We start from the raw sequence: 144179 nt of genomic DNA, 5'->3' as shown, positions 1-144179 counted from the left end.
TTTAGTGTAAAACTCACAATACAACAAAAGTGGCATTTTAAAAGGAGTGCTCTAGTGATCTTTTCATTTTTGCAGGCTTTTTCATGCCCCCGTCTGCATAATCATCTTTTATAAATTTTTAAATTATATTATAAACATGTTCCATGCTGCTACAGTCTTAGTAATCATTATTTTTAATAGTTGCATAACATTACTGGATTGGATTTACTATAATTTACTTAACCATTTTTCTCTGATTAGACAGATTACATCCAATTTTTCACTATTATAAATAATGCTGAAATTTATATTTTCAAGTTTTGTTTCTTTTACATGGAAACAGCATAAATCCCAAGTAATAATATACTAGATTATAGCTTATGATCCTTTACAATTCTTCAGACCTACTATAAAATTGGTTTCTAAAAATATTTTGTTTACATTGAAGCTAGCAATATATTATTACCATTGCTATATTCTTACACACATTAAATGTTCTCATTATCTTAAACTGTTACTAGTTTTAAATATATAATGATGCCTAGTGAGGTTGAATATTTTTTCATGTTTGTTTTCTGCTCCATCTTCCTTCCTGGACTTTGTTAAATGAAAATCAAAATGATGTGTGCACGCAATATTTATTAATTTCTCTCTCTCTCTCTCTCTCTCTCTCCTCTCTCACACACACACTACACCCACACACACATACACACACACACACACCATCAAACCAAACCAAAACATGGCCTCACATAATCCAAATAACTAAATAATGTATTTTAATTTAAAGTAAAATGGAAAAGAGAGAAGCTTTATATGATTGAGATTTCTTCACTATATAAATTCCTAAGTATGTATTGTGAATGAAAATATATTAAGTACTTAATTTGTATAAAAATGAAACTTTAAAGAAAAAAAGTGAATTTGCACAGAGTTACTCATTGATCAGCAGCATTTAACTTAAATGTCAATTAAACTCAGATTCCTGGCCAACATCTGCCAGTAGACCAGATAGAGCTCACGAGAAAAAGAGTCAGTGGCTGCCTACTTTGGCATGAGACTTCTTTGTCCAAAATATCTCAACTGTCCATTTCAATGCCTCAGCTTCCATCACTGGAAGCGATTCGAGCCAAGAATAAAACTGTCCCCTAGGAACTGAAGCAACTGACATCCTTATCAGGCTCATAATATACAAAAGGGACCAAGACCCTAAGAAAATAGAACATACTCAGATGAAAGACAGAGGCAGCAGAGAGGAAAAAAAGACAAGATTGCTGCTTAAAACAAGTGTCATCTACTTGAAAAGTTTCCCTAAGATTTTTATACACCGGGGACAAGAGTAGGAACCTTTCTGGAAAGCAATTTGGCAATATGTAACAAGAGAGCTAAAAATGTTTATACCCTTTGACCCAGTAATTCGACTTCTAGGATCCTATCCAAGTAAATAAACAAAGATGCAATAAAGATTAAAAAGATAGGAACTGCAATAGAATTTATAATAACAAAAAGTTGGAAATGCCCTGAACATCCCAATGATTAGGGAGTTAAATAGATTATAGGACATTTGCATAAGGAAATGTTATGCAATCATTTAAAAACTATGTTTCGAGTCATTTTTAATGAATTAGGGAGAAACTCTCCATATCCTGATAAGATGTAATATGATCTCAACCCCCTAAATATTATTTTTGTATTTCTATATTTAGAAAAAGACATACAGACACCAAAATATTAACAGTAATTACGGGTTATTGGTGAATTTTACTTACTTCTATATATTTGCTGTATTTCCCAAATTTTCTACAGGGAATATGTTACTTTATTTAGCAGGAGGGAAAGCTATTTAACTCCACACACACCTCAATCCGCAGCATATACATTTTGAAGCTGAAAATATATTTCTCAAGTCTCCAGAGTTCACAAACAAGCAAAAACTTGCCTAAATTATAGGTCTCTTGGGACTTCTTTGGTGTGTCAAAGTCTTAAATCTAATAAAGCAATATCCCACCCACCACAGCAGCCCAAGAGCCAGGTCTCTACCCAGAGAGCTTTGGCATCCTCCATTCTAGTTAGGTGTCCTACTGCCTATTGCAACATCATCTTAGAAAGGCTCATTCTTTCCCCTGTGGGTTTGGTTCCTTACTCCCTGGTCTTCCTAAAAGGAGCCCCCATTCTTGGGGCTGAGTATTCACACCCAAGTTGATGCCTCTATTTCTCCACTGCTACAGCTCCTGAGCCACACCAAGCCCAGCACTCTGGGAAAAAGAAGGAGGCCCTGATAAAAACCACCAGTGAAATTTTCCTTCCTGAAACTTAGGAGATGGGATTGACATTTTTAAAATAAATGGCTGGACAGATAAATGAAGAGGTGGAAAAGTAGATTTAAAAAAAGAAAGAAAGAAAAGAAAAGAAAAGCTATAGCACTGTCATGAAAGCTGTGGTTTGCTATATTGGAGGTCTTGATTTTTAAGATCTCAATGTAGTTTGGAGATATGGGAAAGAATAGATTAAAATAAGGGAGATACATCTGCCCGGCCATTCTGCCATTTTTGAGATATATAAAAATGAAAGAAAGCAACAACAGAGATAAAGCCTTAAATGGTATGGGCCCCATTATGAAGCAATCCACTATAACCTCTGACAATTCAAACAATTTTTAATTCAGTTGTTTTTTTAAATTTAGAGATTTTTCTTTCACATTACTCTGTTGGCAGGACAGGGAATTTAAGAGATTTTATTCCAGAAAATAGTCAGGATGGCATTTTTTTGTCATGTAGTGGTGCACACAGTAGTGCAATTCCTATCTTATTACCCACTCCTAGGGTGGGAGCTGGAGACAGCAGCATCAGCCGGTGAGCAAAAGGGATACCAACAGAAAATTGCTAAATTTCTACAGGAGAAAGTTTATCGGAAAATGACATCAGAGGTCTCAGCGAGGACTGTAATACAGCAGACAGGAACTAGGGAGTGGAGGTTAAGAGCTGGCATTCAACTATTGCTAGAACATGCATAGGCCATGTAAACAGAGCACTCACCTATGTTTAAACTGCAGTGCACAGAGGCGTGTATTTCAGAACCTCAACAATACCAAAGGTTCAATAAAAACCAGAAGAACAAAACACAAGCACAGCTATTTCAGAACACATCCTCGAGAATGAGCCAAAGATGATAACTTAGGAAGTATGAGAGCATCTACTTCCTACTGTTACAATATTATTCCTTTTTGAAAATGTCATCAGAGCAAACTCCAAATAGTCTAAGGCAGGAGAATAATGTGAGACAGAAGGGAATGTGCTAAAAAAATGTTCCCAGTGGAAGAGCAGGGTGAGGGATGCAAACATCTACAGCAACAGGGCGGTTAAGAAAAGGTTCCTCCTTGACAAGGACAGCCCAGTCCCCACTGGACACCAGAACTTTGAATAGAGATACTCAAGGAATTTTTAAGGGAAAAAATATTGCGGCAATGGCAGGAGTAACTGAACACTGATACCACTGCAATAAAGGCGCCAAAAACAACAAACTATTTTAAACACTCATGACCTTTCTTCACAGCAGCCTCATCTAAGTTCAGAGAAAATATGGTCATTGGAGCGAGTAGGAAACAAAGGCCTGCCATGGCTCAAGGCTCCTTAGACCACCTCCTCCAGACAAATCACCAGTGCGGGTGAGCTGCCACACTGGGTTTACACAATCTGTAAAAACTGAGATCTCCACCTTACAGAATCATCTAAGTCTCTCCACTTAGAAGGCACGATGAATTCAGTTTCACTCTGGGACTTCTTAGTAATAGTTGCATAGGAGTCCAGGAGCTATAATCTTCATTTGAAACTTAACCATGTCAGCCACTGAAACGTGGGCAGTAGAATGAAAACATCATTATTTCTCCTCTCTATTAGCCTTTTGGGAAGTGCCAGGGGAAAGTGTAAATGGACTAAGTGTATCTGTCTAAAGGCATGTGCTCACAACCATGGATTTAGGGAAAGAGGAGGGGCCGGAAGTGACAAGGAAGATGTGCAGGTGACAGTAATCGGTACGAGTGCTTTTGATGAAACTCTTGCAAGAAGATGACCATGAAAACGGGTATGCTGATTTCAGTTACCCATCGATGTTGTACAGTGAAGTGAAAGAGCATGGGTTGTAGAATCAGACAGGCGCCTGAACTCTTCTAATCTTCTCATTTGCAAAATGGGGAGAATCACTGTACCTACTTCAAAGATTGCTGTGAGGATTAAATGAAATAATGTGTGAAAAGTACTTAACAGGAGATCTGGTAAAGAGTAAGCACTGGGCAAATGTTGTTAAGGTGTGTGTAGGGGGAGGGGTGCTTGAGTGGGTGGGTGGTACCTAACAAGTAGTATATGATTATGACTATAACAAAGCTGCTCAATATAGAGCAGGCATCTGCAGGGGCCATCTCTACTCCTCAAATATCAATAAGCAAATATCAACGGAAAGGCTGTGACACTGGGATCCCTCACAAGGAAAGGCATAAATTTCACTTACTCTTGCCTCTACTCCAAGAACCATCATATTTTACATCTCTAAAATTCTCTAAGAGGTTTAAAAAAAAAATCCAAGAGATCCACAGACTCCACTTTGGACAGGCTACCCTGAAAGTTAACAGAACCCAGATGATTCCAGCTCTGAGCATCGCAAAAGCAGAGAGCCACTTTGCAAGTGAATGGTCAAATTTGAGTCTTAAGCTGATGGAACGGGCAGTATCAGCCTTTGCATTTTAACTGTAATGTTTCCCAGGAGCATTAAAGACAAGCAGACCTAGCTTCCCACTCTCTTTATCTCAGCTTGCCAGACTCTATGGGCAGAAAGGCACACTACAAACCCAAACCTGAAAGCCTTTTGCCCACACCGGGCAGTGTCAGGAGCTCCCGCACTAGTAGGGCTGGGACTTCCATGGTGAGAAAGCCCAATCCAGCCTTTAATCCTCTGCAAGTCACTCAATCAATGGAGGCCAGGGCAGGGAAGGAGTTTTCAGAAAGAAGTTATAGAGCCCAAAAGATTGGACGAGTTTAACAGAAGGGACCAGAGGAGGGGAGAACAGAGTAACTCAAGATTTAGAATAAAGGTCAAAGGGGAGTCTTCCAATTAAGAGTCCCAATGCACCATGCACAGGCCTCTTCACAACGGGAAGGAAGGGACCACATCCTTCCCACCTCTCAGCCGCACTATCTCCCCACCCAGTCCAATACCCTGGCTCAATGATGGGCTTATATTGGGCAGGGTTAGGATTCTCTTCTTCCCATAGGCTGTCACACTATAATATTTGCTCTGCTTCCTTCCCTTGCAAAGCCTAACAGATTAGATTGCCAGAGTCCTATTCAGCTAAGGCAGATGGAAAACTGAAAGTAAGGCAACCCAAACTCCTCATGGTGGGAAGAGAGAAGAGGCACAGAAGCACAATGTTCCAGCTCCCAGGTCATCTTTTCCAAGCTCTAGGACTATATTGGACAAAGTAAACAATACCTTAGTGGTTTCAAGGAATGAGAATACTTACTGTACTGTGGCCCATAGCAAGATATAATATGAGGTATTCCAGCCTTTTACCAGGGTATAACCACCTGCTCCATGAAGAAGCCAGGAAATCAATGAAGTCCCAGCTGGATGTGCACAATGAAGACCTTGCTCCTGTTGCTCAGGTCTTCCTAGTGTTCCAGAACTTTCAGCAAGCACCCAGCAAGCCTGTAAGAAGGCTGCTCTGCAGGAGGAAGGCTGATGCATTTCCATTCCCACTTTTGCAGAATCTATCCATTGGCAGGCACCAACCAAAACCTGCATGTCTTCAGGATTTATTTTAACTTCGGTAAAATATCAAGGTAATATAACACAGTTCAGCTCCCTATGATGACATGATGCAATTCGCAGACCCTACTTCCTTATACAGGAGAAGAAAGCACCGACAGGGGAAAAGAACGTTTTACAAACTCTCCACCAAAGAACAGGTGGTTTCCAAGTCAATACCTAGGTGATTACCCATCTGTGAAGTGAGCAAGGCTCCCATCATCAGCTAGCTAGAACTCCACAAGGAGTGCCACACTTTGTAAAAAGTGGGGCTTACAAATAAGACATGTGACTTAGGTCTAAAGGAACATGCAGAATAAATCATCATGAACCAGCTTGGTAGACTGAATTTCTACAGACTGGAAGCACTGCCACAATGCTCTTTGCACAGGTGCAAACAATTCATATGCTTGCAGTCATTCATTCACTCAACAAACATTTACTCATCACCTAGTAGATATCATACATTGGGCTAGCCACAGAGTCTAGACTACAAGCTATACTTTCACTATGACAAAAGTCATCTGCCTTCAAGTGGCACACATGGAGAAAGCTAATATCTGAAATGATAATAATGCTTTTTAAAAGCCTCTTCTGGTTACTCAAAGCATACCGATCTTTATTTGAGTAATCGACTTTGTGTTCTAGGAATCTAAAGACTGGAAGCTCCCTAAAGACAGAGGCTGCATTTTGTTCACTGCCCTTCATGTCCTTATAACCAATATATGCCAACTGAATGCAAATAAAATAGAAAACAAACATTTCTATTCTTTCAAGATCTTCGGCTTTACTGTTTCTGAAGGCTCTGCCACCAAACAAAGAAAAATGATGAAGTTCCAGAAAGAAGGAAACAGGGGATTAATTTAGATATATTAAGAACAACATGAGCACAATTTTGGAACTTCAGCCCAAGTGCAACCACCACTCAGCAGGCTGAGATGCCTCCAACAGCCACAGCTGGCGGTCCTCTTAGAATGCTTTCCCCTTCCCTCTTCTAACTCTCCTATGAAAAAAACCCATTTGCAGTCCTAAAGAAAGGAGGGGTGGGAGGAATTAGAAGGGGAAGACACAGCTTGAACCCACACTCATCAAGAAGGAAGGAAATCCTAAGCAGAAAGGCTTGGGGGCTGGGCTAGCCTAAGGAAGGAGATGTGTAAGGCTGAAGTGGAGGACATGCCTGGACAATTTTCCTTCCTTACAAGGCCTCTTTTTTCCCCTTTCCTCTTTTTTTTTTTTTTTTAATTTGATGAAATAACAGTCTTCAGAACTGGAGAGAACTGGAGTAGAAAAGGGAAGCGAGTAAGGTGAGGAAGAAGTTGGTGAGAGAGACCTACAGCTCCCCTCGAGGTGCATTCCCAATCTGGCACCGAACCTGCATTTTAGAAGTTTTCCTTCAAGTCACCCCCACGTAGCCTAGAGTTCCAGAAGCCTGAGGGCCCAGGTTGACCCAAAGGAGAGATCTCCCTACGGAAGCATACTAGGCCTGTCCTGCAATAAGGTAATCGGGGAAAAGAGTTGAGTCTCCACGGCCCAATCCGTGCCCAAGAGACTTGCCTGGACGTTCTCTGCTCTCCTGCCCTACCCGCAGCCCGGGCAGTCGTTGCGGGGCCACTGCCCCAAGCGCCAGAACCCGCAGAGAAGTTTCGCCGCTGCAAACGTGAGAAAATGCAGCTCAGCAGAACACCCGCCCCCACCCTCTCTGCGGCCCCACCCCCGCAGCCCGACCCCTGGCGGTGGCGACCTTGGCCACCCCGGACGCTCCAGCGGTGTGGAGGAGGGGCTGCCCTCCGGGCTTTCCCCCAGCTAGAAGAGGGAGCCAGGGGCTTCGGCGACCCCCACTGCGGCCGTGGCCGGCAGGGCAGGCGCACTCAGCCCCGCCTGCGCGCCCCCGAGTTCCCCAGCCAGCGCCTGCCCCCGCGCGCCCCTCTGCACCTCTCTGCTCCCGGGCCCGCGAGGGCACGCAACTTACCCCGCCGTGCAGAGGCCGGGGCTCGGGCAGGGTGCGGGGGTTACATCGGGGTAGCACGCGCCCCTCCGGCCCGCGGGGCCGGCGCTCTCGGGGGATTTCTTTATCTCGCGGCCAAACTCTCGGTGCCTCTCGCTCCTCTCGCTCTTCTCCCCCCACCCCGCCCCCTCCTTCTCTCTTGTCTCTCGGCTCTTTTTTCCGGGTTAATTACGTTTCACATTAAAGCAGAACCCAGCCCCGGATGTGAGTACAATGCTCCGCCGAGCCCGCTGGGGGAGGAGAGGGGTGCCGGGGCGCAGCGGGGTGGGAGGGGGCGCGGCCGGGCGCGGCGGGCTGCGCTGAGGAGGCGGGGCGGGCGCCGGGGAGGCGGCCCCCAACCATCTCTCGGGCGTCTGCCGCGGCGCAGGTGGCACCCGGGAAGCGCGGGGAGGCCGTGCCTCGGACGCCGAGCCCCGGGCAGCAGGTGTCCGCAGCGGGAAAAGAGCCGGGGGCCGAAGGCATCCTCGAAGGAGAGAGGCGAGCCAGAGCATGGGCTCCAGCTTTATCCCCATTTCTTCTTCCCTAAGCCTCACCTAGCGACTTCAGCAGGGCCTCTCTTGGCTCCTGAGCATTTGCCTTTCTGGAGCTGCGGAATTAGGTATAGGATTAGGGTCAAAAGAAGAAGCGCAGAATCTCCAGGGTTGTCATGAATGTGCTCGAGGAGCCTTGTGGGGCAGGATGTTCTAAAGGGGATACGGGACATTTTCAGAGTATGGCGCAAGGAGTATGGCCCTTCCTGCCCTCAGAGCGGGAGGCTATTCTAGAAAATAAATGGGAAACAGACAAGCATGCATTAAGTAAATATTCCCAAAGAGAACCTAAGAGAACTACTGTGTGCCGGTGCAGCCTCTGCGTTATCTCATTTGATCCACAGAGCAGCCCTATGGGTATCCATCCCGTTCACGATGAGGAAACCGAGACTCAGAGAGGTGAAGAAATGTGCCCTGGGTTCCACAGTCAGTCAATGGCAGGTCTGTCAGGTTCTGAAGCTGGCCTCCCACGTGAGGAGATAGACGTTTAAATATACATAAAGACAGGCAATCAACATCCAAAACATAGAAAGTTAGTGGATTCGCCCTGAAATGGAGAATCTGTGAAATGCATTTTCTGGGGATTCTGATGCAAATGTAGTTATTAAGGTCTGAGTCCTACCAGACTTTGAGGGAGAGGGGGGTAAAAGAAGATCCTTGGGGATCTAAAATAGGGACCGGATATTCCGGAGTGACAGAAAAGCGAGTCTTCATCCCACTATTGTTGGGGAAAGGCAGACAGAAAAGCGAGTCTTCATCCCACTGTTGTTGGGGAAAGTCTCCAGGACCTGAGGCAACAAGCCTGCGGGTAGGAGTCCGAGCCAGATGAGCCAGGAGGGGAGGCAGGACAACACGCAGCACACACCCCGAAAGCACCAGTGATGAAACCACACACGTTTCCTCTTCCATTTTGATTGCCAAAGCAAAAATGAGCCACCCTGCTCCCTCAGGTGTGAAAAAAGGCTGTTTGCTTTTGAACATTTTGCTTTGAATGAGGAAGGAAAGGGGACACAAGAAAAAAAAAAACATTTCAGAAATACATCAACGTCAATTTTTTTTTTTTTTTTGCTCATGAAGATTTTTACCACTCATAAATTTCAGGCAGCATAGCATTTTGAAGAGCATGTTCTCTGAACAGATGGCCGGGATATGAATCCCACCTCTGCCACTTACTAGTTTTGGTCCCTGGGCAAGTGACTTAACCTTTCTGTGCCTCAGTTTCTACATCTACATCATGAAGAGTAAGTGAGTTAACGTTTGTAGTGTTTAGATTACTGTCAAAAATGAAGTAGGTGCTATGTAAATGTTTTTTAATTTAAAAATTAGATTATGGTTTCCAGCATGAAAAACAAAATTCCACTCAACTCCAAGCAAATCCTATTGGAACTGATGGTTTCCAGTGGGAATAGTGATGTCAAGGTCTCAGATTTCATGGTATGGTTCATATTAAAACCATAATACTCTGCTCCCTGTTGGGCCTGCCTGAGTCACTCAATCACAGAGCCACAAATATTTCCTGAGCACTACCGTATTGGATGCCTGGGAGGCAAAGAGGAGCTGAAGGGTTTGGGTCTCGTTAAGGGTTCGGAAAGTCGAGGCAGCCTTATATTCCTTCTGGAAGTGCCATGAGAATGAATGGCACAGAGAGTGAGTACTGTCAGCCTTTAGAGGAGCAATATGTCTCTGTGTGGGGTAGAGGTGGATTCTCAAGAGGGAGGTGGGTTTTGAGGTGGGCCTGAGAAGATGGCAGTCGTGGAGGGCAAGAACATGTTGGGCTAGGGGGAGGGTCATCAGTGTACTTTAGGCAATTCTCATACTTCACTAGAAGCCCCATTTTCTGCCACATTTGCTCCTGGCCAGGATCTGGCCCCAGTTAAACTGCAATTTCTGCCCTGATTCCACTTCCTTACCCTTGGATTTCCGGGTGCTTCCTTAGAGGACCTCCTGCTACCTTCTCCTGTAGTGGGCACCACAGAGTAGGTGTCAATTGATGCTGCGCCCTGCTGTAGAGTCCTTTTGCCGACTCATGACTGACACATTTTAAAAGTATTCCATTGCCTGATTTTATGCATTAGAGTTTTTTTTTAGTACAATAAACAGCCTTGATGTCTGAAAATATGACTGCCTGTAGGGAAAGGACTGTCAAAAAGTGCCTTTCACATCAGCTATTTCAGTCCCCTCATTGCATTAGTGCAAGATGAGGTTCAACAATTTGTTCAAGGTTTTGCAGCTAGTTAGTGGCAGAATTGGTTCTAGAACTCAGGGTTGACTACTCCCAGAATCTTCTAATATTGATATAGAAACTCTTCCATGAAGATGGAAACGTCGGGCCCAGAATCTAAGAATCTAAACAGAAAGCCTTTTACTCTAGCCGTTTATTTATGCACATTCTATTAATTTTTAATGTCAATGGCTGGGTGACTGGATAACCTAATAACCTTCAGTGGTGAGCCAGGGTGCCCTCCAGGGAACTGCATCATTCTCTGTCCTTAGAGATACCCATTGTATAAGGTACCAGGCTGCAGCTGCAGCCAGTTAGTTCTGTTGGAAAAAGTGTGGGAATGGAGAGTCCAAGGTCATTGGTTGATCCTGGTTCAGGCCAGTTAATTTTGTACAGAGATAAATTGGTCCAAGGCCACACATTGCACCTCTAATGCTAGCTGGTCATTTTATAAATAGTTACTACTGATTTCAATGGCAAAGTACTGTCCATTTCCAGAAAGATTCCCCAAACTGCTATTTTCTAATCAATCCTATTCATTCAACAAATAATTATCGAAACCTGTTACCATGTTTCCTTCCATATATCTTACATTTACTTATTTTCTAGATACTTAATGCTAATTGCTTTATATGTATTATTTCTTTCAAGTCTTACAACATTAGAAGCAAAGTGCTCTTATTGACCCATTTTGTAGATGAAGTGACTAAGACACAGAGACCAAGCCTAGATACAAACCTCTGCAGTCTGCCCTCTTACCCATGGAATTTATTAAAGATACAGAAAGACATAAACCAAAACTCTCCTCCACATTTTTGATAATTATCATCATTTAGAATCTCCATTCCATTTGACCTAGCAATTTTATGTACAAGTATATGCCCTACACAAAGTCATCTGGAGATGCATATGGAGTATATGTGTGTACATGAAGTATATATATATATATATATATATGAAATACGTACACACTCACTACAGCATTGTTCATAATGGCGAAAATAGGAAATCGTACTCCTGCTCATCAACAAAGGCTTGAACAGATATGTATTGGTATATCCATATAGTCTTATACTATGTAGCTGTTAAAAAAGAAGGGGACATATCTCTATATGAAAAATACTAAATATTTTAAATAGAAAAAGGTACAGAGCAGTCCGTATAGTATACTCCCATTTCCATAAATAAAAATTATATGTGTTTATTACATGAAAAAAGTCTAGAAGACTACATTCCAAACTATTAACCACAGTTCCCTTAGGGCAGAGAAGGGAAGGCTATAACAGGGGATCTCACTTTCTAAGAGATGTATTTCTGTAACATTTAATTTTTTTGCAATAAATATGCATACATTTAGTTATGAGAAAAGAACAATAATGATTTAAATTTTTAATAAAAAATATAAAAGCTCTATGAGAAAGCATATTGCAGCCCTCCCTTGAGGCCATCATTTAATAAGGAGGGAATATAACATATACAGAAATAACTACCATAAAAGCCATGATACATGCAGAGAGAAGAGAAAAGATAAAATTCCATGGGAAATCACAACAAGCTGGGGTTGAAAGGTGCAGAAGAAAATGTATGAAGGGGATGGCACTTTGGAAGGACCTTAAAGGAATGGTAAGATATAGGAGGTCGAGAAGCGGGTGAGAATAGGTGGATTGTCAAAAGCAAAGCAGAGAGGCAGGAATCCATTCAAGTAAGTGTGACTGGTCCAGTTAAGCATGTTCTCCATGGATTTTAACGGGGAACAAAACAAGGAAACAGGTAGCTGATGTTTCTTGGTTGCTAAGCTAATGAATTGTACTTATTATTTTAGGCATCAAGAGCCAATGAAGGTTTTGAGCAAGGAAGTGACACGTTTAGAAGTGATTAAGCAGTTTCATAGTGACTGCATAGAAACTGGACTCTAGCGCCAAGTTGCCAGGATTTGACTCCTAACTCTATCACTAATTATTTGTATAGCTGTGGACACGTTACTTTACTTCTCTCTCTGTTTCTATAAAACAGGTAAGGTGGTGATAACAGGTAACCTATCTCATACCATTGTTGTTGAGATTGAGTAAGTTAATGTTTTTAGGGCACATGGTAAGTACAGTGAATGTCTGTTAAATTTAAAGAATCAGTATCATATCATACCCTTGCAGTAAAATCTTTGAATTTCATTTGACATTTTACTTACAGAGAGCTAACATTATGTGATAAATTATTAACTATTCTTCCTGCTTTCACAGGATTATAGATCCTTTTTTTTTTCCTTATGGATTATAGATTCTTAAACTCTTTTTACACGTGAAACAATTTAGGTTTAAAGGAGAGAGATACAATCTCAGAATCACGTAGCTAGTCATGAGTTGAATCCATGAGTTCTGAATCCTGGTTCAGTGATCTCTGTTTAACACTCAGGGTTCTCTCTTAACTCAAATTCTCAGAGCCTTAAGAATAAAAAATATGGAGAGTGAAAGAAACTTTGGCAATTTTGTTTATAGGGCAAGGAAAACAGAAGTACAGAACAGCAATAAAGTAAAATCAAAAAAGATAAAAATTTGGTGGAACACCTGGAAGTTTATATACAAAACTTGTAAAATATAAATTGTGTGTGTGTGTGCGTGCGCACGTGCGCACACACACACACACACACACACACACACAATGAATTATGCCCCTCCCTTCCAAAATCATGCTACAGACCTAACTGGCAATGAGACTGCATTTGAAGATAGAGCTTTTAGGAGGTAATTAAGGTTAAATGAGATCATAAGGGTGGGGTTCTAATCTAATAGGATTGGTGGCCTTATGAGAGGAAAAGATCTCCCCTCTCTCCACAGTTACGGAGGAAAGGCTGTGTGAACTATACAGCAAGGAGGCAGACATCTGCAAGAAGAGCACTCTCACCGCAATCCAACCATGCTGGCAACCTGATCTTAGACTTCCAGCCTCCAGAACTGTGACAAAATAAATTTGTCATTTAAGCCAGCCATTCTGTAGTATTGTTATTTTTTATTTTTTATTCTTTTTATAGTATTTTTGATACACATACACACACATACATATATACATATATTATATAAACATGCCAAAATTATTTTCTAGCAACAAAGTTTGGAAAACACTACTATCCTGCTAAATCTGATACTAATATAAACCTCAAAACTGAGTGCACAGCCTGTCTCCAGAAATAACAGTCTGCTGGCTAAATGCACCATCCCTATTGATTCATGCTGATGGCACTGTTTTTCCATCATTTTGAATAAGTACAGTGCACTGATAGGATTCCAGCATCCCCAGTGATGCCCTGTGGTTATTTGGGAAAAGCTGGGCCTGTGGAATCAGAGAGAGAATGAATAGATACCTTAGCTTTGAATCCATGACCATGTTTTAGTAGTATAGTTAACTTTATTTTTTTGCTTAGACTAGTTACATAATTCATTTCCTCGGCTCTGAGCCTACATGGGCACTACTATTAGTAAATACTTACGGGTGAACACAGTCAAAGTTGTTAGCTGGAATAAACTCCATCCAGTTTATTCCAAGAGATGCCTATGGTAGTCGGTGAAGTGGGTTAACCTTTATTTTACATCAGTGGTTCTCAACACAAGCTGATTATTACAAAACCAAAAAAAGCAGAAATGATATTTGGAAAGATAGATTTACATCTTTCTATTATTTTGCCAATAGAAAAAACATGCACACAGTACAAAGTTCAAAAGGTACAAAAGAGTAAAAACAAACAAATATTTATTCCACTCATGTCTCCCAAACACTGTTTTCTTCTCCAGAGATAATCAATTTGTAAGTATGTGTGTTTAATAATAAAAATATTTAGTTTTCAAGAATATAACTTAAAATGCAATTATCTGAGTGCTAGCTTATAGGTGATTTTTAAAAGTCTTTTTTATTTCTGAATTATTCAAGTAGCCTTCAATAAGCATGTATTATTTTATGATCAGAGGAGAAAATGTTAGTTTTACAAGCAAATAGTTTTTAATTTAAAAGTACCTCAGAGATCTCATAGCTGCTTTGTGATTAAGAAAAAAAAAATCACCATAAACCTAGCTTTATCCTCAAATTAAAAATACCTGTCAGTCTGTGGATCTATTTGTTTAAAAAATTTTAGCCAATTTTGTATCCATTCATGTTAAAACTCCTGCCACTGGAAAAGATATACAAAACCTGACTAGCAGCTTAAATGAACCCTGAGACCTAGTGAAACTCAGTATGAGTCACTGGAGACAAGTAATTTGCTCAGGAATCTTCTTTCAAATTTCATCATAATTTGTATAATGACTCCACATATCTTTCAAACTATGTTCAAACTAAGTGTAACATGAGGCTGGAGAATTAAACCCAGTCCAGCTTAACTCCTTCATTTAGTAATTAGACTATAAAAAGCTAAATTTATCCTTACACCTAAGACTTACTGATCCTGTGAATGTTCTAATTGGATAAATAGCCAAATGCACCCTCAAGCATCTGATGTCAGAAGATGCCACAGTCCTGATTTGCTGAAAAGACATATACAAGAACATGACCCTTATCTACAGATTACCCTTCTGGCAACTTCAGTCTCTGGACTAGAACTCCAAATGCAGAAGGTGAGAGGGGAAAGGCCTCTGAGTAGCCAAATTCCCTAAATTAAGAAGAGCTTTTCTTAGGCTTGCTTCTGATTGAATATCTACTTTCCAAAGGTCCAATTATGTGGTTTCCTAGCCCTCAGCAGGTTAGAAACAGCAGGAGAATGGAAAAACTATTGGAGATGGAGGAAGGGAGGGGATAGAAGGGAAAATTACTTTCTTCAGTTCATTCCTGTATTCTGAAATGGATTAGCTGACAACAAAGAAAGGGAAAGACCTCCCAGAGGTCAAGACAGTCTTCATCATTCCTGGTGATGACTTTTGGGAGTAGGAAGAAGTGATTGAACTGTGATCAGTGCTTTTATTTTAGGTGGAAAATGTTCATGTGGTTTACTGGTAGGAGTAGAGGCCTCTGGGGAGGAGATCACCTCTGAGGTAGTAAGAGGAGCCTTAGGATTCACTCACCCTCTTTTATATTTTTTAAATATTATATTTATACATTATGTATATTTTGCTTAATAATAAAAAGTTTTTCATTATTTTAAACAACTTTACAAATGAAGTCTGTGAAAACTGTTTAAATTAAAAATATTGAAGACCTGAAATCATAAAACTCCTAGAAGAAAATATAGTGGGTAAGCCCCTTGACATTGGTCTTGAGAATGATTTTTTGGATTTGACACCAAATGGAAAGTCAACAAAAGCACAAATAAACTAGTGAGACTACATCAAACTAAAAAGCTTTTGCACAGCAAAGGAAACAGTCAACGAAATGAAAAGGCAACCTATGGAATGGGAGAAACTACTTTCAAATCATATATCTGATAAGGGATTCATATCTAAACTATGTATAGAATTCATGTAACTCAATAACAAAAAAAACAAACAATCTGATTTTAAAAATGGTCAGAGAAATTGAAAAGAAATTTTTCCAAAGAAAACATACAAATGGTCAACAGGTATATGAAAAGATACTCAACATTCCTAATCATCAGGGAAGTGCAAATTAAAACCATAATGAGATATCACCTCACATCTGTTAGAGTGGCCGTTATCAAAAAGACAAGAGATAAGCGTTGGTGAGAATGTGGAGAAAAGGGAACTTTTGTGCAATGTTGTTGGGAATGTAAAATGGTGCAGCCACTATGGAAAACAGTAAGGACTTTCCTCAGAACTACCATATTATCCAGCAATTCCACTTCTGGGTATATATCTGAAGGAAACAAAATTATTATCTCAAAGAGAATATCTGCATCTGCATGTTCATTACAGCATTATTCACAATAGCCAAGACATGGAAATAACCTAGGTGTTCATTAAGTGTCCATCGATGGATGAATAGATAAGTAAATGTGATATATATATATGTGATATATATATATATATATATTATTCAGCCAATATATATATATATTATTCAGCCATAAAAAAGAAGGCAATCCTGTCATTTGTGACAACATGGATGGAACTTGAGGGCCTTATGCTAAGTGGTAAGTCAGACAGAGAAAGTCAAATACTGTATGATCTCACTTATATGTAGAATCTTAAAAAAAAAAATAGAAACAAGACAAAGTGGTGGTTGCCAGATGCAGAAGGTGGGGGTGGGTAAAATGGATGAAGGTGGTCAAAAGGTACAAAAGTCCAGTTATAATATACATAAGTTCTTTGAATGTAATGTACAGTATGCTAACTATAGCTAACAATACTGTATTGTATATTTGAAAGTTGCTAGGAGAGTAGATCTTAACAGTTCTCCTCACAAGAAAAAATCTATAACTGTGTGAGATGACGAATGTTAACTTATTGTGATAATTTTATAACATATACATATATAAAATAGTTATTTTATACATCTTAAATTAATAAAATGTTATATGTCCATAAAAATGGGGGGAAAATCAAAAGATAAAAAGAAATATTGTACCACAATGAGAAAAACCACAATGAGATATCACTACACACCTATTGGAATGGCTAAAATAAAAAATAATGACAATGTCATATGTGGGTAAGGATAAAGAGAAGTGGATCATGGTACATTGCTGTTGGAAATGTAAGATGGTACAGCTCCTCTGGAAAACAGTTTGACAGTGTTTCTTAAAAAACTAAACATGCAACTATCGTTAAGACCCAGCAATTACACTGTGGGCATTTATCCCAGAAAAAATGAAGACTTAAATTCGCACAAATATGTGTACATGAATGTTTGTTACAGCTTTATTGATAATAGCTAAAACTTGATACAACCTAGATGTCCTTCAACTGGTGAACAATTAAATAAACTGTAGTGGATCCATACCATGTAATACTATTCAGCGATAGAAAGGAGTGAACTATCGATACACGCAACTGGGATGACTATCCAGAGAATCGTGCTGAGTGAAAAAAAAAGCCAGTCCCAAAGGTTATGTACAGTATGATTGATTCCATTTATATAACATTCTTGAAATGACAAAATTATAGAAATTTTGAGAAATTATGAGAACAGCTGAGTAATTTCCAAGAGTTAAGAAGGGTGTTGTGTAACAGGGGAGTGTAGGTGGCTGTACAAGGGCCACACATGACCCTCCTGCTGATGGAAATTTTCTGTCTCTTGGCTATGTCAGTGTCAATATCGTGGTTGTGATATTGTACTATGGTTTACAAGATGCCACTGTTGTGGGGAACTGGATAAAGGGTGCACAGGATCTCTCTGAATTATTTCTTACAGCTGCATGTGAATTTATAATTATCTCAAAATAAAGGTTTAATTAAAGAAAAAAAATAAAGCTTAAATAGATGTTATCTATTTTTAAAAATCACTTGTGGTGAGACATACCCCTCCTGACCCTAGATTAACTACGGCATCACTACCTACAAACCCAACACACTGGTTAAGCAGTTTCACACATTGGCTGGCAATACTTAAATTGTGGTGAACTAACATTTTTAATTTCTGATAGGAAGAGCAGTGCCTCATTTTTCTCCTACCTCAACTGCTACAATCCCTATTATATAGCTTTCCCACGTCCATTTCCTCTGCCATTTGAGCATATGGTTGCTTCCATCCATTTTTCTGCTTTCCTTAAAAAGAAAGTTTTTAATACTTGGAGAAACTCTACCAGAACCTCAGCTGGTATGTGAGAAAATCACTTTCCTATGACAGGGTACACATCAGAGTTGGTTAGATCATTTCAATTAGTTACCATAAAACCCTGCTGTGGCTCCTTTGTATTCAGAAGGTGACGAGCATGCATTACAGTAGAAGTCCGTTAGAATGCATCTCATAATTATATGTTACTGAGTACACCATGAGTCAAATCACAGCCACTGAAATGTAACTGCATATTCTTGAAATAGTTCAGCTGTGAGGTCTAGGGGCTGATTTATTTCTGGTTTCTCCAATTTAAGCCTTCGTACCATGACCCTGTAGCTACCACCCAGTTCAGAGTGGAAGCGAGAAAGAACTTTGGATGAAGAAACCTCTGAAATTATAGGTTGAATGATGCCTACAATTTTTTCTGTCCAAAGCTGCAAAGGATCTGGAACTATAAGTACTATATTATGAGCAGAAATGTCAGTAAGAGGATGATATAAAGCAGTGGTCTTCAAACTTTTTTTCACTACACCCCCTAAAAAATGCTGGAAAACTAGGTATCCCTTTGCACATTTTTAAGTTGACATCTGTAATTTTTAATCATAAGTTTGAGTGGTTGCAAAGGATGTATTCTGCAGCTTGTTAACATGGAATGTTTTAAAATAAAACTGTTATATCACTTTAAGTGTATCCAATAGAATCTAAGTACCATAGTAATTCGACACCATCATTCCTTTTTCAAAATAAACGAGCAGTTCTTTAACAGTCAGAATGTTAAATAATTCCCTTTTCTCCCTGAACTATATTTACGTTCTACTTCTCTTAAAAGTTTGTATTCAAATGTCATATATTTTTATGACATCATTTGTTATTTGATAATCTTTAATTGATTACCCTATCATATTTTCTGAAACAAGAATGCACATGCAGGTTTATTTTACAATTAAAAAAATAAAATTTCTGTGACCTTAAGTCTCTCATTGTTAAAATTTTCTTTGAGACTTTCATCATTACTATTATTAGTAACAAGATAAACATATATTTTATTGATCATAAAACATATAACAGTAAAATATTATTGGAAATTATTCTCTTAATGAAATGGCTAAGGATTGATTGTTAAATATAATGTATTTTTATATATTTACATATATGTGTAATTAGTTCAAATATCCATCAATTAAAATTACTTATTGTAAGAATGAGCTGGTTTAACATCAGTATCATCCTTATTTCTCACTTTTATGAGCACAGGCACTGAGAAACCTTGTTCACATTAACAAGTAGATGGGGTCATAGGAGCTTTGTTATGACAATGTCCAGGGCTGACAAGAAGGAAAACTGGGACATATTTCTGGGCTTATGGCTTCAGAGAGGGGCCTGCAATGACTCAATTGCTTATGAATACAAACCGTATGTGAAAATTTCTAGCCAATCCACCATTGCCAGGGAACTTGAAATTTGTTTTTCAGAAGGGCTGAATCTGACAATGTCATTCAATTCTTTGAATTCCTTCGAGTCATAGGTCAGGTATCACTTAGAGATCTTCTCTTCCTTCAAAAATTATCCCGTGGGGAGGTTGTGCGTGTGTGGAGGCAGGGAGCATATGGTAACTGTACTTTCTGCTCAGTTTTGCTGTCAACCTAAAACTGCTCTAAAAAGCAAAGTCTATTTTTAAAAAGTGGTTGTAATTATCTATCAGTGGTCAACCTAATTAGGTTTTTCTCCAAATTTTATGGAAAGCCATAAATTGGAAACCACCTAACTTGTGAAATGATTTGTGTCTGTTATAAAAGGCTTTTGCATTCCCAACACAAATACAAATATTTCTAATTGTCCTTTGTCTTGGCCTCAGAGATTTTTACAAACAAGGCAATGCCTTTCTTTCCTTTTTTAGAAATGAGAGAAGACTAGTGTGGAAGGAGAGGTAGGAACAGAGGAAACCCAGTGTGAACTGGCTCTCACTCCATATCAGGCAGATCAAGAAACTAATTCCCTTAAAACTCTGCACCCTGTGGGTACCTATTATTTAAATATCACCGGAGTAAGGTGATTTAAGAACTAACTCAAATACTCAGAATTGTAATGTCATATTTTTGGTTATTCTAATGCTGCTTATCTGAAATTCAAATTTAACTGGCTGTCCAGTATCTCTCTGGCAATCATAACTAATCCAAATGATTCTTTTTAAGAGATGAGAAAGAAACAGACCTGGAAAGACTAAAGTACAATCAAACAGAAAACAGGGTCTTTTATTTCCCCCTCTACCTAATTCTCAAAGGTAATTATTGCTTTCTCACTTCTCATCATGGTGTCCATCTTGATATCACTCCCCACATTTTTTCCATCCTTCTTACCAAAAGCAGAAACAACCAAAAAAAGGGCGGACAACGTTCATGAAAGGAGGACAGTTTTGGAGGAAACCAGGGCAAGGAAATGGGTCTGAGAGGAGCAGAGAGAGTATGTAGCTACATTGTGGGCAAAACATCTCTGTCCTCAAAAATAGAGGCTGAAAAAAGGAGAGGGGCAGCAGCCACTACTTTCAGTGCAGAAACCAAATATATAGAAAATTTGTGAATATTCTCCTTTACAGTCAAGCCTATGGATACAAAATAAAAAATATTATTCAAGTCCAGCTACATTTCTGATAATGTTTGGTGCTCTCCCGTGCTGTTCCTTAGGAAAAATACCAACCGAGCCTTTTGTTTTTTTCTTTCCCCTTCAGTTCCTATTTACTAGCACTGCCCTCTCTTACTCCCCTCTCATCTTCCAAGCACCAAAAATAATTTGAATTTCAAGCCTTTTTTTGGCTTTCCTGTGGGTGTGGGAGGACCTCTCTTGGGAATTGTTCTGGATCTAGTCCACTCCATTTGTAATTTGGCAAAATCGCTTGTCTGCACTCCACCCCCACCTCCTTTTCTTAATACATGAGGAGTTCGGGTTCCCACTTCCACAAAAAACCTTCTCTACCTAATCCTTAGGTAACTAAAGTGAAAGGAGCTCCCAGGGAGCCCCTGTGGCCTGCGGCCTCCACTTACCCCGCCCCAGCTGTGGAAGATCAGGGCTCTCTGCACAAAGGAGATAGCTTCGGAGGACAAGGTGACTGCCAGAAGGAGGAAGGCAAGGCCTGTGCTCTTCGGTTCAGGAGACCCAAGGCAAGTTCCTGTTTCAAAGACAATTTTAAAAACTAATTAAGTTCAGAGGGGGTTGTGTGTGTGTGTGTGTGTGTGTGTGTGTGTGTGTTTCCTCCCAATCCACCCATCGTGATCACCTTGATCCCTCTCTGGGGGACAACTAATTAGCCTTTCTGAAAAAATTCCTCTAAACCTGACTCCCCCTACCTCTACACTTCTCTCAGCCCCTCTGTCATCATGGCCATTTCTTAGCTACTATCTCAATACTCTGGTAAATTTTTTTTATTTTTTATTTTTGTTATTGACAAGAAAAAAGAAAGGAGAAAAAAATAAAACAAGACAGAGAAGGACTGGACAACTAAGAGTTTCCTGTGATTTGAGACAGTTTAAGTTCAAGGTTTTCATGACTTATTTTCCCTTTGTCCTTTACATGCCGAAGACAGTGCTTAAAAACACTGCCGATTACCTGTGGAACTTATTTTCTTCCTCTGATCCTACTTGAAATGCTATCCTTAGATTTGGAGTTGGGAGGAAGGAGGTAAAACGGTTGATGCCCAAGGATGAAGAGTGAGTTTCAGGCAAGATCTACTGTGCCAGCCAGAGCCTCTACCTACAGTGCTGTGGACTGTGGATCACTGAGCAAGGGAGAGCATACCCCTGGGTGCCCGGCCAAAAAGGCACTGAAGAGAGGTCTCACCTCTCTGTTTTCATAGTACTTGTGTACTCATATGTTTTGGTAGTTTCCTTGTATGAAAATGGATATAATAATGCCTAACACAATGTTATTATAAGGAATAAATAAAATGAAAGTGCCTAATATAGTGCCTGACATACAATAGACACTAAATTAATGTTTATTGAGCATTAAGTATGCTTATCACACTATGTTGTGTCTACCTATTTTTCTTCCCTGCTGTTCTCTGAACGTCATTCTCATTTTTACATCCCCTTTACCTATAATTAATTTTAATTAATTATATATTTTAATTAATTCATCAAATAATTAATATCTGGTCCCACCCTCAACCTGGCCCCATTTTCCTTGCTGGTCAAGTGCATAGTCTTTGCCCTCTCTCAGTATGTTTCCTGAATCAAGTTTTTGGAAGCATCCATCGAGGACCATCAACTACTTGAGGGAATCCTCCAACATAAAAGAAAGACCAAGAAAAACAAATGCGAGAAAATGGGAGGAACTTGGAAGAAACAGAGACAATGAAGGGAGAGAAAAAACTTACCGCCATATTGGAAAAAAATATACTGTGTTCATTTTTAAAATAATGATCATTAAAAAAAAGAAAACCAGGATACTCTTTAAAGAGAGAGAGAGGATTAAGAGAAGAAGAAAGAACTCATGGAGATTACAAATATGTTGACAGAAAAGAATAGGGTAGAAACATAAAGTTAAGGAAATCTACCAGAAAGTAAAACAGAAAAACAAAAAATTAGAAAGTAAGAAAGATGAAAACAATTGCATACAAACACAGGAGGTTAAATAAAAGTTGCCATATAAAAGTTGCAAAAAGAGAAAACAGAAAAACTAATTCATGATAGAATCCCAGAACTAAACTACACTGGTTTCCAAATTTAAAGAGCCAATGAGTACCCAACTCAGTGAATGAAAAACAGACCCACATCAAGATACATCACTGTGAAATTTCAGAACTTTAAAGATAAAGATCTCAAAAGCTTCCGGAGAGAAAGAAATCGGTCAAACTCAGAAATGTCAAGGAATCAGACATTAGACTTCTGAATAGCAGTACTGGAATCTAAAGGACAAAGAATCAAGGCTTTCCAACAACCTCAGAAAGAAAAATGAATTGTAACCTACACTTCTATACCCAACCAAAGTATAAATCAAGCACGAAGAAAGAATAAAGGTATTCTTTAGGTATGCATTGTCTCAAATAATTCACTTTGCATTCACTCATTCTCAAAATGCTACTGGAAGATGTGTTTCTCTAAAACAAGGGAGGGGACGAACTTAGAAGTTCTCTGGAAAATGTAAGCCTAACACAGGAGAGAAATGGAGGAGATTCCCAGGATGAAGATGAAGGGAAGTTTCGGAATAATAGTTGTACATCCCACCTAGAGAAAATGCAGTCCATATCAGAGTTGGAGGACTGAAATTCAGGATTGCTGGATCTTGGAAATATCCAAAGAAAAAAAATAGGAAACTGGGAGATCATCTGATATGTTTGAAAGCATTGGGAAGTGTTTTATAATTCTTAATTTTTATTAATTATAAAATTATATTCTTAATTATAAAATTAAGAATTTTTATTTCTTAAATTGTAATTTCATAATTTATAAAGTTGGAAGATGAATTAATGACAGATACATAGAAAACCAATTAAATAACAATAACAACAATTAAGAAAACAGTTATTAATTCCAGGAAAAACAAAAAGTTATATAGGAAAGAAAAAGTGATCATAATGTACTACATGGCTCTTCTCTGAACAATGTTTACATAAATACTAATGTAAACATTAAACATCGATTTGGTAAAAAGTGTTATGTAATCGGTAGGGCGATTGGAAAGAGAGCTAAAATCTCATACTCCATAATCAGATGTCCATAGAATGGAAAAGCAAAAACTAGCAGCATAAACACGATATATGAAACCAAGAAGGTAAACAGGTTAAGACACAGCTAAGTTTAAAGTGCTTCTCAGGTGAGGGCAGCAATTGAAGCAAGGAGCTATTTTTCGTTACAAGCCTTGTAGTACTATTTGCATTTTTAAACAGTATGCATCTGTTGCTTGGGTAACAATAATTTGAAAGTCGACAAAACAGGCATTCTGAGTTCTGGTTCTAGTTCCTTCCATCCAGGGCTAAAGGATCTCACTTCATTGCAAGTCAAAAGAGGGGCAAATGATGCCCAGCTCCCCCTTTCCCGAGGTAGGGGGCTAATCAGAGCACAGTTGGTGGATCGTCCTCTGAACTCCTGGCACTAGATATCTAGCCCTTTCCCACAATAGTTGTAATATTTATCTAAAGACAGAGGAGATTAGGGAGCATCTTTATGGAGATCGGGGGAAGTTTTTATTACATTTTCTTTTCTATAAGATGAAAGATGCGAAGAGTAAGAGCAGTATTGGGAAGCCTGGACTCTACCATTCCTTGTATCCTAAACCTAATCAAATATTTTTGGCCTATCTTCCCAAATTGGTTGAAAACTTTCTGTTGGTAGGAACCATAACTAACATGGTTGGTTGGTTAGTTGGTTTTGTTTTGTTTGCATTCCTCACTGAGCGTGGTAGGGCTTGATAACTATCAGCTGAGCAAGCAGGGGGCGGCCAGTTCCGTCTTGGTGAGAGGTCCTGCAGTGTATGTGTCCCTAAAGGGGACATATTTATTTTAAAAGAGTAAAAAGAGCAGAGTGATGGTGGGGGATTTCTGACAAAGGGCCTGAGGAACTGCTTAAGTGGTTCTCTGTACACCTCTGTTTCTATTTTTTGCTGGTTGCTTTGTCCAGTTCCTGGAGACATCACTGGGTTAGGGACGGGAAAACACTGCTGCCACTATACTCTGCCACTAGCATACTGGGGGACCTTGGAAAAATCAGATAGGATCATTTAGCCTCATTTTCTCCCTCCATAAGATAAAAGGATTAGACCAGTTGATCGATAGGCAAGATTGTAGGAGTAGTGACTGCTTCCAAGTAAGTGGACACACTGGCAGGGCTACTGAGGGACCCCATGTTGCCTTGTGGAAAGAGGATGGCCTGAATAGTAAGGGGTTTGTTAAATATGGAGGAAAGGAGGGATAATAGACAGCACCAGGTGGCAGGGGGCCCAGCCAGGCAACAGATGTGAAAAAGGAAGTAAAATAATGTGTACGTAAACTGCAGGTGGAATAATTCATGAAGAAAAGAGCACCTCCGCCCATTTCTCTTCAGATGACTTTGGTAAGAAAGTGCCTTTCACTCGCACAATTTGTGCAAAGCTCAGTAATTCCAGAAAATAGTAACGATATTATTTCCATCAGAGTCGCTGATTTCAAAGACAATCTCCGGTAACTACGTGGGAGAAAAGCCTGTGAGCATTTGGTGTGAGGGTTGGGAGGGGTGGAGGTGGGAGGAAGGGAAATCTTGAAAGCCGTTGTATAATCACCAGTTATAGAGAACTGGTTACAGCGTTCAGTCTGCCTAGTACACTTGTAAACACCTTATCCTTGGGTAAGGCCTCCTCCCACTCCTACTACCCTCCTGAGAAATACCCCTCCCTCTCCAACTCTGGTTCCAGAGGGAAGTGGCATGTTCTTCTGTATGGTCAGTTGATTGCAAATGGATACCTGCCCTAATTTGAACTCATCGCAGTATCCCACCCACCTGATTTAGTTGATTTGTCCAGAGATGAGAGTGTGACCCAAGTCTGACCAATTAGTCAGCTTATTTGGGATATTTCAAAACAGAGCTAGAAAAATAAATCTAGCTCCTCTCGTGTGCGTCAAAGTTAGGGTGAGACAACCTATCGCTGGTCGGGAAAGCTGCTCTGAGAGAACGAAGCCCCCAGGCAGGAAAAAACAGAAGAGCCTATGAAGAAAAAAACAAACGAACGAACAAACAAACAAATAAAAACTGAGAAGGAAGAAAAGCCCCTTGTAGTGTTGTTTTTAGAAAATTATTATTTATATTCTCTGCTTTGTTAATGAGTTTAAACTCTTGTTATTTGAAATATATCTTATTCAAATAAACAGGTAAAAGAGAAAATTATATAAAAAAGCCTATATACTTCGACAGAATGCACTCCCACAGAGTAGACTTCAGAGAGAAAACTATATTGTTTAGACTGAGGACTTGGGTCTTGGGACTTGGGTCTTGGTCTCAAGTGCACATACTATGTTGATAAAATTCCTGCCCAAATGTTCAAAGCAGCAGGTTAAACGCCATTCTGGACTTCATTCCTTGGTTGGCCTGCTGGCTGATTGAAACCTTTTGTTCTTCTCTCAGAGAGGCCAGGGAAGGGGTCTCTCACATGGCCCTCCGGAAGCTCTTTCTTGAGTTCTGGCATCATGGGCACCTATGTAGCCTGCAGTGGGGACAACCATCCCATGAAATGTCAGGATGGCCTGCACAGTTTTGGCTGCCAGACATCCCTTCTATCCTCAATTTAACTGACTTCGACAACCATATGTGTTGACAACTCCTAAATATGTGTCTGTAGCTTGGACCTTTCTGTTTAGCCCTAGATTCCCATAGCTAATTGCTTCCTGATCTCCTACTTCTGAATGTTCCAAACTTAATATATACAACCAACTTCATCAATTACGTGTCATAAATCTCTCTCCTGCATTCCTTGTCTCTATAAAGGATAACCATCCAGTCAGTTGCCCATGCCAGAAAACTAAATGTCACTCTTATTCCTCCCTCTCTCTCTCACCACCCACATCCATTTAGTCATCAAGCCAGATCACTTCTTGAGCTTCATATCTCTTTATCCCATCCCCTCCTCCCCATTTGCAGCCTTAGTTTGGGCCATTATCATCTCTTGCTTGGTGTATCATTCATTTATTCTTACATTCATTCATTCAGGGACTAGGATCATGTTGGTGAAAAAGACAAGGATGACTACTTCCCTCATGAAGGATATTTGAGGGGGTTAAAGACAATAATTAAGCAAACAAAAGAATCGCATGTTTACAATACATTAAAGAGTTAAGGATGTAAGTGTCCTCTTGATGAAGGTGGAGAAGGAAGAGTCACAGAGAGAGCCAATGGCAAGAACTTTAGGCAAGCGAAAAAGCCAATAAATGCAAAGGTCCTGAGGTGGAAAGAACTTGCCATGTTTGAGGAGCTGGCAAAGGTCCCTGTGGCCCTTTGAATATTCCCCTGAGAAGGCAGTGGTACATCACAACATGGAAGTAGAAGGGGTCCTTCTGGATGATCGTGAGAAGCCTGGATTTTATTTTAATCTTTTGGAAGATTTTAAGCAGGAGAGTGAGACGTCTTCCTGGGTCTACCCCTCCAATACTTCCTCAATATGGCTTCCAGGTTAATCTTTCTATAACAAAACTCTAATTATGTGTCTATGGTTTTAGAAACTTTCCCATGGCTCCCATTGCCTACAGAAGAACAGCCAAACTCCTTAGTCCGGACTACAAGCCCTTCATGATCTTGCCCTACATTTCTTTCCATTTTTATTTCTCCCTGTGCCTCCTTATCCCCTTTGCATTGGCCATGCAAAGTGACTTCCAGATCCCCGGGTGGATTCTGCTACTTTGCTGCTGCATCTTTCCTTACAATTTGTCTCTTCTCTACCCTATCATCAAACAAAAATCTGTTAACCTTTCAAGCTGAAGATCAAATATCACCTCATCTATGTAGCCTTTCCAGATCACTGTCTCCAAGCAAAATGAACAATTTCCTGCTTTGCATCCTTGGCGTTCATTTGATGAACTTCTAACATTAGCCCTTTAACATTTTATGACACTATTAAGTTTACATGCATCTTTCCCTGTTCACACACAACCCTTGCTGACTCACATTTATTCCCTATCATTTAGCATAGATCTTGGAATACTTTATTGTGTAAGGAGTTTCCCTCTGTTTTGCATATTTAGATTACACATGATAGTTCTGCCAAAGGAGTAGGAGCCCAGATGCTTGAAACTCAGTAAGAGTTTTAATAAAAATGTCAGATGAGATTTACAGCAGATCTACCTGTCTTTGAGTTATTAGTGTCCCCACAATTAGCTGCATCAGCACGTTGATCTTCATTCATAGGGATGGAATTGGGAAAGAGTTTGAGCAGGTAAAAATATCTATGGGGACAGATTGTTTTGAAACCTACTGACTTGTCAGGCACCTCTCAGCATCTGAGGTATCGCCATCATCCAACGTCTCAGCAATGAGTGCTCACCAATAACAGGTGATACAAGGAGATCCACTAGCTGGTCGATGCAGGACTGTTGGAGATGGAATTCATCACTTTATAATTTCCTGTTAAGTGCTCAGCACTGTGGAGTGTAGGCTAGGAAGTATAAAGAATTAAATAACTCATTCCCTTTATTTGAGGATGGAGATCATGACTATATCTATAGAAGACACTAATCGGTGTTCATAGATGGACACATTGGTACATAAGACATAATTAGAAAGTAACCTAGGACTACATAACCACGTGTTGGCAATAAATGAGTCTCTTGACCTTGATGTTGAATGTCAATATGTGACGTCTACCAGATTGAGTCTGCTTATCATGAGCTGGGCCACAAGTGAGGTTAAACCAAAAGAGAGTTAGGCAATGACTCTGCCAAGTTCTCCGAGTAGTTTCTCTGCTGTTTATTTGAAGTTCTTGCCATGTAAATGTGTTTGGAACATATGCCCATCCTGCCTTTTAAGCAGCTGCATCTCAGAAGAAGGTGAGACAAAATTTACCTGGGAGAGCGAAGAGATGGCAAGGTTTGCTGAGCCCTGGAAAATATATGTGAGATAAGCGCTGCCTGTGTGTTCTGCTGTCCAGGGCCAAAAGAACTGTCGTCACTGATTACATTTTTATGAGTTCTCACTGAAAAAAGTCATAGTGGGACACCCCAAGGCACAAGTGCTCTTTGTGAAGACCAATGATAGTAAATTTTCTTGCTTCCCAAACAGCTTGCAGCTGCAGCAGCTTATCCAGAGGCTTTGCCAAGAAGACATCATTGCCTGGGCCAGGATCACAAGGAGCAGTACTTAGGAGCGGGCAGCTGGCTGGAGCTCAGATGAGATGTAATCATTACTAATTTCTGAAGAAAGATTTGAAAATTTTAAATCAAATTGAAAATTATGATGGCTCATCTTTCCATAAATCCTAATTGCAGTGACTTCATTTGGTCTTAAGCAGGAAGCAACATGCAACTTCCAGTGAAATTTAAGTCAATGCGTCTCCTCACTTAATGACATGAAATTTCAGTTGACTCTTTTTTCCCCATTTTCCCTAGCTTTCCACACACTTATTTCTTGACTCACCAATCTAATTTGATATATAAGACATGATGTCTTAAGAGCAGGGGCTCATGCAATTCGTCGCACATAATAAATTTGTGCTAAATATCTGTTGCTTGACTGACACTGCGTTTTAGCTTTTTAGATCACAGAAAGACATTTCATATTGATTAATATCACCTAATATAGAGTCTATAATCACATAGCTCCAATTGCACATAATAAGTCCTTTACAGCTATTTGTAGGGTTCTAGCTTTTGACCTCTAAACCTTTTGAAGCAAAAGAGTTTCTTATATTCCCACTTGCTTAATTGCAATCTTCTTTAATCATATTTTCTGCAGAGGTTGAACCTGTGTCCACAAAAGGAAGCTAAGGAAGAATTTAATTCTATAGCTCTTCTCTGCAGATAAGAACTGGCACAATTTGTGAAATCTGTTCTGCACCCAACACAATGCCCTGTCTCCAACATGGGTCCCAGGTGAGATGGAGGGAAAGGCAGGCAGCCAGTGCTCAAAGCTTTCCTCTGAACATTAGCTGTAAGCACAAACTCACTCTAGAACTAAGAACCTAAACTTTGATTTTAAAAAGTAAAATGAGATGTTAATACCATTTGATGTTAATAACATGTGTGACCATATCCCAATTAGCTAATTTGTTTTTTTGATTAGCTGCTTACATTGGCCACATCATCCTAAGAAACTTAGGTCTTTGCCTTCTAATATCAGCTTAGTAGTAGCCTGTAGATAAGTCATTCAAAGTTTACTTAAATGGGATCAAAAGACTCAATAATTGAAGATAGAATTAGACACACCGGGTCCAAAAATCATGTACCTAAAATTCAGCGTTTGTTAGTTGGCATCTCCCCACCCCCGTCTTCCAAATTTAAAATTTTGAGTGTGCATGTGCTCCAGATGACTCACCCAAGCTGCTCTGGAAGTTGTCTCTGCTGGTGACAGTAAAGCTGATCCACCCTCTGCCCGCCCCTTTGTCGCGTGAAAATGCAGAGTATCAGTTCTGTGGCACTGTTACCCGTATGCGTGGTCTTCTCTATTTAAGAACAATGCTCTTAGGCAACTTGCTCCCACACAGAGCTTTTCATCTCCAAATCGTATTTCCTCATTATTTCCATTCGCCTGCACCACCCAAGTGTGCATGCCCTAAAAGAGGGTAATGACCCAGAGGTCCCCAGGGTCCTCGGAACCCACAGAACAGGTCCCTTCAACAAGTGATCTCCTTGCTCTACGGTCTGCACATCCAAGGAGACTAGATTCTAACCTATATCCCAGCTTTATCAGTGCAGGAGCCCTGCACTCTCTTCCCGCTTCTCTGAGATTCTCCACTGCAGAGGTGCCAAAAAGTCTTCTCTTTGAACTTGCAGTAATTCTGATGCCAATGTTATTAACAGAAATTCTGAAACTCCTGTTGGTACCAGCTCCTGGATTTCTTTTTGACAACATTTGGGGGGCAGATCTCTATTCTGAAGTTCAGACTAACTGTCCTAAAAACGACAGTACCTTTGCGGGAATTGTCCTTTTCCCTTCCCTTCTCTACTCCCTCTATAGATTTTTACATTCTGGAGGAAAGCCAGTCTTTTTTTATTTTTATTTTTATTTCCTCTTTCTTTCTTCCTTCCTTCCTTCCTTCCTTCCCTCCCCTCCTTCCTTCCTTCCTTCTTCCTTCCTTCCTTCCTTCTTCTTCTTCCTTCCTTCCTTCCTTCTTTCCCTTCCTTCTTTCCTTCCTTCCTCCTTTCCTTCTTTCTTTTTTTCACGCTAGCCCTAGCGGGCTCCTAGCCCTCCCTCCCTCCTCCCTCTGCTTTCTTTCACCTCCTGGCTCTTGTTCAATGACTAAAGCTCTCCAGGAGTATTTATGGACCAGAGTATCTATTGTGACCTTGTGATTGCACTAATCCCTCAGCTTGAGGCTGTTCTGTTCTGACCGTCAGAAGGGTGATTGGGGGTGGGAGTGGGGTGGAGTACAGTACATCATCCAGGAGTGGTGTCTTTATTTATAGAACAGGCCTTTTCCTTTCCTTCCCAGAGTTGTCTGTTAATGCAGCAGTTGTCATATCCTCAAAAACTTCCTTTGGGAGATCGATGATGGAGGCCAAGGGCACCAGAGATAAAAGCCAGAGTTCTTGGAGTCAGAGTACCAAAGGACTGCCCCCCCTGACACACACACACACACACACACACACACACACACACTCCATGGTACAAAACCAAGGAGGCCCAAGTTCCTAGGGATGGTTGGCCACTGGTAGCATTATAACTTCCTCAGAGCCCCAGAGGTGCAGCCAAACGTTCCTGCCTGGAGACACCTGACTCAACAACCTCAAGGGGTGTGAGTCAAATTTCTCAGAAACTCTGACCTCATTCTGGTTGTGTTTGGGGTCTGGTAGGCCTGACAATCTTTTGAGGGTCTTTGAAAAGCAGGCTTGGAAATTGCTGTTAGAGTGAAAGAGGAGAAAGATGAAAGGGGCCCGACTTCATCTTGTAGAATGGGGTCGCCACTGCCTGGATCAAGAAAAAAGAGACTTTGGGAAAGGAGTGAGAATAAAGGTCATCGAAATAAAGCTGAAGAAGGGCTCTTGGACTGACAAAGCCTACTTAACCTTGCCACAATTGAGTGCATTATTATATGCTGCATTGGGTGACTGTAATTGCTTCTTGTATTCAAGTTTTGACACAACTAGACAGTAAATTCTTTGAGAGCAGGAACCTTAGGACACAGAGCTGGGTGCAAAATTAGTGGTTAGTAAGCCCTGTAAATTCTCATATGTGGATTCTTATAAGTGACTATTGTTAGCATTAAGAAACGTTTTTGAAGGTGATGATGATGATGATGGCAGAATCCTATGATAGACAGGAACCCTGTGCCTTTCTCATTTCTCTCCTCTCTCTGCCCAGAGAGGACAATACACATAGTAGGCTTTCAAAACCCTTTGCGAGATATGTTTTAAATAAATAATGATTATAATAGTTCCATGTCTGTCACATGGTATTTTTAACCTACTTAGTGGTGACTTCGATGGGCTTGAAGCTTTTCTCTCTCTTAGAAAAACAAAAAGAGAAACTTCTGAGCCTGGTGTTCCGTCTTCCAAATAGTCCCTTGGACTGACTGTGTGATGCCATAGGGAAGTGGTTCTTCAACTTTAGCCTTGCATCAGAGCCACCTGGAAACTTGTGGAAACACTGTAGCTAGGCCCCAGAATTCCTAATTCAGTGGATATGGGTGGAGCTCAAGAATGTGCATTTCTAAAGTACTCATGTAATGCTGCTGCTGCTAATGATGATGTGAGGACCACACTTTGAGAACTACTGCTACAAGGTAGTGTTAGAAATGTCTCAGGTTCCCTTATCTGGAACTTAACACTTGAGGATTTAAGACAAGTCCTAGGAAACAGGCTCAAAATTCTCTGTGGAAAGAGCTATGGGGAGGCCCTCTGTAGAACTCTTCTCAGAGGAATCATTGCTCCTATCTCTGTACAGGGTCCAGTTTCTTTAAAATTTAGAAGTTTCTAAGTAGAACAAAGGTTGCCGAGAAACCATGTGGGGATCTCAATCTAATTTGCCTCCAGTCTCATGCTTTCCCAATCTATTCTCCTCACCCCAGCCCAGGTGATTTTTCTAAATCAGAAATCTTGATCATCTCAGTCTCCTGCTTTAAAGCCTTCATTGGTTTCCATTTCCTCCAGCATAAAGTCTAAACTCCAGGGTGCCTTAGTCTGGTTGACAAACCCTTCATGATTTGACCCCTGCCTGTCTCTTCAAGTTGGTGTCCTTCCATTCCCCGACTACCATGGTTCCCAGAGATGACCTCTCTTGGCCCGTTCCTTTGCACAAGCTTTTCCTTGGGGTAAGCGTGTCTTTTCTGGTCCCCTCTCACTTGCATCCTCCAAGGAGGGCTATCCCCTGCTAGACCTCCAAGCAAAGCCAGCCTCCATTGTTCTCCCATCCTGTGTTCTCCCATCTTTCCCCGGGACACAGCCCTCATTACCAGAGTTGTTGTCCTTTGCTTTACTTTCTGACTCACCCTACCAGACTATGGAGGGATCTGGAGAGAAAAGGACTGGCTTTTTGAATCCCTTATACTTAGCATACCACCTGGATTGCGGAGGGAGCTTGGAGAAGATTTGTCGAATGAATGGAAATTGCTAAAGACTCAGAGGTAGCAGAATGCCACACATGGTCAGTAATCACTTTGGAGACTTTTTGATACAAAACAGTGGGAGAACAAAACAACCGAACAAGGTGGAGATTGCAGGTAAAAATGAGGGGAATGAGTGGAAGGAGAAGTGGGTAAAATTACCAGTATTCCCTTTGCGTCATCTGCTGTAAAATTAATTCCTTTAGCCTTTGCTTCCATGAAGCACAGTGAAGGTGTGTTCTGATGCAAAGAAATGAAGCTTTAGAGGGAGAGCTTTAGGCTCTGGCTGACGCAGGGGGCGGGAAGTCGGAGGTTTTGCAGAAGAGGAAGTAGGAGCCTTCTGAAATTACAGCACCAATAAGAGTGGCCTCCCCATCAGGCCCTCAGCTCACGTGTCCCCAAGCTCCTCAAGGTTCCCTTCACCTGGCCTGGGTGGGAGAGTCTTTCTCATTCTCTTTTGATTTCATGGCCTTTGATGGTGAAGAGTCGCTTTGAGATCTGGAATCTGTGTGGTACCTGGGGACATGAGGCTTTTTGTTCTGCACTTAGTACATAAATCAACGTCATCTTTGAAGCTATTGTTATACTTGCAAGGGTGACTTGTATTCTATAGGATCAAATTTATAATAAAAGAACTAGACCAAGAATCTGGAAACCTGGTTCCTCTCTCTCATCCAATGACTAGCTTAGCTGCTTGTAGCTGGTCAGTTGTATTTTCAATTTCCTTCCCTGCTGAGGCAGCGCTTACTAAGACTGCCCACTCGGGTTTATTTATGACCCTTTCAAACCAACCACATAGCTGTTTTCCATTCCTAAGATTGCGCCTTAGAAAACTTGGACCCACTTTCTAAGTTCTCTCAGTGATACGACTCTCTGTGAACGCCAAGGTCTAGGAAAGTATGATAAACAAAAGCAACACCAGAGGGAGTTTCTAAAGCTCCAAATGTTTGATCTATAATCTGGCTGAATTTATCAGCTGAAACCACCATTGACAGAATATTTCTGGCTGACCTCTCTACCCTCTGCACCCACCACCCCCGTTCTGAACACTGAGCTTCTCAGCCTTCATATTAGCATTTGCACAGATACCTCCCCTGGGAAAAGAGCCTATGTTCTTCCTGGAACCAATTTAAACCCTAAGGAGACTTTTAAAAATATATTTAATAGTTGGAGAGGATCCCTCTCCTTTTAACTTCTGAGCTCATTCCCTCTGGGAATCAAGTGACATTTAGATTCTGGTGTGTAAGTTGTTTTTTCTTTAGATTAGTTTTTGTGTAAACATTCCTCTGCAAATTATTTTCACATTTTAAGGAAACCTTCGAGTGTCCAGTCAAACTGATTCCTATTCTGTTCCCTTCACTAGCCCCAACGCAACTCTCACTCACCAACTTCCCCATTTCTCAACAACTCAAATTCAAACTGATTCTACTGTTGGTTAAAATATTTACCTAACTTTCTGAAATTTCCATTTTTCAAGGTTATCTCCCCTGGGCTGCAGCCAAAGTTTGGCCCACTAAGATGAATGGAGACAGCATGGGTCACAAAGGGTGAGCCATCATCGTTCCACCCAGACGGGGTCAGTGGAGGCCAGAGCTGCCCTGCGAGGGGACTCAGGACCCACGAGACAGGTTTAAAGTGAGGCGGAGGACTAGCGGCAAGGCCTGGCAATGGGGGTGGCAGCTTTCCAGTTATGAGACTTATAGAGCCTGGCAGTCACAAACAGAAAAGCAGGCAAATTACGTCCTCTTCTTCAGCCAGGAACTTATGCGATAGCTCTTTGTAATCAGCCCACAAGAGTAAGCTCTCGTCATGTCTTTTCTTCTAATATTGCCATTGAAAACTGTCTAAATTGGTGCATTTTTCCTTATACAGATTCTTTATCTCTGAGTTTTAAAACAAGTCCACCTAGTAGGGTCACCATGAGTAGCCACAGGGGCTGTTCATAACTAGCTGTCACCATTCACGTAGACTACAATATAATTATCAAAATAGCAAGCCATTTCTCCTCTTAAAAACTTAGAGATATCTATTATTTTTCTTCTGTAGGTTAACAAAGGTAAAATGGCTGCATGGGAAGACTACCTAAATAAGTTCTACCACTGCCACAAAATTACTATGTGGCTTTGGACAGGTCACTTTGCTATCCCCGTCTCTCGTCTATTAAATAAGAGAGTGGGACTGATTAGCAGAAAATGACATTTCTTTGATCAAAAAGTTACATGATGGGGAACTTTTGATTAGTCATTTTATCCCATTGCCACTTCGGCATTTTGAGTTGCTCAGACTGGTTCTGACTTTAGCTCTCCCTGCTGCACTGTGAGTTTCGAAGTCCAGTGAATGTGGACTTAGTGTGCCAATTCTCTTCCTTGATTTTCTGACCCTGGATCTTTTCTGCATCATTATAAACAAAGGCACTAACTTGGAGAATTAACCGAGGTGGTCACTTGAGGTCATATAGCAGCTGTGGCCCTGCAGGGTCTCGCTTTTGCAAAGAAACAAACAAACAAAAACCGCAAGAAGGTTGACCAGATAACTTCGGAAGCTGAGGAAACAAAGCATTCCATTCTGAGTTTTTAGCCGTAGGGACTGAATTATGGTTCCTCATGGGTTTTGTTCGCTATCAAATCGCTACTTGGCCAACATTTTCTGGCAAAGGTCATAATCAGTGCCGTGGAGGACAGTAGAGAAACACTTACTCGGCCAATCCCAGAGTAGCTCTGCCATACCGAGTCCCAGGAAGAAGGTTGCAAGGAGAAGTCTATTTTTAGTTGTCTACATCCAACAAGCCTCTGTCAGGACTTCTAGTTGTGATGACACAAGTGTGGGTAAAGGACTTCTAAAACCTTGAAATCTGTCATTGTGGTATGAAAGCACCATCAGCATTATGTAAATGAAGGAGCATGGCTTTGTTATAATGAAACTTTATCTATGGACACTGAAATTTGAATTTAATATAATTTTCACATGACATGAAATATTAGTCTTGTTTTTTTTTTCCCAACCATTTAAAAATTTAAAAACCATTTTTAGCTTGAGGGCTGTTAAAAAAAAAACAGTCAGTAGGCCGGATTTGGCACCAGGCTATGGATTGCTGACCTCTGAATTAGATAATGGGAACATAAGGGCAAGAATTATGTCTTATTCAAATAACCTTTAATCTAGTCCTTCTCATGTAATAGATGTTCAAATAATGGTTGTCAAATTAAGTAACAAATGGATAAAGGCAAAAGGGAGAGATTTAAGAAGAGTAACTTGCTAAATTGTTCTAGATAGATTCAATTTGTAGTGATGACAGGATAATGGCTGGCTTGGCCATGCCTGTCATGTGGGTGGGTGGCAGTGACTGGTCCCAACTGCATCAAGTCCTTTGTCATAATCATTCCTAATTGAAATCTTAGGTGACACTGACGCCTTTATACCCTGCCTAAAAACTGCCTTAAATCCTTTTTTAGAACAAAATGGAATTATAAATAAGTCTAAATGATATCTACTTATCAAAAAATGTGAACAGTATCACATTACAATATACCTTCTCCAGGGAAGGCAGAAGAACTGTTGGACTATATTATATTGACATTGGTCAATTTCACAGACCAGAATTAGGAATTTTCCAGAATTAGGAAAATGGCAGATCAGAAGCATAGATAGGCCCAAAATTTGATCCACCTACAGAATTGAAATAGACCCAGCTGGAATCTACAGATGCCGCCTACTTTGCCTCCTGGTGTATACACCTCCCTCCCCCTCACTCATATTGTCTCCCAGACATAACAAAAGCAGTTGCCTCCAGCCAGGTGAACCTCTCCTCCATGAAGATCATGTGTCCATGAACATTGAGTTATTGAGTTATTAAAGTTACACACACACAGGTACAGCTATATTTTTGCTTTGGGGTTCGTGACTCCATTTCTTTTTGTGTGTCTGTGATCTGATTTCATTTAGGGCTCAAGCAAATGTTCATTTGGATGGCAGACTTTCAAACAGGAATTCCATAAGAAGGAGCATTTCTCAATGCAGGACTACTACCAAATGAATTAGAAGACCAGCTGTGTCAGGCGAACATATCTGGAATAAGAAGGAAATCTGAACAGAAATTGAAACGAGCTCAAGTTTTAAATTTAAAATTTTAGAGTGCCTAAACACATATGTAGTTGTAGAAAGAACATAGAGTCACAGAGTGAGTCAAAACTTCTGGTATTTTGTAGGTGAGGAAAGAGGTCTCCGGTATAACAGTGACTGCCCAGAGCCCCAGTTCAGAGGCCAGGTCTTGAACACAGCTCTCTGCTGAACTTGGCTCAGCTCTTTGCCTGGAAGATGCAGGGAGGAAAAAGAAAGGGGCCTTTCTTTCATGCCAGTGAATTAGCACATATCAATTTATAGCTTTTAAAAAAATATTAAGGTAATATCTTTTAGTGGAAAAGAGATTGCACATGGTACCACCACTTAGCTATGATCACTGTAATGCTTGTTTCTAAGGTAGAGGTGAAACACTTATGTTCCTTCCTTGTCCCTTTGTGCAACATCCCACATAAGTACAATAATGTTTGAAAGAAGAAGGGAGCTCAGGGAAAAGAAATGGGCAAAGGTAACTTTCTACCATCAGACCTACCGAAGGCTCGGCACATGATAAATTCTCAATAGATGCTCAAACCTCTTGGAACACCATAACCATGGGGGCACAGAGAAGGGTAGAAATAGAGAGCTAACCACAGAAGAAGGAAGAAAAGTTTAGAGAATCCTTATAACTTTCCTGTAAATCTAAAATTATTCCAAAATAAGTTTAAAATGTTTAGAGAAGCTGGTGGTTATTTCAATAAATATTCCAATTGAACAATTATTTTCCCAGACCTCTGGAATTCTCTGATTGCTACCTGTGTGACGTTGTGGCAAACCTTGTTTTCTCCTTAGGTTTATTTCCTTAATTCAAACTTTTGAATTCAACTTCAAATTCTATCACAGTTCTTAAAATATGTGGTTACTTTTTCATTTAACACACGTGTTACTCAGTGGAAGGATGGCATTAGAGGTAACAAAATCACCCAAATGTAGTTAAGATTTAAATAAAAGATCTCGTTTACTGTGTATGCAAACATTTATAATTTAGAATTGAGCTACGCAAGAGAGTTAAGTATAAAAACTTGTAATTAAGGAGAATTCTTCCTTCTAACAAAGGAGGTTTCATTTTTTTCAGATGTGAGTTAGGTTAGTTTTTAGCAGTGGTAGCAAAACAGAAACAGGGCTTTGAACCTAAGTAGCCTACCCTCTGCTGCCACAGGGTGGAGGAAGGGTTTGGGGACAGGAAAGAAGAATTTTTCTTTTCCTTTTTTAGACTATTTTTTAGAGCAGTTTTAGCTTCATGGGCTTTTAGTCTTCATATGCTCTCTTTCTAACTTCCTCTTTTCTTCTTTCTCTCTCAATTGAATATTAAAAAGGAATGTTTATGTCCTGTTTTCTGAAGGCAGCTTCATGTTCCTGTTCTAAAATTTTGATTTTCTTCAAGTTACTATAAACTGTGATTGTTGGTTAGTAAGTGTTCTAACTCTGTAACTTACTTTTAGACATGGGTATTGCAATCGTATTTTTCACTCCCATGAAACCCTTAACTGATTCAACAACCCCTCTCCCACATAACCTAAAGCAAGTGGCTTTCAAACTTTCAAAACTTTTTTTTAACTCTTCAGGCCCCCAACCTCAGACATTTAAAATTGCAACCCAGTACGCATATATGCATGCAAGTGAAATGAAAGTTCCGTGAAACACTACTTACCTTCACTATTTACTCTTACAACAAGCACTCTTTTATTCTCTTCTGATTAATAACTTCTAAAATAGGTTTTGACCTGCAGTTTGAAAAACATGGCTCTAAAGACAGTAAGTCTTTGGGAATGGAGCCCCCGGTGACCATTCATACACATTTGCACTGGAAATTGATGCAGGAAATAAAATCATATTTTAGACATCTTATTTTTGCTGAAAATTGCTGGTAGTACAAAGATCAACTAACTGAAAGAAAGAAAAAGTGTCTGGAAAAATCAGGACGTCAAAAATAAAAAGGACAAATTGTAGTAAGTTCTAAGTCTTTTGTTGAAATAGAAGACACATTGATTATTGCACATCACCATGAGGTCTGGACTGGTCTGTCTGGACTCTCGAAGATTTTAGTAAAATGTTGGGGTTATGCCTGAATGCACCAAATTAACTAATTGTGCTGTTATTTTCGGTGTCTAGAACAAAAATGCCCTTCTAAGTCTTACGTTGAATATTTGTGATCATGAGTTTATACTTCTTTAGAACTCAGCATTTTGTCAATTTATTCTCAGAAATGCAGACAGCACAGGCTTGCCATCCTCACAAAGCATGCAGCTGAACTACTGAGTCTGCCATGTTTAATGTGTTTAATGTGTGCGAACTTAAGTCATAGGAGTGTTGGGCTGTAATGACATTCTCACTCTTGAGAAAAGCCTGAGGATATAACCTAGCTTCTTCATCCTGCGAACAAAACTGAGGTTCAAACTGGAGCAGTCAGCCCGAGAAAATGGGAGCAGAGTTGGATGTTGGTTTGGGGCTTGAGCCCAGGACTCTTCCCTTCCAGTGTAATGTGGGCATTCACTTCTCTGAATGCTGCAGCCACAGTGAACGTGGCACAAAGTCCTAGGGACTCACCATCTTGTGGCAAGTCTACTATTGTCAATATATCTCAAGACAGGCGTTTTCAGAATTATTTTGACAGAGAATCTGGGGGATCTTTTGCCTTATAGTTAGCACCTTTAACAGATATATGAAATCACACAATCACAGGAAGGAATCTCCTAGCGTTTTCGGTCCATATGAGGGTGTTAAGGGCCAGCCCAATGAAGTTGGCAAAAACTAGAACTAGAACCCATCTCAGCTTTCCATGCCAAAGATCTTTCTGCAGAACAAGGAGGCCTGAAAGGAAGAATACAAGTTTTGTTTTCCCTTAACAGCACCCTTCCAATACGGTAACAAATTATGCATCTTTGATTGGTTTCGTGTTCTCATGCTATTGAAATTTGATGACTAGATTCTGCAAAGGTTTCTCTGATATCCATTGAAATATTCCCACTTGAGATGAGAAAGGAGCAAGAAAATTCATTTAGTGATTACAAAGACCCTCTTTGCCCTTTTGAAGTATGCCCCGACATGGAGTAGCCTTAAGGAGAAAGGGATTTGAGATCAGTGAGACCTGGGTTCACATGCCTGCTCCACCTTCCCAGCTAATTGGCTGATGTTATGTTTTTCTAGCTTCATTTTCCCCTGCTGATTAAACAAACAAAAAATTCCACCTACAATACCATAAAACAATTATACCTATATGGAATTGTTAATGTGATGTGTTTATAAAGGCACATGAACATAGAAAATTCAAATTTCAATTACTCTTTCCTTTAAATTGGCTAAAAAATGAAGTTCTGTTAACTGAGTTATATCTTCAGTATGTTCTTGCATATATATTTCCATGAGAACCAAACTTCGAAGGATGTACATATTTTGGCAAAGGAAAATAGAGATCATAGAAACCTATTATTTTATTGCTGGTACAGTGTTGGAGAGTCTTGGAATTGTCTGGAAAACACAGTGACTTCCATTCTCTATTTAATAGCTCAATCACCCCAACGTTGGCCTCCATCTTCAGCTAATCTTCCACTCCTCCTAATCTTCCACTTCTACTAATCTCAAAAAAAAAAAGGTAACTCTTTAAGTTTCCAAAGCTTTGTTATTTTTAGATGTCTAATAAAACTAATAGCAAAGTCATTTCATTCTAATGGGGCTTAGAAAATTTGAAAATTTTATAAACTTGAAGTTTTAGGTGATGATAATCGCTATCATTTATTAAGGACCCAAGGGCTAGGCACAATGCAAGCATTATTGCTGAGTCCTCATTACCATCTCAGGAGGTGGGAACTATTATCCCCAAGGTTAAAAACTGAAGCCTGGGCAGATGAAACACCTGAGGCTGGGATCTGAAAACAGGCTGTGCCCAGAGTGTTATTCTACACAACCTGGTGTGTCCTTCCTTACTATATAGTGCCTTCTCCTAGAAGCCTTTAGCACTTAGTCTGTGTCACATGACTTAACAATTCTATGCCATTTTGTCTTGTTTGGGGGTTAGATTTCTCTAATAATTAGATTGTAAGGACCATTGTGTCCCCATTCTCAAGCACTTAGATAAAATAACCTACAAGCCACAATTGGGCTATGAAATGTAGAATAGAGACAACTTTCTTCTGGGGGGGAAAAAGATTTAATTAGTATATTTCGTATTTCAGTGAAGTTTGAAACTTGAAAACAATTTTCTTTAGCTAACTAGCCTCAGAAACTTTGCGTGTTTCACTTTAAACACTGCAAATGCACTATTTGATAAATGAATGAATGTAGAAAAAAGGTATTTGGTTTTGATTGGTCCTTAAATACCTACAAACTTACAAAATGATATAAACATAATACTATCCAAATCTAGGAGAATTCGAAGAGCTTGAAAAGGACTAAGCGGCAATTTTGTTGCCCATTTTGAGTGAGGGTGACAATGTTCACTAACACACATGCCATGCAGTCTTGGCCACATCACTTCTCTCTGGGCTGTTTCTTTACTTGTAAAATAATTAACTTTAGTAGATCAAGTTTTTTCATAATTTGACCACTAGCCATAGCAAAAACTAATTTTTATGACCTAGTACATACACACCTACATCTGAAACAAATTTCATGAATAACTTGCGAATGCATTCTGATATTTTCTCTCAAAATACTGATTTGTACTCACTAAAATGATCCCATGATATTCTATTTGTAAAAGTGTAAAAACATGAAGTAGTCTCACCTAAGAATAAAATTCTGTAAAAGAATAGAAAGGTAATTTCCATCTTATTCTTCCCAATAATTCTTGGAAAATGATGAGATTTCTACTGTCTTTAGCATTCAGTAAATGGCAGTACCCCCTCCTCCAGTCATTTTATAGTATTCCCTTCTTGGCAGTTCAAGAACACACTAGTGTGAAAAATGTTCTTTTTAGGAATTTTATAGGCTGTGATGTCTTAAGATGTGGTAAATAATAAGGAAATGACAGTGCTGATTTTTCTTAGTGGATCCTTACCTAAGTTGTAAAAAGGAGCCTCTTAATTTATCTTTTTCTGTAATAAAACTAATGAAATTTCCTCCCCAGTCTCCCATCCCTTTAAAAAGAGAGTTGGCCTGGGTAATACTGAAAATGTTTTTCTGGTATTAACCTAGAAGAGACACAAAATGTCAACTATTTTCTGTGTGGGTCATTCTGCAATGTTTACAGTTCTGGCTTATCCTGTGTCCTTCAACAAGTCAGAAAGTTTGGAGTGACTTAGATTCTTATGACTTGAAAAATACCAGGGAAGACAAGCAAAACCAAGAAGCACCCAATTAAATACTTTGTTTGCACAGATGCTAAACCACGAAAATTTATACTGTAAGGTCCAAATTAAAAAGTTTGTTTTGTTTTTAATTACACACCCAACCAAATGCATCAAATCCCACAGAATGAGTGCAGCAAAAATGTCATCTTTTCCATTTTTAGACTGGAGCTCATAAAAATGAGGCTGTCATAAATTTTCACTTGGGGACAAAACGACTTATAACTAGGGGATAAAAAGGTATACATAACCCAAATCTAACAGTGGTAAACAGTTTTTATTCAGGCAATGAAACATGGAAAAAATATATTAGTAATCATTATAATAATTTCATTTGTGTGAGTATAACTTTTACAAATATTTACCTGACATAGAAAAGAGAAATTACTGTGCATATAAAATTTATGTAGATGATTATTCCATACAACACAGTCCTGATAGCAGTAGTCAATGCAGCGTTCATTCCTCCAGACGAGAGGCTCCTCACACACTTCATGGCACCCATGGGGACACAGTGGAAGCAGATGTGCAATTAACATTTACTTGTTGGCACGTTAGTACAAATGAGTATCTACTGGCAAACACACACTTGCTAACAGCAACACTGAAAGGTTTACTGCTACCTCTGAGATTTAAAAGAAATGCCTGGATCTCATCCCATTGGGTAAAAAGGACCGAGGCTGAGGCTGAGGGTGTGGTGACCTACAGACTGCCCTGTATCTGGACTGGGGATGGTTTCTGAGTTCAGATTTTTAAATGTCCACTTGAAAATTATTCATAAATATAGAATATTAATTAACAATATGACTATGAAATTATTTTGGGGGTACATTTCATATAACCACTAAAAGGCAGAGGGGGAGAACTGTTTACAGTTCTAAAGTGAAGAATCAATATAGGGAAGGTTCAAACCACATCTCAGCTCCATGCCTGGCCTCCTCCAAATGAGTTAAGACTGCAAGCATCACACGTAGCATCTCCATATTAGAACTATAATCAGAATATATATATATATATATATATGTAATAGCTGTAACCATATTATAGTTAATAAAGTCATTCCTTAGGAATCTTGTTTGTCCAAATCTAATGGCATGCTAAGAGGCACAGAAATGGGACTGCATTTGGACAAAGAACTATGAAAAGTGCAATCTTTAGTCTCCAAAATGCTAGCTCTGGGCACTGGGGAGTGAGTCTTCCCTGGAAATGCTGTCATTTTTATTATCTTCCAGAGGATATCCTTAGAAGTGTCCAATTTCTTTACCTTTACTATAGGGAAGACTCAAGGTTTAAATAATAAATTGCTTTTTAAAAATCACTAGAATCTGGAGGCCAGCCAAACCTTTTTGGACAGAAGTCTCCTCAAAATCTTTCTTTATTAAAATCTTTGAAGATGACTTCTTAGACCTTTGGCTTGACATCTGGGATTCCCAGACTATATCTGTTCTTTAGTAAGCATATAATAATCTGCTATCTTTTAAATTCTTCACAATATATACAGTTTTACTTTAGACTCCTTTGCCTGAATTATTTACTCTTTCAACATCTAGTTTCTCTTTTCCCAACAAGAGGATAAAGAAACTCAAGTCCAAGAGCAAGCTCGCATGGTCACAAAACTACAAAGAAGACACAACAGTCGTGTACAGTTCATGAGATGGCTACTAATTGTGGTGAAAAAGAACAAAAGGAAACAAAAAGGGAGCTTTAGAGCTTTTAGACCACTAGAAAGGGATGTGCTGAATCATTTCCAACTTGTGTACACAGATCACCAATGCTTACTCTTTAAAAATTCCATTTTGAGCTTGAGAGGCACCATTGAGCCCTTAGTTCCCTTAAAGTGAGCGCTTCACTGGCTGTGTTTGGACGGCCCAGGCACATCTGGGACAGTTTACTCTCCCTGTTTACAAACAGTACAAACTCTGGGCTGTCTAATAATGATCTAAGTATTTGTGTAAGAGTGGAAAAAGCGTGGCACAAAGGTGGAAAGGGTAACTGGCTGGAAAGAAAATTCAACTTGAGAGATCTCCCAACACCAGACATAAATCTTCCCTTAGATTCCATATCATTCTGAAAGGCTGCCAGATCCTTAGCATTTTGTACCATCATGTGCTTCTGCACTTCCTAATTTGGGCTGCATCTGAAGAAGCTAAAAACCACATGAGAAAACTGGGCTTCTCAACACTTCCAGAACAGTTTTACAGAACAAAAGGTTTGGGCAGGTCACTGGCTTTCAGGAGCTTCTCCTAATAGAGTAAATCTCAAGAGGTCTGTTACTGATCAGTCAAACAAGTGACAAATTGTTCAGTCTCCGATTAAAATACTTTTAGATAAAGACTATCTACACTTAGGCAAAGTTAAAAATTGAAGAAATGGCTGTGGATCCAAGGTCTCGACAATTTCACCTAATACTCCCAAACCACAATCTAGATCAGCAACTTCCATCACCTCTTTTCATTTTTGTAACAGAGTTTATTACTGCTAACTAACATGTAATCTGGCCCCCTAGCGGCCAAAATTCTAGCCTATATTCTTACTCTCCAGAGTTCTAGAAGTTCGAGGTTGTTTTGTTTTGCTTATTTTTAAAGAAAAATAAACAAACGTACTTTATTCCATCCAGTAAATTATCATGATTTGCCAGCTACACAAGCTACATTTTTATTCTTGTTGGAGAATATCCACCTATTAAATTGGAAGAACACATTCTTGTAATGGTCATGGCTGAGAAGCCAGCAGCAAAAGTTACTTAACAAGGGCCCTTTCGTAGTCCTTGTGCAGCAGCTTCTTTCTAAGGTCTAGTTTTTAAGGGAGTCTCTGTTACCAGTGTGCTAGGGAAGGATTGTCGTCACTTCTGTTATTAACACATAGCTACTTTTTTTCAATACACAGCAAGCCTAAAAAGAGGACTATGGATTTATAATGGAAATCACTTTAAGCCTTCTATGCTTCCAACAGATCAATATAAAACAAGTAAACATGGATATCTCACCAAAACACAGTAGCAAAAAGGTTTAGCAATGTTTCTTTCTGCAAAACTTAGTTAATTTCCCTAATAAGGAGAAGACTGAATGAGGAAATCAATTATACCAATTGGAGACACTTACACTCCACTGCTGCTATGACTATAGCACAGCACTCACATTAATCCACAGTGACTGCTTTCAAAGCCCAAATGATTGTCAAGTCATTTCTCCAACCATAGATCATTTCTGTTGTTCTTTTTTTGTACAAAATGGTAAGACGATAGGCTTTAAAATGCAGCCTAAGCACCAATTCTGATAAATGCATATTGGTAAAACATGACTTCTGGCTTTAAAAGACATATTAACCTCCCTGGGGCTAAAGATTGCACCCGTGTGAAGAGTACACTTCTAAAGAAAAATTCATGTTTAAAGATCTATAAAGGTTCTCCACTAGGCACAATTTGTCGAAGTTGGATCATGCAATAGTTTTACAAGAAAAGTACGAAAACTTACATGTACTGAATATAGTGCATATCACCATGAAGACTTTCAGGGTGTTAAGATTAAGACAAAAGAGTGCTTTAAAACACTTGCATGGATTTGGTTTTACCTATCAAATGCTAGGGAATTCACTGGTACTACATGAAAACTTTCCATTTTGGGGTTAAAGGCCCCACCAGACTGAACCAAGTCCAGGAAGAACTAACTTGAGGAATTTGGTTTTGTGAGTATGGATGTGCTCCCTGCGCTTCCTTCCTCCAGTATTCAAACGGCCGTTGTTTAAAAATATTCACGATGAGCTGATTTTTGGATGAGTTCACATGATTTTTACTGCCCATTTTGTTAAAAATTCTATCAACTCTGAAAAGACTTTTTTTTCAGCCTTAAAGAAAAAATCTGAAGAACAAGGCATCACACTTGTGAAAAACCGTTTCTTCACTTTATAACTGCTTATGGGGCTAGTTACCTTTTAATTATATAAGATCATCTAAACCTTTTACAAGTAGATTTTCTTTGCATATTTCAAATAGAAAGATAATAAAGAATAAATATTGATTTTGTAATAACAAATGGAAGCAGAGGAGATAAAACAGCTCTAGGATGGCCTTGCCAAACCCCAGCTCTGAAGGAGCCCCACCCTGTTGTTCCTGCAGAAAGCAGGCACTTTTAGTCTGAGGACTAAGCCCAAAGGGGCCACACTCACACTCACATTCATCAAGGCTGAAGGGTGTCCAAATATCAGGGCAACAAAACATTTGTGAAAAGTCTTCCCTAGATGTGAAACCTGAGCCTAGGGTTATGAGTCATGACAGACATGAGTCCGGGGTCTTCACATCTTCAATTCCCCCAAATTCTGAAGTTAGCATTCTGAGCCAAGACTCTATTTCAAAATAGGGCTTTACATTTATGGAAAAATGCTCTTCTATAGAGGTCTTATTTGACTATGCTTCAGGAAAAAAACAGCAGCATATGTAAATATATGTGTCAGTGTGTGTCTATGTATACATAAATGGGTACTCAGAGCCCCTGCTTGTTTATAAACTGGAAGTAACAAAAGCCAAATTATCTCCTCAAATAAAACCGCTAATATTGAAAGTTAAATTTAAAAGATGAAATAAAAAGGTCGCACATAAAAAATCAGACAGGTGATGAACAGGAGATGATCCTAAATAGTAGCCATAAAATCACAAATTTAACGCACTTGGAAAAGTAAAGTGACTTTAAAAGAAATTAAAGATAGAGAAATCACAAACCCAAACTTAGCATCCTGTCTGACTGAACCTATCGATGGCGAATTGTGAAAGATGCTAGGGCTGTCAGATGCACTCTTTTTGTGAGTGCAATATGAGGGTTTCTTCCAGGGCTGTTGCATCGGCAGCAAAGCGGGACAGGCAGCAGTAGGCATGTGCTTCTTTAAAGTTTCTTTTTCTCTGCAAAGGGGCAATTATTCCTGGATAAGGCAAGATAATTGTGGTCATGAGAGAAGCAGCCAAATGCAGATCTACTGAGCTAAGAGGGGAAACTCAGTCAGTCTTTCCCAGCTTTGCAATCAGCTCATCACAGATTTTTGTCAATTCTTCGATTTCTTGGTTCTGAAAGACAAATAATATGATAATGCAGGTCATTTGTGTCCTGAGTTAAAGACAATTACTGCTAAACAGTCCCAAGACTTGTTACATTCTACCTAGACCACCTAATTCAGTGGCTCTTAACTTTTCTACAGCAGAGACCCTTTAGCGAAAGGAGAGCTCTATACCCTCTCCCCTGAAAAATGTTCGTATGTTCACAAAGTTCTGCTTAAATTGAGTAGAGGATGAGGATAGCCACTGGCCTTCTGCATCTTGTCCATGAATCTCTTAGTTTTCAAATATTCTTCTGATCATAGAAATTGCCTGGGGTACTTGTTAAAAACACAAGTATTTGGGCCTCACTCAATCCATTAGTATCTCCAGGGACCTGAAATTCTGGAGTCCAACTATACCAGGAGCACTATCTTAGGGATTATCTGACCCCATGGTAAGAACCTTGTCCTAGCTGAATGGATGCCACAGGCATAAGTACACAATTGGAGACACAGGGAGAAAAACACTAGAGGCATACAAAAAAATGAAGCCCAAGAATCGCTGAGCAGTGAGAAATAGAAACCGCTGCTACCACTGATTTTTATTTATGTACTGAAGTTTCTCAACCACAGCACCACTGGCATTTTGTGCTGGGTCAGTCTTTGTTCTTGGGGCTGTCTTGGAAGTTGCAGGATGTTTGATAGCATTTCTGGTCTCTACCCAGTAGATGCCAGTAGCATCTCTAAGTCGTGACAACGAAATATACTTCTAGATGTTGCAAAATGTCCCCTGCAGGGTAAAATTGCAATGAAGGGGGAGACAGCTTCATATAGTACCTAAAAGACAAAAAGGAAGAAAAGGAGACTCAAAGCCCGCCTAAGCAGTGCTTGGCCCCCTGAACTTCCTCCCTGCACCTTGCCCATGAATATGCCTGGGAGTTTCATGATTTGCCTTGTTTGTCTCCGTCTGAATCAGTGTCTGGGCAAAAAGGCAAGGCCTCTTTCATCCAGATCTACGGCAAGCTAGCCACTGCTGAAGATGAAAACCAAGTGTCTCTGTGGTCATACCACACCCCTCTCCATACCTTCTGCTGAAGGGCCCTTTCCAGGGACTCCACCTTCATCTGTTCCTTCCGGAGTCCTGCGTGGAGAGCTGCGCTCTCAGCCTTTGCTTTTGTTCGAACCTGAGCAATCTCTTCATTGGCTCTGTTTACAGAGTTTTGTTTATAGAATAAAAAGATAAAAAACACACAGTTATCAGTCCTGGCTAGAGAGTCAGGATATTAATCACTGACATCTGTGAGACACAGACTTAAAAGAACTGATTAGGAATCAGTGACCCAAATAATTCAATTTTAATTTACAAAAACTCAGCTTATATACAACTGCTAAGGAAATTTCCATGATGTAAACCAATGGTAGAATTAATCTCAAAAGCCACATTATCCTTCGAAATTCGTGTCACTAGAAGAAGGAATCACATGTCAGTTTCTATAACAATCAGAAAAGTTTTTTTAACCCAGTACAATAGCAGGCAGGATCATCTTTGGGATCATCGCAGCTAAAGAGGCAGGATGCTAACCACTGACACCTACGACACATAGTCCTAAAAGTGACTTTATTGAAGAGGTACAAAAGGAAATTTCTAAATAAATAAATAAATAAATATCAGGTGATGTTAACCAATGAGAGGATGCTAAAGACTTACTAATCAGAGGCATGCAAATTAAAGTGATAAACTTTTAAAATTTATCAGGTTGGCAAAAATTAATAAGGATAATCTTGTCCCGTGTTGGCTGAGATGCCAGGAGACAGGCTCATGTCCTAATTAAGGGACCAAAAACTGGCACTGTCTTCGTGGAGGGCAATATGATAGCAACTATTATAATTTAAAATGTATACACCCTCTGAGCCAGCAGTTTCCTTTTAGTAATCTATCCACAGCAAAATTCCCACTTGGCACAATGGATCTTCACTGCAGCATTGTTTGCAACGGAAAAAAGTATGAAACTAAATGCCCATCAATAAGGAATAAAATAGTCCTAATAAAAATAAAACAACCTAATAAAAATAATTGGACTGAACTATATGTTCTGACATGGAGAAATGATTATGATATACTATTAAGTGAAAAAGGAAACTTGTACTATGACTCCAGGATTTATTTATACACACACAGACACACAGACACAGACACACACAGACACACAGGCACACAGACACACACACACACACACACATACACACACACTGGATAGTACGAATTTTCTTTATATGGCTATATATAGAGTTATATAATAGGTGTATATATAAAGGAAACTTGTTATATATATATTTATATATATGCCAAGTAAAAAAGGAAACTTGTATTATGACTTCAGTATTTTATAATATATATGTATAAAAATAAGTCCAAAGCCATTTTGGGTAGTATTTGTAAAGGCACAAAGAAAAGACTGGAAGGATATACAGTGAACTTGAATAATAGTATTTCTGGGAGTGAGAATGTGTAAAAGAGTGAACTTAAAAGGTTTTATAAATAGAAAGACAAGATAGCAAATGTACAAGTATGTATTACTTTTTAGTTAAAAAATAAAGTTGGATGAACCCTTTATACTTCTCTCCAGGATAAATTCCAAATGCATTGGACTTAATTAAAAAATTAAGCCATGAAAGTATTAAATAGAAAGCATGGGAGAATATTTTATATTCAGCAAGGGAAAGATATTTGTTACTAAGACAGGAAATCCAGAAGCTGTAAAAAAAATGACTGATAAAATTCATTACATAAAAATAAATTTCTGCATATTAAAAAACACTACAGGCAGGCCAAAAGATAAATAACTGGAAAAATTATCCACAACTCATATCACAAAGGACTGGCATCCTTAATGTAATAATATATTTATATATAATACATAAAATATATAAACCGACAATAGAAGACTGGGCAAAGAATAGAGTCATAATAAAGCAAATATAGAGCTACTAAAATGTTCAATTTCACTCATAATATAAATTAAAACTACACTGAATAAAATAAATGATCTGTTGCTTGCCCCCTCCCCACAAAAAAACCCAGCCAACTAAACTGAAATACCATTTTTTCTCTATTAGATTTGTGGAAAACCAAAAATTTGATCCATAGGGAAGAAATGCTCTCATTGTGTAGAGATATAAATACAGATAACTCACATGCATACTTAATGGTAATCATAAAAGATTACTAATTGCAGCACTGTTTGTGGAAGAATTTAAATAACCTGAATGTCCAACAGGAGGGACCAGTTACACAAATGATACAGTCCAACAGTGGAACAAATAAAAAATAAAAAATAAAAAATAAGGAAGTTCTTCAAAGATTAATATGAAAAGATTCACAAAATATACTACTAAATGAAAAAATCAAGGTATGCTATCATCTGTATAAAAAAGGAGATTCTCACCATTTTAAAATAATGGTTCTTGTGTGATGTGATGGAGGTGTGAGCAAATGTTATCATGGTATATTATGAATATATCAAATCAACACACCCTACACCTTAAATTTACACGTTATATGTCAATTATATCTCAGTAAAGCTAAGGGTGAGGTGGGGGAAAGAAGGGGAAAAAGTATATCTGGAAAGATAAAAAATAGTGATTACCCCAGGTAAGGAAAGAGGTGGGACTCAAGTGGAAGGGGGATGGGTTGGAGGAAGATACTATATATCTTCCTAGTCTTTTCAATGTTGAACCAGGGGAAGATTCTATCATTAAAAAAGTTAAATATAATACACACACACAAAAATGCAATCTGGAGTTGCAAAACAGTGATTTTTTTTTCTTGTCTCCATCAATCTTCCCACGACACCATGAAAAGTGGAAGTTTTATGTGCAAGTTCTTACTTGTCTAGTTTTTCTTCTGCGTGGATTTTCAGGGCCTGATATCGCTGTTCCTCTTGTTTAACTCTGGCTAAGTAATCCTGAGCACATTTTTTCAAGGCTTCTTCATTCTGTTCCAAAGTAACAATTTCAAATAAAAGAAACAGGTCATTTTGTTTTTCTTCTGCTAGTAACATACCATTTAGCAGAGTTCTTATTTTAAAAAATGAGAAAATCCAATTAATTCAGATGCCTTTAAATTATACTCTATGGTAATTTGAAACAAGCACAAATAATTCTCACTGAAGAAAATCTAGATAATTTATTCATGTGTTAATTTTCAAATCATACAGTAAAGTTCAGTTACACCAGTACACTTACTTTAAGAAGGCAGTTATTCAAAACTTATTCAATCTGATTCCCACATTAGATAAATTTGCCAGTCTCGTTTTTATTTTAATATGAAAAAAAGAACGTTCACTAATATAAATGTGTCTTATTGATGGTGTGCAATTAAATTAAATCAATATACCCACTTATATCTAAAATTGAAACTATAACACTTTCCTCTAGAATAAGCAGCCTGAATTTTTCAGTGCTATGGCTAGAATCCCTTTCAATTTTATTAATATTAAATTGGCGAATTATCAAAAAGAATGTTTCTAGAATTCCCCTGAAGGTTCCACAGTTCTTAACTCCATGAGACTATGACTGTGCCTAGGGTTTATTTGCCTGAACCAGGAAAAGAATGACCAAGACAAACCATCCGGTAGGCCAGATGCCTTAACAACCACATAAAGAAAAAGGAGGAAAAATTCTCCGGCTTCTCTGGAACACAGGCTACAATACAAGGCCAACAGGGGCCTCAAGTCCCTATTTAAAAAGCTACCCACCTCTGCCATATACATTTGAAGACCCTCTACCAAGAAAATACACTAGTAAGGAGATAGAAAAAAAAAGACATGCTACCTTCTTGAACCCTTCCAGAACACCTTTCAGGTTCTCATATCTCCTGAAGAGATCAGAAAGGGACCTTTCCACAGAATTAAGGTCGGCCAAGGCCTGTTCTTTCTCCATGGTCAGTTGCTGGAAGCTTTTCTGAGAGGTCATACTTGTCCTTTGTTCATCTTCTGTGAATCACAATCAAAAGCAATGGCATATTCATTCAACAAATAGTTAACAGCTGCCCTCCTTGAGCTAAGCAGTGTTCTTGGTGGTGGGGACCCAGTAGTGGACAAAACACAGTTCCCACTTTCAAGGACTTACTTTCTGGTGAGCGAAGATACTTGAAGATACAAGTGATGGAGGAAAAACAAAGCAGGGCAAGAAAGGTGGGGTTCCTTTTTTATACAGAGTGGTCTCACTCGGAGGAGAGATTTGAACAGAGATCCGAAACAACCAAGAGTGGGAGAGGACTATTCCTTGAAGAGGAGAGGAATAGCTGTGAAAATGGCTGTGTACCGGGAAAACATTAGGTGATATGGACAGTAGAAAATATGTTTAAATGCAGAAAGACCTGACTTTGGTTTAGGGAGTCAGTCCTTACAATATTGGCAAGAAGAGGTTCTAAATTCTTGTGCAGGGAGATCAACCACTGTCATTTTGGAAGGGCACCCATGGGTCCGATACAAGGAAAGCATAACCTGCAGTGGAGTAAGAACACTGCGCCACACCAGAGAGATCCCACCTAGGATGATGAACGATGTGGCTAGGCCATCAACGCTCTAGGTACTGGGTGGAATACTGGCTTTCCCCAGAATCCAAGTGTTGGGCATCCTCTAAAATGAACCCAACTACAGTTGATCCTCATTATTCGTGGATTCTGTATTTGTGAAAATGCTTACTTGCTAAAATTTATTTGTAACCCCCAAATCAATACCTCTGGTGCATTCCTGGTCATTAATGGACATGCACAGAATGGCAAAAAAGTTGAGTTACCTGACATGCACATTCTCAGCTGAGGTTGAACAAGGCGACCTTTCTTGCTTCATACTGCACACAAGAGTCCTTTTCAATCTATTTAGAGCCACATTTTTTTTGTTTTGTTTTTGAAATTTTGTGCTTTCTGTTTAAACGGATCCCAAGTGTAGTGCTGAAGTGCAGTCTAGTGTTCCTAAGTGCAAGAAGGCTGTGATGTGCATCATGGGGAAAATACATGTGTTAGATAAATTTAGTTCATACAAGAACTATATAGGACTGTTTGCCATGAGTTCAATGTTAATGAATCAACAAGAGATATCAAATAAGATGTATTTAAACAGAAATACACACAAAACAAGATTATGTACTGACAAAAAAAATTGTGACCAGAGGCTTGCAGGAACCTAACCTTGTATTTTATTTTCCCTAGAAGCAATAGTTCAGTATTTGCTAATTCACTGTTTGTGGCAACTTTATAGAACATTAACTACTGCAAATGAGAATCGATTGTTACCTAAGTGATAGACAAACTGAAGTTTGTATCTTGATTTGAAAATCATCTATGGGTCCTATGGCTTATACCCCAGAAAAAAAATTTCCTTACCAATCATTTGGGCAATAGTCTTTTCATATTCGGCCACAATTTTCCTTAGAAAAATTATCAGAAGAAAATTTTTAGACAATGGAAGATAAAGAAATGCAACCCCAATTAAATACATTAAAATATCCTGACAAATTTACATAACCCATTTATCTGCTTTGAGCTCTTTTACGTTAATGAGATTTGTTAATGTTCAAAAATGTTTTTCTTCAGATTTTATTTTTAACAAGCCTTCATTCTATTTATATAAACAACTGCCTTCACTTTTTCTTTGCTCCTATGAGAATGACCTCAAGGCAATAGACTGAGTTTGCTTAGACAAATCAATCTTTTACAAAATAAATTACAACAGTCTTCCCTTATGTGCAGTTTTGTGTTCCACAATTTTTGTCACCCGCAGTCAACTGCAGTCTGAAAATATTAACTGTAAAATTCCGGAAATAAACAATTTTAAGTTTTAAATTTCATGACATTCTGAGTAGCACGATGAAATCATGAGGCGCCCCCCTCGGTCCCACCCAGTACACAAATCGGCCCTTTGTCCAGCATCTTCATGTTGTATACACTACGAGCCTATAAGCCACTTAGTAGCAGTCTTGGTTATCAGATCGACTATTGTGCCATCACAGTGCTGTGTTCAAGTAACCCTTATTTTACTCAATAATGGCTCCAAAGGGCAAGAGTAGTGATACTGGCAATTCGGATGTGCTTGCTTTAAATGAAAAGGTGAGTATAGTACAATAAAATATTTTGGGAGACAGACTGCATTCACATAACTTTTATTACAGTATATTGTTATGATTGTTCTATTTTACTATTGCTTATTGTTGTTAATCTCTTATTGTGTCTAATTTATAAATTAAACTATCATAGGTATATACGTATCGGAAAAATAGTACATATAAGTTTTGGTACTATCTGCAGTTTCAGGCATCTACTGGGGAGTCCTGAAATGAAATGCCCGTGGATGGGGGGTGGGGGTGCGGGGGCGGGGTAGACTACGGTAATGGCATTATCGTGCCTTTTCCTAAGAAATCTAATCAGAGTTTATGCTTTCCTGGCCCCAATCTACCCTTTCAGCCATTTTGTCCCTTCTGATTAAGTTCCAAGTTTTATTTTACTGTCTTGATTCCAAAAGTATTTCAGTTATTCAAAGACATTAAAGATCACCCTGTTGTGTTAACCTTTACTTTAGCAAAGTGTAATGTTTTCCTGACTGTACCCTTCCCTGTAACCCCTCCATGAGAAATGATGGCTTCCCCTTGCCCATCACTTTGACCCTACATCCAAGTTTCTCATGATGGCTTTGTACATTCTCCAAGGGCAGGGGCCATCATCCTTTCCTCTCCACCACACCCAGCATGGGATCTTACACCCAGTAAATGCTCAAAAAAACCCAATAATATAGGAGCCACAAATTAGTACAGACATATTTTAAATGCCTCTTAGTCATTTAAGTGTTGACTGTACAGTGTACAAATTATGCTTTTTCCCCCTCTTCTCTGATGCCATCTTTAGTTATTTCACAGCTCCTAACTCTCCTTTCTAGGGAGTAAGCAGCAAATATAAAAACATTTCAATTTAAATATGCCAATCAATTCCGTTTCCTGTTAACATGCTTTTTATAATCTATTTGTTGGTTATGAGATTCGAAGCTTTCATGTATAATTAATTTTAGAAAAGTATTATGAATTATAATGCCTCTATAATTGACTGTCAGTAAATCTCATTACTCTGTATTTCAAATGGATATTTTTACATAAATTCATGTCTTTTCAAAAGATAATTATGTGGGTTCTGCTTACTTGTAATGCTCTGAACACCCCCAAAATAAGCTACAGTATTTGATAATATAATAACTGGTTAGCAATATTCATGAAATGACATTATCAGTCACAAATTAAGGTGCAAATAGCAAAGCCCTCAAGTTCTCAACATTTGGTTCTGTGGTAAGCAAATACTTTCATCATTTCATTTGTATTAAATCTAATAATGCATAAAAGTATCCAACCCCATGCCCAAACCTCCAATCTAACCTCATCTCCAAGACCTCTTGTCGAGTTTCTTCGTATTTTTTCTTCCATTCATTTGCTTCAATCTCTTTAGTGATTATCTAGATTATAATAGAGATAAAGCTTGATTTTACCTACTCAATCTATTACAGTTTGAATTTAAGTTTGGACACTGAAAGAAACACACAATGAGGTCCACCCAAGACATTCCATCTACATTAGGAATATGAAACCCCAAAGTCTATTTAATGCTCATAAGCATTTGGAAAAATGAACTCTTAGCCAAACAAGGTCCTGGAGTGTAGCCACCAGAGTGAAGGTGAGCAGAACACCTCCTGGGAAAATTCCAAGTGGTAATTACAATCTCTATAAATTTTTACCTCAGTCCAGGGTCTGGCTCTCAACTCTGTAGGCCCAGAAAACTGATTGGGACAGGACACTAAAAGCAAAGCCATCTGTCTAACAGAGACTTACCTTTACCAAAGTGGACACTAGAGCACCAATTTATTAAGATGAGAAATGAAACTGCCACAAAATCAGACTGCTAAAGTTGGTATGACTAGCATATTCTCCTTCCACACAGATTTCTGATTGCTTAATAAGAATGGAGTCAGAAAGAGGGACTCAGAAGTTCAATGCCTCCAGTCAAATTCAGCCATCTCACTTAGGCAGGATTTTGTTAGACCAGAACCCTTATCCCTATTTGGAATGCCCTTGCTAACTGGAAAGAAATATTCTAAATTCATTGCCTCAAACTCTATTGCCCTGGACAGGGCTTGAATGGGCATCTGTTGTTCTTTTATTTTACTTTTCTCTGCTTCTCTCTTTCTAGTTAATACATTCTTTATTATAGTGCTTTAATCAGGATGTCAAAATCCTAGAAGCCGGTTTTTCTGCTTTGGGTGACTAAGGACATCTCTGCTCTGATCCATTTAGTGGTCATCTGATAGTTGAACTCTTAGGAGAAAGAGATAATCAATTTTCTCATTTACAAGATTTTGGTGGGCCTCCTTAACATTACTCCCAAGTTTGAAAATAGGACTAGCTAACATCCCTCATTATCAACCTAATGCTATTTTTTCAAGCTTTACGAGACTTGTATCAGAGGTACTTAATTACTGTCATTGGATTATAAAAATAAAATTGCTACACCAAGAAATTACCTTCTTTAAAAAATAGGTGGACTCATCAAATAACACGAACCAAATACATAAAATATACCACAGAAATATAATGGGAGAGAGTGGTAACTGACTAATAGTATGTAATATTATCTTTCATATCTTTTGGATCACCCAAGAAAGATCCAGCAGTGATCTATTTTGAAGAGAGCCTGCTCAGGAAAGACAATAAAGGAATGTGAGAGCTGAACTGTTTAATTAAAGAATGGAGGAAGGTAGGAAACAATTTTATATTACTGCAAGTCTAGAATTTAAGGAACTTTTATGTATGAGCATATATATCTTCCATAAAATGTAGGCACTGATTTAGTCACATATGTGGATAAAGTTGGTAAAATTCTATATTTAAAATTTCAAGGCTAAAAGACAAAGAAGTATACAAAATTCTTAAGGCTATTTCAAAGCATCAGCTTTTCTCCCTGGACGCCAGAATGTCAGAACTCCAGTACCAATGTGGGAATCCTTTATATGAGCGAAACAAGCTGTGGGAAATAAGAACTTCTGACCAGGGATAACTCAGGCCAACAGAGATGGAATCTGCCTGCTGGCACATGGGCTTTACAAAGAAATGGAGTGATAAGTGGACAGAACAAGAAAGCCTTTACCTCCTCTCTTATCAGGGTGAGCACGGCTGTCTTATCTGATTCACTGAGGCAGATGCCATCCAGGGGGCTCTCACCTCCACAGGCCACAGACACGGGGGCTTTCTCCATAGGGGACTCCAACAGTCCCTGAGTTGGGGAAAAGGTTACATTTAATACATTGTTTTCAGCTTCTTAATCCCAAATACTTCTTCAATAACTTCCTCATTACTAAATCGATCGCAATCTTTAAAAATATGTTTGGGAAAAAAAAAAAAACCAGGAGGGTTTTAAAAAATAAATCCAGTTACAGTGCTATCTAAAGGAAAAACTTGTTCTAATGATGATGGGGGCAGAAAGGCGGGGGAGGCGGCAGTTAGCTTCTGTTTAACAGATAGCCTAGAGAAGTTTTCTTATCCAAAAAGAGACAGTGTAATCATAGTGGTCAGTCACCAAAGAATTACATGCATGAAAGAGAAAGCTAACCATGGTTAATGCCTCCTTTTTCAGAGGGTTTCTGGGGATGACGTGTTCCATGTAAATAATTTTTCAAAAAAAGTATCAATTTTTTTTACATATTGCTGCTTTGTGTGTCTCTATTTAGTCACATTAGATGGAAATGTTCCTAAAATGTATCGCTAACTTTCAGGCCTAAGGAAGCAGAAATGGCGAATATATCTGAACCGTGACCCCCACCCCCACTCTCGGATGATTCAGAATCATCAGGAATGTCAAATGCTCTGCAGTGATGTTATGTGGTAACCCAGCAATGTTGTCAGGTGCACACCATTATGTGCTCCTGTACGAAGTGGCCGCATGTAGGTCAAGATCTGTACCTGTACTTCCATTTTTTGGTTCCTTCTTGCTATTAAGGTTTCAGTTCCCTCTGGTAGCATTTCGCTTTATGATGTACCAGCTTGCTTTTAGCATAAACTCATCACATCAGGTTCTAGAGTCACTTTTGGTTAGCATTTTGTTTTTCACAAGAATATAGATTTTGTACTATTTTCTTTCCTAGAAGGCATTTTTTGGGCTATTTCCCCTCACCTATATAAGTAAACTTTTTGTATACATGGGGGAAAAAAAGCTGTCTAATGACATCCAAAATGCTAGCCAAAATGACCTAGGAATAATCTTAAATGTCAGTATAACTAATCAATTAGTTATTGATTAAAATCAATCAGTTCTCTAGCATCTTATTTGAACCAAGACTAAACATAAAGTCCAAGATCAACTAAGACCAGTGGTTTTTAAACTTTTCAGGGTCATTATAGATTCACTCTCTCTCTAGAAAAATGCTTAAAACACACACACATAATTTGTGCATACAGCTTCACAGACCTCATATACGGGCCCAATATAGAAACTCTGGGCTTAGGTCACAGAAAAGGGAAATGCAAAGCCACAAGCTGGCAGAGCCTATTTCTAGTAGCATTTGGGGGAGGGCAGCCCACTATGCTGACAGAAGTCCAAAGTACCCCCAGAAACACTCTTTCTTGAGATAGATCTATCACTAGAGCAAGAAGCTACTTGTGGTGGCAGCCTCTAAAACAGCCTAATAAGGCCCATCTCCTGGTACTAACCCTCTCGTGCAACCTCCTCTTCTTGCGTGCAGGCTTACCTAATGACTCATTTCTAAAGAACAGAATATGATTAAGTCATGGGATGCCATTTCTGAGATTAGTTTACAAAAAGACTCCAGATTCCACTCTATAAGAAGCTCCATGGAAAGGCCCACATGGCAAGGAACTGATATCTCTATCAACATCTAGCAAGGACCTGAGATGTGCCAATAGCCATGTGAGTGAGCCTGAAAGGGGATCCACCCCAAGTTGAGCCCCGAGGTGACCGAGCCCTGGTCAATACCTTGATCACAGCCTGTGAGAGACTCTGAGTCAGAGGCACCCAGCAACCGTCCAAGGGTTCCTGATCCAGAAATGGTGAGATAATAAATGTTTGTTGTATAGAACTAATAAACCTCAGGACATTCAAATCAACCCATTAATTTCCTGTGCCACATTTCTCATCAAGAGGCTTTCTCATAATCTTGCTTCTCATGTAATTTGCCGACAGGGAGATAATGTACTAAATTAAGCTGACACATTTGGGTCATCTTTGTTGTTACATTTCTGATTCTAAACTAATACATTTATTTAAAAAATGTCTTTTGTGAGTGTTTATTATTCTAAGTCAGAATCCTCAAGTTGAGTCAACTCTAGGAAATAGCCTCCTGTGCCTCCTGTGACCATCATGTTAGCAAAAATTTGGGAAATAAGTCAAAAGATTTATTAGTAAGGAAAATATCAACATCTATTCTGGAGTTCAGCATCTCATTCATTTGTTGAGGGGATAAACAAATTCAGTCTGCCTGCTTGTTTAACAACTTAATATTAACAAATGTGGTGTCTGGAAAGGCAGAATTCTGAGTTGAAGGTAGAAAATCAGATCTCAGACCATGGCAAATATTTTCAGATAAGTGGGCTCTGCAGCCTGCAGCTATCCCCCGGGTTACTCCCCTCTGCCTGGCCACATGCCACAAGCCTCTTGGCTCGAAATGCAACAGCTCTTATGAGGTGATAAGAGCAGAGCAGGAATTCATGCTGTGGCCTATTTGAGCCACCTCTTCCAGTCCCCTAGGATTTAACTTTTTATATTCCTTGGTCCTTTATATTATCAAACAGTGTAGAAAGCCTACAGAGTCTCCCTTCACAGAGAACTGGCCTGACGACCTCTTCCTGGGCTGGGCAATCTTATATAATTAATAAAGATGCTAAATCAATCAATCATGTCCTTCCAAAAAGGTCCCATTTCATTGTCCCCTAATCCTTCTCCCTGTCCCACAAAGCATTTACAACTGAGGACCAACAAAGATCTGTCTACAGACAGTAGAACTCAATGGAGTCCTGGCTACAAGTTAACAGTGAGCACGGATGTCAAAAAATAATTCTCTTTGCTCATATCCTTGAAGTGGGAGAATCAGCATCACTAATATGTTGCAGTAGGCTGAGTGTGCTCATCTCATCAGCTGCCCTTGAATCCATGGAGCAGGATCACCCCTGCTACTTCTCTAACAGAGAGACATGCTTGGAAAAGCCAAACAAGCTCATCTTTTAAGAAGGTTGAGACTTCTTAAAAAAATAAATTGACTCCTAAGTGAAAAATGCTGCAGACCAATAGCTGAGAAGCAAGATGAGAGACCTAACACCCACTGTTCACTGTACTCTGGCCTTAGGTATTCTGCCCTCGCCACCACCTACTCTGGGCATGAGACTGCAAAAGAAATGTGCTCCAGAGCAACCCAGAGAGACTTTAAAAAGTAAATACTACATTAAACAGATTTCTTTATTCAATATTTTGAATATTACAATTTCTTAATGCAACATTTTTTCAACATTCTAAGTAGATATTTATTTTAGGAAGTTCAACTTGGGTTACTTTGAAAAGATCACAACATAAAATATGTTCTTTACCAGATGGGCCTAGAGACAAGTATTCTCCGTATTTCTTTCTTTCTCTCTTTCTCACCCTTTTCCTATCAACATCACACCACCTTCTATTAGCCTAGCACTTTACAGCTTCAATCTTTCATGTTATCATTTCATTTTATCCTCACAACCACTCTGATGAGGTAAATATGTGCTACTAATTTTACGGATGAGTAAGTTGGGAATCCAGAAGTTTAATCCAGAAGTTTGTTTCAAGAATTGAGTAAACCACCTGAATCTGTAGCCACACAGACCAATGTTTGGTCTATTCGTGACATCCTTTTTCAATCATCTTTTTGCTATTTTTACACACTGAAGATACTCAAAAGTGTTCCCATAGTACTTGGAAAACTTTACAAGAAACTGGTTTCCCCAAGTGCACAACCAGGCTGATCTGGTAGTGGAGTATAGAGTCTCATCTTTTCACAAGTGGGGATAGAAAGTGTCCCCCTCTCTCACAGATGAGGAAACCCAGGTGGAAGTCTGTGAGTAGCTGCACTGGGATTAGATAACCTGGCTTCCAAAAAAGCTAAGGATCAAATGAATTTCTAAACAAAAGTGATTTTATCCAGAAACAAAAATCACTAATGTGTGAGGCCCTGTGAGGGGACAATGGTCCCAAGTCTCTACGTGTTATGTGTATGTCTTCCATACGCTCGTGCTTCCACAGGCTCTCCTCCACCTATCTACCCTCATATTTGCTCATACTACCTCTAGGGAAATACTGGGGTCACAGCCCAACAGTGAATGCTGAAAACAAGCCAAATGGAAACATTCTACAAAACGACTGACCAGTACTCTTCAAAAGTGTCAAAGTCAGGAAAGACAAAGAAATACTGAGGAACTGTCACAGATTAAAGGAGACTAAGGACATGAGAACTAAATGCAATGTGGGACTTGACACTAGAAGAAAGGCATTATTGGGACAACTGGTAAAATTCAAATATGGTTTATGAATTAAATAATACTGTATCAGTCAGTGTTAGTTGATTTTGATAACTGTACGGTGATTATATAAAATGTTAACATTTGAGGAATATAGGTGAAAGATTTACAAGAATTTTTTGTACTGTTCTTGTATGTCTAAAAGTTTTTGTTTTTGTTTTTGTTTTTTTTTTATTAGCTCAGGTTCAGCCTTCCTGACACCTGCCACACAGTCGGGCAGCACTGGCTCCCACAGCCCCGGGAATACCTTCTATTATAGCATTCACCACCGGGTGTCGTTGTTTCCATTTTGTATCTACTACCAGTGCTGTTCAAAAGAAATATAATACAAGCCATATGTAATTTAAAAATTCTGAGTAGCCACATTTAAAAAGTAAGGAGAAACAGGTAAAATTAATTTTAATAATATAGTTTAGTTAATTCAATAGATCCAAAATATTATCATCTCAACATATAATCAATGTAAAAAGTTAGAGGCATTTTATTTTCCTTCTTTTTGTACCAAGTCTTCAAAAACTAGTTATATTTTATAGTTACAGGACTTCTCAATTCACACTAGCTACAGTTCAAGTGCTCAGAATCACATGCAGCTAGTGGGTGCTGCCTAGGTCATCTCAGGAGAGACTATGAACCCTTCCAATGAATAAGCTGTGTTTTATTTATATTTCACCCCCATCACAAACAGTGACTAGAATTTATTTAATGATTTAACACGGGCTTCAAAATAAATATTTAAAAAAAAAATGAGTTCCACCCCAAAGGTTAGGAACTTACAGGCACAGGAGATCCATCTTTTTCCATCTTCTGGCATGTCTCTTTCTCTATGCCTAAAACACAGAAAGTCATTTTTGTAGTCATCCCAAGAAGTTGGTTCCTTTCCTACCCAACGAAAGACACTTGGAAACCCCAATGTAGGCCCAGAATGACATCTGTGAAGACATGAACAGTATTTCAAGACTGTCAAAAGAGCACTGGCTTTCTGTTGACCACTGTGTTGTCTGTGTTAAAAGTCCAAAATATTCAGAAGAAAGAAGAGTGCACAGTTGGCCATAAATGGAGTACAATCTACAGGTGGAAGGAACAGCAAGCCTGCCCTCTTGTGTCCATGTACTAACCCCGGGACTATTTCGGAAAGGAAACCATAACACTGAATGTTATTTTATTACCAAGTCTGAGTGAATTTAAATTCCAGCCCAAAAGGGTAGCCTCAATCTAATTAGTGTAGCAGATAAAACAATTAGCTCTAAATTTAATGCTTGCAAAACTAAATTTGTTTTCTACCTCCCACTCTACCACTAGAGGCAATATTTAAAAAAACAACACTATGCTTGCTTTTTCTAATTAAATAAATATGTACTCACTGGAGATAATTTTAAAATATGGAAAGGCACACAAAAGTTTAAAACTACAGTCTTCCACAAAGCAATAGCGAATTACTATTTTAAAGTTCTATCTGTCAATAGTGAATTACTTAAAACGCAAATGTGACCATCACTACTCTGCTTAAAAACCTTCCATGGCTCCCCTACACCTATAGGATCGAGCCCAAATTCCTCAGTACTATCTCATTTTCCGACTTGTCTTGTACTCACAGAGAGCTGGGCATTTTAGCAACATGGCAGATTCCTTCCCATCCCTGAGAAAGATTCTCATTCCCTGGTGCACATCTACGCCTGTATCTCTCAAGACCTAGCTCAAAGGTGACTCTCCCTAGTCAACGATCTCTGATTGCCCTGGCTGAGACAGTGCACCCATCCACCTCCACATCCATCTCCCATCCATGCATGACCATGGCCTCTGTTTGCTCTCACAACATGGCTAACCAGTTACACAGAGGGTAACACTAGCTGTTCACTAACGTTGCAGACAGCACTGTATCTAATAGAACCCCAGCTCTATAAATTTATGTTGAAGAAATTTCCTCTTAGTGAAAAAGAATAATTCAACAAATATCTACCATGCACCTGCACTAGAGGAAATTCAAAGATGAACCACTCGCAGTCCTTAACTTTAAGAAATTTATCAAAGATGCCTTTCTATAATCAATACACAAAACAGGAACAGCGAAAATGAATGTGTTGGGGGCATAAAACACAATGTGTTGGGAGCCGAGGCACAATTTTGAGACAGACCTGAAAGGATAGGCAGAATTTTTAAAGGAGATGGCAAAGAAAGGTACTTCAAATAAAAGAAATATGTGTAGGTACAAAGTACTAAGGATTAGACCACATAACTGGGTAACGGGGTATAATGGGAAAAGGCAAACGAGATCTTGGCAAAGACGTCAGAGCGGAAAGAGGCCTGGGAAGAAATCCGGAACAGCGCCTGGCACATTTACTTTATAGATGGGAAACTGAGACCTGGGGGTGGGGAGGAGGCTGGACTTAGAAAAAGTCCAGGTTCCCACCTATTTCTCTGGTTTGATGATAGATCACGATTTTTTAAATTCTAAGTACAAAAGCCTCAAATTAAATTATGTTGCTGAAAATCTGAGTTTTTAATAATGTTTAATGTAGTCAGGAACATGATTCTAAACATTTCACAAGTCAAGTTTAGGGCCACAGATATAAGTTGGGACCTGGAAGAGGACCTTGGCTCTCGAATGTTCTAAGAGTCCAATAGCAAGAAGCTTCAGCGCAGTTAGTCTGGGTTCTTATTAAAGCATTAAGAAGGATTTTATAGGGCATTGATCAATTTCAGTCTACCACATCTGTGAACAGGAAAATTTATAAAAGTTTAGCGAAATGAAAATCTCTTCACACTTTAGCACTGTGGTTAAAAGACTATGGAACCAGACTGCTGAAATTTGAATACGAGGTCTACCATTTATTAGCCATTTATAAGTGACCTTGGCCAAGTTACTTAACTTCTATGTCTCACTTTACTTCTCTGAAAAATGGCGGGGGGAGGCGAATACCTAGCGAGGAGTAATGAGTTAATGCATATAAAGCACTTAGAACAATGCCTGCGCATGGGAAGGCAATATATGTGTTAGTTATTATTATTTCTGTAAGCTGAACAATGAGCACAATCACATGTAATCACAACATGATTACAGGCCACTATACTTTAAGATGTGGTCACATTAAAATAAATTATAAAAAAATTCAAGCAGTCTCACATCAGTGTCTCCTGTATATCTTGCCACAATTATCCATATGTCTCTGGTAATGTGATAACATATCCTTTTGTGTCTCTTTTCTAGGTAAAGCAGCAAAGCATAGATCAGCATTCTAAATCCATCCTTCAAGTGACCCAATTCTCTAAATCTCTCTAAGGCGCCTCCTGCTTCAGGCTTTCAGGCATTGCTATGCTTACGTACATTAAAAAGATGAAGATATGCTTCCATACCTGCTTCTGAGGATGAAAACGCATGATTTATGGTAGACACAGGAACATTGGAACATTCAAAGTACTCCAGGTCTTCCTCTGGCTCACCTTTCACCTCGGCCCCAGCTGATTTCTGACCAGATGAAGTGGACGCCAGTTTCTCCTCATCAGTAGCATGGCCGTCCCTATTAGAAATGTCTGAAATCTGGGAGATCACTGTTCCTTCGTCCTGGAAAATGCAACAGAGAAGATGCTACCATTTAGGAGGACAAACAGTGAGAAGAGGGACAGCTCAAGAATGGCAGAGCAGCCACCATTCCATATAGATACTTGATAACAGTTAACCACAGATCTGGATACAAATCAAGGAGAAAGCTGGAGACTCTCGATCGTGAAATGTATTTTCTAAAACCTAGCTTCTGAAATTCGAATCTGAGGTTTGAAAAATTAATCTTTTCTAGCCTAAATTTATAAGTGAGAAGTTTAAGTGGTCCAAAGCAAATGGTTTTTAAATATTTTGCTCATATACCTCCTAAATTAAAAAAAAAAAAAAATCTATGTATCCCATTATATTTTCAGGTGATGTCTAAAAACTTTTCAGCGTAAGTTTAAATAACTGTAAAGGATGTAATATCCGGTCTAGTTTAGATATTGAGATTGCTTAATTCAATGTAGTTAAATAATTTCATATCCCACAATCTATTTAACACCAGATACGAACACCTCTTTATTAATCAGAAATTTACATCATTCCTTTTCCTCTCTGAATTTGCATTTTCAGTCTACTTCTATCAATTCAGGTTCTCCTATCTTATTGAAAGTGGTAAGTTAAAAAACCATCTGACTTAGAAAACAATTATTATCCAGTCATTAGAGTCAATCACCTCCTTAAAACCTATACCAATATTTCAAATATTCTCTCTGTTTGGTGCCTCAGAGGTTTCACATCCAGTGGTAATGCACCTTAGTGAGACTGTAGGCACAGACTTACCTGAGAACGCTCATCCAAAGCAAGAGACTGCGTTTCATATTTCTTCACCTTACAGCCACTCCTGGAATAAAAAAAAATAATAACCAAGCTGGTTTGGAATCACACTGACAACTTCCAGGTTATGAGATGGAGCAGAGATAGCAGTGTGTGCAGGTAGAAGCCAAGGCATACAGCACCACACAAGTCATACATCTACATGGTAGAGATGGGAACACCTTTTATGTCTCTGAATCTTCTTCCAAGAGACAGGGCAAGCAAAGAACTATAGTTCATTCTCTGAAAAGACTTCCTCACATGCTTATATGGAATGTTAAAACACAAGTACTCTGATCCCTACAGTTTTTAATTACAAAAGCCTTTCAGAGGGCAACCTTAGCACCTAGAGATATTTGGTTCATCTGATCCCTACTCAGTTGGCTTTGCCATTCATTAGAAAAATTACCACGCTGGACCAGATTCTTTAAAAATTCTTTATTGCACTAAAAGCCATAGAAGTCTGATAAGACAGCTCCAGACCTGCGCACTAACAGAGAAGAACTGTGGTCAACAGAAAGTATAAAAATAATATCTGCGTATACTGTTACCATTCTTATTAAGTAGTAAGATAGAAAGGAACGTCATGGCTGGAATTAGGGAAAGCTCAAACTACCTGTTATTTTTAAACTAGCATATAATTTGTGACCCAAAGATTAGTTTAGATTTTGTTCCATATTAATGAACTTAAATTTTCTAGTAATGTCACTCTGACAAAAAATATATAATTTACAACTTTTTCTTGTGTGGGGAATGAAAAAAAAAAAGGCAAGCATATGTTACCAAATGTACGCAAAAACTATCTAGTTCATGATTTTCTTTCCTAATGCTTGAGTGCCACCCCTGCCATCGAACTCGAGTTGACTCAGTAAAATTTTGCCCTACTCCAACCCAGCAGCCTTATCCTATCAAAAAAGCCAACTTTTTCCAATATTAAGTATCAGAGCAGTCCTTCAAACCATTGCTGGGATGATCTTGGGGCCAAGCCAGCACTCAGTATCAAAGCGCCACGTGAGGTGTGCCAAGGCAGGGAACGCAAGCTCTCGCACCCAAGGTGGGAAGGCCGATCTCCACTTCTTTAGGTACAGACAACTGCAAGGCTAAGCTGACTCATGGAGTGGCAAATGAAATGCAAAAAATCATTAGAAGGTCAAACTCAGAAACGGAAGCCAACATGCTATGAAAAGATGGAGTGTGGGAGAAGAACTGCCAACAGTCCCAGGGACAAACAAAATGACAGCAGGAGTACTTACAACAGAAAACAGAGAAATTTCACTTGTTCAGTAGTCCTGATGCACCAACAAAATTAGAGACAGGAAAGAGACAGACAGATGGAGAAAAAAAATCATGTAAAGCCTGGAATATTTATCTCTAGTCTGATAGATGTAAAGCCTGAAAAATTCTTTCTGTAAGGTGAGATACAAATTAAAAATGTCATATTCATGAATGTTATCACTGGTGAGTGAATGATTTATCAGGAACCTCAACTCTAATGGAGTAAAAGTGGTAGAAACATTCAGAACTGCCACATATTCAAATATATAGATGAAAAAGTCAACATTTCACTGCTGAGCACTTTTACTCTTAACTGTCTAGTTATCCAGATTAAAGGCAATGCACGAATTAAATATAGTTGAAAATGTATATGCTTATATCTACTATAGGTATGTATCACTTAGACACTTAAAATGATTTTTATATATCTATTTGGTCCACAAAATCCCATTTTACAGAAGATATGTATGATGTCTCCATTTCACAGAATCTGAGACGCCAATTATACACCTTTTAAAAAGTCACACAAGTAACCAGCTAACAGAACTTCCAACTCTCCACTAGATTCTACGACCACATGTATATTTTCAGTCTTTCCTAAATGAAGGGAGTTGCTAAACAAAATCTCAGAGTTACACAGATGTTGAGCACCCTTGGAAACAAGAGTTTTGATTGCATAAGAGTTTAAAAATATCTAAAGGTATATTAGAACAAGAAGTTCACTCATCAAAAACAGAATAGGAGAAAAATGCTACCAGGTAAGAGTGGTAGTACTCAAGAGAGGGTGCTTCTTGCTTCTGAAAATAAATTTCCCTCCCTTTGGCTTCTTGTTTCTGAAAATAAATTTCCCTCCTTCATCTTATCTAACATGAATGTACTGGCTACATTCCTTCAAAATGCAACTGAAAGGCAGGGTCAAATCTCTACCTATCTCATGCCACTAAAAAACAAACAAACAGACTCGTTATCAACTCTGCTAGGCAGAAGCACCCCATATTTAGGATACCCCATATCAGGAAGCACCAAGGCAATGACCGGGCCAACACATTTTCCAAGCACCATCTAGACAAAGGTAACTAACCTTAGCCACAGAGAGCATTTGGAGGACTCCTGATCAATCATATTTTTCAGCAATCATTTAACCTGCTCATATATACTCAAAGAAAAAATCAAGAACTACTAATGACATTTTATTCCCCTTAGACACTCTGGGGTTGCTGAAGAACTGATTCCTACATTGCTCAAGCCTCTTGGTCCTGATCGATACTCTCTGCTCTTTAAACCTTTCCCTTTAGAATAATTCACCGCATCATCTAGCATTTTTCTTTAAGTCATAGTAATGCTGAAGATTATTTCCCTGACTGATCTACGGCGACAACTAGAAATACAGTACTTCTTCTCATCCTCCCTTTTTATATTTCATCCTCCATGACACTAGTCTCTCATTTCATTTTTAGCAAAACATCACTGGGTCACTCACAAACTGGATATATTGTCATTGACTCAAGTTTTGTGATAATTTTGTAACAAATTTAAACTGAAATTTGACATTGAATATGGCCTGAGGTGATCACTCTAAAACTCCAAGGACATTGTAAGAGTGGCTCTAGATTTCCCAAGTGAAGGGGAGCAGGGGAGACAATACACGAAAAAAGACTAATTTAGTCAGATTTATGTCATCGTTTAAAATATTCTTGTTTCTTTTTGGAAATTCACCTCCTTACTGATGGAACCAGAGCTAACCACAAAGACATAAAAATTCTCACCAACTTTTAGTAGCATGTTTGTTTCCAACAAAAAGCACAGCTTTCTGTTTTAAGTGAAAGACTTCTGTAAGACCCTTCTGGACCATTTTCTACAAGTTGTTGGTACTTGACAGGTAATTTGTAGGCTTGGGATTTTTGTTTTATCCATAGAGAATCTGAAGACGGTAGCTACCATGACACTGTATATAAAGTGATTCCTGACCACCCAGATAGGATTTCTGAAAACTATCAAATCTCTACCTATCTCATGCCACTAAAAAACAAACAAACAAACAAACAGGAAAAAAGTACCCAAGGTGGGGGGCGAGGCAGCGGGGAAGTGCTCAGCTGAATAAACTGAGGATTCAGAAACCAGGCAGACATCTAAAAAAGAAAACTTTTGGTATTTCTGATTCCACAGAAAAGTTGGACAGAATAGTGAAGACTGCAATAAAGTTATAAGCTTTGTGCCTGCTACATTGCACCTCCACGATAACTTCAGTTCACCAAAACCCAAAGCGGCCAGCTGCCAAACTCTCAAGAGTGTACACAGAACACAACACCCATACCCATCGTCACTCACGTTATTAAACGCGACTTTGCCTTCTTAGGTGATTCTAAGATTTCATTAACATGATTACCATCAGGAGAACAAAAGTCATTGCTTGTTAAAGTCATAGTTGGTTTAAAAGGATCCACCGATTCCTCAAAGTGGTAGGAGCCCTTAGAGGAGAGGGGAGGGGAGTTCTGCAGCATGGAGTGGCCCCCAAAGCGAATGAAGTTGGGGTTATCCCACTGACTAGGATCCAATTTAGAAGATGCTTGAGAAAGAGGAGCATCATCTGTGGCTGGGTCCGGAGGTGGTTCGACACCTTTGGCGCCTACGGGCTTACTGATGCCATCTTTCTGTACCTTGGCAGTTAGTTTGTTACCGAGTTTCCTGCTAAGTTTTCTTGGAAGGCCTTTCCTGGACTCTACATTTTCCACATCTTCTGTGAAATCAAACTCGAGTTTTAGAGGTGAGCTCCTCGACTCCTCCAGCAGCTCAACCCCTGAATCATTGGTGTCACTACTGGGAGTGTTTGATGTTTCCTTAACGTCAGGGGGAAATTTCTGGATCCTGGCATCTCCTAGCAAAGGATTTGTGTTCCCATCCATTTCATCGGGATAGGTTGCCTGGGGGAGAGGCATGCCCTCCATAGCAGTTTCCATTTCTGAGAACTCGCCGATTGTTTTCTTCCTCAGAGAGACAGGTTTAGGCTTTCTGAGCTTGCTTCTACTAAGCACAGGCTGCAGACAGGAGTTCCCAAACTTTAGATCAGCTTCTGTGGAAGCCTCCAGTGTAACCCCCATGGTGCCTTCTGTCATCACCTTGTCCTGGATGGCTTCTGGCGGGCTAGAAGGCAGAGCCTCACCTGTGACTGCAGTTACACAGCCATATGCTGCTTCTGTTCCAAGAGCTGCTGAGATATCCACAGAATCCTTGGTTTCTATTGAAAATGGCCTCACTACTGAAATTTTGCTAATATCATGTTCAGGTTCTTCTCTGAAATCCTTGACAGAGTAAGAATCGATAGCCTGATGTGATACCTCATTTTCTGAGTGTCTAGAACAAATCTCAGATGACCATTTTTCAACCACTTCTGCTATCAGCTGTTCATCAACTTCTTGTGATTCTAAAATAAAACACAAAAGCCATCTATTAAAGAATTATCTTTTTGGCACTGGTAAATAATCTTACTTGCTGAATCTACATAAACAGTATGCTCTTCCCTTTTTTGCTTTTATTAAGCATCTCTAAGGTTCGGTGAGTATGGCAGTGAAGCCTGGAAGGGGACAGCTGCTATGGTACTACACCTTCAAATGAATTCTCCCATTCCAAATTGTGTATGTATATTATCCAAGTTATACAAATGACTATACCAAATAAAGCTACTTGGGAAAAGGCTAAATAGAGCATAGCTGTGCTGCAAAGCATATTCATATGATGTTAAAAGTCCATAGGTTAAAATAACTGGTCTGGAAGAAACTTTAGACACTGACAGCTTAGGTCTAGGGATCTGATCTTGCACTGACACAATTCCCATGAACTGCCTGACAGTTTCAGGGTCCAAATTCCATGCAGCAAACAGATTTTAATCTTTTAAATCTAAAAGATTTCATCTTTAATCTTTTTAATCTTTAAAAACAAGTACTCACTCCTCCCTAGAATAGAATTTAAACAATCAGACTGTTCCAAAATTAAATGAAAAACCTACCATGGCCAGCTCTGAATAACTCCTCTGTAGACTTAAAAACTAAAAGAATCAAATAAAAAAAACTAATTTGAAAAAGCAGATACAGAAATGACTTTAAAAACAAATAGCCGTTATTTTACTAAGACATAAATCATAGAACAATAGTGTTATTTTTTCTTTAGAAGTTCTGTCTCTAAGTTGACCAGGAATTCTCTCAATCACTTGTGAAAAATAAAGATCCTTTTTAATTGGGGTCTTATTAGGAGAAATGCTATAATCAGGAAGGTATAATAAGGGTATTTCTTTAAAGCACAAACTAAGATAGTGCTTCTCTGACTTAGAAATTTAAAATAACAACAGAGTAGCATCAAAAACTGAATAAATTGGTTATTATCTTAGTATCTCATCATTTTAAGGAAACTCAGAGATGAGATGACTCTCTAGCTCCTACTTCCTAACCCTAATCCAGGATCAAAAACTGAGCGTCGCTGGAATAGTTTTGAAAGCATGCACACATCTTTTCACATGACCCCTTTGTGACTGGAATTGGGCAGTGGCTTCCACCTATAGCTCTTGGGACCTGCTGCATCAGATAGCATGCCACCCACCATGGTCGAATGGGGAGGGAAAAAAGCACGTCTCATCTAAATTCTGCCTCCCAGCCTGAGCAGGCAGTGAAGACGCTCCCTCAGGAAGACACCCGCCCGGACATTTCTTGACTAGCTCAGGCCAGGTGCTAGGTAAGTAAACTTGCCCAGTCTTACACCTATCACTGCAGACTGCACCTTGGTCTAGTATCTTCAGTCACCAGCAAAAAGTACTGATGGGGCAGGTGGGAATGGGTGGGTGAGGATAGCTCATTGACTTAAACCAGTTTGGGGAGTTGTGAGAAAGTAAAACAAGAAAACAAACTAATCACATAACTCAAAAAGGGATGTTTGAGTAAGATTCATTTGCATTTACACTCTAAATCAGCAAGTGTTCCAGTACCAGCTGACTCCGCACGCTTAAATGCTACCCTAAAGCAGAACCTAAATGTCAAGTATCACACCACAAGTTACTTTCAGTAAGAAGTAAAAACATCCATTCTCAATAGGCTTCAGTTCCCAATTTCCCATCAGTTAAGAGTTCTAGCCACAGCTGTCAGTTAGCTTTTCATCTGAAAAGTTACATAACTAACCTACCTCTAGTCATTCTTCCATTTTTACAAAAATCCTGTATTCCTTAAAAACCCTCCTCCAGGGTACTAAAAAGCTCTCTCCCTAGAATGATTTGATGAGTTTGACAAGCACAGCATTGCCTGGAGGCTTGGTGAACACAGAGATTAGATCAGTAGATGAATTCAAAGCAAACACAGAGGAAATCCAAAAATAGAACAACATTTCCACTTCTGCCACATTTGCTGTGGTTAATGAAACTCTTCCTTTCAATAAACAGCCTCCTCTAAATCTAAAAGGTTGTGTGAAGCACCCACGGATGCTCTAAAACAGTAGGTGCCTTTTATGCTTGTTCAGGATATAGACTATTCTCATATGAAAAGAGATTTTTTACTCCCCCTTGACAATATTTTTTAAAGAAAAAGCATAGAAAGCCAAAATTTTAAAGACTGAGGTAACAGCCTGACATTCTGGTTTTCATTCTGCTATAATGAAAAAATACAGGGTTAAAAATACAAGTTTATGAAAAACCTTGAAAGCGTTAGAAGAGGGGAAACGCTATTATCACAAAATATTTTTGAAACTTGGAAATGTATCAGTTAATGTACTAAGAACCTACTGGCTAACTGCTTTCACATGCATAATCTCATTTTAGAAGAGATAAAATGGCAACCACTTGAAAAACAATGTATATTACTTCAGATTTGGCATTATTCTCAAATATGCTTGACTTTTTCTCCTCAGATTTCAACTTTGTGGTGAAACATTCTCTGCAAGCTCCTTTCAGATCTGTCCACCATTTCCTCTCCTTTAGCTACAGATGGTCCCTTTTATGGGTTTCTAAGTACCTGAAATGTAAAGTAAAGCTGCCAAAATTTGAATAGACCTCCTGTATTACACAGACATACAAACTGGCCTCTTTCTAACCTCAACATCCACAAATAGTATCTCTCGCATAAAGAAAAAGCCTTAAAACAAAGTCTCAGAATGAATACATGAAAATTAATGTCTTTTATAGTCATTCAGAAAGAGTTCTCAGATAAATTTTCAGAGGGTCCATGAAGACTCTGAAACAATGAAAAATCACGTGAGAGCATTGTCCAGTGAAGAAAATCCATAGCCCAACAGCTGCATTTAGGAACCACTGCTCCAAGACTGTATTGAGGGTCCTCAAAAAGGCTCCTCTCATGACTTTATAGTTAACTTCAATCCCCACTCTGAATCACTACACTGAGGTTTAAAAACTCAAGCTACTGGGGAAAGAAATTTTAACAAAGAATAAAACTCGTCACCTCTGAGAACATTCAAAAGGAATGTGTTGCAAGTGCTGTTTTAAGCAATTTTAAGTGTGAACTAAATTGTTGAGACAGAACATTCCCTAAAACACAAATTCAAATAGGTTTGTTTAAAGAAAATTCAGTCACCTTACTTCATACATGTTGACATTAAGGCTGCGCTGAAGGGTAAACCAAAGGGACACTAAACATCAAGCGTAAATTAGAGAGGGAAATAGTCTTGTCAGTACACTGAGTGTGGTAGGAAAAGACACTTGGGCAGACCACCCTGGGAAGAGAATGAAACCCCTATGAACGAATTTGAGTAAATAATTTCCTTCCCTGGAGGTGGTTCAGGTTTGCTGTACAGAGTGAAGATAAGGCCAGGAAACAGCCAAATTTGACCTAAATCTGCAGACCCTTTCCCACTCTTTACTTACATGAAGCACTTCTCCTCTAATAACCATTTAAAGCACATTGATTTGAAGGGTAAGCCAAATTGCTAGGCTGCTAGGTGACCTTGGCCTTGGCTGGCCCCACTCAGAAGTCAGGTTTTGTGAAGGCCTGGCAGACAAGCTCACACATCAGATGTGCAGGAAACTCCAGAGTCATCATCACAACACACCAGATAAGCTGCCTGCCTCCCACAAGACCTGGTATAAAGTGAGAGATCAATATGAAGGAAGAAAAGAGAGGAAGTCAAGCACTGACTACTGTGTCACTCATGGTGACTGAGAGCATTTTACAGTCAAAAACTCATGCAATCAAAAGGAGAATTAAAGAGAATACATAGAGAGAATCTCATGTCCTAAGGACTCTAAAAATTGGAGGTAGTGAGTAATCAAACCATAAGTCCTCCTCCTCATTTTCCATGTAAAATAATACTGTTGTTGGTGCCTTCCACTGAACAACCGAAATAAAGTATAAATTCTATATGATAAAGGGTACAAGCAAGCAATTAAAAAAATGGTCAAAACACATTTAAAAAATATGTTCAATTTCACACAATTAATAAACAGGATACCATCATTAACCCATCAGATTTATAAAAATTAAAACACTGATGATGCTCAGTAACAGTTGCTAGGTAAGGGGTCCAGTAGGTACTCTCATACATTTCGTGGAAAGTTTATCATGGAATCTTTCAGGAAATATTTAGCAATACCTACTAAAATCCAAAATAAATAAATTCTTTAACTGATCAATTCCACTGCTAGGAATTTATTTTAATTATGCATACAAAGGCCAAACACACATTTATACAAGGATGAGGATGTGCACTTAAGTGTTGGTTCCTACACACATTTTTTGTGCTATGATAAAGTATCACAGGGGATTGATAGATAATTTAAGGTTCAACATTACACTAGAATACTATATGGGTGTTAACAATGAAGTAGACCTGTATGTACTAATGTGGGAGGATCTCAAAGACACATGGGTGTGGTAGGAAAAGACGCTTGGGCAGACCACCCCGGGAAGAGAATGAAACCCCTATGGGAAAGGGGAAGAACAATATGTAAAGTTTGCGTCCTTACTCAATTTAAACATATAAAGACATAAAACTGATATTCGGAGGCCCAGAATCCTTCTTATTAAGTGAAAATTTCTTCTTACCCAAAACTTAATCCCCTTCTACACACTTCTCTCGTCTCCATTTCACCACACGATTCCTATTTCCAACCCCAACCTGCTCCACCTGTACTTCTCCCAAGACCATTGCTTAGGCAAAGCCTTCTTAGATGACATGAAAAACACAAGGGACAAAAGAAAAAATAGACAATTTGAACATCAAAATTAAAAACTTGTATACTTCAAATGATACCCTCAGAAAGGTGAAAAGACAATCCACAGTACAGGAGAAAACACTGAAAACATTAACAACCACATATCTCATAAGGAACTTGCATCTCTTATACATAAAGTATACTTAGGACTCAATGTAAAGAGATAAATAACCCAATTAAAAAGTAGGCAAAGAATCTGAATAAACATTTTGCTAAAAAATGATATACGAACAGCCAACAAAAACATAAAAAGATGCTCAATATCATTAGCCATTAGGAAAATTCCAAATCAAAACCAAATCAAATTAAAACTGCAAGGAGACACCACTCTACACCTACAAAATGGCTACAATCAGACAGATAACACATGTTATCGAAGACATGGAGAAATTGAAACCCTCATACACTGTTGGAAGGAATGTAAAATGGTGCAGCCACTCTGAGGAAGCTAGATAGTTCCTCAAAATATTAGAAATAGTTACTAAGGAGGAAGAGTCTTCAAAGGGAAAGAGTCAATTCCACTACTAGGCATATACCCAAAAAGAAATGAAAACATACATCCAAAACCTTGAACATGAATATTCATAGCAGCATTATTTATAATAGCCTTAAAGTAGAAATAATTCAAATGTTCAACCACTGATAAAGTGGGTAAACAAAATATAGTGTATTCATACAGTGGAGTATTAATCGACAATAAAAAAGGAATGAAGTACTAATACATATTACAACACGAATAAGCCTTGAAAACATTATGGTAAGTGAACAGAGCCAGTCACAAAGGACTACACATTTATACGAAATGTTCAGAATAAGCAACTTTATTGAGACACAAAGCAGATCATGAGTTGCCTAGTACTAGAGCGTAGAATGGGAGAAGAATGGCGGGGGAGGGGGTGACTGCTACAATTTCTTCAAGGGATAATAAAATATCCTAATAGTCATACAATTCTATTCATGTACTAAAAACCACTAAACTATACACCCTTTAAGTGGGTGAACTATATACCATGTGAATTACATCTCAATAAAACTATCTTTTAAAAAGAGCACACAGAAGCTCAGAGGGTAACAGAGCAGAAGCGGTGTCCTGAAATACTTAATAACGTGTTCTACTACACCACAGACTTAAATTTCAGAAAATGCTTTAAATAGACTCGTATGTGTGTCACTTGAAAAGACACATACTTGAGAGAGGTGGTAGGTGTCACCATCACACCAATTTGGGTTTTTAAATTTCTCTTGAGGAAGCCTACAATGTTCTAAATAAATTTTATTTACAAAAGGAGGCGAAAAAAATCATATCACTCCTCTCTCCTTCAAAAGATATAGCCAAGTATATGAACCATCCTAGAGATATGACAACTGTCAAACTCAAAAGACGTGTGTTTTTTTGTTGTTGTTTGGGGAGGTAGTTTATTTTTTTAATTCTAACTTTTTAACATTTGACTTTCTTCCAAGACATCCCTCATACATTCCCTTGTGAAACTACCTATTCGCTGTGAAAACTACCTATTTGCTGCTAAAATGTCTGGGTGAGCCAAGAGGCCTGGGAAATAGAAGGCAGCTAGCTCCCTCCAGACTCTGAGCTCTGTGGGGGGCCTCAAACTCTAGCCCCCTTCGTAATCCAGAGCAGAAACTGAGTGCCCCAGAGTTAATGTTCAATCAATATCCGCTGCTGAGCAAATGCCTGATACATAAAGGATACCCTACTCAGGTGATAATCCTTTTTAAGAAAAAAGTACTTATTAGTGATAAAGCCATTCAGCGCTATACAACAGCTGTAAAAAATTAACATCTGTTCTTCATTTGACTCTTTCCCTTTGAAGACCTCTCCTCCTTTAAAAGGATGCTTAGTCTTGCCCTCCTACCCACTACTCTCCCAGGTTTGAATCAAGGGCTTCAGGAAGGAAACAAGTATGATTCTGGCACTTGTGTCACTCTTTCTGCTAGTGGTCTGACCTGAGGAGACAGTTAATAAGGTACATATTAGCATTTAGGCAAGTTTAAGGTTTTTTTTTTTTTCTTCCAGTTTCATGCCTTTGACTTTTCAGTCCCACTCATTCCCCAAAGTTGAAATACATTTTATATTTGTATTTTCTCAGCCACTTAATCAAGGCACAATCAGCCTTAAAATGGAGTTGAAGTGAACACTATGTATTGGCCATGGACAGGACAACAGAACAAGAAAGCCATTTCCAGGAAGGCTGGGTAGAACCTAAGGGTGTGGGCTGCAGAGCTCACATTCCCTTGACAACAACTGGGGCCCCAGGTCAGGGTTCCAACTGGGTGAGTCAAGGCAGGGAAAGGCAGAACATCCTCTTAGGTATGCCAGAAATTTAAGATGTTACTACTTTAAAGCAGAAAAATAACATCAACACACACATACTCCTGACTGAACCCAAACAATAAACTGTCAAACCTTCTGCTCCCCACCTTCCAAAAAAACACCAAACAAAAACATTACCCAAGAACTAAGGATTTGGGGGTGGGGGTAATTGTTTTTTTAAGAGACAGAGTGCCAGGTGTCATGTTATTCTTCGGAGATAACCTAACTCCTCAGAGAGCCTCACTCTAAAATATAACATTCCACAGGTAAAGAATCATCCGGAAAGCCATGTGATAAACTGAAAAGACTTGTACTAGGAATGAATTAAGTACTTCAAATTTCCGAACCAGCATCTTATGCTATTTTATTTTAAAAGAGACCCAAACCTTATCCTCTGATGGCCAAGACTTGGATAAGGTAAGAGAGCGGGGCCCACTATTCAAGAAATGTGTACACACCAGAAAGCCAAAGCCTTCTCCAGAGAACTAGAGCTAACAATGAGTAAGTCTTCTATTCTCACCCATGAGATGTCTCTGAGTTTTGGAACCATCTGGATGTCTGAGGTTACGTTTCAAATAGAGTAGAAACCCCCTACCATGGACAGAAATCATAGAGGGCCCTCCCCACAGCACTCCTACAATCCCAAGCTATTACAGCAGGAAGAGCAAGGAGAGAAAGAGCACATGCTACCAGATGGGACTTCATTGCAGAGATATGAAATTGTGTAACTTCACTCTGTTGCTGCCAAACAACCATAATGTGCATTTCTTCAGAAATAATTACTGGAGAATTCAAAATACCAACTGCTTCTCACAAAGTAGCAACCACCCACACAGAGCTGGGAAGCTGATGTAGGAAAAAGAAAAAGAAGCAACGAGAGAAGCTTCCAGACACAGCGACAGCAGCCAGTACACTGGGCACCTCCGCAATAGGACAGGGAGCCTGGCTGAAAGTCATGGCATTTTCCTGCCTCTTCTGCTCCTGTACTCTAAGAAAAGAGGCAGCAGACAGAGGTGGGGGAGACAGTGACAGGACAGGAAAGGGGAAAAAGGACAGGACAGGACAGGAAAGGAAAGGAAAGGAAGGAAGAAAGAAAGAGGAAAACTCTGCAGTCTTTGAAATTACACCCTTTGGTATAATTTTTTTTTTAGTAGAAAAGGGCCTTGAGGTAGCCAGCCTTCAAGATGGCTCCCAATGAGTCCAACTTCCTGGCATTCATACTCTTGGATTGACCTGTGTAACCAAGAAGATATTGTGGAAACAACAGTGACTTCTGAGGCTACAGCTTCCGTCTTGCTCATGGATGGCAGTTAGTTGTCAGGTTAGAAGAACACTTAAGCAACCTCACAATGAGAGAGGTCCATCCACATGAAGACCTGAGGCCTCTCACCAACAGCCAGCACTAACTTCCCAGACATGAGTGAGCAGCTACCTGAGAGGATCTTCTAGCCCCAGGCAAGCCTCCAGATGACTGCAGTCCTAGCCAACATCGTGACTATATTCTCACAAGTAACCCTAAGCCAGACCACCAAGCTAAGCTGCTCCCAAATTCCAAACCTATGAAAGCCATGTGAGATAAATGTTTATTGTTTTAAGCTGCTAATAAGGTTTGGAGTAACCTGTTATGCAGCAATAGATAATACAGGCATCTTAGAAATACCTCTTCCTACCCCAAAATAGGTACAGAGTCCCAGGAGGCTGCATACATCTTCATGCACCTGTCTCTCATGCACACGACTCGCACATAGAAAGGAAAGCAGAAGCTATTATTCAATGTATCCATTTCCTCTTTATTTCTCATTGATGAGCTGAAGCTAAGCATTAAGGAAGCAAAATGTTTTCAATCCAACAGCACTGCTTACCCAGTGACTTTTTTTTTTTTTTTTGGCTTCTGACTCTATATCTAAAATTTGCTGCAAATTTCCAAATGTCTGATGTTAAAAATTCCTAAAATACATTTTATACTTCCTGTATTATATGTACCAAGTTAACACATGTGGACGATATATCCCCTGCTGAATTAAAAAAAAAAAAAACTATTATCACTTAAAAGGATACTTAAGAGGATGCTTTCCCCATCACACTGTCCTGGCAACATTTTAAGAACCTTTATTTCCTTTGATAGGTTTTCTCTTCAGTTGGTGAAGAGAGAGATTCACACGTTCCCTGGAAAGAGAAGCTGTATAATATGTTCCAAAGAGCACTGGAGCTTCGATCTTAAAAGCTGAATTTAAGGCCCCATTCTACTATCAGCAGTAAAGGCTCTGGCTTCGATTTTTCACTCTGTAGAACGTAAATCATGTGTGTTCTATCTTATAGATTCATTTTTATAAAAATAAGATTAGATGCTGTAAAAAAAAGAACTACTTGCTTCCAATACATCCAACAAATATAGCTGAAACAGAAAGTCGGTGGTCTGCTAAGTGGGAGTCTTGCAGTGGGAAAGCTAGAGAGCAATAATTTGTTGTTGTACTTCCAGCAACAATATAAGAAAGAGGGTATCTGGAGAGTATTTGTATCTGCCAAAGAGAACTGTCAAATTACATTTTTTATTTGTAAATTAATAAAATACTCCTGTCAGTTACTATTACCTTGGATGTGGCCATCATCAACCTAACCCCTGTGGATCCAATAACATTTGTGTGAACTCAAAATTAGGTTCATGTACATGTCATGGTGAGGGTAAGATCTTAAACTTACAAGCAGCAATCCCTTTCCAGCCCCAACATTAACTGTTATTAGACAATTTAGCAATCCTCAGTTATCAAATCTCCACCAAGATGGCTGTTTTGGGTAGATAAACCATGACCTTCCCACCACTACTCTTAGGAGACTGTGACAAATGGTTATTACCAGAGTTTCCTATGAACAGTATTACTGGTCACTTGAAAAAGACACTATGACTATTCTTTAATTGAAATGTTTAAATGGCTTTAGACCATGCCCATTTTTTAGGTGGAGCATTAAACGGTAGCAGTATAATTTTAAAAGGGTAGCCTCCTACCCCCACCCACACACAGAGAGCATGCCTTCACCACCAGAAACTATCTAAGTAAGCTATATTGCCTTATTTGATGCTCAGGTAGACCCAAAACTGGAGATTGCAAGTCTGAAATGAGTTTAATCATTATGATACTTCTTCAAAAGGGCTTGAATTTACTATTCATCTTAAAAGAAAAATACTGCTTTGACAGTTAGGAAAATCTTTTGCTTTTGGCAGGCAGACTTTGACCGTGCTCCCGAGTTTTTTATTCAAACACTGTGGTTCTGCACTCTCTGAGGTTTTTGCTGAAATGTCTTTTTCCCCCAAGAAGACATTCTCTTTGAGTGCAGCACCGTACAGAAGTAAAGGTGCTCCCTACATGGCTTATTTACACTGAAATACATATAGCAACAAAGAAACACAGCTCTGATCCCACTTAGTAACTAGTAGAAATCTCCAAGTGGAGAACTAAAAACGTTATATGGAAAAAAAAATGAAATTGCATCATGCTGCTGAAGTTTTCAAGCCTTAAACATCTTAAAATAAAATAAAAAAATAAAATATAAAAATTTAAACTGTGAAAGTCAAACATATACAAAATAAAAAATAAAAAAAATAAAAACATTAACTTGGGATGTTGTTGAAGAAGTTACATGGGCTGAACTGTCAGACTAGGTAATGTTAAAGGTCCTCATTAGTCTCAATATTTCTAGAAAACTCTAATAAAGCAATCCCTGTGATAAGGGGGCAGGGAGAAGATGTTAAACTAAATCCCCAGGAGAACCATACTCATAGATTCGACCGGAACACTTCAATGTGTACCTAATGGAAAATGTTTGCATAGCATTTATTTACACTACATCTAACCCAAAGCTTTAGAATTGAAAATCTAAGGCTTAGATTTTAATGAGATCTCCATTTTAGGTCTTACATATATATAGTCTAAAACATTCCAATAAATATATCACACCAACCACACAACATATACCAATGAATGATATGCCATTATCAACAGTCAAATTACAATTCTCAAACACCTCAAGTTACACTAAAAACACTTAATGAGCTAAAGATAAAAGTGTGCATGTTTGTATTTGGAGTAAATGATTCCAAAATTCTTTCCATTCTTCCCTAATATAACTCCTGAGATCTTTTAGTCGGTTGAAAATCAAGTACATGGACAAACCAATTACATCACTTCCGTTGCACAAAAGAGACAAATAGCCAGCCCAAAGCAGTTTCTCCCTAAATAAAGCCTTACCTGACCACAGGGGCCTACACTAATGGCACCCAGATATAATAGTTCATTTGTTAATTAAACTGGTATAGCTTTGCCGCTTTTAAAAAAGTTATTATTTCCAATTACTTGAACTTTTTATTTTTACCAAAATTGTCGTAAGTGTGGATCAAGGTCAACGAATTTTTCTGTTAGGCTATTCTGGCCATTCAGTCTCTGTTCCAAGTACTCAATCTCACTATTGGAGTGTGAAAGCAGCTACAGACAATCCCTAAATGAATGAGTGTGGCTGTATTCCAACAAAACTTTATTCATGGGCCCTAAAATTTGAATTTCATATAATTTTTACACATCACAAAATTTTTTTCAACTATTTAAAAATGTAAAAACAATTCTTAGTCTATGGCCATGCCACCCTGAATGTGCCAGATCCCATCTGATCTCAGAAGCTAAGCAGGGTCAGGCCTGGTTAGTACTTGGATGGGAGACCACCTAGGAATACCAGGTGCTGTAGGTGTTTAAAAAAAAAAAAGAAAACAATTCTTAGCTCTCAGGCAGAACAATAATAAGCAACAGCAGGTGGCAAACCAGATTTGGTTTCTGAACCATAGTTTGCTGAGTTTATATCTAGACTACCAAAACTGTATCAGCAAACAACTTTGTATTCCATGCAAGGCCACCAGCAGTAAATATCTATGAACTGATCCTGTTTATCTCCTTCCTTTTATTCTGGAGGAGGGACAGAATGTCTTTGAAATACCTAGGCATCTAATTAACACATCAAACAGAGTACATTTAACTAGTTTTTCCAAGGGCATATTAGAGCTTCAGCATGAGTTAAGATTCTCTCTCAAGACTGGGTAACAATCTATAAATAAAGGTGGAGGAAGCCTCAAGTAGAAGAGGACATCCACTGCAGCCTTTACAGTCTAAAACACTGGATAGAATCATAGTCCATCAGCACCAAACAAATAAAACAAAAAAAATTACAGCTTCATCCATTGTTTAATTTCTAGAATGGCATACAACTCTGTCTTAATAAGTTATTATAGAGTTAAGATACTATAAGTCCCTAAAAAACTTCCAATAAAGAGAAAATTAACTTTGAAATAGATGTAGATGTTTCCCTGTGTTCAAAGAATTAGATGGAGGTTAGGGTAGGGCAACAGGTATGGTAAATGGGATATAGTCCACACATTTGAAGGCCATTATATACCAGGAAGCTACATATGTTAGCTCCAACCCTTGATTGGGTAATTCATAAATCATCACTCTAGAAGACAGACTTATACAATCTATACCTCTGTTCCACTATGTCCCAGAACCAAAGAAATATGAAAGGCTAATTTTATCAGGAGCCAAATAACCAATGATTTTGGGAAAAAGAGAATGATCCAGGCCCAGAAATTAGACTTCAATTTGAAATGACTTCCCTAGGAATTTTTGCCCACTGATATCTTCCTTGGGCAGACCTGTGTTTGGGTTGTATTTTTGCATTTACTGTTCATGTTTGACAAGGCCATCAACAGGACTCTGGCCCAGCTCTAGATGTTGGGTAGAAGGAGCCCTAGAAGGCAGGAAAATACTAGGCCAATGAGCAATCATGCTATTATATAAAGACCTTAAATTGAGAGATTTCATAATATGTAGTGGTTGTTTCCTAGACTCTACACCCCAGCCCCACTCCCCACCATATACGTGGTCTACAATCATGAACTACTCCACGGAGCTTTCCTGGTCCATGTCTCTCTAAAAGGAAAACTTTTAGAGAGAGTGAAAAAGAGAGTGTAGTTACCAAAACCAGTAATAAAGAGTTGCAGCACAGGAAGGACCAAACAATTGGGTCTCTATGGCTCTGGGGGCCTGGGCCATACAAGCACTATTCAATCAGCAAAGAATTTGTCGGGATGAATCAGACTACCGGCTGACAGAATGGTGAGGAAGGGGCCGCCCAAGCAGAGGGTAATTCAAAGAGGCTTTTAAACAGCTACTTAACAAGTCTTGTGAGCTTTATTTAAATTTGATGAGAAGGCTACAAAATAGTTTTTTTCTACCTTTCAAATCTCTCTCTGATTGCCAATCTTGATAGAAGGAAAAGGAAGCTATTAAAAAGAAGTGGCATCTTCCAGGCATCAAGAGTGCTACAAAGGAGAGTGCCACACACATCTTCTCCAATACACAAACCTGCCTGTTCCCATGTGGTCTTTGCCTTAAAAAAATGGTAAAAAGCAGGCCAAGGCAAAGTGAAGGATATTTTCAATTTTCAGCAGTGGAAGAGCAGTATGGAGCTTACAATTTAAAGCAAAATCAAATCACAAAAAGCTAATATTTCACCAACAATCCAGCATGATGTCTATTACAGAGAACTTGACTTCCCTAGGCAACCTGTGAGGAAGTTACCGAGTAACAGCATACAATGACCATTGGGAGAAAAAGTCATAATCACATTTATACACTAGGGAACTAGCTAACTGAAAGTTGTCTCTGTCTGTCACTGTAGGTTGACAATGACAGACACAGAAATAGAGAAAGCCCATAAAAAGGACTTCCTAGAGTCCCTTCTCCACACAGCGACCAGTTAGCCTTTTAAAAGGAAGTCAAAGCACAAACCCTCTGCTCAAAGCCCTCTCTTTTTGAGTTCAACTGGGTTGCCTCAAAAAGATATGCTGAAGTCCTAACTCCTCACACCTGTGAATGTGACTTATTTGGAAATGGTATCTTTATAGCTGTAATCAAGTTAAGTAAGATAAGGTCGTACTGGGTTAGGGTGGTCCCTAAACCCAATGACTAACGTCCTCGTAAAAATGCCATGTGAAGACACAGAGACACACAGAGAAGATGGCCATGTAATGAAGAAGGCAGAGATTGTAGTTACACTGCCATGAGTCAAGGAACATTAAGAAATGCTAGCAACTGCCAGAAGCTAGAAGAGACAAGGAAGAATTCTTCCCTAGAACCTTTGGAAGGAGCATGGCCCGCAGACACCTTGATGTCTAGCCTCCATAACTGTGAGAGAACACATTTCTGCTGTTTTAAGCCATCAGTTTATGGCACTTTCTCAAAGCAGCTCTTGGAAGCTAACACATCCTCCAATGGCTTCCTACCTCATTCAGAAAGAAAATCAATGCATCATTACAACATGATCCAGACCTCCCCTTACCTGGCTGACTTCAGCTCCTACTGCTCCCTGTCTCAACAATCCATGGTCCTCAAACACGCTGCCATCCTCTCGACCATGAGGCCTCAATTCCAAGGCAGGCTGGTCCTGTCTCAGACCTTTGCAGATGCCATTCCCTCTGCTGGGAGGGTTCTCTCCCCAAGAATTTGCAAGGCTGTTCCTCCAATCTTCCTTCAGGGCTCTGCTCAAGTCCCCTTATAAGTAAGGCTCCGCCTAATTACCCTTTGGCATCTCCTTTCCCCATACACCTTATGCCTCCTTCCCCTGTTTTATTTTTCTCCATAGTACTTAAGACAAACTGACATATATTTCACTTAACCTTTAAAAGGTCCATCATTCTCTGGAATGTTAGCTCGGTAAAAGAAGGGCTTTTTCACTGCTGAATCACAGTGCACGCTACTTAGTGCCTAGATAAATGAATTCTATCAGGAGAGGTGAAAGTTTACTCAAAACTGGCTGTGGGACAGAAAAGATTTATACTAATTAAGTGGAACAGAAGCTTCAATAGATGAAGGGCAAGCTCAAGGTTGGGCTCTGAGGTGCTAAGAGAGAATCTCTGTGCCAGGTTTTCTTAGGTAGACTGAGGGGCTCCCACCCTTCCTGCATGGAAGAGGGAGAGGTAAGCATTTTTGAAACAACCTCTTAAGATTCCTCCTTGTCTAAAAAAGTCAACTCTTACCTATAATTTTTGTCTCCAGCCACACTCCTGTAGACAGTGACTTATCCTAAGAAATTTGTGAAGCCAAATCTAACACACTTCCACCACTGCATTCCTACACACATTGTTGTTTTTTAGGGCTTGAGAGGAAGGGCCCAACAGGAAGGTTTGATAATGATAATCTCGTACTGCAAGTGTACAAACTACTTAGGGAAGAAAGCCTCTGACCACCATACTCCTAAAAAACAAATATACATTTCAAGTAAGCCAGGAGCTTTAAAACAGCTTTTTCAGTAAGGAGACAATCCACACCTTTTTAAATGGCCCTAAGTTAACACCTTCTTTCCTTCATTTACATTTTCAAAACTTTAAAACAAAAGGGGCAGAAAATGAACGTCTTTCCTTACCTTGAGTTTTGGCCCCAGGTCGTATTAATCCTAGTGATGATTCACAAGATACCTTGACAGGTGATCTGATCGGTGTTTCAACTTCAGGGGTCTCAAAATTACCTTCAGAATCCGAGCTGCCAAGGGGGAAAAATGAGGAATTACCACTTTCAACGGTATATCCGACACCCTTTATAATCTATGTGTCCGCAAAGGCTAAAGTCCAGAATTTTTGCCTAAGTTTGAAACCCACTGGTCCTCACCACGGATTGGTCTGTGGGTGATGCTGCCGATTTTCTAGCAGGGCCCTCATCCAGCTTCTGTCTGGCATCCTGCCTCTCTGAAATCTCCTCTATCCTCCAGAGATTCTTCTCCAGCATCATTTATTTTGATGTCATTCTTCCCTCTGACACCCCAAAAATGCGCTTTCCAACAGATTCCTTTTCTCACAAGAGCCCTTTCCTACATGCTTGAAAATTAAGACTGCCCCTCCTCCTAAAAAAAAAAGCAAACCAATTCTCGCCATGATTCCTTTTTCTTTGACAGGCTTCTACCTGTTTGGAACTCACTTGGCCCGAGGCAGAAAATGCTGTCACCTGCTTTCCGCAATCGTACGGGTGACAGCGTAGCAGAGACCACCATTTCTCACCAGCTGCCAGGGGCCTGTCATCACGCGACCTTCTTTACCAAGATTGAATTTTCGGGACATGGAGCGACTAACTGCGGAGGCCCCAAGATTCAAATCAGGTGATCAGTGTAATATTGGGTGGGTAGGTGTGTGTGTGTGCTGAGGGCAGGAGGGACTGAAGCTTAGAGAAAGTGAGGCAGTGAGGCAAACCGGGATGCGGAGAGACTGCAGATTCTGGGTTAGGTTTAGAAAGCTCACACTAAAACCGGGAAAAGAAAATACATGGGAGAATGAAACATCCTTAACTTTCGAATGCGCAGCGGAGACCTGGTTACAGGCAAGGACACAGCATTGCCATGAATATGGTTACGCGGGTGGGCGACCACACACACGCACACAGAATGAGCCGCAGATGGATGGATGGCAGCACGTTTGCATCTCGGCAGGGATGCGTGTACTTGCCTGAAACTCAAGGATTTGGTCTCGGCTTGCGAGTCCTCCTCCTCGGGGTCGCCCTCGGGCCCTCCGGCCTCGTCCTCTCCAGCGCCCCCGCCGCGCACAGCGGACCACGTCCATTTCGCCCACTGCACGGGGGACAGGATCTGCCAAGGGCTGAATGCCATGAGCGCGGATCCTCCGGCTCCAGCTCCTAAGAGTAGGGGAAGGGGGAGAGCCTTTTTTCCCTTTCAAAATGGAGGGAACCGGTGACAGGCGACTGTAAGCGTTTCCAGTGCAGGCGCGGATGTGGTTAAACGAGCACCGTTGGCGGCGCGGGTGGAAGCGCTTCCTCCCGACTGGCAGGCAGCGCCGCTTCCTCCTGGTCCTTCTTCCCAAACGGTGCGGCCACGACGCCCCCCGCGCCGGGCGACTCTCGCCAGGAAGATGCCTCTCCGGGGGCCTCCTCAGGGCCCCGGCCCGCAGCGCCCGGCGGCACGGGGGCTCGGGGACTCTGGGTCTCGGGCTCGAGAGTCCCGCTTCCCCGCTAGCTCGGCGCGCATCAGCTGCCGCGGTCGCCGCGCCCCAGGAGCCGCCCCCTCGGACCGTACCACTAGCGCGTGCTGGCGGGGGTAGCGGGTGGCGGCGGGGCTTTGAAGTCTGCGGCGCGCCCGCCAGATCTCCCCTCCATTGCGTCACGCTGGTTGCGCCTGGACTGGCGGAAGGGGGCTTCCCGGCTGCGACTGGAGTTGCGGTCGCAGGACCTAGGCGCCCCTAAAAGCTCAGTCAACATCAAAAGTAGGGAAGATCTATTTTCTGTGTATGTGCACACTACGCTTTTTCTCCTTCCCTTTTTATTTTTACTTTTTCATCCAGCCACTGTGACTTAATGGCATTGGTGATATTGGATCACACAGAAGTGAGGCCCCTTATAAAAATAAAACTTTGAGGCCCCTCCTGACTGGTGTTTTTCCCCTCCCCTATATTCACCGCGTGGAAGAGTTCAGCCCGTTCACCTTCGACCCTATCACTCCCAGGATTTGGAAATCCCTCAGCAACGCTGCAAGAGTAGCCAAGGATTGGAGTTTTAGACGCTGTGTCACTCCCCAAACCGCACTCGTGGACGTTCTGTGGCCAGGTCTGGGGTAAAGGGTGCTAAATTATCCTGGAAAATTATAGCCTGATCGGTTTCCCATTCTCCTTTTTGAGCCCCACCCCCCCGCCCCCCGCAATAACTTCCGAGTCTGATTTCTGACTTCGTTTACTGCTTCAGAAGTATGCCAACAGGCCTGGTGAAGGCAGCCTTCAAAATAAAAACCCTCTTTATTCTTGAAAGGCAGAGCTCTCCTCGGATTTTCTTCATTTTCCATTTAGGGACTGCTCCTCAGAATCATCAATGTACCAAGTGAATCGGCTCCCTCCATCTTCAGGCTTAATGATCCCCGTGGCTGGATAAGGCATTTCTTCTACTGTTATAATTGCCCAGAGTTATGGTGAATCTGTGAAATGGTTGCAGGTTCCCACAGAGAGAGCAGCTCCAGAACGTAGTAACAAAGTCGTTAGCAGGTATATTGTTGATGAATCATGACTGTCTTACACGTTCGGTAACAAAAATAAAAGCAAAGTAATGCAAGATAAAACATGGCAGGTAGTCTCACCATAACCAGGACAGGGGTTTGCCTGAAGTCTAAATGAAAGGGTTTGGGGTGTCAGGATGTTTACATCCAGCTTCTTCCCACAGATAAACAACTCTCTCGAGTGTTCTGGAGACAACAAAGATATGAAGTAAGCAGGAGTAATTTTTTTTTAGGTCCACATGAAATATGCCACAACACTATACAACTGTATTTTTAGGTTTATGGTTCACCACATAAACCTTTAGATTATAAGTTCCCCCAGGTTCCTGAATTTAACACAAGGATTTTGTTACCTGGAAATAATATTACCCCATGTGGGTCAGTAACCAGCACACACTAGGTCCTGTTTTCCTTCTAAATAGTCCTCAAATCTTTTTATTCCTCTGCACTCTATTGTTCACAGTTCTACTCTAAATGTCTCCCAACTAGTTCTACCTCTGAGGGTTTTCTCACCTGGGATCACTCTTGCCTGGCTGATCTGTGACTTGTACTCTAGTCTTGCTGTTCCTGTCCCCCTGTATTCCTGACCTTTTGTATTTCCAGCCATAATCAGCAGAGAATTGATTCTGAACTTTAATACGTCCAAGAATCATCTGAGATGCTTTAAAAACACGAATTCAAATTGCCAGCAGGATCTAGAAATCTGTATTTTTACTAAGTGTCCTGGGGAATTTTTTTCACAGGATAAATTTGGGAAACAATAACTAGCTTAAACCAACTAATTGCTGCTTGGAGAACACTCTCCCTTTGGCCAGCAGAGTTTTGTATAAACCTCCTACCTACCCCCTCCTTAAGCTCCTAGTCCTTGACTATCTGAATTTTATCACACTTGAGCTGTTAACATTTCTCTGGGAAAGAGGCTGATTTCTCCTTCCTTTTTACTATATCTATACCCCAAACATCCATAGATACTTTTACTGTGGCCCTTAGATAGTTTTGAAAAGACTCATTGTTAATAGTTTACCAGGACAACAGGTATAAAGCAGGACATCCCAGAATGTAGGGTCATCCCTAACTTAGCACACTATATATAATGTTTTTGTTTATTTATCTGTCCCATTTGTGGACCATAAGCTTCTAAATGGCAGGGACCGCATCATATTTATGATTCATTTTTGTTTCCCCAGAGATTAGGACAGGGCCACATATATAGTAGATGTTCAAAAACTGTGCAAAAAAAAATGAATATTCTAGTTTACAAATAGACCTCATGAGTTTGGCTAGGGTAATATAAATTCTGAAAGCTTGACTCCTCCTGAAGAAATCAAAATTTTGAACCAGCATAGAATGGAACCTAGGATGAGTGATGGCGCCAGTAAGATAAAGCCCAAAAACTGGAGAAGCAAATGCTCAATTTCTAAAAAAAAATCACTCTTCTGCAAGCTGCTGGATTTAATGTGAACAGCAATAAAGTAAGTAACTACTCAATAGCATGAATTGATTTTGTTATCTAGAAGTACAAGTAACGAGGCTATCTGATATATGAATTTTCCTAAACTTCTGGGAAAGAACGACCAATGTTTAACAACAGAAATAATAACCAAAGTAAAGAATCATTTTGCTGCTACGTCCTCAAATTCACAGAGCAGAATGTCTGGAAATATATGACCAAGTAATCAAACGAAACATATTTGTTTTGGAAATGACCATAAGCACAGAAAGAGCCCCCATCTGTTCTCTTCCTTCCTCTGCTTCTTGCTCTTCACAGAAGCTTTGGATCAATATATATGAAAATCTAAAATATAACTCCCTAAACATTCCGCAGTGGTAGCCATGCCAAGCACACACCTTGCCGCTAAATGGGTGCTCCACAGGGATCTGCAAAATGGGTCTCTTTAGTAAAAAATAAAATATGTGAGTAAGCCAACTCAAATAGGCAAACAACTATCCATTTAGTATCACAGCTACTGTAAGAATGCCTGTAGGGATGTGGCAAAAGGTGAGGGGCGGAGGCAGGGTGGGGTCGAATTGCGAAGAATCCCATATACCTTTTAAGGAGTTTGAGTTTGATCCTATAGTTGCGGGAGCAATTCCAAGTACCTACCTAAATAATGTAAGGGAGTGAAAAGGCATGGGTGGCAGCTGTACCATCTGGAGAACATTGCCTTGGCTAAGGGGTGTCCCTACCCAGTTCCTGGTGCCCAGCATTGCCATCAAACAATTTTCCAAGAGAAATCAAAATCCTGGATTTAATAGGTCAAAAAATAAAAAAAGAAAAATCTTCCAATCTTTAACATTATTAGTGTTTTAAATTGTTTTAAACCTTACAGAAGCCAGGACGGGACAAACAAAAGCCATCTATCTGTGTGCTTAAGTGGCCTATGGACCCTGGATGGGCAGAGCAAGTAAGTAACATTTCCATTTAGAAAGATCATTCTGACAACAGCCCAGAGGCTGGGAAACTACTATTTTTCCCTGCTCCAAACTGCTTAGAGAAGGAGACAGCTTCTCTCTAGAGGGTAAAAGAAGGCAGAACTGGAATGAGCATCCTTATCTTTCACTCCGTTTGTTTGTTCAATAAGTATCAATGCTACAAGTAAGCTAAGCACAATGGCAACACTTGAAACTGGAAGGAAAAGACAACCCTGCTACCAAGAAAAGGGAGTTCCTAACAGCCAGTGAAAGAAGGCATCTGTAGGGGATGATGCTGAGGGAGTGGAGGAAGCAAGGAGGGAGGAGAGGGTTAGGATAGCACTAAGGAATCACAGAGATAAGGTAACCACTGAGAAACCACAAAAGTCAGGCGGGCAGATAAATTATCTGTATTTTCTAATAATTTAAGAATTTGATGAGCAAAAGATACATACATCTACTTCAACTAAGATTAAATGCCAGATTGATGATATAACCAAAGTGGCTGGGCATCTCTGAAGGGCTTAGGAAAAGCACTGGCCCATACGAAATCAAAACAGCCTATGGCAACTACGTTGAGGTGTTCAGCGAAACCTCCATGGACCATCTCCCACTCCCCTACTCTGCATTTTGAGAGCCATCCTGTTCACTAAATGAGGTTTCCGAGACATCATGAGAAATTCCTTGCCTGTGGTTACTCCATCACCCTGATCACTGAGTGTCTTCTCCCTACTCACCAGGCTAAACACTCTCAACCCTTAGCTTTTTTCCCCTCAAACATTTCAATGAAGAAGGTCTCTAAGATGTGATGATAATCATACTTTATATCAATAAAGTTTCATCTGATCCTTATAATCATTCTCTTATGTAGTGGGGCAAGTTGTCTCATTCTCAATCTGCTGATATGGTAACTGAACCAGAAAAGGTGACCAATGCCAGAAGTCACACATCTAATTACTGCCAGAACTGAGTCTAGAATCCTCATCTCCTACCTTTCAGTATCCTCTGCACTGTATCAAACTGGCAGAAAGCAGAATGCCCTCGCAGCCACTCTGGAGCTCGTGATTCCATCAGCAAGCAGGCCTTTCAGTTAGTTGCTGCTACTGCAGTCCTGGCTTCTTGCTTACCTGGCATGGGCTGCAAAGTCACAACTAGGAATGCTTAGCTCTCTCAGTGAAAAACCGCCATTGTCAACAAGAGACCTGCTTTTCTGACCTACCTGAGTCTAACCAAGCAAGAACATGCTGGTTCTGTACAAGGCAACATTGCCAGTAACAGCATCTAGGAATATTCAACTATGTTAACATTACAGTCTTAACCTTGCAAGATCTGATGTTATCCTTTACCTGTAGGCTATAGTCACCTATTGAATCTTCCCTCCACTACCCAGACATACTCAAATCAGGAAATTTGTACTGTGCATTTACATCGAAAATTATAAAGAGAACCTCCTTCCTAATTTTTTAAAAGAGAAAAGCCAGATTTATGCCCATAGCTAATTAATACTTTTTCAGAGCCCCAGGAAGAATAAAAGGGATCCAGACTGCATCCATTAAAGACTCGACCGAGCTCCCCTAACTAGGGCCTGCTCAAAGACCCTTGTCTAGGCTTTGCTCTGGCGAACAACTCTTGTCAGATCCACCCTCTGATCTATTTTGCTTTGTATCACAAAAGTAATGTTTGACTTCTCCAGAAAGTATTCCATTCAACTTGTCATGATGAGACCTACAACAGAACTGCCACATAGCAGTTATACTGTGTTAGCTTTCAGAGAGAGGGGAAAAAAAACCAAATATATGTTATGAGGGCCACACTAAACTATTGTCATTTTAGAGCCAGTTCTATGAGGTTCTCTCTCATCTCCATCAAATATCATGATGATATGTTTATTGACTTTATAAGAAAGTTCACGTTCTCTACCCTGGAGTGTGTTAGAGAAACAGTTGTTGGGTACAAATGATATAAACAGAATTAGGTCAGTCTGTTCATTCTGCATAAGAAAAATTCTTTCCACCAACTACCACAAATCCGAAGCTGAAAACAAGCAAACCAAAAATAAGCATGAAAGATTCACTTAAAGCTGTGAACTATCTTTAAATTTAGAAATATTTTCTATTCCAGTAGAATAAGTTTGGTTTTTCCTGCTAAACAGCACTGCGGTTACAGAGCCTGTTAAACAGGCATATCATTTTGTAAAATGATTGTTACTGATTTAGCACATTTTGTTTTCTTCTATTGAACTTACATTCCTTTTTAGCAGATTAGGCAGTAAGAAAAGTGGGCCTTTCAAGTCAGCTTTATATGTAAAGCCTCAGACAAGAAAACCATCTGAAACTCTTTTCTAAGTCGTTTATGAATTTCAGTTTCTAACCATGACCATTACTCCAAATTGAAGAGATCTACTTTATTTTATTTGCCTAGGTCACGGGGAGGATGGAATCTAAGGCGTGAGTTAAACAGGCTGAAGGAATTTGGGAATTTGAAATAGAATAATATTCCCTCTCCTGTAGCCATTTTATTCCCTCTCCTCTACCTTACCTCCAAAATAAAATAAATCTCTCAAATGAAGCATCTGGAAGACCAGAAGAGCATTGATGATATGGCCCAGATTTTCTGAGATCATCCTGACATCCAATATTCTACCCACTATCCTTGTAAATACATGTCCTCATTTTTGATTTGTGAAAAATTGTCACTAAGAAATTCGAAGGTAACAGATTGAGAGGGCACTTGGAGAGGGCAGCAGCGATTCACTGGTAGGAGGGTGTGGGGACAAGTGTCCACCAGAAGAAAGAATAAAACCACAAAAAGCTTTCCCAAATAATTGGAACACCCACTCTGCCTAAATCCTCACTCTGGAGACTTGGGGGAATTTCATTACAGTAACTCGTGTTTGTGATGAATAATCCTCTTGTGTTACTAAGAGATAAAAAGATGGGAAAGTAGGAAGCAAACTCCATGACGTGATATGAAGCCTCCTGTTTCTTCCAGCTTTTATATTTTTAGACTAAAACTTTAACTGCCATATTTTGTTTATGAAACTACATGTGTGTGAAAATTGAAGAAAAATACGTCCTTTCACTTCTCTGTTATAGTACAAAGTGGGGAGAGGCAAACCCTGTCCTTTTTGAGTGCTCTAATTTTTTTAGAAATTCCAAATATTAACATATCACTCATTTTACCCACTAATGAATATAAGTTAAACAACTAGCTCAATAAATGAAAAGACATAATAATGTTCCAAGTTAGTAAAACTAAATGTTATAAAGATGCCAATACTACCCCATTAATTTATAGGTCTAATGCAATTTTCATTAAAAATTCTTAGGGGATTTTTCTCAGGATTTGTCAATATTTTTCAAAAGTTTATCTAGAAAAATAAACTGGTGGGCATATTTTAGATTCTTTAAAAAAAAATGGAGTCAAGAAGAGGATTAGGTCTATAAGACATCAAGACACATTTATGCAAAAATAGGCATACCCTTATTCTGTGAAACAGAACAGAAAGCCCAGAAAAAGACCCTACACAATGTAAGAATTTGTTATATGATAAAGATTATATTACAATACAGTGGGGGAGGGAAGATTATTTAATAAATGGTTGGAGAATAATCGGTTATGTGAATAAAAAGGAGGCTATGTAGTAAACCTGACAAGCTCAGGGGGGTCACACGGCAGGCCTGACAAGCTCAGTGATGGAAAGTAACTATACAGCATGGTCTGATCATAAACTCCTAACTGAGCAGATGATGTGGGTAGCCATGTCCCTACCTATAGCTTCCCTAGCAAAGGTCAATCTTCACCTTAAGCGACCCTGTCCATTGTTCTTATGCATCTAGAATACCATACCTTTGAAATGTCAATAATTTTCTTTTCCAGACCCCTTGAAGACACAACGGTGGCACGAGAGCCCAAGACCACCAGAGCAGGCGACCATGAAACTCTTCGTTGTTATCTTGTTGCCCAAATACCATCTCTGCGAGCTGTAAATGTTAAATATTAACTATCCTGTACCCACTCATGTAAAAGAAGTGTTTCTCCATTTTGCTTTTGATCCAGTCCTAGAAATTTCCCCATTTTGCTTTCTGCCTTCCCCTTAATCTGCCACCAATGGATTTCATGTAGTCTTCCTTACATTTTTCTCCTGTGATTCTAAATGCATAAAAAGAACTACAAAATTGCCATTCTCTCGACTTTTTCTCAATCTATTGAGGACATGTTGGCCATGTCCTCAAAATTTTGGCTCGAATAAACTCTTATAAACTTTTTCTATAGGTTTGGATGTCCTTTTGTCGACAGCTGGCAATGGGGAAAAAGATCAAAAGTCCTTACCTCAAAAAGATCAAAAAGTCCTTACCTCAGAGCATATACAAAGATAAATCCCAGGTGGACTAGATAGCTAAATAATAAAAATAAAACCATGGGGAAAAAACAATCCAGAAGCAACAGAATCTGTCAAAGCCCTGTAGGAAAGATGACTGTCCAAACTTCGAAGGAATTAACAAAATCACATGCAAAATAAAGATTGCAGATTTGGCTAAGTAAGAAGAGTAAAGCTTCTAAATGTTTGCCTTCAAATTAAAGGGCAAATTGACAGGCTGTGGAAAATAGTGACAACCAAAAGCTAATATTGTTATATATCCTAAGGAACTCATGAAAGCCAGTAAGATCATTCAAATCCCAAAAGAGAAGTAAACAATTGTAATGGCTTACTATGCATCAGCACTTCACATGAATTATCTCATTTAACCCCGACCCTCTTGCCCCATAGGCTCATGAGTAGATATTATTATGACTCAATCAAATTGGCTACATTTTCAACTTATAAAACAGGGGTTCCTGATTTGGGTTTAGCAAGGGAGGATTTCAGAAGATCATAACCTCCCTGGAGTTATGTGCAAAATTATGTGTGTGCATATTTGCATCCGTCTCTCCTCTCTTCTTCCCCATATGCAGTCAAGCTCCACTCCAGGAACAGTGTGTTTTAGGCTGATAAAAGATTAATTTTCTAATCTGAAAGCAGAAATAACAGAATATTCTCTTCCTCTAACAGTTACGAGAAAGTTCTAATCAAAAGAGCCCTTATTTGGAGAACCTGAACCTGCCAGAAATTAATACAAGGAGCAACAAGCTTGGATGACTTGCAGAGGGTGGAAAGGGAAGGAATGCCCACTGGGCAGCCTATGGGTCTAATGTAAGCCACTTGCTGGGGACTAAATTGTGACCCTCTCACTACACAAAGTTATTTGCCTGCAAAGCCAAGGTGCCATAAAAATAGAGATTTTCCCAGGGATTCCTATTGATACACAGGAAAGTCCTCAAAAACACCCAAATGGGCCAGGTATAGAAAAGGTGCACTTTAAGTGGTAGATGCAAAAAGCCACTTTAACATCTTTCTCTTTGGGGTGCCCTCTCTTTTGATGTTCTTCCCTCTAGGATGGTTTCTTCTCAGAAACTATGTTGATGAGGCAGATGGGACTACCAGGAGCCTCTTCCCATCTGGGGAAAAGTAGAAAGCCCGGGAAAAAGTGGAAATCGCGGTGGGGCTCAGTGGGAGACAGAGGCATGGAATAGGTTGGCAAGGCTCAATTTTGTAGAGCAGGAAGCTTAAGAATTTGAGGAGCCCTCTTTAAAAAAAAATAAAAAAGGATTTCGAACACAATGCTAGGGCCCCTCTGGAGACCTGGGAGGAGGCCTGCACAAGTGAGGGGTCCTGAAATTTAAGCTTCATTAGCTTCATGGTAAATTCAACTCTACCCAGAGGGCAAGAGAGATTCCTGTGTCTCAAGAGTGATGCAACTAGCTTCAACTGGGTAGGTGAAAATACTGGGGTCACACTGACCTCCTCTATCTTTCTAGAGGAAATGAAAAATTTTAACCATTGAAAACTTGATAAAATTGTCAAAAGATATCTCCTACACAAATTATGAAACATAACTCATGACTCTATTCCTTTTGTACTAGAGAATACACACACACACACACACACACACACACACACAATTTTAATTAAGATAAAAAAGAAAAACTGTGGTGCTTCTTTAGCATTGTGTGCCTTATGCACCTTTATCCTTTGAATTTCCGTAAGACCACCATGATAGAGTCTAACTTCCCTTCACATCCATTATTTCCTTATTTCTTCCAGTTAAAGAACCTCCTAAGTTTTTGCTCAGCACATGGCCATCCAGCTAGAGACCACAATTCCCAGCTAGAGCCCTTTTCTGCAGTTAGGTGTGGGCTTGTGACTCAGTTCTCCCTGTGGGATGTGAGCCAATGGTAGATGCGATTTTGGGGCAATGTCTTTAAAAGGAAAACGACGTGTCTTACACTCTCCTTCCCCCATCCCACGGGCTGGGGGTAAACCAGCTTCTATTGTGTGGATAAGGATAAAGGGGTGCAGAATATGCCACTCTAAAATGTGCACTTTGGCATGTGTATTACTTTGAACTGAAGTTAATCAAGACCCAGTAGGCTCAAGGAAAACTTTTACCTCTCCCTGAACTACCTAAAGGAATTTAGATGGAAGCCGGGCTCAGAAAGAAAGCCATTATCAGAGATAACGGTGTGGCAGGGCAAACATCCATTATCAACATCGTCTCACATTACTGTGAGAAGGATTAGATAAAAAATTCATCTTATGTCTCAGTGGTGTCTTTTTTGTTAGACCAGAAAATTCCCCAACCATGAGACTCAAGCCTGCCATGTGAATGAGGTGGCCTAACTATCCTGAAAACAGGACTGAGCCCACTTTCCTCCCTACTGCAATGACTTCAGTTGTAATACTGCCTTTCTGGAAATTAGGCAGTTGCATCTTTAAAGATGACAGATGTGGATGAAAAAGCTGAAGGAGGCAGTGAGCTGTCACTTAGTTTCCGACAAAGGCCAAGTCTTCTCGGCACAATGGATTTGGATATTGTATGAAGAATATTAATTTCTTTGGGGAGAAAATAATATAATTTTATAAGTCCAGAAATACTATATAATAAATATGAGTATCTTCCCAATTCGAAGGCAAAAGTAATAACTGACCCACATTCTATAAGTGAATTAATCATTATTGTTCTTTGGCTTTAGCATTAACTGGTGTTGGTGATGATTTCTAGCGCTTACACACAAAGTATGTTTTTAGAAACTTTTTTCATGTGGACTCATAATTCATCAAGTTATTTTATTGTATTACAGAACTACCATATGCAAGATTATCCTTATTGCTCTACTCAGTACCTCACCACATATAATATTGAAAGGGGCTAAAGCTTTGCAACCCTAAAGCTACCCTTTGAGATTTTGATTTTAAGCTGGTTATTAAGAAATAAAAGACTCAGAACATTTGACCCTACCCCTTTCCTGCCCAAGACATTCCAGTGGAAAGGCCTGCTCCAGGAAGGAAATCTTAGGATGCTCCCTTAGCCTAATTTGAATTGAGTACGGTAGATGATGGTTTTGAAAAAATGAATTTTTGATGAACAGAAAATTACAAAGAAAGGAAAACTTACCCATAGTCGTGATTTTGATAAATAGCCACTGTTAAAATGTTGGTGAGCAATATACCCTGCTTTTATCTTTTTCAAAGCATCTTTTTTTTTACATCCGAAATCAAATTATTTATATTTTTCTACTTATTACCTGTCCCCACAAGAAGTGTTCTCTGTGAACACAAAGACTTCGTTTACATTGTTCTTTATGATCAACCATATTTGGCGAATGAATGAAAGGACAGACAAACCCTTCAGATCCTCCTCTTACATATATATAAGCATAAACTTATGAGCACGGATAGCTAGGTAGATAAGACAGAGATAGATAGATAGATAGATAGATAGATAGATAGATAGATAGATAGATAGATAGAGACAGATACTTTTAAACAAATGGGATTTAAATATATATATTATCCTCTGCTAGAGGTGAGGACCTATGCCACACTTCTCTGGTTTTCATCATAGCTCTGCTCCCCAGGGGAGGAAGCAGGAACCAGGATGCTCAGCCAAGACTCTTCCTGACCCCCAAAGAGCCCAAGTGTTCTGATGCCTTCTCTTAGCTGCATAACAAAGCTTTGCGTGTTCACACAATTTACATCATTTGCTCCCCATGGAGGGATATTTAAGGTGTTCCCTTTTCCTCACTATAAATGAAACTGTGATGAACCACCTTATGCATTCATTTTTTCACACATATATGATTTTTAGAGTTAAACCCTAGAAATGGGATTGTAGTGTCTCAAAACAAACACATTTTTATATTTGGATACATATAACCAAACTGCCCTCCAGAAAGGTTGTACTAATTTGCATTTTTAAACAACAGTGCACGAGACAGCCCTTTCCCTAAACATTAATCAACTGTGAGTTCAGTCAGTCTTCTAAAACTTTGGCAAATAGGGTAGAAATGATATGCTATTGTTGGTTTTATTCGGACACATTTGATTTTTAATGCATTCTGAGCATCTTGTAATGTATTTATTGAAACACTGGCTCACTTCCTTTCTGCTCTCTCTTCTTTTCCTTCTTTCTTTCTTATTTGTAAATGGAGTGTTTAAGTCCTTTACCTTAAATCAGCAGGTAAATGTGCGATTCCTGGACCGGCAATGTCAGTATCACCTGGGAATAAGAAATGCAAATTCTTGAGCCCCACCCCAGATCCATTGAATCAGAAAAGTTGGGGGTGGCCCAGCCATCTGTGTGCCTTCCTGATGCCAATGCAGGAGGCACTCTAAAGTGCCTTAAATCATTGTTTTTTCAGTCACACTGTAGACTCTCCCTCTCTATACTAGAAAATGTCTCTAACTTCCAAACTAGAGACAAAAAGCTTTTTGATCAACAAACAGCAAGTTCAATATTTCTTCCTCAAAATGATATTTACGGACAAAATATCATTTGCTATTTCCTTTCATCCAAAATATTCTGAATTACCTCAACAAAACTATGAGTCCATAGTATCACTAAGCACTAACTCACAAAAGCCAAATTGTAGGTCTAAGAGGCATTTCCCTATTTTTGTCCGTCTAACATCATTCCCTCTTCTTTGAGCAACAGTCCGTGTTTTCTTTGAGGAGCCTCCACCTCCCACTCTCAGGGCCTGTGGTTTGGGTATCCTGGCTCCTGATGCAGGGGTAGGAAAGTGACTCAGGTCTGACTAAACGGTACATTCTACCCCCATCCCCCACCTCTCCCTCCCTGACAACATCACTTGGTTCAGTACCAGGCACGTGACCCAAGCCCATCCAATCTACGGCTTCTGACAACCTCTCAAACTTTTTCGCCACTACCCTCCTTCCCCTCGCATTTTCTGTGTCAAATCTGGGGCCCTTTGGTTTCTGAAGGAAATCCAGCATCTTCAGGGAGGGAGACCAGCGAAAAACTGCCCACAGGAGCAACCTGTAGGAGCAATGGTCACCGTGGCAAATCCAGCAGGCAGCCCAGAGTCGGGCAGAGTTTCAGCGATATCCACAGACTGGATATGCAGAGGTGACTCTGTGCTGGGATTAACCAACTTGATGGGCATTTTCATTAGTCACTGGCCTCTTGGTTCAATAATCCCTTTATTTTAAATGCTCTGTAAGCCTCAAGTAATGACAGCTGGTAGACACATTTCCCAGGCTGCTGGTGCCAGCAATGGATACACGGAGATTGTGTGGCAACATTCTTCAGCCTCATTCCATGGCTCCTGGTACATCTGCTTCGTAAAAAGCTGCCTCAGATGTTCCCAGAATGCACTCTCCCTCGCCAGCACCATCGAGAGCCAACTTTAAAGAAATTCCCTAACTATGAGATATTAAAGTGCCTTTGTAAGTGTAAAATATTGTGCCAGAATCTTATTTTCTCCCCCTTAGATGTCGATTTTTTCCCCCTGAAACAAGATATTCAGAATCGTTGTCTCTTCAGCATCCACACTTTAATTAAATCCACTCATTCTAAAACATCTACTGAGTGACTCAGTGTGAGCGAGGCACGCCACGGAAACTGCTTATTCTTTCTGAACTCGACATAAAACAGGCACATTACAGACAGCATAATGCAAGGAACTGATGTATTTCACATATCCTGAGCCTCCTCCAAGTGATGAAAGTAGAGGAAAGCTCAAGTATGACCAAAAAAGGAAATAACATGATTCAGCTCCCATAGAGGGTGCGAAGGGAAGTATGGGGGAGAGGAAGAAAAGAGGGAGGGCGGGAAACCTGAGGGTGGCTGCGTTACTGACTGCAGAAGAGAAATGTGAACCCCAATCCACTCTTCCCTCAAGATTATTTGGAAGGCAAGAAAGCTGTGCTCCTGGGGATATATTTTCATGCTGATAAACAATGCAGCATCAAAAACCTCTCTGCTTTGTAAAGAATGTGAGAAATCTGGGATTTGATGTTGTCAGCTAGAGTATTCATGCTCTATACAAGACACACAAGACAGCCCTGGACAGAGCTCTTTGGCTCAGCAGGGGAAACCATAGTTTTATGACATCTCTATGTGTGAAACTGTCATTGCTGTGTGAGGAAGAAATTGTGGGAAAGTCAGGGCTGGCAGCACAGACACAAGCTCACACACATACATACACACACACACCTGTGCACATCACACAGACACATATACACGCTTTACACACACTTGCACACATACCACACACATATACACACACACACACACACAGTCACACACAACCTTCAAGCACTTCAGTCAAACACAAGACCCTCCCCATAGCCCCACTGACCACGAAAACAGAAGTATGGTATCAATCAAACAAGATAGAATTATCAAGGGTATAAAAACAACTTTTACTTAAAAGAAAAAGACCGTAGACTGGGAAAGGACTGCCAAGGAGAAATTAAAAAGTGTAGGCCTATGGCAACAAAGACGGAGAAAAAGAGATGTTGGAAGAGCCAGTTGAGTACGTATTGGAGTCTTCTGGGTTTTGGTCTCTGAAGAATATTCGTCAGGAGCTGAGATAACCTACTCTTGTTAATGAAGAATTGGCATCCTGCTGAGTTGGGGAAGCATCAGTCTCCTCTTTTTGAGAAGAAAAATCGTCTGCTCTGTATACAGATTTGCCCATCAGGAGCTACAGCAGCCACCAGAGGGCACCAGAAAGTCCTGTCACAAATTCAATCAACAATTTCTTTTAAGAGAATTTCTTCGAGATTTGTATTTCTGTAAATACAAAAAGTCACAATAAGCCCCCTCTGCCTCCAACACAAGGTGTTTATACTACGATTTAACCAGTGAACACCAATGAACAACAGGAAGGAGAATGAAGACTTACACCTTCTCAGAAGCCACAAACAATATGTTCTGAACCATGTTGATTTGAAGGAGTGAAGAGAAATGACACACCCATAAGGGTAAGATCCTAGCCAGCAGAAGGAAACGGAAGTATCGAAAAACTCAATTTCGTCCTTCCTCGTTCCCTAATATATTTTATGTTCTCCTACATGTACTATCAGTTCATATCAGATGACTTTTTCATTTTATCTCACCCAGCAAAGGAATCAGGCTGAAGAAATAGTCTTGCTCACCTTAGACTAACCTCTGCCAAAAAGAACTAAGCAAATGGCTGGTGCCCCCTTGTGGCAGGACCAAGAAGCAAGGAGGTAGAAAACAGGTAAGAGAGGCTTAGTCTAGACTATACTACTACCTCTGTCTCTCTTCCTCCCCGCTATTGTCAGCTACTCCTGAAATTGGGGCACATCTCTTAGTTCTAATCTTGTCCTTAAGAGAACCTGCCAACCTACACTTGGGGTGTCAACTGTAAAGGAGGCCTATGTTTTTTCAGAACTTGACTTGTGTTTCCAAATATCATCACTTCGAGCTAATGGACATTTATTGGAACCATGGCTTCACACATGGTAAAACCAGTGAACACACAAGTTTGAAAAGGCAAAGGAAGGAACAGGAGAAGGGACAGAGACAGGAAGACACTATTAGACCCAGAGAAATGCTTAGAAGTTGATGTCTGGCAGGTAAAATGTCAGTCATCTTCCCATCATTATATCTTGCCCAAGCATTCCTAGTTTCGTTTTCTCAAACCCCTATTTAAGAACGATTTTGATGTAGCCATGGAAACATAACATTCTGCAGTTGTTAGCCTCAGACAAAAATAATTCAGGGAAGAAATCCAAGAGAGGTATTCTATCTGACCTGTGTAAATGCAATATAGTATATGGGTATTTATCTATAGAATGGGCTGGACAATGTTTTCTCAAACATTTACTTTCCTGAAACTGATATCAGTAGAGAAAGAGCCATAAAAACTTACTTTCTAGCAGATAAACAGAAGCCTCTGCTGGTTAATGAGTGGCCTGCTGGGCAGAGCCACTCTGGAAATATCTGGAAGTTTTGTTTCCTCTGCTTCAGCCAGGTTCACCAGACTTGAAACCCAGCTCTACCATTTACCAACTCTCTGGCCTTAGTGTCTCAACTTTTCCAGGCTTCAGTTTATTCATTTGTAAAATGGAGAAAAAATCTACTTCATAGGGTCCATGAATGAAACAATGCATATGTCTCAGGATCTCTGATACTCCTTTTATATATTATATATATACATGTATATATATAGATTTCATTTGGAAAAAGTCTATAAAAGTTATATCATGTTATGAAGGGACCTGTGATCCAAAGAAATTTTAAGAGCTATGGCTGTAAAGTAAGGTATCTTTGTAAGATTATTAGGAGCTCTCATCAGTGACATACCATGTTGTCAAACTTTTATGGGGACATGCAGTACGAGACAGATATATGGGTTATATTAGAAATAGAACTATCCTGCTTTCAGAAAATAGATGTGACTCTAAAGTTTCTACGTAATACTTTTAAATTTCAGCAAGCCAAATATAATATTTTTGCTTACAATTGCTATTAATAACACTTGCAGCAAACATACCATAAGATTGGTATGCAAAGGCAAAAAATATACAATGTACAGGCAAAAAAAAATTATATCCAAAGTATTCTTAAAAGTAAGCATTCTGAGAACGAAGAAGTGTGAAAGTGAGGGATTCTCTCACTCTTCAAGGTTACCAAGTAGCCACAGATAGAAGTGGAAAATAAAGGAAGACTACAGAATACTGATTTATCATTTGCCATTCCTTACATAAATCTACTAGAACTTTATATCATATTACTACGAAAAATAAAGTCAAGATTTTACATGAAAAAATGTAAGCCTGAGAAAGCATGCTGATGACCTGAAAGCATTTGAAGGCATCACTGTTTCCACACAGGAAGCTAACCTGTTTAAAATGAAACCATCAAATAGACTGCAGATTGATGTAGGTAGGTCAAAGTAAAATCTATGAGAAACACTCAATCACGAATGTCCTTTTTTCCCAAGCTCCATTTACAAGGTCACTTCCACTTATCTGATTGGCAAATGTCCTGTCCCCAAAACTATAAAAAAATTTTCAAATTTATACATTTAAAAGTGCTTTCCTCTGCTTATGTAAATTTCCATATAAATAATAAATAATACTCACAGTACCTGAACATACACAGTCTATTAATATTTGTTGAATGAATGAGAATGGAAAGAGAAAAACCAAGGGTTAAACGGAAGGAAAGAGAGGTGATATATTAAAATTTTTAAGTGGTATTACAAATGTGTGGGAGAGAAAAGATTATTTAATATTACTTACTAGTACAGGAGTGATTGGTTAGCTATTTTGGAAAAAAAATGCTAGAGCCTTATCTTACACTAGTGAGTCTAGAAATTTCAGATAGAGTAAATGGTCTGTTATAAAGAGAAGGAAGTCATAAAACAACTCGAATAAAAAAGTTAAATACCTCCCCCTCAAAACAAAACAAAACAGAAAAAAAACGAAAATGGTGGACAAAGGTTAATAGATTTGTATAATACAAGGAATAGATAGATATAGGTATAGATATAGATATCTGGATTCAGGCTATCTAAGTTTAAATCTCAATTTTGTCACTCTAGCTGTAAGACCTTGGGCACGTTGTTTAATCTCTCTGGGCCTGTTTCCTTATGTATAAAATGGGAATTTAACATGGACCTACGTTATAGGATTATTTGAGAATCATGTGAGTTAATGTGTGTAAGAGACTACCATTTTCCCAGCACATAGGTAGTGCTCAGTAAATGTTAACTGACTTCATTATATAAAGAACTCTCACAAATAAATATAGAAAAATTAGTATCTTGATACAAAACTGGCAAAGAAAAGTAAATAAGAAATTAATAAATTACAAATGGCTAATAAAAAGAAGCTGTAATAAAATGTACCAGTATATTAACAGTCATCTCTGGGTGGTGAGATTATGGGTGATTTATTATCTTTACAGTTTTCTGGGTTTTCTAATTTTTAGATTTTTTATAATGTACTTTATAATTATAAAATGAATATATGTCTGTTATAGGAAATTTGTAAAATCAGAAAAATGAAAATATTTATACATGCTACTGAATTGCTAATACACAAAAATGAAGACAAAGTAAGAGGTTGAAAGGAAAACCTGGCTTCCTGAATGTGCTACCTAGGGTGGGCAGGGAGGTGCTCGGGAGAATCACAGGAAGCTGTGGTTTCAGGTACCCCCGCCATCAGTTGAGCTTCTCTGAGGGAATACTTTTCCCCACTTCAGTCCAGGACTGCCATGGTGACTTGGCCAACCCCTCAGCTGAACACCTCCATCTATAGCTCCCAGAGTTAAGTCCAAACTCCTACCTGTCCACAAAGACCTCAGCACCCAGCCCTACCCACCTCTCCAGACTCAATGTTTTCCAGTCCCTTCAGCCCATTCCACATCCACCCTACCCCCAAATCCTCACCACTGCCCAGATATGGCAGGTCCCTGACACCACCATGCCTTCCTTCACACATGATTTTCTTTCACCTGAACTGCCCTTCTCGGATGCCCCTCACCTGGCAACTCACTCATCTTTCCAGATTCCTTCAACTGTCAGTTTCTTGTCTGGGAAGGGGTGGGTTCCCTGATGCTCATCTCTCAAGACCTCTGACCCACACAGTGATTCCAGTCTCCTGTCTGTCTCTCCCAGGTACCTGCCTGCAGCTTGGTCTTCTTTGGATACTCAATGCTCAGGTGTCCGACTCACAGAAGGTTCTCAGCAAATATCTCAGGGTGAAAAGTCTGGCTGGGAGTGAGGTAGCGGGGAGGGCAAGGAAAAAAGATTTCTGGGGCAGCATACTGCCACCTGAAGGCAGTCTAGCATTCTCTCATGCAAGGCTGGCTGACTGTCATCAGCCAAGAAAAGAGCATGTGAGTGCAATGAAACACACACACGTGTATGTGCACGCGCACACACAAAAAACACAAACTCAAGAAACCCCAAACAGCCAAAACAATCCTGAAAAAGAACAAAGTCGAAGGCTCAAACTTCCTGATTTCAAAACTTACTACAAAGCTACAGTAATCAAAACTGTGGTACTACCATAAGGGCAGACATACAGATCAACGAAATAGAATAGAGGGTCCAGAAAAAAACCTTCACATATATGGTCAATTGATTTTCAGCAAAGGTGCTAAAATCATTCACTGGGGAAAGGATAATCTTTTCAACAAATGGGGCCAGGAAAACTGGATCTACATGCGAAAGATAAAAGAAACCCTTACCTTACACCATATACAAAACTTATCTCAAAAATGGATCAAAGACCTAAACTTAAGAGCTAAAACTATAAAATTCGTAGAATAAGATGTAGGGGGAAATCTTCATGATATTGAATTTGGCAATAATTTCTTGTCTGTAACACCAAAAGCACGGGAAACAAAAAAAAGAAAAAAGAAAAATTGAACTTCCTTCATCAAAATTAACTTTTGTGCATCAAAGATACTATCAATCCAGTAAAAAGGAAATCTCCAGAATGAGAAAAAATATTTGTATCACATGCTTGATAAGGGATTAATACCCATAATATATAAAGGATGCCTATAACTCAAGAACAATAAAACAAATTCAAAACTGAACTAAGGACTTGAATAGACATTTCTCCAAAGAAGACATATCAATGGCTAAGAGGCATATGAAAATACAAGAAATGCAACTCAAAACAAAATGAGGTGCCACTTCACATCCCTATTAGGATAGTAATTATTAATAATAATTACAGAAAATGAAAGTGTTAGTAAGAATGTGGAGAATCTGGAATCCTCATTCACTGCTGGTGGGAATGGAAAATGAAGTCCTAAGGAAACGGTTTGGTAGTTCTTCAAAAAGTTAAACAGAGTTACCACATAATCCAGCAATTCCACTCCTAGGCATACACCCCAAAGAACTGAAAGCAGGGACTCAGATACTTTCATGCTCATGTTCAAAGCAGCATTATACACAACCACCAAAAAGGGGAGGCAACCCAAGTGTCCATCAACAGATGAATGGATAAACAGAATGTGGTACATACATACAATGGAATATTATTCGGTCATAAAAAGGAATGAAATTCTGATACATGCTACAATATGAACCATTGAGGGCATTATGCTAAATTAAGTAAGCCAGGCACAAAAGGATAATATTGTATGATTCCACTTATAGGAGAGATCTGGAATAGGGAGATAGAGACAGAAAGTCTTTACCAGGGCCTAGTGGAAGGGAGAATGGGGAGTTATTATTTAATGGGTGAAGAGTTTCTGTTTGGTATGATGAAAAAGTTCTGGAAACGGATAGTTGTGATGGTTCTACAACATTGCAAATGTACTTGATGCCACAGAATTGTACACTTAAAAATGATTAAAATGGCGAGTATTATGTTATGTATATTTTACTACAATAAAAAACGCAGGAAAAAAAGCACCCCACAATAGCCACACTGAGCTTCCTCAGAAGATGGACCTCCATGTTCCATGGCCGTTCAAATGCTACTAGTTCATTTCCTGACCTTGAGTTAACAAACATACATCCTGCAGCCCACTCTGGCTACTATCCAACTCAGACATTAGATAATCTACTTCGCTAACTCAGGACAACAGTAGCTATGCCCTCCCCCTTTTTCCTTTTCTCTTCTTGATTTTTAATACTGAAACATCTACCAGCTGGGAGAAGCTGTGGAATGAAAGTAGGGGTGCGGCACAATTGGTCTCTGAAGCTACAAAGGGGAAGAAATTGTAGTGCAAAACTATACCTGAACCCCTTTAGAATTTCAGTCCTCTTAATGATTTGCAGAGAGGGATTTTTCTTCCCTTATTAACTCTTTTTACTACTTCAACTACTTCACAGTCTGGAAGTTTTGATATCTAAGCTCACCATATACCCACAAATAATTCCTTGTCATGCAATTCAAACCATTTCCCTTTGGGCTGGCTTCAGTGAAAATGAAGCCAGCCAACACCCCTTAAAAATTACATATTTCCACAGCTCTCAAGTCCCTCCTCCAAGTTAAATACTATAATTTTTTAAACTTTTTTTCATGTAGCTGGTTTTTCTGGGTCTTTTCCACAAACTTTCTCTAAAGCTCTCTCTTAATTGTACATCAAAACACTTCACATGCACATTTGAAAAAATTTCCATAACAATTTGGGATTTAAATGTTTTTAATTACAATAAAAATTGTGTGGTTAGAAGGTGGTGAACAATATCATGAACTTGAAAGCAATGGATTTTAGAAATATTGTTCCTTAAGTTTACTTATTTTGAGCCATGTTTTCCTGTGTCTGAAACTTCAAAGCCGGCACCTCCCTCTTCATGTCAGGAACATTTGTCCCACATGAAGTGACTTGCCCATAAAGAGACACTTCAGATTAGTTGTTGCTGATTTTGAAGTTCACTAGAACACTGTAGAACCTGCATCTAATTCACAGGACGAGAAAGGTGCATAGTAAAAACACTCCAGACCTCAGAATCTCCTCCTGACTTTGCCACTGACCTATTATTCCATCATGGTATATTCCAAATGTCGACGATTGGTCTAGAAACTTAATAAGAACTGATAACAGGTGCACATCTTGCATTCGAGGCAGACAAGCTCAACAAGTACTAGATGAATTAGTTACACACCATATTTCCTGATGAATAATAGACTCTGCTTTGTCACTTTTCAGTTCTCTCCACAAATTATTTATGGCTCTTGGGAAGCCCACTCTGGCCGCATTGCTAAAAACAATCAACTAAGGAACTGGTGATCTCAAGCATTTCACAAAACTACCATATCTCCAAACACATGTCTATCCTCCTGATCTTTCTGGAAAATGGAAAATGGAAATTAACTGTGGAGAAAATTAACTTGAAAATATTATTGCCTTGCTTTCATAAGAGACCTTGCTGAATTAGCACACAGTTCAACCTCCCCTTCAGAAGAGATCCTGCCTTACTCAGAAATATATTTCCCAAAGAACCTAGCATAGTGTCTGCTTTATGGGTACAGATACATGTAAATGTATAAATAATAACTCAGATATTGAGCACTTATTAAGTACCAGGCCCTGTACTAATAACATATACCATTTCATTATTATTGTCATTTTAAAAATGCAGAAATTTGCCAACTGAAGAGTAAAATGATTATTTTCCAAAGCTTCCTAAACTAAGCTAGCAAGAGATCTAACTGGAATTTCAACTCAGGTTGGGCATATTCTCCAGCTTCTGCATTTAATCACCATATTGTACAACTTCCCTGAAGAAATGAAGTGAAATTTTCCTCTGCTTTCATCAAAGCCAGCTCATTTGTTTCCTTGGGTCTGGGGAAGGTAAACAGCTACAATACTAAAAAATAATGAGTTTTAACTTAAAATCAGACATTTCTTTCCATATTTGTTTATATTTCACAATAGAGCTCTGCTTAGAGATTTGTGGTTATATTTAGTGTTTGATTAAATTATTCTGAAATATAAATTGGGAACGTTCTGAAACATAATTTCTCTCTCAAAAGACAAATGCCAGCAGTAATGCTTTCCTTGTGAGTTTTCATATATTTATATTTTTAAAAAGGAACAATAGATTTTGAAAATGCAACAGCCCAAGTAGGAGAATTTCCTTGAGGTCAGCGTTATCCACGACCCCACATGTCCGGCAGGAAATCTGCAGCCCGGCGACATTAAAAATGATTCCCCATTTTCTCAGACCCTGGAGAGACTTGTGGCTTGTACATCCGAACAAGACAGGACTTGGATAAAAGGTATACTTTTTACTTTTCACGTATATTACTGGCAATAGAATCTCACATTTCTAAAGACTTTCACCAGCTATCCGCTAAGTGGTTTGTAGGGTTGACTCATTAAGCAGAGCCTGCATACTCTGCTGTTGCCAGTAATTCTAGCACAGCCTTCATGTGCTAATGTGCTTCTTAATGTATTCATTTGAGTAGGGCAAGGCATCCTTGGGCTGTATTCCCGAGGATGGGCTTTTATGTTCATCTTTTTTAGGTAATCTTTGCTAAATATATAAGATACATGCAGAACCTCACTAGAGAGATCTTCTTTCTATTGACAAATCATTGGATAATTCAACAGTTGAGAATCAAATTCCTCACCTTAACAACTGAATCTTACATAGAAAGTTCATTCCTTCGTCGTGCTATCAGCGAATGGTTCCAATACTGACTTTTAAGTTACACAATAAAACCAGCCACGTGTTCACAAAGATTAATCAACTTTTACCCTTGCTAAAACAATATATTGCTCAGAGGTAAAACTATAACTTGTTATTTATATATACATAATCTTATGTCATCCTCAGAACAGCCTATGAAGTGGACATTGTTTTCATTCTCCTTTTACAAACAAGGAAGCAGACGCAGAGAGGTTAAGGAACAGATAAAAGCTCTCCTGCAGTTAAGTAGCAGAGCCTAAAATTAAACCCAGGGCTACCTGTCTCCAAAACTCTTAACTTCATCTCAGTGTTCCACCTCTTCTAATGTTTGGTTTTTTGAAAGTTAAATCTACTTTGGCATTTTCCTCTTATTAGATCCTAGGCATTGCTAATTCAGATTTCTCCCTTATTCAGGAAGAATTAAAGAAAAAAAATTATTTTTAATTCAGGAAGAATTTAAAAAAAAAGGGTGTGCTCTATCAGCTGAGATAAGTTTGTTTCCTAGGATAGTACCAACTCTTCTGTAGGAGGCAGCTACAGCAGGAGCTCTGGAGTTGTACAACCCAGGTCCACTTTCTAGCTGTATGACCTTGGACAAGTCACTTAATCTCTCTGTGCTTCACCAATAAAATGAGACAATAATAGAAACTAACTCAGTGTATTTGGGGATTAAAAACTACCAAACAGGTCTTCACACATTTCACGTGCTCACTATTCTTATGATTAATAAGCTGCCTGAACTAAGTTTATATTAGTGAAAATATGTAAATATCAGGAGGCTCAACTAACACATTTATCATTTGGATATTCGGGAAGATGTTTTACCTTAAAAAGATGGTCAAAAATCCTTCTCATGGTCCAGGCTGCCTATATGTGATGACTAAGTGTATCTTTCTCAAAATAAATACCTTTGGCACTGGCTGAATTAAAATAGATTATGGATTCCTTGACATTACCTCACCTCCAGGACACACAGACCCTCTAAAATTTTTTAAATTAAATGCTTAAAGATTGTTTGAGTTTGCAAATAGTTATCAACGCATCTTCTCTCTGGCAAGAAGCAAGGCCAGCTTTGAAACCATGCAACTTGCTCTAAATCACGTTCTCTAAAAATGTCCCCTCGCCGCTTGCATTTCAGTACTTGGTGTCCCCAATTGTTGCCGTCCCAGAACAAAAGCCTAATTGCTGCTGGTACAATACAGCCCTTTCTCTGAGATCATCATGAAGCCCTTGGAACAAACGAGAGAGGGAGTTCTTGTGAGCAGCAAGCGCTGCATCAGAAGCCCTGGACCCTGAAGGCCAGCACGAGCTCGGTTATCTTTGAGACTCGAGTCCCTTTCTAATATCTCCCCTTCCCTGCAAAAAGTTCTGTCTCATGAATGTTTCAGAGCCCTTTAGGACACATGTGTTCTCCTGCTTGCACGAGTCTGGAAAAACTCGGAGTCCCCTTCTCCCACCCGCGCAGCGTGAACAGGAACGGGACAGGAGCCCCACTCGGGCGCGATTTTGTCATGGTGAAGTCGTGGCCGGGCGGGCGTCCCCAGAGCCACTCAGGCTGGGGCTCAGGGAGGGGTGTCCCACCAGGCCAACCCCAGAGTTCCTGCGTCCCGCGGGCGCGAGCGGGAACCCCACCTTCCCGGCCCCTGTGGGACGGGCGCGGGAGCTTCCATTCCAGGCTGGCACGCAAACCCCCAAACGGCAGCCCAGGGGAGGGCTCTGGGACTCACGCGGTCTCTCTGGGTCTCGGGGGCCTCTCCCCGGCCGGCTCCCGGCCCCTCGGGGTCTGAGAGTGGGAGCCTCCCATGGCTCGGAGCTCGCGCCCTGACTGCGCCCCGTCTGTGCTCCGCGGCGCGTCGGCCGGACCCGGACCCTGGGCTGGGAGGAGGCGGCGGGGCGGGAGGAAGGGTGGGGCCGAGGGGTGGGCGGGGGTGACGGGGAGCCCTGCCTCGGGGTCCTGGCTGCCTGGAAAGCCGGCAGAAGGACTGTGCTGGAGATTTCTCCGCCAATTGCAGGGCTCGGCCTGCGCCGCGCCCAGGGACACCCGCCCGAGGACACCGCGAGGCGACGCTGATGCCCAGGTCGCGCCGGGGCCCGGGGAGCGGCGCCTCATCTCCCAGCCAGGGAGCCCCAAGGCGGCGGAGGGAGGGCAGCAGGTGGAGTATACGGGAAGCCTGGGCGCGCCCCCGGAGCCCCGCGAACTGGGAAAACGTCGCTCTCTCTGCGCTCGCAGTCCTGGGTGGCCCCGCGGCACTGGTGCAGCCGGCAGGCGCCTGGGGAAGTTCCAGGGAGAAACTAGAAGTGGAGTGGCAGGGAGGAGTCCCGCAGGGACAGCTCTGCAGAGAAGCACCAGTAGGGGGCGGTGTGCTCCAGGACCGAAACACAGGCTGCCTTTCAAAGCCCGCGGCTTCTGCATGCGGATGGGAGTGAGGCCTGGACTGAGCTCTACAGAAAACTGTGTTAATCCTGGTGCTGTCGCCGACTAGCTGGGTGGGTTGGGACAAGTTACTTCACCCTCTCCGAGCTATGTTTTTTGGTTTTTTGTTTTGTTTTGTTTTTTCCATCTGTAAAATGAGGGAGTGTGTTCATTTTTACCTCTTAATGTCCCCTCTGGTTCTGACCACCAATGAATGAATGCTTTTCCAAACTGTGTCTTAGAAAAAATGCGCCCTCTCTCTCCCATTGCACCTGTGATCCATCTAATAATTCCCTTTTCAGAATATTTTATGCTCTTTCTCATCCATTCCTGTCCCCCACCTACCTCCCCTGTCTCCTCCGCCCCAGCATTTTGTTTGGTTTTTACGAAGATTGGAATGCCCTTTTCTGCTAACACACTTTTACCCTTCCAGATCCAACTCGAACCTCCCATCTATAACACTATCCTGCATCCTGATATTACATTTTTGTTGTTGTTGTTATTGCCTGTGTCCTTCATTAGAATGTAAACTCTATGAGGACAGGGAATTTATTTTGTTTTCATTGTTTCCCCAGCATCACTTGACACATAGGAGACTCTCATAGTTGCTGATAAATGCACTTACCTACATGCAGATTATCACCTTCCTTCCCAGTGTCCCTGTAACACTTAATTCCTCTAACATAGCATTTACCAATCTTATTTTGTAATTATCTCTTTACTTGTCTGCCTTTCCACTAGAATCTGAGTTCTTTAATGGCAAGAATATTTTCTTATCTCTGTAGACAAGCTTAATGCCTAGCACAGTGCCTGTATCCTGGCTTGTGTACAGTATTGGCTGAATGAATGAATAAATGAGCCTGTGGCTAGGCACACAGAATGGTGTTCAACATTAACTATCATTCTTGACTGGAAGCTCTAGGAGAATAAAAGTGTTTGTGGCTACATTTTGATGTTTCCAGAAAGGATCGGAAAACTCATAAAAAAGACATATTGACAACAGATCTCTCTTTTTTATGTTGAATTTTGACTTCCTGTGTTTACATTATCTTCACTGTAGTAGAGTCAGAGAGTTCCTAGAGTTCAGGATGCTGCCACATTGTAGATATATACTTCAGGGTATTTGGGAGTGGGAAAATAAACATTAATTAGTAAAAGTGTAGTGAGATTGGAATGGAGATTTTATGGGAAGGATTTCAAATAGCTGAAGAAAAGTTGACTCTTGGCAGATAACTTTTTTAAAAAGTTCAAATTCTTCACACATTTTATCTGGAATATTTTGGCAATGTGATTGAAGTGCCATTGATAATGCACACATAATTCTTGGTCCCCTCCAGAGGAGCCTTCAGCTTCTCCTACTGAAAAAAGTCTTTATTCTCAGTGGGTCATTCCAAGAGAAAATGGGAGGGGAAGTGACAGAAGAGAAGAGTAGAGATGGGAAAGTTGTCTTCCTACTGGGTGGACCAGATGGGCTGTTGAGTTATATTACTACTAGAGCAGAAAGGCACAGGGTAGTGCCACTAAAATGGTTTATAAAAAAAAGGAAAAAAGTGAAACCCACACTCTATCTTGTGATGTAGAAAAACTGAGATAATGAGGGGGGAAAGGAGTCTGTAAAATAATGTGAAACGTTGCCTATATGGGGCCCAATGTGCATCTCTACTGAGTTGCTTGTGTTTTTACTGGTTTTGCTCTCCTGGCTGATACAGAGACATTGGCCGTTGGGGCTTCAGACCCAAGGAAATGAAGACAGCGAAGAAGAAGCCTTGTCTTTGGGAAATAAACTTATGAGGGCTGAATTTTCATGGAAAATGCCCAGGATAGACCCAAGGACCTCTGATATATAATCACTGGTCCTCATGGAAACAAAGGCAAGATCTATTTCTCCCTCCTGGAGACTGGCTGCAGATTGCCAACAAAGGAATAGACTAGAAGGTATCTGCAGATCCTCTGCCTTATGTCCCTTGGTTTAAAATTCTTCTTGCTTTTTATACTTTAATTAAAAAACAAAATCAAAAAAGCCTCAGCATCCCTAATGAAGAGACAGAATTGTTCTCATGCAATCACAAGTTCTCTGAGGAAAATTATTTAAAAAATAGTAACACCTCCTCTCCCTGGATGTGGTTCTGAAGTTCTGCAGTCAGAGGAAAGCTGTAAGTGTGGACAACCCTGCGTTCATCTGACCCGTTGACTGAGCAAATAATGCCGGTTCTGGGGCTCAGAACCATTCACACAGATGAAGAGTTCTCTTTCAAGTGGAAGGCAGGAAGATAATGGCTGGGGAGCACTTAGTAATTTATTCGCTATGGAATAAAGGGAGAATAAAACCTGACTATTTTATGGTATCCTGTAGTTTCAGCCTAATGTGACCACAAAAGGAAAAGGAAGAGAAGAGAGGAGGGAGGGAGCTTACATTTTACAGTTCCTGGTAGGTACTCTGTTGAACATGATGGACAGCTGAGGTTGAAGGAGATATATGGCCTGTGGTGGAGCTTGGGAAGGGTAGTACTTGATATTCAGTGTTAAGGTTTCCATTTGTTGATTATAATTCTGTCAGTAAGGCATTTTTTTTTTTTAATGTTAAAAAAAGAGCGAAGAAAGAAAATTTAAGAAATGGAAATTCAAGATTGCCCCTGGTGTGGCAAAATATACCCTTCAGTGTCAAACCTTATCCCCTAGAATGATAATTAGGGTCTGTAGAAGGATGGGAGCTTACACGTATGGCATACCAGGGACCTTGCTTGGTTGTTGATAAAAGTAATCACAGTTAGTCCTCATAACAGTGGGAAATGATGGTAACAGTAGGTAATACTCATTGAGCACTTTTTATGTGCCAGACTCAGTTCTAAGTGCTTAAAATTTATTAACTAATTTAATATTCATCACAACTGCTTGGGTAGGCATTTTTAGTATCCTCAATTTATAAATGAGTAAACTGAAACATGGTAAGGTTAAACAGCTAGAAAATCGCAGAGCTAGGATTCAAACCCAGGTAGGCTAGCTTCAGAACTACAACATAGAGTTTAGCTTCTACATTACATTTCTTTAATTTTTACACTGTACACCCTATTTTAAGATGAAGTAACTGAGGTTTAGAGAGATAAGTGGTGTATCCAGTGTTTAAAACCAGTTCTGTCTTGATCACAAAGCTGATATTCAACACAGAGCTATTCCCCGCTACAATCAAGCCAACTAGGTAATACCCTTCAAAACAGGTATCTTGGGAAGTTACATACTTATCTCAGAGCTGCACCATCTTTTCTTTTTTGGAAATTATTTAAATGCCAATTTATAAGCCAAAAGATAAAATTGGACTTACTACTGAAGAGCCACGTATTGTTCTTGAAATCAGGTAGTGTGAGTGCTCTAATGTTCACCTTTTTTGGCTATTCCAGGCTCTTTGTCTTCTCGTATATAAAATTCAAAATAAACTTAAAATTTTCTTTCTTTCTTTTTTTTTTTAAATCTGTTTTGTTTTCTACAGGGATTATTTTTTAAAGTTTTGGTCAATGGGATGAAAACAGAAGTGTCAAGTTCAATGTTCAGGAAGTATCATTAATAGAAGTGAGGAGGTACTAAGGTCTGAATGTTGGTGTCCCTCAAAATTCATATGCTGAAGTCGTAACCCCCCAAAGGTAATGATATTAGGAGCTTGAGCCTTTGTGAAATGCTTAAATCATGAGGATGGAGCACTCATTAATGGGATTTAGTACCCTTACAAAAGATTCTCCAGAGAGATCCCTTGCTCCTTCCACCATGTGAGGACACAGAAGGCACTGGCTATGAACCAGGAAGAGGGCCTCCCTAGAATGCAAACATGCTTGTGCCCAGATGTTGGACTTCCAGCTTTCAAAACTGAGAAAAATAAATTTCTGTTGTTTACAAGCTACGCAGTTTGTGGTATTTTGTTATAGCAGCCAAAATGGACTAAGACAGAGGTGAGCCCTTTTTTGGTTCTTTCTTTTCCCTGATGGCTGAAGCCATGTTTAAACAGCCATGTTTAACCCTGATGTTGAAAGGGCCTGAATCCATGACTCCCTGGAGCCTCTGAGCCTGCCCTGGATCGCCTACCTACAGATTTCTTTTATATGACAGAAAAACAAATAATATATCAATTAGCCACTAATATTTTGATTTACGTGAGCCTCAGCCAATGAAAATCCTAATTAACATTCTGGTCATCAAATTGGGGAGTAAAAGAGTCTCATTATCTTGTAGTAAAACCACCTACACCTAGAAGAACTGTATTACTTAGCAGCCTTCCAGCAACCACTCCATCTTACGCTATAGATAAAGAGTGCTACGTAAATTAGCCCTAACCTTAATATAGGCAAACCTCATTTTATTGTGCTTTGCTTTATTGCACTTCCAAGATATAGCATTTTTTATAAATGAAAGGCTTGTGGCAACCCTGCATCCAGCGAGTCTATTGGTGCCATTTTTCCAATAGCGTTTACTCACTTCGTATCTCTGTGTCACATTTTGGCAATCTTTTCAATAATTCTGTTCAAATTTTTTTTCATTATTATTATATTTGTTATAGTGATCAGTGATCAGAGATCTTTGATGCTTCCAACGCAGTTCTTTTGGGGTGCCACGACCATGCCCATATGCGATGGCAAACAACTGATAAATGTTGTATGTGTTCTGACTGCTCCACCAACTGGCCATTTCCTGGCTCTCTCCCTCTCTTCAGGTCTACCCATTCCCTGGGACACAATAACATTGAATTTAGGCCAATTAATAACCCTACAATGGCCTCTAAGTGTTCAAGTGAAAGGAAGAGTCACAAGTCTTTCACTTTAAATCAGAAGCTAGAAATGATTAAGCTTAGTGAGGAAAGCATGTCGAAAGACAAGACAGGCTGAAAGTTAGGTCTCTTGTGCCAAACAGTGAGCCAAGCTGTGAATGAAACGGAAAAGTTCTTGAAGGAAATTAAAAGTGCTACTCTAAAGAATACATGAATGATAAGGAAGCAAAACATCTTCATTGATATGGAGAAAGCTTCAGTGGTTTGGATAGATCAAACCAACGATAACATTCCATAGTCCAAAACCTAATCCAGAGCAAGACCCTAACTCTCTTCAATTCTATGAAAGCTGAGAGGGGGGTGAGGAAACTGCAGAAAAAAATTTTGAAGCTAGCAGAAGTTGGTTTATGAGGTTTAAGAAAAGAAGCCGTTTTCCGTAATGTAAAAGTGCAAGGTAAAGCAGTGAGTGCTAATATAGAAGCTGCAGCAAGTGATCCAGACCATCTAGCTAAGATAGTGAAGGTGGCTACACTAAACAACAGATTTTTAAAGTAGATTAAACAGCTTTATATTGGAAGAAGATATCCACTAGGACTTTGAGAGCTAGAGAGGAGAAGTCAGTGCCTGGCTTCAAAGTTCGAAAGGACAGGCTGACTCTCTAGTTAGAGACTATATAGCAGGGGAGTTTAAGTTGAAGCCAGTGCTCATTTACCATTCTGAAAATTCTAGGATCCTTAAGAATTATGCTAAATCTACTCTGCCCGTACTGTATAAATAGAATAACAAAGCCTGGATGACAGCACATCTGTTTACAACATGGTTTACTGAATCTTTTGAACCCACTGTTGAGACCTAATGCTCAGAAATATTCTTTCCTAAATATTACTGCTCATTGACAATGTACCTGGCGACCCAAGAGCTCTGATTGGGATGTACGAGATTAATGTTGTTTTTATGCCTGTTAACACAACATCCATTCTGCAGCCCATGGATCAGGAGTAATTTTTACTTTCAAGTCCTCTTATTTAAGAAATACATTTTGTAAGGCTATAGCTGCCATAGATAGTGATTCCTTTGATAGGTCTTGGCAAAATAAATGAAAAACTTTCTGGAAGGGATTCACCATTCTAGATACCATTAAGGATATTTGTGATTCACGATAAGAGGTCAAAATATCAACATTAACAAGAGTTTAGAGAAGTTGATTCCAACCCTAATGAATACCTTTGAGGGGTTCAAGACTTCAGTGGAGGAAGTAACTGAAGATGTGGTAGAAATAGCAAGAGAACTAGAATTAGAACTAGAGCCTGAAGATGTGACTGAAGTGCTGCAATCTTATGATAAAACTAATAGCCGAGGAGTTGCTTCTTCTGGGTAAACAAAGAAAGTGGTTCCTTGAAATGGAAACTACTCCTGCTGAAGATGCTGTGAAGATTGTTGAAATGACAACACAAGGATTTAGAATATTACGTAAACTTAGTTGGTAAAATAGTGTCAGGATTTGAAAAGATTGACTCCAATATTGAAAGAAGTTCTACTTTGAGTAAAATGCTATCGAACAGCATCACATGCTACAGTGAAATCATTCATAAAAGGAAGAGTCAATTGATGCAGCAGACTTCACTGTTGTCTCATTTTAAGAAATTGCCACAGCCACCCCAACCTTTAACAACCACCACCCTGATCACACAGCAGCCATCAACATCAAGGCAAGACCTTCCACCAGCAAAAAAAATTATGACTTGCTGAAGGCTCGGATGATGATTAGCATATTTTAGCAATAAAATATTTTTAAATTAAGGTATGTACATTGTTTATTAGACATAATGCTATCACACACTTAAAGGACTACAGTATAGTATAAGCGTAACTTTTATATGCACTGGGAAAGCAAAAGATATGTGTGACTCACTTTATTGTGAAATTTGCTTTATTGCGGTGGTCTGGAACTGAACCCGGAATATCTCCAAGGTATGCCTATACTTCCTGAAATTTAGCTTGATTGAATCTATCCATAAAACCTCCCCCAGCCATCACTGCTAAGCAAAATTATGCCCTATCACAAAAGAACTTCCTCTAACTTAATGTTTTCATTCTCTTCTCCCTTATGCAGTCCTGAGTGATTCATTCATTCACTCACACACTCATTCATTCAACAAACATAGATAAATGCCTACCTTGATGACTGTCTTAATCTGAATTCATCTTTGCAAAAATGTTAGATGAGGTGAGAGTTGCCTGAGACCTGCCACCAGACTCTAGATGACCCTCTTGCAAATCTATACCCTAGTTCCACTTCATCATTGTTTTGGCACTGCCTAAACATAAGAAAAAAATCAAAACTAAGTGAACAATTCTTAGTACAGAGCTGGAAAGGCCCTTAGAGGCCACCTAGTTCCACCTTCTTATATTAATATAAGTGAACCAAGGCCATGACACTAGAGACATCCAAGGTTACAGAGATAGTGCCAAAGCTGGAACCTGGACTCAGATTTCCCCAGCCCTACCACGTCCTTTGTTCTTTCCTCGATCCTTATTTCCTTCATTCACACTTAACCCAAATACAAAGATTACATATCTGTTATTTTGATTAGAAAATTTTTAAAAATATATTTAAAAAACCATCCCACTTAGAGTCAGTGTCAAAGAGAGAAATTCCATTTGTCTTTGAATTTATTCTTAGTTTACTCGGAAGAGTGAACGTGCCAGGCTGGGATCTTTTCTCTGGCCTTCAAACCCTCGGGACTGAAGACAATTAAGTCAGGTGAAAGTCACATGCTTACTTACAAGGTAGATTTTCAGTGCAAGTTTCTAGCCAAACACATTTTGCCTAAGGTCAATTCTCAGAAATTCCTCTATTATTCCACCAGCCACTCTGTGTGTTACTGTTCTCTAAAACTGTGCCAGCAAAACTGAATTCTGGCAAGAACAAAAATATATCTTTATTCCCTGTTTAAAGGTGATGCAACTGTCACCTCTAATAAGCTGGCAGTTTCCAGAAGAGAGCTCGTGCTTCCAACCTGTGACCCTGCTCTCCTGCTGTGGAAACAGCTGCCAAGCTCACAATTCATTCTGTCTTCTCAGGGAGAGGAATGAAAGCACTTTAAATTTTAAATAAAAAAAAAGAACACTTTCTTTTTTTTTTCATTTCATTTACTTGTCATTTCTAGTCCTAAATAATGGTTCAGGGACAGTATACCCTTAGTTTCCTTTTCACTGATTTTTTTTTTTTAAGCAGACTATTTTTTGTGCCTTGGCGTTATTTTCAGAAACATTACGTGCCTATAATTCATACATCCTGAACTCAGTAACCGCAGGTGTCTTCTTGAAATACTAACTCTTAGTACTTTTTGGGGTCTCATGCGGCTTTGGAATAGTGACTTGGAACAACCTTTGGGTATTTAAACATGGACTCCAACCCTGCTATCTGGTCCTGGAAGTGGAAGGTAGGGAGAGTTCATCCACGAGTACTTTCTTTCCACTCTCTGACCCAGCAGGTTCTGGCTTTAGTCACTCCACCGAACAATGACAAAGCAGACAGGAAAACTGAAAGCTGGTATGAGTCCTGACAGCTGGGGTTGAAGGCACTTTAATTTGTGAAACTTAGAAATTAAAATCAGTATGCATGGTTCATTGTATAAAAATAAAATCATGGATATATATTAAAAAAAAAAAAGCTCCTGTTCTCTGCCTGGGCAAAACAGAGTCTATGAAGGCTGAAAATGCTGCAAAAAAAGCAGAAGCAAACTTCAAAGAAAATCTCTAAAAAGAGACAAAGTAAATATAAAAAGTTCCTTAGGTTTGGAAGTGAAGATTGTCCTAAGAAGTCATGTGGAGACTTTAATTATTTATCTTAAGACATTTGCGAGCCTGACAGAACTGCCAAGTTACGAGAATAAAACAGCCTTTTATTCTTAAGCAGGTTAAGTAAAAGGAAGAGTAAGCACAGGTAGAACAGAACATCAGAGTCACTCTTTCTTCAGGAAGTCTGAATGTTTTCCATTTTCCTACAGAGAAAGACCAAAATGTGCTAGAATGACTCTGCACCTGCAGATGATAATGGCAGGGCACCCATAGGCATGGGAGTTAGGATAGAGGAAATTAAAACTATCATACCTTGCCAGGTATGGTATATGTATAGATCAGTAGGGAGTGCTGTTATTTTGCTTTTCCCATGGTCCAGGGAGGGGACATGTCCAATCGGGATTTGGTTTGTATAGTCTTAGCTTTGAGTTTTTCAACTTTCAACTCACAAACTTTTTGTCTATGCTCAGATTTGTGGTCCACATTGCTATTGAAACTGTAACCATTTTCTTGATTATCTGGGATTTTAAAAGGTGTGGGCAGCAGATGTGGGAGCCATAGACTCCATCTTTTGGCTCCCTAACACCTCCATGAATAGTCCCTGGGAGAAAAGAGGAGCTCTGATCCTACCTCTAGGACAGAGCAGGGCATAGATGATCAGGGCAAGAAGGGAAGCAGGGGCTTGAGCAAGATGGAATGAATGTGAGAAATGGAACACCTGCATTGCCTGGATCAAACCAGGCTGAAGGACAGTCATAGAGCGGAAGAGCTGAAAGGGTCCAATGCAATCATCCAATTCCAAATCTCACCTGATGCAGGAATCTTCTGTTCAAGATTCCTGACAAATGGTTGGCCAACCTCTGCTTATAAATTTCCAAAGATAATTCTGGTAGACAGAGTTGCAGCACTCAGATCCTTCTCCAAGAAAGGATTTAGCAACTCAGCTTCAAGGAATGTGGTTAGCTGATTATCTCCAGCTGTTAGTGTCTTCAGGGTCTGCCTCTGCTTTTGAGCGAGAACCGTCTTCCTTGGCAGTCCCCAGCCAATGCTGAGCTAGGTGGTAGTATAAAGGCCTGGTCATTTCTGCCCAGCATGGGGTCCCTCTCATAAGCAATCTTTGCTTTGGAGTGCTGCATTGGTCAGGCAGAGACTTAGTCCAGCCTGCATCACAGATCCTGATGCCTAATCTTGCTTTTGCTCCTTTTCCTTTCTTAGGTTTTAGTCCTCAGTAACCCTTAATACATGAAACACAGGGGATTTTTTAGGGCGTGAAACTAATATATGTGATACCATAATGGTGGGAACATGACACTACATATTTGTCAAAACCCATAGAACTTTACAGCACAAAAAGTGAACTTAATGTGTACAGATTAAAGAAAAATTATTTAGGAGATCAGGGGACCCCAGGATGGAAAGAAGACTGTGACAAAACAATCTGACTGTTACAAATGCATGAAACAACTTCACTGAAGAGGCCGAGGAGGAAAAGGTGCTGACCTAACTAACTGGAAATGACTGGAGTCCGTAAGACTAAAGGCAAAAGAAATTGTACATAAGCACTGTAATCTAACTGATAAAGTTGTTTCCCATGGGAGTAGATGTTAACAATTTTGATACCAGTATACATGCATATTGTAATTGAACAATGAAGTAAATGGATGGCAGATGGTGGGACCCACGTTTCTCATTGTGGAAATGGGAGGTTATAGATGAGCAAAAAGAGGTCTAAAAAGATCCATGTGGTAATGGATTAGAGTTGGAGACATCAGTATGAATTCACATTTTGCTTAATTTAGATTCAGATGGTTACATACAGAAATAGTTATAAATGTGTGTATATACACAAGTTGGTATATACATATAAACTTCCTGCTCTATCAGCTGAGAGGGCCTAGGAGCAACAGCATCTCAGTAGCAGCAAGCACACTTAGCACTTGCACCTTGGTTTTTCAATACCATTTTTCAATAAAAGGAACCAGGGCTACTTGGAGAAATGATTGATTCTAGGAACTATAGGCAGGAACTATATAATGAGCCAAGAGCATCTTAAAATTCTAGAAAGTAAAGAAGTGCTCAAAAAAAAAACAACAACAAACAAACCAACAAACAAAAGCAACACCAAAACCCACATTGGTGGGAGTATAACAAAGAGACACAGAAGCCATATGAAAGAATCCCCAATGGCCAAAGCTGGAACAAACTGAGCAATAAAATTAATAAGTTAGTATCAGACTATAACCTGAAGTACAAAATAATATGCAGGAGTTTCTACTAATAAACATAAATGATTTAACAAATAAATAAATCAAGATAAGAGACAAATCTTTCATGAAGAATTCCAAATAATTTATGTAGATACTCCACCCTCAATGAGGCAATGCTTTACTCTCCATTCTTTAAGCATGGGCTATGCCATAGTGTCTTCCTTCCGAACAGTACAGTATGAAAATAGGGGAAAAGAATGACTTTACAGTGGAGAAATCTGACAAACATTACCTCAGCCAGGTAATCAAGGTTAACACTAACAGTGACAAGCCATGTTGATAGTGTGTACCCTTGATATGATGCAGTGAATTGGCTTTTACTTCTGTGGTCTTCCTCCCCAAAAAATATAACCTTAGTGTAGTCATGAGGAAAAATAAGATGAATCCCAACTGAGACATCCTACAAAATACTGGATCAGCAGTCTTCAGAACTTTCAAAGTCATTAAAAGCAAAGTAAGTCTGAGAAACTGTCAAGCCAAGAGTACTCTAGAGAGTCATGACTAGATTTTTCTTTCTCTAATAAACAAAGCCACATGAATCAGTCAAGACCCTGGCAGGTAACACTCTCCAAGTCAAAAGTTTAATAAAGGGACTATTGACCAAAGTCTGAGTAAAGTTTGGGAGACCTCGAGAGATAGTACAGTTCTCCAGGGTTATACAGTGGGGAAGACTCTGCTTCTGTCTTAGGCCTAAAGGGTCAGGGGGATAGAGCTGTGTGGAGAGGGACATCTGACAGAAGTTACAGTCTTAGTCAGAAGATGCAACTAGCCCATGACAATCCAGCCGGAAAGGAGCAAGGGCAATAGATACCTTCAGATCACTCTCTTCAATCCCTCTGATTTTCCACCCATGGCTTCCATTGGCTGAACCTAACTGGAAGCCAAATGCAAAGGAACTATTCAGGTGAGCCTCCTGGGCACAAAGGAGAATGGAGAAGGATGGAGAGTGGCTTTGTAAGGGCAAATGGAAATATCCAGCACTCAAGAAGTTTTAATATCTTCTCAAGACCATCGACATAACAGATTGGTTTTGCGAGATGGAAGAGCCTTGGACCTTAGCTCTGTGACTTTGGGCAAGTCACTACTTCTCTAGGCCTCATTCTTCTCATCTGTAAAATGAAGAGTTTAGACTAGAAAGTCTCTGAGCTCTCTTTCAATCCTATAACGCATGATTCTAGAAGCGAACTAAATGCCTTAACAGGCTATGGCTGATACGTGCCTAGAGTCCTGACAGCTGTTTATTTACTGAAGTATATGCAGCCTTCTTTTTTCCATGACGCATCTCTGCATCTGTGCAAGGCTGTGCAGTGCATGCTGGTTACTGAGCCACTCCATGGAAAGGAGCAGGCTGTACTCTCTCACCGATGCAGACATATCATAATCATGCTGGAATAGGAAACTCGAGACTAGAAAATCAGCCTGGGCTCTGGACAGCCAACTGTAGGAGGTGAAGAGGCAGGCAGAAAGGCAAGCCACTAACCCAATAGCCGGGTCACTAGTCAGTGGGCACGCCTGCTTGTTCCTGAAGAAAACTGGAAGGGGCCTCGGCAGCTGGCAGCAGTTGGTGCAGCCCCCAGGCTGGCCCAATAACTTGATTGACAAGCCCAGCAAAGGATTGGCTGCCAGCAACCACACAGATGGTAATAATTAGCCAGAAAGTCAAACTATGGAAAGTTCCAAGGGTCCAGGGGAGCCCAACATTAAACAATGAACATGTAAGCCATCCCCTGCTGCTTTGGGACATTTTATTCTGTATTGTGTCTGGTTTTTCAACTTCTGCATGCTTCTGTTTCTTGAAACCTCTTTTTGAAAGTAGAGGGTGAGGCTAAGGAAAAGAATATCCCTATTATCTCTCCAGGGATGAAAGTGCAGAAGGGATAAATCCCCTTCCCCCAAAGCCCCCCATAAATCTTGGGCAGCCTGGGATATACAACAGATTTCCTCCCTTTTTCTAACTCCATCCCTAGTCATTAAGCTAGGACTCTCCATAACTACTGATGAGCCCCACATGGGTACTGGTTTATAGTGTGTGTAATTTGGGAAGAGGTGGGCATCTAAGAAGGATCTATATTCCAGAATCTTTATCCCCTCCCCTACAAACTGTTAATTGATTCCTAAATTCCATTGTCATCTTGTTTCCAGAATAAAAATAAATTTTTGTTGTAAACACACCCACACTTGGGAGGTGAACGCTTTAAGACAGTTCAGTGCAGTAAGAGTCTGAAAGGCCTTATCAGAGAAGAGGAAAGGGAGTCTGGATGTGAGAGGCTGAGAAGGTGGGTAGATAGATAAAGGGCCAATGCGAAAAGAGAAAAGGACAAAGACAGTGCTCTAGGCACTGAGGAAGGACATCACATACTTCACACTGCTGCCTAGAGCTGTCCTGGTTGTGTCCGAACTCTGAATGTTTTGAGAATTCAGTAAGCAGTTTCTCTAACAAGTAACACATAAAAAGCTTGCTATCTGGACCTCAGAGCCTCAGAAAAGAGTTTGTCTTTCCAGCTTTGAAGCGGTTGACAACTGTGGTGTGGTTAGCAGGGGCCGGGGGAGTCTCCCTACTCCAAATGCTTCTCCTCTTCATCATCACTCTAAAAGTCTCTCACTAGAGCCATACCTGCATATCAATTCACTTATTAATCACTGTCTAATGGTTTGCTAAAAGTCAAGCACTGGTCAAAGAGGGTTTGGATGGACAACGAATCAGAGGGTTAATTTTAGATATGGGATACTGAGAGTATTAGGAGAAGCAGCAGGATACAGCGGGAGGCCACTGCTGGGACCTTCTCTGTGTTGTCAGAATTGACAGAGATCCCTTGAGGAAGGAGGGAAAAATCCTGGTAAATCGGGGCTGCTGACAGTGCACTGAGAAAGATTAAGAAGACAAGACAACCGGCTTCACGGGTTTACCCACAGCTGGCACTGCCTGGCACAGTTTGCTTGCTTAGATGTCCAGGCCATTTGCATCTTCTGCCCCCTGTTCTCCCAAATGTCTACAAGTGTTTTCCTCAGACCTCATGCACCTTATTGCTCCCTCCATTTACTTCCAAATAACACCGACCCTTGAAAAACACTGGAGTTAGGGGCACAGTTGAAAATTTACATGTAACTTATGACTCCCCAAAAACTTAACTACTAATAGCCTACCATTGCTCGGAAGCCTTAAAGATAACATAAAGTTGATAAACACGTATTTTGTATGATACCGTATCATATACCATATTCTTCTTATAAAGTAAGCTAGAGAAAAATGTTATTTAAAAAAATCATAAGAAAAAATACATTTATAGTATTTATTGGAAAAAGTCTGCATATAAATAGACCAGCATAGTTCAAACTTGTGTTGTTCAAGGGTCAACTACACGACACTCTTCAAGCAAATCTAAATGGCTTAAGTCATAGAGGCTTAGATTTACTAGAGCCATAATGTAAGTTTTAAGCACCCATACCTAAACCAGACAGTCCCGAGTTACAATCCCAACCCTAGCACTTACTGGCTATGTGTGTTTTTGTGCATATAATTTCCTTTTCCAGATTTTGCTATCTTCATTTGTAAACCGGGGATAGTAATAGTACTCACACGATAGGTGTTTATGAGGATTAAACAAATGAGATAATGCATATGAAGTACTTGGCAAAAGGCCTGGCTCATAGAAGGTGTTCAATAAATGTCAGTCATTAATTTATTTCTTGTCTAATTTACTTCCAGCAAAGGTTGGCCAACTGATGCACGCTACTTTCAAAATCATTGCAAATTTTATCTAAACTTAGGCTGTGCTCACAAGTTTGTTCTTTGAAAAAGCCACAAAATTCTTTTGTAAGTCATGATCTCCTTACTGTTTTTTTTAAACAGCTATATTTAGCTTTTAAATTTTATATCTCAGCTTGAAATCCTAAAGTCATCTTTCCAAAAATATGAGTGGTTCAGCCAATGTCATTTAGTCATTGAAAAACAAGCATTTTTTTTTTTTGAAATAACAATAGATCTAACTGTTGGGACTAATTTCCAGAACTACAAAGATAAATTATACTTCATTTAATCAAAGGACTGAATTTGGCAAGCCTAACCCTAAAGACTTGTTGTTTCAGTTCTACCCCTTTAATCCCTAAGAGAACATCTAAGCTCTTTCTCACAGATCCTAAATTGTCTCGCAGGGACCCTGGGTCCTTCCTGGCTGAGGTCCAGGCACAACAGTCCCCTCCCCAGCTCACAGTTGAAATTGTTGGTTCCTATTTTACAGTCTCAAACACAGCTACTTCTTATTTTAAGACTGCCGCCCAACTGCTTTAACTAAGGTTAATCCAACAACCTCTTTTACACGTTTATTGAGTGCTTACTATGTGCCAAACACAGTTCTAAATGTTTTAAGTGAACTGTCTTTTTGTCTTCATAATATCTTTGTAAAATAGATAGTGTCGTTTTTCATCCTTCTACATAAATGTTTTAAGTGAACTGTCTTTTTGTCCTCATAATATCTTTGTAAAATAGATAGTGTCGTTTTTCATCCTTCTCCATAAGATATCATTATTTTGATAATTTTCCTAAGATTGCCTAGCTAATATGCGGTAGAGCTAGGATTTGGACCTCAGAGGAGAGGTCAAATTTATCGGGGAAACAGTTTAGACAAGAATTCTAACTACTTTTTCACAGTGGCACCCTTCCTCCATGGAACATTCTTTCCTGGCCCTGTCACTGTGTTCCTCCCAGCCTACTCTCGGGGGCATCCTTTGCCAAAAGTATGAAAGAATCATACTTACATAATATCCCTTTTTACCTCTGTCAAACAGAGCTGCAAAAATATTAAAGGCAGTGTACTCAGATTCAGGGGATGGAGCTCCAATCTCGCCTTCACTACTAACTGGCTGGGTGACCTTAAGCAAGTTGCTTAATGTCTCTACCTTTAGATTCTTCATCAGCAGAGTGAGGATTATGCCCAAGGCTGCCTTATAGGGCTTTTGTGGAGAGAAGATGAGCTAATATGTATAATGTGCTCAGCATAAGGCCTGGCTCAATAAGAAAGCTGTTACCATTAAGGAAGATCAATAATAGCTTTTATGATTATTAATCATTCAGTCCATAATTGTGAGCAGAAGTGAGAAGGGCACATTCAGACAAGAGTCAGACAGAGGTCAGGTTGTAATCTAAGCTCTGTGGAGCCCTGCCCCTTGTCTATCCCTGCGTGTGAGGATGGGCTGCCTTAGATGAAAGAGCTCACCTCCTGAGCCTGGCTGGCACATGCTTCCAGTGAGCTCTCCAGGGCAGGAGATAATCATTAAATAGGAGGTGGATGGGGAGAACTAAGTAAGAGCACAGACAGGGGCAAGCTAGAAATTGCTCTGTAAGTCAGCTCTGTTCCATAGCAGCCATAGTTTTCAGCCTAGACAAAACATTCCTTGTTCCTGGCCAGCAGTTCTGAAAATTTTTCAGAACTTTCTTTCAACTAGGCAACGCAATATATACGTCAGGTAAAGACACTTTGTTGGAGGAGGGAAGTGGCTGCTCCTGGAGCACCCACAGGCTCCTGGTTGCACTCATCTCCAAAGGGTACCCTGCGCCCCTTCTGAAGGGTAATGATGTCCTTAGACCACACCTTAAGAAACATTTTTCTAAGAGAAATATATATATATGTAAGACACAAACCCTGCCCTTAGGGAGCTTAGAGTCTAGTGAGCTGGTAGCTACAGTCTTGTACTACTAGCTAGCAAGTGAGCTCCAATGCCCCTGGTGGAAAGTACAAACCTAAAAAGACATTGTTGCTGCCTCTTACAGAACCCTGAGGCTTTTCAGTTGCAAGGGATCCCTCCATGTTCAAGTTGCAAATTCTCGGAACTGGGAAGAGCAATCTTGCATTGTTCACCTGCTTCAGTAAAATAATCTTTTAAATTTAATTTACCTTTCACAACACCTCTTCGAGGTGGGGTTATTATTATTCCATTTCACAGATAAGAAAACTGAGGCTCCAAAGTCACCTAGCTAGACAATGCTGGAACCAAGATTCAAACCCCCCATCTTCTTAGTTTCAGGGCATGGCAGCATGAGCTCCAGACTGAGGCTACTCAGTTCAGATCTCTCCTCTGCCACTTACTAGTTATGTCTCCAGCCTCAATCATCTCATCTGTAAAGTGGGGATGATGATGATGACACCTACCACTTTTAGAATGGTACATGGCACTCAGCAAATGCTCAACAAGAGTTAGTGGCTGTCTTGGGATCACCAACTAATAGGTTATGACTAGTTTTGTTGAATTCATTCTATTTATTTAGCCTGTAGGGAAGAGTGCATGGCAACATGTAGCTAAAGAGCAAAATGTGTGGTTCAAAGGAGTCAAAGCCATAGGAGCACAGAGAAAGCGCATTTGAAATGCCACATTTATGACTGCTTCATAAATTTTCAAGCACTCCTTGTGCAGAAGCCATGCTGAGTCCTGAGTCAGTCCAACGTCAGCACATATGTTGCCAAAGCTAGCTTTTCAGTGATGACTGCTGAGAGCATGTCCCTGAGGAAGCCGAGGGCCACATGCAGCTTTCTGGTAGACCTGTTATCTCTGCCACAACCAGTTCCATTTAATATAGTAGGGCTCTGCCCATCGATGCATAGGGGTGTTGCTCAAGGTACCACATCTCCATGCCTGGAAGGACAGTTCAAGTTGTGTCCCCATCCATGATAGTGGGTGGGAGAGAAGGAAAGAGAGAGCACCATGGGGCCAGAAGAATACATGACCCAGGTTCTGAGAAACAGCTGGACCCCAGTTCTTCATGGCAAACATGCCTTTTCCTAGACCTTCCAGTTCAGTCGTTTCTCTCTGAATCTATTCAGAGCTGAGGATACTTATGAATGTTCCTTGACATTCCAGGGACAAAAAGAAAGAAGGAAAGAAGGAAGGAAGGAAGGAAGGAAGGAAGGAAAAGGAAGGAAAAGAAGAAGAAGGAAAGGAAGGAAGGAAATAAGGGAGGAAGGAGAAAAGGAAGAAAAGAAGGAAGAAGAAAGAGATAGAGAAAGAAAGGAAGAAGAAGAAAAGGAAGAGAAAAGAAGAAGAAAAGAAAAAAAAAGAAAGAAAGAAAAGAAAAGAAAAGAAAAAAGAAAGAAAGAAAGAAAGAAAGAAAGAAAAGAAAGAAAGAAAGAAAGAAAGAAAGAAAGAAAAATAAATTAGAACATTCTCAGAATTCTGCCATAACACTTTCCTCGCCAGAACTCAAAATATGTGCTTCCAGGGACCCAGGAATTAAAGTTAAATTTGGAAGGAGAGTGGGAAAAGAAATGCCTGACCTTAGCTCCTGAGCCTACCCACCCACGACACACACCCATCAGCGAAAATGCCCTCAGCCCAAGACTGAAAAGACAAGAGCCTTGTTTTGCTCAATAAATGTCAAACGATCTCAAGAATGTCCAGTGCCCTGGTCCCTACCTCTTCGGCCGCCGTCCCAGGGTCGTTTCTCTCTGGCTTTCGCATCACCTGCTACAGCCGATCCATCATCTCTACTTGGGAAGCCGAGCGCCACTGGTCAGGGAGGGGTTCCGCGGAAGGAAGGGGAGGGCAGGACTGAGATCATCGACGTGGGGAGGGGATGGTCTCCGAACCAAGCACTTGGTTACAGGGAAAAGGATGTTTTGTAATTTTTGGCTCGAATTTCCAGAGGCAGAACAGGAAATGTCCACTGGAGCTGAGATCTCAAGAGAGAAATCCACTAGAGTCTGCCTTGAGAGCGAGACCTTTCCCAGCGCCCGAGTGCCCCAGTGCCCGCAACTGCGGGCCCGTCTGGAACTTAAAGCTCCGTCTGAATCCTGGTGCTTTCCCCCTTTACTCTTTCCTTAAGCACTTTTTTTTTTTCTTAATGGAACATCAGCTTCGTGCCTGACATGCTGGAAAAATTTTCCTCTGTCTAAACTTGGCTCAGGAACACTCTCCTTGTGAAAGAATTTCTCCTGTTACACAGTTCGGTTTTTTGTTTGTTTGTTTTTTAATAGAGCTATTTGTTTTGTCAATTTTTGTTCTGGGGACATTTTTAATAGGTTATTTCCCCCTTTAATCTCTGGATTCCAAGAAATATAAATGTCCCCTTGATGTTTTCTCCCCTTCTTATTAAAAAAAAAAGAACAACGGTGATAACTGGTAAAAGATTGCAGTGAAAATGCTCTTAAACTATGGGCTCATAGGTTCCTACCCAGGTAGCGCTCTGCAATGTGGCCATCTGGGCCCACAGTGCAGTGTGTGTGGTGTGTGACATAAGGGGTAATGATTGTCTTCAAGGCCCTTTCTTAGAGGTCTTTCTATGATGGTAACAGAGGAATTGGCTACCTTTCCCAATGGGGACCAGTTCCAATTTATAAACTCTGCCTCTTCACTGCCCTCCCAGGAATGGGGCTAGAAGACTCCTGATTGTGATTCTTGACGTGGGGATGTCTATAGGGGTGAGAGGCCATTTTAAGATTCAGTTATTGTTTATTGCCTGGCGGGTGGCATGTCTGTGAATTGTCAAATGCCACCACAAATTGGGAACCTTTAGGGTACTTGTTGACCCCTGCAATAAAACTTGATAGTTGTCACAGCGCTAATTAGATATTTGTTCACAAACAGGAAATGAGAATGTCTCCCCTGTTCTATTTATTAAAAGAAGGTGGTTAATAAATAAATTAATAGTAAATAAGATTATAAGAAAAAATTTTTTTCTCATTTGTCAGATTAGAAAGTTTCAAATGTTTTAGAAGCACCTTTAATTTACAAAAATTACACTTTATACATAATAGACTGAGGCTACTGATTTTTAGATTGCTGATTTGATGTACTACTGATTATATATTATTTTATCTAGACAGTGAAGCAAGACTGACTTAAGTGATGTTTTTTTGGTTCTAGCTTAAGTTTTGTACCTGAACTTGAGAGTAATTGAAATACATTTATGTTCTGCAATTTAGAGTTTTCATCATTTTGAACTCATTTTAGTGTGGAAATAATCCTAATAAACAAAATTTAACCTATTATTAAAAGTATTTAACTAGATGCTTATTTTTAAAGCATATTTAAACATAATAGTAAAATAAACATAGAACTCCCATAGTCTCAAGAATCACACTCTGAAAAGAGGTGGACAGATTGAGCCTATTTGATATCTAAACAATAGACAATTCATGTTTTTAAAACATTGATAATTCCCCCAATTAAGGGCAAATTTCACAGGCTTGAAGAGGGTGCATCTCGGTGGGCACAACTCACCGCAGGGATGTGGGGATGTTGCCAGGCCAAACTGGTGAGGTGGCACCTCTAATCCTCATCTTGAGAGTAAGATTCACTAAATTAGACATCTCTTTTTACTTGTTAAACTAGCTGCTTTGATATCATGAATGTAGACCCAAGCATAACAGTATCACATTGGGCAGCAAAAGACAGAGCTGAAGGTGACATGAAAACCCAGTCTTTTCAAGGTTAAAGTTAGACAATATTTCACGGAGTTCAAAGCTTGGAATGGTTTGTAGACTAGGGACCATACTAAATTTAACTGTCTACAAAGCATTGATTGAGTACCTATTGTGTGTGCATGTCTGTTTGAGACCTCCTCACACGAAAACAATTTTAATACAATTTTGTAACATGTTGTTGCTCTTTTTATACAGAGGGGGCGCTGGTGTTCTGAGAAGTATATTTTGCAATTTTCCCTATTCGTGTTAAAAAATTGTTCATGATTTGTATTGGGAACTACTGAAAATTTTGAAACAAGAGTGTCCTGTTTTAGAACAGATGTTCTAGAGGTACTGAGAATGGTGAAATTGGCACTTTCACTCTAGAATTCCTGGCAATTGAGTGAAAGAGGTTTCATTATTATTGTTGTTGTTGTTGTTGTTGTTGTTGTCGTTGTTGTTGTTGTTATTTTGAATGATGGATTATGTAGGGGTAATTTAGGAGCAGCTTTCTGGCTCCTGAAATATAATTTGCGTGGTTACAGGAAAGGGAGACAATTCAACAGTGCTTCTTTAGAATCCATTACTGGGACAAACTTTGTTTCCTGGTGTAGTACTGAGTCATTCCCATGTATGTCCAGTAGATGGAGACATTGCCGTTTCAGAAAGAAAACTCTCCTTTCCAAACTGGTCTTACATGTCGATCTTACATATTGCTCAAGGCAGCTGCACACCAGAAACGACTGTCATTTACTCCTTTTTACACTGGGCAGCAGACACAACAAGTAACCAAGAAGTATACAATAAAAAGAGCATGGGCTTTGGAGTTGGATGAAGTTGTGTCCTAATGCAGACTTTTTGCCTTAGCGGAATGACCTTGGGCACATCATATCATTTCTCTGAATCTCAGTTGCCTAATCCAAAAAGTGAGGATTTCACAGATCCACAGTCTCTTATCCAACATTTCCAAATTCTCACACTCTGAAAACCAGAAACATTGGGTAACTCACTCAGCAGCGAGACTTGGCCTCAGCAAGACCTGAGCTTATGTATTTTCCTACCTGGTATGAATATTTTTACATTTCACTGCAAAAAGGGTTTATGTGCTTCATTGCAAGGTGCTCCCCAGGCTCACTGGAGGTATGAGCTAATAAAATATATATTATGAAATATTAGCTTTCCAAAATCTGAAAAAAAAATCAGAATCCTAAAGCACACCTGGCTTTGGAGTAATAGATCGTGGACATGCAATACCAACTGCTAGGGTGTGGTGAGGATGGAAGATGACCGGTCCAAAGCAGCTAGCACACGTCTGGCTTTCTAGGGCTCCTCACTTCTACTCTAGTCATTATATTTGGGGTCTGGAAAACAAGAGAAAGCCCCGGGGGAGGGAAAGGCAAAGAACCCTCTTGATGCATTCATATCAATTCATTCATATGACAAAGATATACTAAGCACCTACTACGTGCTAGATACTATGGGATTAATAGGTTTATAGTCTTCTGCAGAGCCTGTGCCTTTCTTAGGGATAAACTCAGGATTGTCTTGGTTGGGGTCCATGCATTACTCAGGCTGGTGGGAGGCCAGAAGGTCACTGGGTGAGGCAAAAGTAAGATACAGAGAAAGGCAGCTGCACCGAAAAAGATCCTGTTCCTAGACTCAGCCCACACTGTCACTGCCTTTTCCACCTATCCCTAAACTTTTAATACCTTCCTTGATTTTCATTAAAGATTTCACCTGGTTAAGCTTCCACCCTGGAGGAAGGATAGTAGAAGGTGTGCTTCAAAGGCAGCTTGCTCATAGGCATTTCTTGACTCTGGAATAAATAGCAGAAAGTCCTGGGAATATTACTCTGCTGCCAGTTTAATATCCATATAATGGAGATAACAATACCTGGCTCCGCCCACTTCACCATCCTATCTCTCTTCTCCATCCTATCTCTCTTCTCCCTCCCTCCTCCTCTATGCTCCAGTGATATCCAGTGCTTGCAATTCTTCAAACATGCCCTATTCTGCCTTCCTTCTTTGACTTGCACATGTTCTTCCTTTTTCCTGAAACCAACTTCACCAGTTCTCCTTCTCTTCTGTTTAATTCCTGGAAGTCCCTCAGCACAGCCTTGGGCTCAATTGCTCTGGATGCCTTACTTACTCTTCCTTTCCTGGCAGACCTGGGTCATCCCAAGTGACTCTGTGTACTGAATACACTGCATCAGAATTGTGAAGATCAGCGTATCCTTCATCCCCAGCCCGCCCACCATACATATACACGGGCAGCACCTTGAGGGCATACCCTATTCTTCTTTGTAGCCTTAGTACCACTGGGCTTGCCACTCAAATAAATGTTGGTGGATGGAATGAATGGCAGTGAAGATTGATGTTACTGTATTTATGAAAGAGCTTTGAGCTCTTGGGAGGTATGATAAAGTTCTGCAGAGCAGAAAATGGCATAAATCTGCAGTCACTGCAAGAGGAAATCTGAGACCTATTTTGATGTTAAGTCCTTGCCCAGCACGGCCCACTGCTTCATCCTTGGGGGTGAGACTCTACTTGTAAGAAGCACACTGGGCCAGAGGTCCCAAAGCCTGAGCTCAGGACCCACCTCTATTACGAGCCAACTATATGTAATCATATCGCAACCATCACATAGCAGCTTAACCTCCTCTTCCCTTATCAGGGCAACAAAGAGTCAGAGCAGCTCCTCCCGTAAGTTCTAATATTCTGTGGCTTTATTTTGAGGGCACAGAGCTATGTGTTCATAGAAAGCATGATGATACCTATCCGAATTTGCTAGTTCTAAAAACAGGACATATATGTGAATATGCACGCAGATGTGTATAGAGACAGGATCGTGGATAAGGATGTTGGCATTGTGAGTGGTGGCCAGTAGGAAGACTGCACATCAGCACTTCTTCCTTTACATATCGATTCCTCTGCTGTCTTCAGGAAGTCTTCTAAAATTCAAATACTTCTGGGTCCCACCTTTTTACCTTAAAATCATAGGACTTTGAGACTAGAAAGGAGTTTAGTAGATAATAGTTCAGTTATCCAGTCAAAACTTTGCAGGGATAGTTGATGGACAACTAGAATGGAACAGGCTCTGATGGGCACCTGCAAGCTGTAGATAGGAAAGTAAGAAGGTAATGCACACCTTAAGTTTCTCCCCTAGTCATTATCAGTAATACCAGCACGTCTACAAAAGCAGAAGTTCTGTTCTAAATATAAAGTATTCTCCACTTCCCTATTCCTCTCTCTGGGCTTCCTTCCTCCACACACCAGTTGCTCAAACCAAAGGCCTGGAAAGCATTCTCTGTTTTCCCTGCCTATAACATTCAATCTATCAGTAAATCCTATCATCTCTTCCTTCAAATGTATCCCCAATCTGACCACTTCTCCACTGCCAAAACCCAAGTCAAAATCACTGTCTTCTTGCCAGAACTAATGCAATAGACTTCTAACTAGGTCCTTGCCTCTGTTCTTGTTCCCCTGGACGTCATTCTCTATATGGCAGCCAGAACCATCTTACCCAGCTTGAAACCTTCCAATGGCTACCCATGGCTAGTACTGGAAGATCCAAACTGCCTGCCATGTCATAAGGTCCTTGCCCACCTCATCTTCCAGGCTGCAGCCACTGGCCTTTCTGTCCCTCCAATATTCCAAAATTTTGCTGTTTCGGGAACTTCAAATGTATTATTACTCTTCCCCCAGATCTTCATACACAGGCCCACAGTTAACATTTGCAAGGCTGAGGGAAAGGGTAAAAATGGAGGCCCACATACCACTAAAAATTGTTACATAAGATATGTTCTATCCCTTTATCATGTCAAATGCCTTCATAATGACAAAATTGAAAAATATGTGTAAATGTATGGTTTTTATGACTTTAAGTTAGTAAAGTATAAAGGACAACTGAATTTAATTATTATTCTGCATATTTGTTCTGTCGATTGGTGATATTTAGATGAATAACAGACATACATTATTCATAACTTATGTGTTTATTTCACAAAAATTTATTTTTGTTTTTTCCTTAAGTGTAATTACAAAAATAATCATTTCAAATAATTATATTCCATTGAAATGAATGATACAAAAGATTTTTTAAAATGTTATTGTCCTCAAGTGTTCGAAATTTATTTATTTATTTATTTATTTATTTATTTATTTATTTAAGTTTATTGGGGTAACATTGGTTAATACAACTATATAATTTTCAGGTGTACATTATAATTTGACATCTATATGTTCTATTGTGTGTTTACCACCAAAAGTCTAGTTTGCTTCAGCTACCATATATTTGATCCCCTTCACCCACCTCACCCTCCCCCAACCCCTGTAATTGACCCCTTTACCCCTGTCCACTTCCTTCCTCCCCCACCCCTATCCTCTGGTAACCACTAGTCCATTGTCTATGTCCCTGAGTCTCTGTTTGTCCTGTTCATTTGTTGCTTTTAGGTTTATATCTCACATATAAGTGATATCATGTGATTTTCAACTTTTTCAGTCTGGCTTATTTCTCTTAGCATGATTAACTCAAGGTCCATCCATGTTGTCGCAAATGGCAGTATTTCATCTCTTCTTATGGCTGAGTAATATTACATTGTATATATATACCACAGCTTCTTTAGACAGTCATTTATTGTAGGACACTTCGGTTGTTTCCATGTCCTGGTCATTGTGAATAGTGCTGCTATGAACATCAGTGTACAAATATCTTTTCGATTATGGGTTTTCAAGTCTCTGGGGTAAATACCCAGTAGAAGGATTGCTGGATCATATGGTAGATCAATTCTTAGTTTTTTAAGGAACCTCCACACTGTTTTCCATAGTGGCTGTACCAATTCTCAGTTCCACCATCAAGTGTACAAATTTTAAATATATTATCTATCACTAAAAACATAACTGAAAGTAAATATAAAAAATAAAAAACTAAATGTTTTCACATATGCTTTCAAAAGTTATTTTTCTCAAGCAATCAAAATTATTTAAAATTAAATAAATGCATATTATAATTAGCAGATATGAAAATTTTAACAGAAATTAAATAGAGTTGAAGAAATTTTTTGGAAAATTTAGCTAAATTATATTAAATATTCTTATTTAATATCATTTAAAAAGTGACTTTTATAAAAAATGATTCTCAATATTTTTGTTTGATGTCCATGTGGTTGTCAGGGTAAAGAGCTGATATGCTTCAAGCATCTTACATCTAGATCAACATACATGCAAATTTAAGAAGAATATGAATTATTTAATAGTATAAATGTTCCTCACATACCATGCGTAAATGTTGAGAATACTGCTCTAATCCATGAGCGTCTCCAAAACTCAAAGAAGAACCCTTAAAAAAAGATGCTCAGAACTCTGGGAAACAATTCTTTATGCAATAATCTATTGCATGGATGCTATCTGAGAAAGACTTAACAAATTAATTTGTCCTCTTACCTAAGCACTCCTGCCATGCTTGTCCTCTCCATACAAGGTTGCATTCAGATGCAGAGGTGGAAAATCATTTCCCTGGAGCCCAACAGTGTTACATAATGAGGATGCTCAAGGTCTTCTCACACAGGGCCCAGGGCAGGGGCTCTTGTCTTGGTCCAAGGGTAGATTTGTTCATAAGGTCACTTTCTGCCCTATCTCACAGACATAGAAAGGCTTTCCCTGACCACCCTCATTAACTAAAGGGGTGCCCACCTCCCTACCCGAGTCATTCTCTATCTATTGTCCTAGTTGCTTTTCTTCACAGCAATTAACACTCTCTAGAATTATATCATATCTTATTTGTTGATTGTTTATTATCTCCCCCTGCCATGGGCTTTGTCATGTCTACTTTATATACTCAGCCCTTACAAGAGAGCGTGGCACATGATAGGCCTCAATAACCGTTAATAATTGAACATCTCCAATCTTATAATTTTAGAGGTACTATAGCAATGCACATTTATTTATCCTTTCGTGCTTGCCCAGTGTCTGCTCATCCGTGCCCGCAACCTGTGAAGCATAAAGGGCTTGACTGGGGCTCAGAGGGGTTAGGAGGTTTGTCAGTGTGAGCACATGGTAGAGCTGGGACTTGAAACCAGTCTCCTAACTGCAAAATTAGGGTTTCCACTGCTTTGAAACACACACCCACTGCAAGCAGCCCCCTGCATTTCTTCCCCTAGAGGGCAGTGGCTGCACACGCATAGACATCTGACTGACAGGGTCCACTAGAAGGGAGTGACTGTTGCCCATATCTCCACCTGGATTTTAGAGGACCCTTGAGACATTCTGATCACACCAAGACTGTAAAATACCAGTTCCATAGATCTTATTAGCTCTGTGTGTTTCCAGAAAGTTGGGAACTCTCTGCCTTTACTCTTTTTCCAAGCAGAAAGTTAGAATTTAAAGTCAATACATCTCCGTTCTTTTCTGCTTTCAGGTACCTAATATTACCAATTTTCTTCAATCTTCAAACGGCCCCCATTTTGGGCTGAAAATTTTTTTGTCGTGGAGGGGCTGTCCTGTGCATGGTAGGATGTTTAACAGCACCCTTGGCCTCTACACACTTGTTGCCAATAGTACTCACTACCCACTCACCAGCCAACAGACAAACACAGAGAGCTGTGACAACCAAAAACTGTCTACAGACGTGGCTAAATGTCCCCGGGAAGGGAGGGGTAGAAACACCCTATCACCCTGATTTGAGAACCACTGCCTCATTGCTGTAAGAAACAAAAAAGAAACTGCCCATGGAATAGATGTCATGAAGTCTAGTTGTAAATTGTGCTTCAAGAGACTGCTGAAGAGGAATTCACAAACGCTCCCAATACAGAATCTTGCAATTTTCGTATAAACTTTTCTTCCAGCGACATTTATTTTTTAACATCTCCAAATGGCAATAATTTGCAAATTAAATGGTGTTTATCCTCCTGGCTATGAACTCTAAAAGGAGTGCAGTATATATATATATGTGTGTGTGTGTGTGTGTGTGTGTGTGTGTGTATATATATATATATATTTTTTTTTTTTTTTTGTCTGCTTTTTTGTCTGCACAATATTTAGTCCCTGAGAGTCATTTATCTCCCTTTTATTGTTATTCCTCTCTTGGTCTCTTCCTGCACAAGACAGGCTTAATAATTGGCAATCATCACATCGCAGGGCAAAGTGGTAGGCAGCCACCTCGACATGGGGAGATGGGGGTTGGCAGGGAATCAGGCCATCCACAGAGCCTGAGCTCGCTGGAGCCATTGCTTCTTTTGTTTTCTCAAGCACACTGCAGTTTTGACTCTTGGCTCTTCCTGAATGAAGAGGATCTTAAAACTTCATGTGGCTGCAAATGGCTTTGTATAAGTTGGAAGGAGAAATAAACGGGAAGTCAATAGCAAAGGAGAAATGAAAGCGATCAGTCAATTAGGCCGTTCAATCCTCCCTAAGCATCTTTGGAGGAAAAGGGGTTGCATTAATCAGGCCGGGTACATAGGCCCTGGAGCAGAGCTGCAGGGAGCCTGCTAGGGGAGTAGGTGCCAAACCCCTCTGAAAGCCAAGGATCTGCCAGGAGAGGCAGATCAATGTGGCCCACATGCGTGTGTGGAAATCATCACAGCCAAATTGCAGAACTTACATGACAATTTTTTCTCCTTTCCTGGACTCAGATGAAAGGCCACACTGTGAGTAGAAAGTACAATTGCCCTGGCATTCTCATCCCGCATCTGGCGGCTCTTGTTTTACCCTTTACTTTCACATTCAGAGAGAGACGACCTACAATGTTCTTGAGACATGAGATTTCAGCTGTGACTTGGAGTCCGCTTCTCGAGATCCTGCTGCCTTTCTCGGCCACCAGCCAGCACCTATGGCTTTCTTGCCCGGTATCCTGACCCAGCAGTGCCTGTCCAGAACAGGAATCACTGTCACACTGGTTTAGACCCTGGTCCATCTTGCCCACAGTCTTTCCTGAAGCCAGCATCACAGGGAATTGGGGAATGATATAATGACTTCTGTGATGCCAGTCTTAAAAGGAAGGGATGCCACCCACAACCGAGAAAAAGAGAGACACCAGGGATACCAGGTTCTTGGTGTCTCGTTTTACAAGGGAAGCCTGAAGGGAGTTTTTTGTTTTCTTTAAAAAACTTCAAAAATAAAAATAAATTAAAAAAAAAAAAAAAAGATGTAGGAGGTGGCAAACTAGTTTGAGGTTAGGAGGGTAAGAAAAATATTTTTAGGCTAGTTTCTAAGCCTACCTGGAGGAGACAGGGTATGCAACATATAGAATACTATGATTAAAAAATAACTCCCTCTCCAATCAAAATTCCTCTGGTCCACTTATTTTTTCACAGATGATACTTAAAATTCAAACATGGAAGTGGCCGGGGTTATGTCTTCATACCACAGGTTCAACTGCAGATAGTGGAGGCCCCTGAGAAGACTCAGGTTACACATGATGTAAAACAACAGGATGATGGCAGAGCTCTGACTTCAATTCTTCTGAACTAGAGTCGTAAGCAAGTTGTCTTCCAACACTTGACACCCTTGTGACTAGACCGAAGAGTAGAGATCCCAACCAGGTGTGTGAAGGTGGCTGGTCTCCAGCTTCTGTTTAAGCAAAGCTTCACCTTCCTGGAAACACTCTTGCTGTCTGGACCTGAGCCGCTTGTAGCAGAACCACTTACAGGAAGCAGCCATGGCTGCCCTCCCCACTCACTACATGGGGCGGGGGGGCCCAAGGCGGAGGTCACTAAACCTCCAGGCTCAGACTTCTCGATTTTATCAACCTCTGCATGATTCTCTTCTTCTCCATAAGCAGTGTCAGCAGGAATCAAGCAATCAAAAACATATAACTTTGGACAACAACTTGGATGTTTATGTGGTGAGCATGGATATGCACCTGCTGAATCGGGAGGGCCTCTCAGTAAAACTTCCATTTCCCAGATAAGGTAGGTGCTAAGACTTAATCCAGCCAGTCATCATGGACAATAAGTGAATCAGTGAGCCTCTGCCATGCGGCTGGACTCTGTTTGGTACTGTGAGTCGTACTAAAGAAGCCAAAACGTGGCCCTGGCTTCTGTGAGGTGGCTTTCTAGCTCCACTCACAAGATTTACAAACATGCAAGGCTGAGATTATGATATAAGGCCACATGACCGTTCCGGCCTTCGGTGAACTCAAGCCTGAACATTTATGTAAAGCTATGGCACTTTGTTCAAAAATACCGCACATTGTTATTTAACTTTTCTTTCATGTCTTATATCACCCATTAGGTTATAATCTCTTTGAGAGAAGGAAGCATAAATTATCTTTCTTGGGCTCTCATCACACACCACACACACACAGGGATTCTAGCACAGTGCTACACACAGTTAGGTGCTTGTTATGCTGTTACTGGATGCTCCAGTAAGTTAATTGTGTGGAACAGAATATAATTGCAATAGGAGTTTGTGTCAGGGAGCAATCTGGGTGGGCAGGAATTGTTGGAGGACTGAGACTCAATGGAGGTGCAGGACGCAATTGACAGTAAATAACTGTGATTCTTTTTCCTTTTGAAAGTAGTGATTAAAGGTAAGACTTAAAATTTTTAAAAATGCACATATTCATTACAGAAAATTTGTAAAATGAAGAAAAATGTACAGGATAAAATTTTAATTTAAATCACAGGTGATTCGACTCCCAGACCTTCATAAACACACAAAATACATAATTATAAACTGTAACAAGTGTTATGAGAGAACAGAAAAATAAAGGAATAAATAATAGAGGATCTGATCTAGGATAGAAGAGGCCTCTCTGAGAGTGTGACATTTAAGCTGGGACCTGAAGGATGAGCAGGGCTTAGACAGGCGAAGAGAAGGAGAAAGAACATAGCAGGCAAGTGTGTCTTACAGAACATATTTATTAAAAGGTAAATCATAATTCATACAGATATAAAGTGAACATGTGCCAAAAATTATATTTTAACTCGATAATTAATGAGGGAAACAGTAAGATGTTACAACTGGTTCAAATGAGAATTCGAAGTACCATACTTATCGATCAAGAAAGCTGAAATGAAA

General features: G+C 39.9%; 3 protein-coding genes and 1 non-coding gene across 27 annotated transcripts in view; 2 read left to right on the top strand and 2 right to left on the bottom strand.

The window, feature by feature from the left end:
• Positions 1-21345, bottom strand: part of PLEKHA2 (pleckstrin homology domain containing A2) — a 68156-nt gene extending 46811 nt beyond the window's left edge. The window contains exon 1 of one of the 4 annotated variants that reach the window (XM_039853523.1): positions 21223-21345. The gene's annotated coding sequence lies outside the window, so the exon portion shown is untranslated. Of the gene's footprint in view, positions 1-7329; positions 7425-7744; positions 7894-21222 lie in introns of those variants that run through there. The other 3 variants (XM_039853524.1, XM_039853521.1, XM_039853522.1) reach the window with 3 other exon arrangements.
• LOC120595422 (translation initiation factor IF-2-like) lies at positions 6824-13514 on the top strand. 3 transcript variants are annotated; one of them, XR_005650821.1, is made up of 3 exons: positions 6824-7079; positions 12354-12544; positions 13363-13514. XR_005650821.1 is itself a non-coding variant. In XM_039853525.1 (3 exons), exons 1-3 carry the CDS (start codon positions 7441-7443, stop codon positions 12408-12410), a joined length of 1092 nt encoding a protein of 363 aa, XP_039709459.1. In that variant the 5' UTR covers positions 7420-7440; the 3' UTR covers positions 12411-13514. The 3 variants fall into 3 exon arrangements, 1 of the variants encoding a protein (XP_039709459.1); XR_005650820.1 differs by having other exon boundaries at positions 6824-7273; XM_039853525.1 differs by lacking the exon at positions 6824-7079 and adding exons at positions 7420-8378; positions 8655-8751 and having other exon boundaries at positions 12354-13514.
• Positions 21346-43050: 21705 nt separating the features above from the next.
• Positions 43051-132292, bottom strand: TACC1 (transforming acidic coiled-coil containing protein 1). 19 transcript variants are annotated; one of them, XM_039853729.1, is made up of 15 exons: positions 113265-113414; positions 87025-87140; positions 72036-72074; positions 70361-71453; positions 66725-66785; positions 65755-65962; positions 63178-63230; positions 59840-59899; positions 57998-58123; positions 56236-56312; positions 54203-54246; positions 52648-52808; positions 51703-51809; positions 48900-49020; positions 43051-47845 (listed from the first exon to the last, which is right to left on the bottom strand). In XM_039853729.1, exons 1-15 carry the CDS (start codon positions 113339-113341, stop codon positions 47777-47779), a joined length of 2412 nt encoding a protein of 803 aa, XP_039709663.1. In that variant the 5' UTR covers positions 113342-113414; the 3' UTR covers positions 43051-47776. The 19 variants fall into 19 exon arrangements, with proteins under 19 accessions (XP_039709663.1, XP_039709667.1, XP_039709673.1 ...); XM_039853733.1 differs by having other exon boundaries at positions 65842-65962; XM_039853739.1 differs by lacking the exon at positions 113265-113414 and adding an exon at positions 88094-88646.
• On the top strand, positions 83180-83298 carry LOC120595800 (5S ribosomal RNA). Its single transcript, XR_005651019.1, has one exon. It is a non-coding gene; the product is annotated as a 5S ribosomal RNA (ribosomal RNA).
• Positions 132293-144179: the final 11887 nt, after the last annotated feature.

Source organism: Pteropus medius, unplaced genomic scaffold (assembly GCF_902729225.1).
Source record: "Pteropus medius unplaced genomic scaffold, Ma_sr-lr_union100, whole genome shotgun sequence".
In the NCBI taxonomy this organism is placed as follows: domain Eukaryota; kingdom Metazoa; phylum Chordata; class Mammalia; order Chiroptera; family Pteropodidae; genus Pteropus; species Pteropus medius.
Note: the sequence above shows the minus strand (reverse complement) of the source record. Positions and strands in the feature narration are given on the sequence as shown.

Bases quoted from the DNA above. Each gene is read 5' to 3' on its own strand.
- LOC120595422 (XM_039853525.1), top strand. From the start codon at position 7,441: ATGCAGCTCAGCAGAACACCCGCCCCCACCCTCTCTGCGGCCCCACCC. The intron at 8,379-8,654 runs GTATAGGATTAG...TTTGATCCACAG, and splicing joins TTCTGGAGCTGCGGAATTAG to AGCAGCCCTATGGGTATCCA. The intron at 8,752-12,353 runs GTCTGTCAGGTT...TTATTATTTTAG, and splicing joins CCACAGTCAGTCAATGGCAG to GCATCAAGAGCCAATGAAGG.
- TACC1 (XM_039853739.1), bottom strand. From the start codon at position 88,254: ATGGCATTCAGCCCTTGGCAGATCCTGTCCCCCGTGCAGTGGGCGAAA. The intron at 72,075-87,024 runs GTAAGGAAAGAC...TGATTCTTTTAG, and splicing joins ACCTGGGGCCAAAACTCAAG to TTTTTAAGTCTACAGAGGAG. The intron at 65,963-66,724 runs GTAAGTCTGTGC...TGCATTTTCCAG, and splicing joins CTTTGGATGAGCGTTCTCAG to GACGAAGGAACAGTGATCTC.